Source organism: Pristiophorus japonicus, unplaced genomic scaffold (assembly GCF_044704955.1).
Source record: "Pristiophorus japonicus isolate sPriJap1 unplaced genomic scaffold, sPriJap1.hap1 HAP1_SCAFFOLD_29, whole genome shotgun sequence".
NCBI lineage: Eukaryota > Metazoa > Chordata > Chondrichthyes > Pristiophoridae > Pristiophorus > Pristiophorus japonicus.
Window position 1 is genome coordinate 11,464,152 of NW_027252668.1, and position 144,179 is coordinate 11,608,330.

Sequence of the window (144,179 nt, forward strand, 5' to 3'; positions counted from 1 at the left end):
GATTCATGAAGGGGAAATCATGTTGAACTAATTTACTGGAATTCTTTGAGGATATAACGAGCACGGTGGATAGAGGTGTACCGATGGATGTGGTGTATTTAGATTTCCAAAAGGCATTCGATAAGGTACTACACAAAAGGTTACTTCCGAAGAGTCAGAGGATATGTATTAGCATGGATCGAGAATTGGCTGGCGAACAGAAAGAAGAGAGTCGGGATAAATGGGTGCTTTTCAGGTTGGAAATCGGTTGTTAGTGGTGTGCCACAGGGATCGGTGCTGGGAACACAACTGTTTGCAATATACATAGATGATCTGGAAGAGGGGACAGAGTGTAGTGTAACAAAATTTGCAGATGACACAAAGATTAGTGGGAAAGCGGGTTGTGCAGAGGACACAGAGAGGCTGCAAAGAGATTTGGATAGGTTATTCGAATGGGCTAAGATTTTGCAGCTGGAATACAATGTCGGAAAGTGTGAGGTCATCCACCTTGGGAAAAAATATAGTAAAAGGGAATATTATTTGAATAGGGAGAAATTACAACATGCTGCGGTGCAGAGGGACCTGGGGATCCTTGTGCATGAATCCCAAAAAGTTAGTTTGCAGGTGCAGCAGGTAATCAGGAAGGTGAATGGAATGTTCGCTTTCATTGCGAGAGGGATGGAGTACAAAAGCAGGGAGGTCCTGCTGCAACTGTACAGTGTATTGGTGAGGCAGCACCTGGAGTACAGCGTGCAGTTTTGGTCACCTTACTTAAGGAAGGATATACTGGCTTTGGAGGGGATACGGAGATGATTCACTCGGCTGATTCCGCAGATGAGGGGGTTACCTTAAGATGATAGATTGAGGAGACTGGGTCTTTACTCGGTGGAGTTCAGAAGGATGAGGGGTGATCTCATAGAAACATTTCAAATAATGAAAGGGATAGACAAGATAGAGGCAGAGAGGTTGTCTCCACTGGCATGGGGAGACTAGAACGAGGAGGCACAGCCTCAAATTACGGGGGAGCCAATTTAAAACCGAGTTGAGAAGGAATTTCCTCTCCAAGAGGGTTGTGAATCTGTGGAATTATCTGCCCAAGGAAGCAGTTGAGGCGAGATCATTGAATGCATTCAAGTCACAGATAGATAGATTTTTAACCACTAAGGGAATTAAGAGTTATCGGGAGCGGGCGGGTAAGTGGAGCTGAGTCCACGGCCAGATCAGCCATGATCTTGTTGAATGGCGGAGCAGGCTCGAGGGGCTAGATGGCCTACTTCTGTTCCTAATTCTTATGTTTCTTATGTTTCGTATGGAGTAGGCGTCGACGAAAACCAAAAACATTTTTGAAAGGACCTGCGTAGTCCTCATGGATGCGTGCCCAAGGCTTGGTGGGCCAGGACCAGGGGCTAAGGGGGCCTTCCCTGGGCGCATTACCCAGTTGGGCAAACGTGTTGCACCTGCGAACACAAAGTTCCAGATCTGCGTCTATCCCTGGACACCAAATGTGTGATTGGCAATTGCCTTCCTCATGACAATGCCCGGGTGCTCATTGTGGAGTTCTCTGATCAACACCTCTCTGCCCATGTGGTTTTTACGCGGTTTCCCCACAGTCGGCAATCGGCCTGAATCGAGAGTTCATCCCTGCGCCTGTGGAATAGTTTAACTTCCTCAGGGCATGCCCTGTACGTGGCTGCCCAGTCCCCATTCAGGACACATTTATTGACCAGAGACAATAGCGGGTCTCTATTTGTCCAGAATTTAATTTGACGGGCTGTCACGGGTGAGCCTTCGCTTTCGAAAGCTTCAACAGCCATGACCATCTCAGAACCATGCTCGGTAGCCCCCTTAGTGGTGGCTAGTGGGAGCCTGCTGATTGCATCGGCGCAGTTTTCGGTGCCCGGTCTGTGCCGAATTGTGTAGTCATAGGCGGCTAACGTGAGTGCCCACCTCTGTATGCGGGCCGATGCGTTTGCATTTATGGCCTTGTTGTCGGCCAAAAGGGACGTTAGGGGTTTGTGATCTATCTCCAGCTCAAATTTCCTGCCAAACAGGTACTGGTGCATTTTCTTTACCGCATATACACATGCGAGCGCCTCCTTTTCTACCATCCCATAGCCCCTTTCTGCCTGGGACAGACTTCTGGAGACCTAAGCTACCGGCTGTAACTGACCCTTGGCATTGACATGCTGCAACACACACCCGACACCATAGGATGACGCATCGCACGTTAACACAAGTTTCTTACATGGGTCTTATAGCGTTAACAGAGTGTTGGAACATAACAAATTGCGTGCTCTATTAAAAGCCCTTTCCTGGCTGTCCCCCCAGACACATGCGCGACCTTTGCGTAGGAGCATGTGTAGCGGCTCTCGCAGCGTGCTCAATTTGGAAGAAAGTTAACAAAACAGTTCAGGAGCCCCAGGAACGAACGCAGCTCCGTCGTGTTACGGGATCTGGGTGCTCTCTGGATCGCTTCCGTTTTGGAGGCAGTAGGGCTGATCCCGTCTGCTGCTACCCTCCTCCCAAGGACTTCTACCTCTGGAGCTAGGAAGACGTAATTCGCATTTTCCAGTCGCAGCCCTATCCGGTACAGTCTGCGTAGCACCTCCTACAGATTGTGGAGGTTTTCTTCAGTATCGTAACCCGTGATGAGGATGTCGTCCTGAAAAACCACCATCCCTGGAATCGACTTGAGGAGGCTTTCCATATTTCATTGGAAGATCGTGGCAACCGAGCGAATCCCGAACGGACATCTGTTGTTCTCAAACAACCCCTTGTGTGTCGTGACGGTGGTCAGCTTCTTCGACTCACTCGCCAGCTCCTGGGTCATGTAAGCTGAGGACAGGTCTAATTTTGAAAAAAGTTTGCCACCGGATAGCGTCGCAAAGAGGTCCTCCGCTATCAGTAGCGGGTACTGGTCTTCGAGTGACACCCAATTGATGGTGGCCTTGTAATCACCACATATCCTGACCGACCCATCCGCCTTGAGCACCGGCACAATCGGGCTCGCTCAGTCACTGAATTCGACTGGCGATATGATGCCTTCCCTTAGCAGGCAGTCCAATTCGCCTTCTACCTTTTCCCGCATCACGTACGGCTCCGCCCTGGTCTTGTGGTGTACTTGCCTGGCGTCCGTGTTTATGTGAATCACTACTTTGGCCCCCATGAAAGTGCCAATGCCGGGTTGAAATAATGAGTCAAATTTGTCCAGGATCTGTGAGCATGATACTCGCTCCACAGAGGAAATTGCATTGACATCGTCCCATTTCCAGTTCATGAAAGCAAGCCAACTTTGTGGGTCACGACTACCATGGCGCTGCCTAGCACCGGAATGATGTCCTTTTTGTATGTTCGCAGCTGTGCGTCAATCGGCAATAATTTTGGCCTCCTGTCCTTGGACGCCCACAACCTTTTGAGCTATTTGATACCCATCAGGGACTGGCTGGCCCACGTGTCTAGCGCCACTGATACTGGGATGCCATAGAGGAGCACTTTCATCATTATCGGTGGCGTCCTTGTGTATGAACTGTATACATGCTCCACATGAACTCGCTGAACTTTAGCTTCGAGCGATTACCCCAGTGTCCATTTCTGCAATTTCTGCAGGTATTTTGCTCATCTCTGCAAACTCCGGCTGGCTGTGCATGCACGCCTCCAACATGAGCTGCTGTTGGAAACAAAATGTCTCTTGCCAGTCGATCGTCACTGACTGCCCCGTGAATGTCCTTGAGTGCACCATTAATAGGTGTTGATTGCCCCATTACTGGCCGCATTTTCCCTTGCAATGAAGTGAATCGCCGTTCAGCTTGCCATTGTCTCTGTCGAACTCCCACTCTGGGTTCGGCTACATATTGGGGCATGCCTGACTGCCCTTGGCTGCCTGGAGAAGTGTGTGATGCTTTAACAATGTTGAATCTCTGTCCCAACCATTGCTTAACACAGTACCTCTCGTCAGTTCTGCTAGTGGCCATGCTCGCGTGGTTTAAATCCCAGTTTCTCGTCGCCATTGATACGTCCGTACTATACAGTGTAAATGCAAACGAGGCCCATGCTTCAGAGAAGGTCAGTCTGTGACCTGTCCTTTATTTCTTAGCACTCAAGTGATGGAAGTGGGTGGAGCTTCCACTTTTACACCTGAAGATCCAGGTTAGGATGTCTCCCACAGGTTCACCACCTAGTGGTCAATGTTCTCGCAGTGTACAACTTAGGTCAGATTATACATGGGTTACAATGTTGGTTGAATACATGACAGTACCGGCCTCACTCCCTCTGGAGCTGGGGACGAGCGATTAGTCGATGGGTTGTTTTCGGCTTCAATCTGCTGTTGTCAAGCGAGGCGGAGATGTAGGATCCTTTAATAATCTCTCACAACTCAACTGAAAGCAGCCGGAACGTGCAGCTTTGAGAGGGGCTTTCTGCACCGTCAGGGCTGGAAACGGGAGGCAGTGAGAGACACTGTTTCGAGTTTGAGTGTGTACAGAACTGTACAGAGAAACCAGCCAGTGTAACAGGGCTGTGAGACACTATATTTTTGTTCATAGTATATTATTGGCAGTCGCTCGTATCGAGGATGACTTGTTTCCACACGAAAAAGGGATGAGTTTACAGGTGTTTCGATGAGGGATCTGACAATCTAGGTCCCGAACTACATCCTGAAGGGTGGAAGATGCTTGTGAGTGGATTGTTTTAACGTGCGGTGACCGTTGCACACCAGCCACCACACGGGGGCGAGGTTTTGGTTCATGGGCGAGGTCTTGGTTCAGTGGCAAGGATTAACCAAGACGACCATAGACCAAGCTCTGCTGCATGGACCTAGTGTGTACACATGCGCCGACTATCCATAGATCGCAGTGTGGCCTGGCCCGTGCTGTCCCTGGTCCCTCGCCTCTCCTGAGCACCGATCACGACGCTCCTGGGCCCCGATCTCTCACCGCTCCTCCGCTCCGATCAAAAATGGAGCAGTCAGAAACAGGACATCAATTAGCCTCTCTTATCTTGGAGACATCAAATATCAACACTGTTATTTGAAATATCAAAATATTAAACTCCAGCCTCGTTGAAGGGTTATTAACATCAGCAGAAACAAACACCAACTTTGTTAATTTGAACCATTAATGTCAATTATTCCATTTTTTCTAATATTTAATTGAACAATGTTCAAAATTTTTCCACCCGGTTTCAAGCCAGGGACTTTTCGCGTGTTAGGCGAACGTGATAACCACTACACTGCAGAAACACTGCGATTGACATGGTGCTAGGAACATAACCAGAGCTTTAACCTACACAGCTGGCCGATACTTCAGGAGCTGGTTTTACGAGAATAGAATAATGGTGCTCTATTAGGAAGGCTGTGAGTGTAGCAGGAATTGATCTCGTGTTTCCCAGAATTTACACATAGGAACAGGAGCGAGTGGTTAGGATCTGCGATGCACGGCTTGAAAGGGCGGTGGAGACAGACTGAATCTTATCTCTTAGATGGGAGTTGAATAAGTGTCTGAACGAAAAACAATTGCAGGGCTCCGGGGAAAGGGCGGGGGAGTGGGACTCGCTGAGAGTCGGTACGGTGTCGACGGGCCGAATGGCTTTCCGTGCTGTAACCATACCATGATTCGATAAGTTAGTGGCACATTTCATAGTGTGGGTGGGAGCACAATATTGCAAAGGGACATGGATTGAGTCGGCAAAAGTAGAGTCATCTGATTCAGGAGATTCGCGGGGCACGGAAATTCGGGAGTTTAATGAATTTGAAAGGAACATTTTTGTTTTATGCCGTTTTGGTCAGAGAAATGTTTGGGAAAGGAATTTTTTGCAGAAAGGGATGCAGCATTTAATCTTCTGCCTTAACACTTCTTTCTGGGTGTCAGCTCACATTTCGTTTCAATGTTATTCTTCCAGAATTGCTATAAGAACATAAGAATTAGGAACAGGAGTGGGCCATCTAGCCCTTCGAGCCTGCTCCAACTTCCCCAACATCGGGAACAATCTATCCGCATCTAACCAGTCCTGTGCCATCAGAATCTTGTATGTTTCGATGAGATCCCCTCTCATCCTTCCAAACTCCAATGTATAAAGGCCCAGTTGATCCAGTCTCTCCTCATATGTCAGTCCAGTCATCCCGGGAATCAGTCTGGTGAACCTTCGCAGCACTCCCTCAATAGCAAGGACGTCCTTCCTCAGATTAGGAGACCAAAATTGAAAACAATATTCCAGGTGAGGCCTCACCAATGCCCTGTACAACGCTAGTAAGACCTCCCTGCTCCTATACTCAAATCCCCTAGCTATGAAGGCAAAAATACCATTTACCTTTTTCCTGCCTGCTGTTCCTGTATGCCAACTTTCAGTGACTGATGAACCATGACACCCAGGTCTCGTTGCACCTCCCTTTTCCTAATCTGCCACCATGCATAAAATATTCTGTCTTCACGTTTTTGCCCTCAAAGTGGATAACCTCACATTTATCCACATTATACTGCATCTGCCATGAATTTGCCCACTCACCTATCAAGTCTAAGTGACGCTGCAGTCTCTTAGCGACCCCCTCACAGCTCACACCGTCACCCAGTTTAGTGTCATCTGCAAACATGCAGATATTACACTCAATTCCTTCATCCAAATCATTGATGTAAATTGTAAAGAGCTGGGGTCCCAGCACTGAGCCCTGCGGCACTCCACTAGTCACTGCCTGCCATTTTAAAAAGGACCCTTTATTCCCGACTCTTCCTGTCTGCCAACCACTTCTCGATCCACGTCAGTCTATTACCCCCAATACCATGTGTTTTGATTTTGCACACCAATCTCTTGTGTGGACCCTTGTCAAAAGCCTTTTGAAAGTCCAAATACACCACATCCACTGGTTCTGCCTTGTCCACTCTGCTAGTTACATCCTCAAAAATTCCAGAAGATTTGTCAAGCATAAATCCATCCCTTTCATAAATCCATGCTGACTTGGACCGATCCTGTCACTGCTTTCCAAATGCGCTGCTGTTTCATCCTTAATAATTGATTCCAACATTTCCCCATGACTGATGTCAGGCTAACCGGTCTATAATTACTCGCTTTCTCTCTCCCTCCCTTCTTAAAAAGTGGTTTTACATTAGCTAACCTGCAGTCCATAGGAACTGATCCCGAGTCAATCGACTGTTGGATAATGATCACCAATGCATCCACCATTTCTAGGCCGACTTCCTTAAGTACTCTTGGATGTAGACTATCAGGCCCCAGGGATGTACCATCCTTCAAACCCATCAATGTCCCACCTCATAAGGATATTCTTCAGTTCCTCCTTCTCGCTAGACCCTCGGTTCCCTCGTACTTTTGGAAGGTTATTCGTGTCTTCCTGCGTGAAGACGGAACTGAAGTATTTGTTCAATTGGTCTTCGATTTCTTTGTTCCCCATTATAAATTCACCTGAATCCGACTGCAAGGGACCTACAGTTGTCTTCACTAATCTTTTACTCTTCATATTTACAGAAGTTTTTGCAGTCAGTTTGTATGTTCCAAGCAAGCTTCTTCTCATAATCCATTTCCCCCCTCCTAATGAAACCCTTAGTCCTCCTCCATTGAATTCTAAATTTCTCCCAGTCCTCAGGTTTGTTCCTTTTTCTGGCCAATTTATCTGTCTCTTCCTTGGTTTTAACACTATCCTTAATTTCCCTTGTTAGCCACGGTTGAGCAACGTTCTCCGTTCTATTTTTACTCCAGACAGGGATGTGCTATTGCTGAAGTCACCCGTGTGATCTTTAAATATTTGCCATTGCCTATCCACCGTCAACCCTTTAAGTATCCTTGGCCAGTCTATTCGAGCCAATTCACACCTCATACCGTCAAAATTACCTTTCCTTAAGTTCAGGACCCAGGTTTCCGAATTAACTGTGACACTCTCCATCTTAATGAAGAATTCTACCATATTATGTCACTCTTCCCCAAGGGGTCTCGCATAACAAGATTGCTAATTAGTCCCTTCTGATTGCACATCACCCAATCAAGGATGTCCAGCTCCCTTCTTGGTTGAGAAAACCATCCACAACACACTCCATGAAATCCTCCTCCACCACATTACTGCCATGTGGTTAGCCCAATCACTGTGTAGATTAAAGTCACCCATGATAACTGCTGTCCCACCACTGCACACATCCCTTCTTTCTTGTTTGATGCTGTCACCAACCTTACCACAACTTACCAGTGAGACAGACATTGCAGAAAGTGTCTGGTTATTGTGAAACAGCAATTGCTAAAAGAACAGTGACCCCGACATGATTTGAACACGCAACCCTTTAACCCAAAGTCAGGCACACTACCGTTGCACCACAAGGTCTGCACAGTAGTTAAAGGATGTTCGTCTATATGACGGTTCTGCAATACAAGGGGCTTGAAATCCTCGCCCATTCCCACCAGGTATCACAAGCAGCGCTCACCTGACTGTCACCGGATGGTTTGTTCGAAAACTTTTCTCTTGCTTTCACAGGAAAGCATCATTAATTAACACCTCACCTTCTTTTACACATTCAAACAAATGCTAACTCAGGGACACTCCATACTTCATTCATTTGTGCTGTGCTTTGCATCTTAATTCGAAAACCATATCCCATTTTAGCTTTCTGGTTCAAACTATTCATTGCCGATGACACCACGAATCTGGGGCAACTTTTATCAAATTTAGCAGCACCGGTTATTCCTACCGTGCACATAAAATACAATCAGTAGTGAAGATAAAATCCCACTGTGCGTATTTTCAGATTCAACGCAGTCGGATTTCAAATAAAGTGAAAGAATTTTACACTGAAAAGATTTGGAAGTGTTCCTTGTATTTGTGTCTTTAATTAAACTTTGTGACGTCTGATTCCCGTTCATGCCACTGCTGAATAAGAAACGAGGGTTTGACATTGACCAGACTGCACTGCCCCTGATATTTGTGAGCTCATCCTTTATATTGAGTGGTTTCTCGCCCTTTGATGGGCTGCAGTGTAGCGGATATCACGTTGGCCTCACACGCCAAAGGTTCTCGGTGGATCCGTTTTCTCTCACTCAAAGTTATCTATTTATTGAAGTGAAATAAAAAGCAATGAAGGAATAAGGGAGCCCTTTTGCCAGGAGAATAAATAGCAACTAAAAACAGCAAATGCTGGAAATCTCAGCAGGTCAGGCCGCATTTGCAGGGAGACGAAACTCGCCTCCGATTGTTCATCCACAGCAAGTTTAAACATAATGTTTCCACCCAGGATCGAACCAGGGACCTTTTGCATGTAAAGCAAACGTGATAACCACTACACTACAGAAGCCTCTGGTACAGCCGCTCCAACAGAGGGGAGCTGACCAGTGAGCTCCCTCTGTGCTGGTCGGGAATGTGTTGGCTCACCTTCAACAACTTCTGTCCCACACTGAAAGTTCTCAATCCTTCTCCTCCGCTGCCTTTTGCAGAAATGTCACGGATCACCCAGCCACCGTGTTCACTTCCACAGACTCACAGTGGGGCCGCAGAGGCTCCTACCGTCTCCCCGCGATCAGCTAACTCAACCAGTTTACAAAATTAAACCCCGAACACGTGCCCGGCAAAGGGCAGGTCAAGCCAGATAGTATGTAAGCTCAGTCTATCACAGTAAGTATTGGTATTCTTGGTGATTACAGCAATTATTAATCGTCTCACAGACCTCAATTATTTTTATGCGATGAATTGATCGAGGATGGAAACCAGGTTAGTGCGCGAGGTCTTAACCCCTTGACCACCAGAGAACAGATAAGATACATGTCAATATATTGATATATATTTATATATGAACCTGAATGTCAATGGCTAGCTACTTAGACCTCGTGGTGCCCACGGTAGTGTGTCTGAACTTGAGTGAGAGAAATTGTTCCACAGTGACACCTGTCATGTGTTCTACATGGTTACTGCTTGTACTACTACAAGGTGTGCACCAGAGGGCACTGCAGTGGGAGACTTTTAGCTTACCTGTGCAGCTGTGCCTGGCCTCGTGTAAAAGGCAGGCCACCAGGTGTGATCCTCACTCTGTGGTTATCAATAAAGAACACATTGTCTCGTCGAGTCATCATCAGAGCATCTGAAGGTATAACAATTGGCGACGAGATTCCAGATCTTCTGACGAAAATGGCTAACCTTGGTAAGTTGCAGCATTTTGCTGATGGTGATGATTGGTAAGCCTTTGTGGAGAGGCTTGTCCATTTCTTCACAGCAAACGACCTGGCTGTTGACGACCCGGCCTCACTGGCTGATAAGTACAGAGCTATCCTGCGAACCAGTTGTGGGCCCACGGTCTGTGGCCTCGTCAGGGACTTGCTGGCACCAATGAAGACAACGACCAAGGCGTACGAGGAGCTTGTAATACTGATCCAAGAACAACTCAAGCCCAAAGAGAGCATCCTCACTGCCAGACAGCGGTTTTATACACACCGACGGCCCGAAGGCCAGGAGATCACGAAATATGCTGCAGACCGCAGGAGGCAGTCGGCACCGTGGGATTGTGGTGCCCACCTCGCTGAAGCACTGCGGGATATCTATGTCATCGGAATCGGCAACGAGGGCCTTCTTCATAAGCTACTGTCAGCAGATACCACAGTGACACTGCAGAAGGCCATCTCCATGAGCCAAGTATTCATGTCCTCGACCTGTGGCTCCAGGCAGATGACGCATCCTCAGGACTCATACCCGGGAAGTACTGTGCACAGAGTGGTGCCTTTTAATGGCTGGACTCTAGAACGTGAACCTTCTCAGCGGAGAGAGAACATGCCCCCGAATCCCTGAACTCAATGTCCATGGTCAGATCAGCCATGACCTTATTGAATGGCAGAGCAGGATCGAGGGGCCGAATGGCCGACTCCTGTTCCTATTTCTTATGTTCTTTTGTTAATCATTTAAGAAGCTTGAATCATTGATGAAGTTTTCTCCCCTATCTGACATTACACACTCTGTATTTCGGAGGCTGGTTTAAAATGTTCAGTGCTCATGCGACAAGGAACCTGGGGCGAATTTTGTTCAATTTATTTCACAGCAAAAGTAGTCTCCAAAATAATGTTTCTACACGGGTTCAAACCGGGGACATTTCACGTGTGGTTCTCTAAAGTGGTGGAGGTTGTGTTCGAGTTTAAAATGGTGCATTCGATCCACTTTGAAAATGCATCTACTACTACGAGGAACATTTTGCCCATGAATGGGCCCTCATAATCTATGTGCACCCGCGACCACGGTTTGGTAGGCCAGGGCCAGGGGCTCAGTGGAGCCTCCCTGGGGGCATTGCTGAGCTGGGCACAAATAGTGCACCTTCGGACGCAGAGCTCCAAGTCCGCGTCCATACCACTCCACGAGACATGGGATCTGGCTATGGCCTTCATGAGAACGATCCCCGGGTGCTCGCGGTGGAGCTAAAGGACAAATGCCTCTCTGCCTCGCAGAGGCATGACTACTCGGCTGCCCCACATCAGGCAGTCTGCTTGAAGTGATAGCTCATGCATGCTCCTGTGAAAGGGTTTTAATTGCTCGGGGCAGGCATCACGAGCCTCTACCCAGTCACCGGTTAGGACACATCTTTTTTATAAGGATAACGTGGGGTTGCTGGCCGTCCAGGCTCTGATTTGGTGAGCTGTTATGGGCGAACTTGTGGACTCAAAGGCATTGATTGCCATGACTATCTCACAGTCCTGTTCGTCAGACACTTCTGTGGTCGGCAGGGGTAGCATGCTGAGTTCGTCTGCACAGTTGTCTGTGCCTGGTCTGTGCCTTATGGTATAGTCGTAGGACGCCAGCATGATTGCCCACCGTTGAATTCGCGCCGAGGCGTTGCCGTTTATTGCCTTACAGAAACATCTGGTACAACAGCCCCAACAGAGGGGAGCTGACCAGTGAGCTCCCTCTGTGCTGATCGGGAATGTGTTGGCTCACCTTAAACAACATCTGTCCCACACTGAGGGCCCAAGTTTCGGGTGGAGTTGCTCCTAGCTTTTTGGAGGAACTAGTTTACTTTGGAGAATGTTAGAAATTGCAATTCTCGGATATTAGTTTGCTCCAGTTCAACTGAGTTCGTTGAGGTTGGCTTCAGGTAAGGTATTTTTTTTCTAAAAGGGGCGTGTCCAGCCACTCAGGCCTGTTTTGCAAGTTTCGGCAGTGAAAACTTAATACAAACTAACGTCGGCTGGAGTAAGTGCCCACTTTTGTAAGTTCAGAACAACCTTACCTAGAGGTAAGCTCAGTGCAGGCACAGCCAGATAGGGGGTGGAAATTAAACACAAAAAGGACTGAAGCATTAAACACATCACTTAAAATGTCCAAAAACCTATTTTGATGCTATCTTGCCTTATATCTGCTGAATGAGGATAGTTGCTTCTCTTTTTAAAAATAAACAAGTGTAACCTCACGGCTGAGGAAGGCACATTCCGGCTGCTTTCAGATGAGCTGTGAGGGGTTATTTAAGGGTACGACGGCCCTGTAGCCCCCCACACCAGGATATCCTCTCCACCGGGGTTTTCCTCAGCTTGTGCTCGGTGTACGGGGAGCTTTGGCCCGGGTCCGAGGTAGCTTGCATCCCAGGGATGGACAATAACCCTCTGAGCTCTGGAACTGGGAAGAGCGAATAACTAATGAGTTGTTTGTGGGTTTGAAATGCGGCTTTGATCTGCTGGTATTAACCGAGGCAGGGACTGTGAGTCATTGCATTGTGTTCAGGTTTAATCACAGCAATATCCGCAGTCAGGAGCTGAAACGGACGAAGAGCTGAAAAAACACAAGACAAAAGCTTAAGAAATGTCAGCAATTGGAGTAAATTCTTTAATGTGTTTCCTGCTGGTTCAGTGGTGCGGCGCTCACAGAGGGAGCCCGGATTCAGAAAGTAACTATTTCTTACAAAATCTTTAAAATAATGACATGCAACGAATTAAACTGTGTGTCGGGGGATGGGGATGGGTGAAGATTATTTGTTTTATTCCCCATTCATTAACCGACAGCGTTGTTTTGTAGAATTGTGACTGAGGATCAGTGGAAACTTCAATAACTGAACGTTAATCATTCAAGAATTTTGAATCATTGATGAGGTTTTCTCCCTTATCTGACTTTACACACTCTGCATTTAGGAGACTGGTTTAAAATGTTCAGTGCTCATGCGACAAGGAACCTGGGGCGACTTTTGTTCAATTTATTTCACAGCAAAAATAGTCGCCAAAATAATGTTTCTGCCCGGGCTCGAACCGGGGACCTTTCGCGTGTGAGGCGAACGTGATAACCGCTACACGACAGAAACGCTGCGGTTCATGCAATCTCAGGAATATAACCAGAGCTTTAACCTACACAGCTGGCCGATACTTCAGCAGCTTGTTTTACGAGAATAGAACGACGCTGCTACATTTAGGAAGGCTGTGAGTGTGGCAGGAATTGATCTCGTGTTTCCCAGACTTTACACATAGGAATAGGAGATGGCCATTTAGCAGCGCGTGGTTAGGATCTGGAATGCACGGCTTGAAAGCACGGTGGAGGAAGACTCAACCTTATCTTTCAGACGGTTGTTGTATATGTGTCTGAAGGAAAAACAATTGCAGGGCTGCGGTGGAAGGGCGGGGTAGTGGGACTCTCTGAGAGTCGGCATGGTCTCGATTGGCCGAATGGCCGTGCTGTAACCATTCCATGATTCGATAAGTTAGTGGCACATTTCCTAGTGTGGGTGGGAGCACAACATTGCAAAGGGACATGGATTGAGTCGGCAAAACTAGAGGCATCTGATTCAGGAGATTCGCGGGGTGCGGAAATTCAGGTGTTTATTGACTTTGAAAGGAACATTTTTGCGTTGTGCCGTTTCGGACATTGAAATATTTGTGAAAGGAATTTTTTGCAGAAAGGGATGCAGCATTGAACCTTCTGCCTTAACACTTCTTTAAGGATGTCAGCTCACATTTCGTTTCGATGTTATTCTTCCAGATTGCTATTTTCTTTGGTGTTTCACAATAACCGGACCCTTGCTCTAAAGTCAGTCTCACTGTTTCCCCAGTCTCCTGTTGATGTTATCAGCAATGAACATTTTGACCCAGACCCCGAAAGCACAGTGTGTAAAATGGTTTATGGATTCAGAGTTCACTTATAGAGCACAGAAGAAATGATTCAATTAGGGAGTTCCTTCAGTTAGCATTTTTCAATTGTGCAAAAGAAAATTGTGGGTTAATTAATGATGATTTTCCATGAAAGCAACATAAAATTAAAAGAAATGCAATCGCCCAGCATGGGGCTCAAACCCAGGACCTTGTAATTAAAAGTCTCATGTTCTACTGATTGAGCACGCCGTGCTTCTGGCTAATGCTAGATTTGATCGCTCATTGCAGCCAGGCGCCTGTTGGCCACCCGCAGCCTGGATACAGTAACGTCCCAACAGCTCATTGACTGTCGGAGTGGAACAGTGCGGTGCTGCAGAAGACAGGTCGAAAAAGCAAATTCACTGATTCCGTCCCATGTGCTCCTCCGATCAAGAATAGAAACACACTAAAAATGCTTCACTAATGGTTACACCTGAACTCCACAGTTGTGCAGTAATTGGCTCGTTGGTCTAGGGGTATGATTCTCGCTTTGGGGTTGTTATTGAAATTTGCGAGAGGTTCCGGGGTCAAATCCTGGACGAGCCCTCAATTTACCCACGAATTTTGAACTTGCATCGAATTTTTGCAAAGAAGGACTTGCATTTCGACAGCACCTTTCAGGAACTCATGACGCCCCAAAGGGCTTTTCAGCCGTTGAGTTATGTTTGAAGTGTTGGAGTGTGGGGAAATATGTGCCCGAATCAACCCACACGAACTGCAACTCTTTGCGAAGGAGTTCGGTGCAAAGAATCAGGTATCTCAGCGAATTGGCCTTTCGATGAATGACTTCTGCTTGTACCTGCATTCAAGCTTGAAACAGGAACTGGGCTTCATCTCATGGGAGCAGCGTGTAGCGGATAGTGAGTAGGTGACCAGGTTGATGTGCGCCGCTTTCAATCTTTGAAATTTCACCAAACAAAGATATGGTGAATCCACCTGTCCCTGTCAAGCGACAGATTGAAGGGATCGGTGCTCCAAACAGAGCTGGAACACGCGCAGTGCAGTAATATGGTCCGCCACATTAAATGTCAGAGTTATTAAACAGACAACAATAAAACATACACTTAACAACAGTACTTACACCCAAACCTTGCGAATGTTCGCCGAAGAACTCAAACACGTTACAGTTCCCAGCTCGGTGTAAAAATTGATCAAAAATTAATCGGATTCTAAACGATCTGTTCCAAATGCCACATTTTATATCTTTGCCTTACCCCTGCTACGTGACAATTTAAATTTTTAATAGTATTATCTAACACAAGTGCCCAACTTCTGATGGAAGGTCATTAACCTGAAACGTTAACTCTGTTTCTCTCTCCACAGATGCTGCCTGACCTGCTCAGTGTTGCCAGCATTTACTCTTTTTATTCTCCTAACTTATAATCAGATAATCTCATCCCTTTTCATCTAACTACACTCCTTCCTGATATGTAGCCTTGTCCTACAAACCAGGCTCCTTTCGGATGATTCAGGCATTCATTGGAATTATAACTTCTGAACGATAACAATTATGTGAATTATGTAACTATGTAATACTTGCCACCAAAGGGCGCGACTGTTGGAGTCCTAATGGTCACCTGCCCACACGTGCAGGGCCAGTATAAAAGGTTGGCTGCCATGTTGTTCAGGCACTCTGGAGTTGTAATAAAGAAGACTAAGGTCACACTAAGTTTAGCTCACAGGACTCAGCCTCGGGGAGTTCTTCTCCACATCAACAATTGGCGACGAGTAACAGAATACGAACCTTCACACAAACATGGCTGCCGTTGGAATATTAGAGAGATCCGTAGAGGGTGATGATTGGGAAGCCTTCGTCGAGCAGCTCGACCAGTACTTTGTGGCCAACGAGCTGGAAGGAGACACTAACGTGGCCAAGCAAAGGGTGGTTCTCCTCACCGTCTGTGGGCCTAAAATATACAGCCTCATCAAGATTCTGCTCACACCGACAAAGCAAACGGAGAAGGAATATTCAGAGTTGTGCACACTGGTTTGGGACTACCTCAAGCCGAAGGAGAGTATCCTCATGGCCAGATATCGTTTTTACACGCACCATCGCTCCGGGGACCAGGACCTGGTGGATTATGTCACCGACCTGAGACACCTCGCGGGACCTTGCTGCGTTGGGGCAAATGCTGTGGGACTTTTACGTGCTGGGCATCAGCCACGAGGTCATTCTTTGAAAGCTGTTGGCTGCTGAAAACCGAGACCTGAGCAGGGCCATCGCGATCGCCCAGGCATGCATGGCCACGGATGATAAAACCAAACAGATATCTTCTCAACATCGAAGCTCACCGGCAAGTACTGTGCATAAAATGATGTCGCTAGCAGGCCGAACTGCATATGGCAGGGTCGATACGTCTGTGGGTGCAAGACCTGTGATGACTCAGAGTGCGCCATCTGGGGTAAATGTGAATCTACTGGCACCGTGTTGGTGCTGCGGGGGTAATCCTCGTGCCCATCAATGTCGATTCAAGCACTACGTGTGCAAAGGCTGCACAACGATAGGGTAACTCCAGTGAATGTACAAACGTGCTGTGACATACCACGTGGCTGAGGATGATCGATCCGGCAAGTGAACCCAAGGAACAAGGACTCCCAGGTGCAGGTGGGGTTGTAGCATTTTATCAGGGAGGCTTTGAGGGTGTGCCCGAAACGTTTCCTTTGTCCACCTGTGGCTCGCTTACCGTGTCGGAGTTCTGAGTAGAGCGCTTGCTTAGGGAGTCTCATGTTGGGCATGTGGACAATGTGGCCCGCCCAGCGGAGCTTGTCGAGTGTGGTCAGTGCTTCAATGCTGGTGATGTTGGCCTGAGCAAGAACACTAATCTTGGTGCGTCTGTCCTCCCAGCGGATTTGCAGTATCTTGCGTAGACAGCCCTGGTGGTATTTGTCCAGTGATTTGAGATGTCTGCTGTATATAGTCCATGTCTCGGAGCCATACCGCGGTGCAGGTATCACCACCGCCCTGTAGACCATAAGCCTGATGGCAGATTTGAGGCCCTGGTCTTCAAACACTCTCCTCCTCAGGTGATCGAAGGCTGTGCTGGCATACTGGAGGCGGTGTTGGACCTCGTCATCGATGTCTGCCATTGCTGATAGTAGTTTCCCGAGGCGTGGAAAAGATTCCCGAGGCGTGGAAAAGGCACTTACAGCCTTCCTAAATATAGCACCCTTATTCTATTCTCTTAAAACAAGCTCCTGAATTCTCGGCTAGCTGTGTAGGTTAGAGCTGTGGTTTTATCCTCAGATAGATTCGACCACAGTGTTTCCGTAGTGTAGTAGTTATCACATTCGCCTCACACACGAAAGGTCCCCAGCCGAAACCGGGCGGAAAGATCTTGAAAACTTGAATATGGGCCGAATACCTGACTCCTGTTCCTAACCCTTACGTTCTTCTGATCTCTTGACCTTTCACAGAAGAACAAACTCTCCTCTGAACATGCATGAAAAGCTCCAGAAAATATTTCCCCCCGAGGTGTTTTCGCGTGTCAGGCGAACGTGTTAACCATTATAATTCGGAAACATCTCCACTTTCAGCACCAGAGTACCAAAATTAAACGCAATGAGATCGGGATAAAAGTTCCTCACATGCTCAGAGCAAAATATATGATTGATGGTCGACAAAAGAATGAACAAACTTCAGCACCAGGTAAGACGGAAATGTTCATCGAGCAGGTGGACTGCTGAATCGCACTTTTAAGGAGTTGGTGGTGACAAAACAAATGGGTTTCGCTTAATGATTAAGTGGGACATGAACCCACATCTCCAGAGGAGAACAGTGACGTGAACACAGAAACTTACACCGCTCGGCCATCCTGACTATTCAGTGCTGTGTGTGGCCACCTGCAGGTTGATTTTGTACTTTTGTGTCCTGTCACATGAAATAAACGAGGGCAGCAGGCGTATCTCTGCCTGACACCGCGGAAACAGTGAGACAAACCTTGGAGCAAGGGTTTGGTTATTTCGACGCAGCAAAGGAAATATTAATTCTGGAAGAACAATATCCAAAAGAACAATGACCAGTGAGCTTCCTCTGTGCTGACTGGGAATGTGTTGGCTCACCTTAAACAACTTCTGTCCCACACTGAAAGTTCTCAATCCTTCTCCTCCGCTGCCCTTTACAGAAATGTCACCAATCACCCAGCCACCGTGTTCACTTCCTCACAGTGGGGCCACAGAGGCTCCTACCATCTCCCCGCGATCAGCGAACTCACCCAGTTTACAAAATTATACCTCGAACACGTGCCTGGCAAAGGGCTGGAGAAGCCAGATAGTCTGCAAACCGGTCTATCACAGAAGGTATTGGTATTCATGGTGATTACAGCAATTAGTTATCGACTCACAGAACTCAATTATTTTTATGCGATGAATTGATCGAGGATTGAAACCAGGTTAGTGCGTTGGATCTTATCCCCTTGACCACCAGGGAACAGTTATGATACATGTCGATATATTTATATATATTTATATATGAACCTGAATGTCAATGGCTACCTACCTAGACCTCGTGGTGCCCACGTTAGTGTGTCTAACTTTGAGTGAGAGAAACGGTTCCACAGTGACACCTGTCATGTGTCCTACATGGTTATTCCTTGTACTATTGCAAGTTGTGCACCAGAGGTAACTGCAGTGGGAGGCTTGTAGCTTACCTGTTCAGGTGTGCCTGGCCTGGAATAAAAGGCAAGCCATCAGGTGTGATCCTCACTCTGTGGTTATCAATAAAGGACGAAGGTCACTACAGTTCAAGCACTACCAATTGTCTCGTGGTGTCATTATCAGAGCATCTGAAGGTATAACAATTGGCGACGCGATTACGGACCTTCACACGAAAATGGCTAACCTTGGTACGTTGCAGCAGTTCGCCGATGGTGATGATTGGGAAGCCTTTGTGGAGAGGCTTGTCCATGTATTCACAGCAAACTATCTGGCAGGTGAGAACACGGTCACACTGGCTGATAAGTGCAGAGCTATCCTGCTAACCAGTTGTGGGCCCACCGTCTACGGCCTCGTCAGGGACTTGCTGGCACCAGCGAAGACAATGACCAAGATGTACGAGGAGCTTGTAACACTGATCTAAGAAGAACACAAGCCCGAAGAGAGCATCCTCACAGCCAGACAGCGGTTTTATGCACACCGACGGCCCGAAGGCCAGGAGATCACGAAATATGCTGCAGACCTCAGGAGGCATTCGGCACCGTGGGATTTTGGTGACCACCTCACCGAAGCACTGCGGGATATCTTTGTCATCGGAAGCGGCCACGAGGGCCTTCTTCATAAGCTACTGTCAGGAGATACCACAGTCACACTGCAGAAGGTCATCTCCGTGAGCCAAGCATTCATGACCTCGACCTGTGGCTCTAGGCGGATGACTCATCCTCAGGACTCAAACGCGGCAAGTACTGTGCACAGAGTGGTGCCTTTTAGAGGCTGGACTGTAGAACGTGAACCTTCTCAGGGGAGAGAGAACAGGTCCCCGAGTCCCTTAACTCAATGTCCATGGTCAGATCAGCCATGATCTTATTGAATGGCAGAGCAGGATCGAGGGGCCGAATGTCCGACTCCTGTTCCTATTTATTCTGTTCTTTTGTTAATCATTTAAGGAGCTTGAATTATTGATGAAGTTTTCTACGCTATCTGACATTACACACTCTGTATTTCTGAGACTGGTTTAACATTTTCAGTGCTCATGCGACAAGGAACCTGCGGCGAATTTTGTTCAATTTATTTCACAGCAAATGTAGTCTTAAAATAATGTTTCTACAAGGGTTCAAACCGGGGATCTTTCACGTGTGGTGCTCCAAGTGGTGGAGGTTGTGCTCGAGTTTAAAATGGTGCATTCGATCCACTTTGAAAATGCATCTACAACTACGAGGAACATTTTGCCCATGAATGGGCCCGCATAGTCTACGTGCTCCCGTAACCACGGTTTGGTAGGCCAGGGCCAGGGGCTCAGTGGAGCCTCCCTGTGAGCATTGCTGAGCTGGGCACAAATAGTGCAACTTTGGACGCAGAGCTCCAGGTCCGCGTCAATACCAGGCCATCAGACGTGGGATCTGGCTATGGCCTTCATGAGAACAATCCTCGGGTGCTCGCGGTGGAGCTGCCAGACAAATGCCTCTCTGCCTCGCAGAGGCATGACTACTCGACTGCACCACATCAGGCAGTCTGCTTGAAGTGATAGCTCATGCATGCTCCTGTGAAAGGGTTTAAATTCCTCAGGGCAGGCATCACGAGCCTCTGCCCAGTCACCGGTTAGTCACATCTTTTTACTAAGGATAACGTGGGGTTGCTGGCCGTCCAGGCTCTGATTTGGTGAGCTGTTATGGGCGAAACTGTGGACTCAAAGGCATTGATTGCCATGACTATCTCACAGTCCTGTTCTTCAGACCCTTCCGTGGTGGACAGGGGTAGCATGCTGAGCGCGTCGGAACAGTTGTCTGTGCCTGGTCTGTGCCTTATGGTATAGTCATAGGACGCCAGCATGAGTGCCCACCGTTGAATTCGCGCCGAGGCGTTGCCGTTTATTGCCTTACGGAAACTTCTGGTACAACAGCCCCAACAGAGGGGAGCTGACCAGTGAGCTCCCTCTGTGCTGATCGGGAATGTGTTGGCTCACCTTAAACAACTTCTGTCCCACACTGAGGGCCCAAGTTTCGGGTGGAGTTGCTCCTACTTTTTTGGAGCAACTAGTTTACTTCGGAGAATGTTAGAAATTGCAATTCTCGGTTATTAGTTTGCTCCAGTTCAACTGAGTTCGTTGAGGTTGGCTTCAGGTAAGGTATTCTTTTTCAAAAGGGGGTGTGTCCAGCCACTCAAGCCTGTTTTGCAAGATTCGACAGTGAAAACTTACTACAAACTAACTCCGGCTGGAGTAAGTGCCCACTTTTGTAAGTTCAGAACAACCTTACCTATAGATAAGCTCAGTGCAGGCACAGCCAGAGAGGGGGTGGGAATTAAACACAAAAAGGACTGAAGCATTAAACACATCACTTAAAATGTCCAAAAACCTCTTTTGATGATATCTTGCCTTATATTTGCTGAATGAGGATAGTTGCTTCTCTTTTTATAAATAAACAAGTGTTACCTCACGGCTGAGGCAGGCACATTCCGGCTTCTTTCAGATGAGCTGTGAGAGATTATTTAAGAGTCCGAGGGTCCTGTAGCCCCCCACAATAGGATATCCACTCCCCCGGAGTTTTCCTCAGCGTGTGCTCGGTCTACGGGGAGCATTGGCCTGGGTCTGAGGTAGCTTGAATCACAGTGATGGACAATAACCCTCTGAGCTCTGGAACTGGGAAGAGCGAATAACTAATGAGTTGTTTGTGGGTTTGAAATGCGGCTTAGATCTGCTGGTATTAACCGAGGCAGGGACTGTGAGACATTGCATTGTGTTCAGGTTTAATCACAGCAATATCCGCAGTTAGGAGCTGAAAAGGACGAATAGCTGAAAAAACACAAGAAAAAAGCTTAAGAAATGTCAGCAATTGTAGTCAACTATTTAATGTGTTTCCTGCTCGTTTAGTGGTGCGGCGCTCACAGAGGGATCCCGGAATCAGAAAGTAACTCTTTCATTCAAAATCTTTAAAAGAATGACATGCAACGAATTAAACTCTGTGTCGGGGGATGGGGATGGGTGAAGGTTATTTGTTTTATTCCCCATTCATTAACCGACAGTGTTGTTTTGTAGAGTCGTTACTGAGGGACAGTGGAAACTTCAATAACTGAACTTTAATTATTTAAGGATTTTGAATCATTGATGAAGTTTTCTCCCCTATCTGACCTTACACACTCTGCATTTAGGAGACTGGTTAAAGATGTTCAGTGCTCATGCGACAAGGAACCTGGGGCGATTTTTGTTCAATTGATTTCACAGCAAAAATAGTCTCCAAAATAATTTTTCTGCCCGGGCTCGAACCGGGGACCTTTTGCGTGTGAGGCGAACGTGATAACAACTACACTACAGAAACGCTGTGGTTCAAGTAATCTCAGGAATATAACCAGAGCTTTAACCTACACAGCTGGCCGATATTCAGGAGCTGGTTTTACGAGAATAGAATGACGGTGCTGTATTTAGGAAGGCTGTTAGTGTGGCAGGAATTGATCTCGTGTTTCCAAGACTTTACACATAGGAACAGGAGATGGCCATTTAGCAGCGAGTGGTTAGGATCTGGAATGCACGGCTTGAAAGGGCGGTGGAGGAAGAATCAATCTTATCTTTCAGAAGGGAGTTGGATAAGTGTCTGAAGGAAAAACAATTGCAGGGCTACGGGGGAAGGGCGGGGGAGTAGGACTCTCTGAGAGTCGGCACGGGCTCGATTGGCCGAATGGCCTTCCGTGCTGTAACCATTCCATGATTCGATAAGTTAGTGGCACGTTTCATAGTGTGGGTGGGAGCACAACATTGCAAAGGGACATGGATTCAGTCGGCAAAAGTAGAGGCATCTGATTCAGCAGATTCGCGGGGTGCGGAAATTCAGGTGTTTATTGACTTTGAAAGGAACATTTTTGCTTTGTACCGTTTAGGACATTGAAATATTTGTGAAAGGAATTTTTTGCAGAAAGGGATGCAGCATTTAACCTTCTGCCTTAACACTTCTTTCAGGGTGTCAGCTCACATTTCGTTTCGATGTTATTCTTCCAGAATTGCTATTTTCTTTGGTGTTTCACAATAACCAGACCCTTGCTCTAAAGTCAGTCTCACTGTTTCCCCAGTCTCCTGTTGATGTTATCAGCAATGAACATTTTGACCCAGACCCCGAAAGCACAGTGTGTAAAATGGTTTATGGTTTCAGAGTTCACTTGCAGAGCAGAGAAGAAATGATTCAATTATGGAGTTCCTTCAGTTAGCATTCCTTTAATTGTGCAAAAGAAGATTGTGGGTTAATTAATGATGATTTTCCATGAAAGCAACATTAAATTAAAAGAAATGCAATCGCCCAACATGGGGCTCAAACCCAGGACCTTGTAATTAAGAGTCTCATGTTCTACCGACTGAGCACGCCGGTCTTCTGGCTAATGCTCGATTTTATCGCTCATTGCAGCCAGGCGCCTGTTGGCCTCCCGCAGCCTGGATACAGTAACGTCCCAACAGCTCATTGACTGTCGGAGTGGGACTGTGCGGTGCTTCAGAAGACAGGTCGAAAAAGCAAATTCACTGATTCCGTCCCATGTGCTCCTCCGATCAAGAATAGCAACACAATAAACATGCTTCAATAATGGCTCCACCTGAGCTCCACAGTTGTGCAGTCGTTGGCTCGTTGGTCTAGGGGTAATGGTTTTCGCTTTGGGGTTGTTACTTGAAATTTGCGAGAGATCCCGGCTTCAAATCCCGGACGAGCGCACAATTTACCCACGAATTTTGAACTTTCATCGAATTTTTGCAAAGAAGGACTTGCATTTCGACAGCACCTTTCAGGAACTCATGACGCCCCAAAGCGCTTTACAGCCGTTGAGTTATGTTTGGAGTGTTGGAGTGTGGGGAAAGATGTGCCCGAATCAACCCACACGAACTGCAGCTCTTTGCGAAGGAGTTCGGTGCAAAGAATCAGGTATCTCAGGGACTTGGCCTTTATTTGAATGACTTCTGTGTGTACCTGCATTCAAGCTTCAAACAGCAACTGGGCTTCATCTCACGGGAGCAGCGTGTAGCGGATAGTGAGTAGGTGACCAGGTTGATGTGCGCCGCTTTCAATCTTTGAAATTTCACCAAACAAAGATACGGTGAATCCAACTGTCCCAGTCAAGCGACAGATTGAAGGGATCGGTGCTTCAAACATAGCTGGAACACGCGCAGTGCAGTAATATGGTCCGCAACATTAAATGTCAGAGTTATTAAACAGACAATAATTAAACATACACTTAACAACAGTACTTACATCCAAACCTTGCGAATGTTCGCCGAAGAACTCAAACACGTTACAGTTCCCAGCTCGGTGTACAAATTGATCAAAAATTAATCGGATTCTAAACGATCTGTTCCAAAAGCCACATTTTATATCTTTTCGTTATCCCTGCTACGTGACAATTTAAATTTTTAATAGTATTACCGAATACAAGTGCCCAATTTCTGATGGAAGGTCATTAACCTGAAACGTTAACTTTGTTTCTCTCTCCACAGATGCTGCCTGACCTGCTCAGTGTTACCAGCATTTACTCTTTTTATTCTCCTAACTTATAGTCAGAAATTCACTTCCCTTGTCATCTAACTACACTCCTTCCTGATATGTAGCCTTGTCCTGCAAACCAGGCTCCTTTCGGATGATTCAGGCATTCATTGGAATTATAACTTCTGAACGATAACAATTATGTGAATTATGTAACTATGTAATACTTGCCACCAGAGGGCGCGACTGTTGGAGTCCGAATGGTCACCTGCCCACACGTGCAGGGCCAGTATAAAAGGTCGGCTGCCATGTTGTTCAGGCACTCTGGAGTTGTAATAAAGAAGACTAAGGTCACACTAAATTTAGCTCACAGTAATCAGCCTCGGGGAGTTCTTCTCTACACAACAATTGGCGACGAGTAACAGAATACGAACCTTCAAACAACCATGGCTGCCGTTGGAATATTAGAGAGATCCGTAGAGGGTGATGATTGGGAAGCCTTCGTCGAGCAGCTCGACCAGTACTTTGTGGGCAACGAGCTGGAAGGAGACACTAACGTGGCCAAGCACAGGGTCGTTCTCCTCACCGTCTGTGGGCCTAAAATATACAGCCTCATCAAGAATCTGCTCACACCGACAAAACCAACGGAGAAGGAATATTCAGAGTTGTGCACACTCATTTGGGACTACCTCAAGCCGAAGGAGAGTATCCTCATGGCCAGATATCGTTTTGACACGCACCATCGCTCCGGGGACCAGACCTGGCGGATTATGTCACCGACCTGAGACACCTCGCGGGACCTTGCTGCGTGGGGGCAAATGATGTGGGACTTTTACGTGCTGGGCATCAGCCACGAGATCATTCTTTGAAAGCTGTTGGCTGCTGAAAACCGAGACCTGAGCAGGGCCATCGCGATCGCCAAGGCATGCATGGCCACGGACGATAACACCAAACAGATATCTTCTCAACATCGAAGCTCACCGGCAAGTACTGTGCATAAAATTATGTCGCTAGCAGGCCGAACTGCATATGGCAGGGTCGATACGTCTGTGGCTGCAAGACTTGTGATGACTCAGAATGCGCCATCGTGGGTAAATGTGAATCTATTAGCACCGTGTTGGTGCTGCGGGGGTAATCCTCGGGCCCATCAATGTCGATTCAAGCACTACGTGTGCAAAGGCTGCACAACGATGGGGTACCTCCAGTGAATGTGCAAACGTGCTGTGACATACCACGTGGCTGAGGATGATCGATCCGGCACGGATCACGCAGCAAAGGCAACTCAACCCAAGGAACAAGGGCTCCCAGGTGCAGGTGGGGAGGCAGCATTTTATCAGGGAGGCTTTGAGGGTGTGCCCGAAATGTTTCCTTTGGCAACCTGTGGCTCGCTTACCATGTCGTAGTTCTGCGTAGAGCGCTTGCTTAGGGAGTCTCATGTTGGGCATGTGGACAATGTGGCCCGCCCGGCGGAGCTTGTCGAGTGTGGTCAGTGCTTCAATGCTGGTGATGTTGGCCTGAGCGAGAACACTAATGTTGGTGCGTCTGTCCTCCCAGGGGATTTGCAGGATCTTGCGAGACAGCCCTGGTGGTATTTGTCCAGTGATTTGAGATGTCTGCTGTATATAGTCCATATCTCGGAGCCATATCCCGGTGCAGGTATCACCACCGCCCTGTAGACCATAAGCCTGATGCCAGATTTGAGGTCCTGGTCTTCAAACACTCTCCTCCTCAGGTGATCGAAGGCTGTGCTGGCACACTGGAGGCGGTGTTGGACCTCGTCATCGATGTCTGCCATTGCTGATAGTAGGTTCCCGAGGCGTGGAAAAGGCACTTACAGCCTTCCTAAATATAGCACCCTTATTCTATTCTCTTAAAACAAGCTCCTGAATTCTCGGCTAGCTGTGTTGGTTAGAGCTGTGGTTTTATCCTCAGATAGATTCGACCACAGTGTTTCCGTAGTGTAGTAGTTATCACATTCGCCTCACACACGAAATGTCCCCGTTCCGAAACCGGGCGGAAAGATCTTGAAAACTTGAATATGCGCCGAATATCTGACTCCTGTTCCTAACTCTTACGTTCTTCTGATCTCTTGACCTTTCACAGAAGAACAAACTCTCCTCTGAACATGCATGAGAAAGCTCCAGAAAATATTTCCACCCGAGGTGCTTTCGCGTGTGAGGCGAACGTGTTAACCGTTACACTGCGGAAACATCTCCACTTTCAGCACCAGATTACCAAAATTAAACCCAATGAGATCGGAATAAAATTTGCTCACATGCTCAGAGCAAAATATATGATTGATGGTCGACAGAAGAATGAACAAACTTCAGCACCAGGTCAGACGGAAATGTTAAGCGAGCTGGTGGACTGCTGAATGACACATTTAAGGAGTTGGTGGTGACAAAACAAATGGGTTTCGCATAATGATTAAATGGGACATGAACCCACATCTCCAGAGGAGAACAGTGACGTGAACACAGCACCTTACACCGCTCGGCCACCCTGACTATTCAGTGCTGTGTGTGGCCACCTGCAGGTTGATTTTGAACTACTGTGTCCTTTCACATGAAATAAACGAGGGCAGCAGGCGTATCTCTGCCTGACACCGGGGAAACAGTGAGACTGACCTTGGAGCAAGGGTTTGGTTATTTCGACACAGCAAAGGAAATATTAATTCTGGAAGGACAATATCCAAAAGAACAATGACCAGTGAGCTCCCTCTGTGCTGAGTGGGAATGTGTTGGATCACCTAAAACAACTTCTCTCCCACACTGAAAGTTCTCAATCCTTCGCCTCCGCTGACCTTTACAGAAATATCACCAATCACCCAGCCACCGTGTTCACTTCCTCACAATCGGGCCACAGAGTCTCCTACCATCTCCCCGCAATCAGCGAACTCACACTGTTTACAAAATTATACCTCGAACACGTGCCTGGCAAAGGGCAGGAGAAGCCAGATAGTCTGTAAGCTCGGTCTATCACAGAAAGTATTGGTATTCATGGTGATTACAGCAATTATTAATCGTCTCACAGACCTCAATTATTTTTATGCGATGAATTGATCGAGAATTGAAACCAGGTTAGCGCACTGGATCTTAACCCCTTGACCACCAGGGAACAGTTATGATACATGTCGATACATTTATATATATTTATATATGAACCTGAATGTCAATGGCTACCTACCTAGACCTCGTGGTGCCCACGTTAGTGTGTCTAACTTTGAGTGAGAGAAACGGTTCCACAGTGACACCTGTCATGTGTCCTACATGGTTATTCCTTGTACTATTGCAAGTTGTGCACCGGAGGGCACTACAGTGGGAGGCTTGAAGCTTACCTGTTCAGGTGTGCCTGGCCTCGTATAAAAGGCAAGCCATCAGGTGTGATGCTCACTCTGTGGTTTTCAATAAAGGACGAAGGTCACTACAGTTCAAGCACTACACATTGTCGTGGAGTCATTATCAGAGCATCTGAATGTGTAACAATTGGCGACGCGATTACAGACCTTCACACGAAAATGGCGAAACTTAGTACGTTGCAGCAGTTCGCCGATGGTGATGATTGGGAAGCCTTTGTGGAGTGGCTTGTCCATTTCTTCACAGCAAACTATCTGGCAGGTGACAACCCGGTCACACTGGCTGATAAGTGCAGAGCTATCCTGCTAACCAGTTGTGGGCCCACCTTCTGCGGCCTCGTCAGGGACTTGCTGGCACCAGCGAAGACAATGACCAAGATGTACAAGGAGCTGGTAACACTGATCCAAAAACAACTCAAGCCCAAAGAGAGCATCTTCACAGCCAGATAGCGGTTTTATACACACCGACGGCCCGAAGGCCAGGAGATCGAAATATGCTGCAGACCTCAGGAGGCTGGCGGCACCGTGGGATTTTGGTGACCACCTCACCGAAGCACTGCGGGATATCTTTGTCATCGGAATCGGCCACGAGGGCCTTCTTCATAAGCTACTTTCAGCGGATACCAAAGTCACACTGCAGAAGGCCATCTCCGTGAGCCAAGCATTCATGACCTCGACCTGTGGCTCTAGGCAGATGACTCATCCTCAGGACTCAAACCCGGCAAGTACTGTGCACAGAGTGGTGCCTTTTAGAGGCTGGACTGTCGAAAGTGAACCTTCTCAGGGGAGAGAGAACAGGCCCCCGAGTCCCTTAACTCAGAATCCATGGTCAGATCAGCCATGATCTTATTGAATGGCAGAGCAGGTTCGAGAGGCCGAATGGCCGACTCCTGTTCGTATTTCTTCTGTTCTTATGTTAATCATTTAAAGAGCTTAATCATTGATGAAATTTTCTCCCCTATCTGACTTTATCCACTCTGTGTGTAGGAGACTGGTTTAAAATATTCACTTCTCATGCGACAAGGAACCTTGGGCGACTTTTGTTCAATTTATTTACAACAAAATAGCCTCCAAAATAATGTTACCGCTTGGGCTTGAACCAGGGACTTTTCGCGTGCGAGGCGAGTGTGATAACCACTACACTACAGAAACGGAGTGGTTAAAGTAATTTTAGGAATATAATCAGAGTTTTCACCTACACAGCGGGCCGTTACTTCAGCAGCTGGTTTTCTGAGAATAGAATGACGATGTTGGAGTGGATTTTCAGACAAAGCAAAGCATGATGGGGTAAGCCACCACGAAATGAACTTTGTACCAAGAAGCCTATCTGCTGTCCCTGATATGAACTCTGCAGCAACAAGTGACTCCTGGCCAGGTGCAGGCCACTGTTTCATCGAAAGCTTTGCAACAGAATAACTAACCACAAAAGAAGATAAAGAGGAAGGGCCCGCAAACTCGCACCATCCTATCAGATTTTACTTGGACTAAAAAGTTGAATGTAAATTAATTGCGTTGCCATATGGATCGATTGGTTGTTTGTAAATTAATTTAAATGATTGTATTCCGCCCCCTGTAAACTGCTTAGAACCCTGCGGCACAAGGCACTCGGGGAGATCGCTGGATCTCAACTCTTCTCCCAGAGCTCTGTTAGCAATAAAGTTGTTTCTCTTACCTTGCCAGAGTCTATGTGAATTTATTTTCACCAACAATGGATGCAGAGAGGATGTTTCCACCGATGGGGGAGACTGGAACTAGGGGCATGATCTTAGAATAAGGGGCCGCCCATTTAAAACTGAGATGAGGAGGAATTTCTTCTCTCAGAGGGCTGTCAATCTGTGGAATTCACTCTTCCAGAGAGCTGTGGAAGCTGGGAAATTGAATATATTTAGGACAGAAATAGACTGTTTCTTAAACAATAGGGGGTTAAGGGGTTATGGGCAGCGGGCGGGGAATTGGAGCTGAGTCCATGATCGGATCAGCCATGATCTTATTAAATGGTGGAGCAGGCTCGAGGGGCCGTATGGCCGACTCTTGCTCGTATTTCTTATGTTCCTTTGACTAATACACATCAACATCCTGGGCTTCATCTTTGACGAAGGAGATGTGGGCAAGCCTGGCGAGCTCAGTCTGTAAAGCATGAGATTTTTAATTTTAAGGCCATGTGTTCGAGCCCCACCTTGCGTGAATTATTTTCCTTAAACTTTTATGTTACTTTCACGGGAATTAACCCAAACATTCAAAAAGTAGTTAGATTTGTCCCTTATGTCTAAAAGGATCAAGGGGTATGGAGAGAAAGCAGGAAAGGGGTACTGAGGGAATGATCAGCTGTGATCATAGTGAATGGTGGTGCAGGCTCGAAGGGCCGAATGGCCTTCTACTGCACCTATTTTCTATGTTTCTATGTTTCCCCTTGTGGGGGAATCTAGAACTTGGGGGCACAGTTTCAGAATAAGGGGTCATAAGAACATAAGAAGTCGGAGCAGGAATAGGCCACATGGTCCCTCGATCCTGCTCCACCATTCAGTACGATCATGGCTGATCCCCATAACCCCTTATTCCCTGAAGGTTTAAGGTCGCCCATTTAAAACGGAGATGAGGAGGAATTTCTTCTCTCAGAGGGTCGTGAATCTTTGGAGCTCTCTGCCCCAGAGAGCTGTGGAGACTGGGTCATTGAATATATTTCAGGTGGAGATGGACAGATTTTTGGACGAGGCCATATGGATTGAATTGGAGAACAGAAAAGGGGCAATCACACGACTGGGAATGTACGGGAACCCCCGAACATCCAGAGGGAGATATAGGGTCTGGTTATTGTGATTCAGCAAGGAAACTATCGATCCTGGAGGACAAATACTCTGATCCAAAGGAAACGTTACAGCCTCTCCAATTGATCAGTTAATCAATGATGTTTTCGCGTGAAAGCAACAGAAAAGTTTAACAAAACTTAATCGCCCAACCCTGAACCCACGCCCCTGAGAATAAAATCTCAATCTTTACAGACTGAGCTAGCCTGGCTGGGCAAATGTGGCATCCTTGACATATGTCAAATATTGTTGGTGGATTAATGATGATTAAAATCATGATTGAGTATCTCATAGACTTGAATTATGGAGTTCCTTCAGTTAGCATTTATTTAATTGTGAAAAAGAAGATAGTGGGTTCATTAATGATGTTTTTCCATGAAAGCTGCATTAAATTAAAATAAATGTAATCCCCTGACGTGGGGTTCGGACCCACGACCCTGAGATTAAAAGTCTCATACTCGACCGACTGAGCTAGCCAGGCTTTCGCCCAGCACAGGTTTTTATCGCTCATTGCAGCCAGGCGCCTGTTGGCTCCGCCCCAGATGTTGAAACTTGCTGTTGAAACTTGTGTCGTGTTTATCACGTTTGCTTTACACGCAAAAGGTCCCTGGTTCAATCCCGGGCAGAAACATTATTTTTAAACTTTCTGTGGATGAACAATCAGAGGCGAGTTTAGTCTCCCGGCAAATGCTGCCTGACCTGCTGAGATTTCCAGCATTTGCTGTTTTTATTTGCTATTTATTCTCCTGGCAAAAGGTCTCCCTTATTCATTAATTGCTCTTTATTTCACTTCAATAAATGGATAACATTGACTGAGAGAAAACGGATCCACCGGGGACCTTTTGCGTGTGAGGCCAACGTGATATCCGCTACACTGCAGCCCATCAAAGGGCGAGAACCCACTGAATATAAAGGATGAACTGACAAATATCAGGGGCAGTGCAGTCTCGTCAACGTCACACCCTCCATTCTTATTCAGCAGAGGCATGAACGGGAGTCAGACGCCACAAAGTTTCATTAGATACACAAATACAAGTAACACTTGCAAATCTTTTCAGTGTAAAATTCTTTCACTTTATTTGAAATCCTATTGTTTTGAATCTGCAAATACGCACGGTGGGATATTATCTTCACTACTGATTGTATTTTGTGTGCACGATAGGAATAACCGGTGCTATTAAATTTGATCATAAATTTGCCCCAGATCGCTGAAGACTTTGAACCAGAAAGCTATAATACAGTGAGTAAAATGGGATATGGTTTTCGAGTTAAGATGCAAAGCACAGGACTAATGATTGAAGTATGGACTGTTCCTGCGTTAGCATTTGTTTGATTGTGCAACAGAAGGTGAGGGGTTAATTATTGATGGTTTCCCGTGAAAGCAAGAGAAAAGTTTAAGAAGAAATCATACGGTGCCTGTCAGGTGAGCGCTGCCTGTGATATCTGGTGGGAATGGGAGGGGATTTGAAAGCCCCTTGTATGCAGAACCTTCATATAGTAAAACATCTCCAGCTCACTGTGTAGGTCTCATGTTGCAACGTTAGTGTGTCTGAATCCAGATCCGAAGGTTGCGTGTTCACATCAATTCGGGGTCACTGTTCTCTTGGATATTTTTCTTCCAGAATTATTATTTCCCTGGCTGTTTGGCAATAACCAGACCCTTGCTCCAATGTCTGTCTAACTGTTTCCCCGGTGTAAGGCAGAGATACGATTTCTGCCCTCATTTATTTCATGTGACAGGACACAAAAGTTCAAAATCAACCTGCAGGTGGCCATAAGCAGCACTGAATATTCAGGATGGCCGAGCGGTGCAAGATGCTGTGTTCAGGTCAGTTTCCTCTGGAAAGGTCGGTTTATGTCCCACTTCTGACATTTCTTATATTTAATCATTAAGCGGAATCCATTTGTTTTGTCACCACCAAGTTCTTAAAAGTACGATTCAGCAGTCCACCTGCTCGCTTAACATTTCCGTCTGACCTGGTACTGAAGTTTGTTCATTCTTTTGTAGACCGGCAATCATATATTTTGCCCTGAGCATGTGAGGAACTTTTATCCCGATCTCATTGGGTTTAATTTTGGTAATCTGGTGCTGAAAGTGGAGATGTTTCTGCAGTGTAATGGTTAACACGTTCGCCTCACAAACGAAAGCACCTCGAGGGGAAATATTTTCTGGAGCTTTCTCATGCATGTTCAGAGGAGAGTTTGTTCTCCTGTGAAAGGTCAAGAGATCATACGAACGTAAGCGTTAAGGAACAGGAGTCAGCCAATCGTCTGATTTTCAAGTTTTCAAGATCTTTCCGCCCGGTTTCGGACCGAGGACCTTTCGTGTGTGAGGCGAATGTGATATCTACTTCACTACGGAAACACTGTGATACAATCTATCTGAGGATAAAACCACAGCTCTAACCTACACAGCTAGCCGAAAATTCAGGAACTTGTTTTAAGAGAATAGAATGAGGGTGCTATATTTAGGAAGGCTGTAAGTGTGGCCTTCGACAACGTGGACAATTTTCCACGCCGCGGGAACCTACTATCAGCAAGGGCAGACATCGATGGCGAGGTCCAACACCGCCTCCAGTGTGACAGCACAGCCTTCGATCACCTGAGGAGGAGAGTGTTTGAAGACCAGGGCGTCAAATCTGGCACCAGGCTTATGGTGTGCAGGACGGTGGTGATACCTGCCCCGCAGTATGGCTCCGAGACATGGATTATATACTGCAAACATCTCAAATAACTGGAGAAATACCACCAGGGCTGTCTCCGCAAGATCCTGCAAATCCCCTGGGAGGACAGACGCACCAACATCATTGTTCTCGCTCAGGCCAACATCCCCAGCATTGAAGCACTGACCACACTCGACCAGCTCCGCTGGGCGGGCCACATTGTCCACATGCCCGACACGAGACTCCCTAAGCAAGCGCTCTACTCAGAATTCCGACACGGTAAGCGAGCCCCAGGTGAGCAGTGTAATTTATTTCACACTACTGTATATAACTGTACCTTACCATTCTATACATGACTGTAACTAGATAAGACCTGTAACCACAAGCATACATTACCACCAGGGATGCACTTGCAGGAGACATGCATACCTGTTTCACACAGGTATATAAAGGCAGGTCTCAGGCAAGTGTGGCACTCAAGGGCTGTGAAATAAAGGTGCAGGTCAAGAGTGACCTTGACTTCAGCATGTGCCTCGTGTAAGTCTGTACTGCAGGGTGAGGACTTTACAGTGGCGACGAGTTACGGGATCACAGAATACACAGAATGGCTACCAACGGCTCAGATGAGAAATATAATGCTGGAGACAATTGGGAGGACTTTATAGAAAGGCTCCAGCAAAGCTTTGTAACCAAAGACTGGTTAGGCGACGAAAAGGCAGACAAGAGAAGAGCCCATCTCTTGACCAGCTGTGGCTCGAAAACATACGCCTTAATGAAGGACCTGCTGGCACCCGAGAAACCAGCAAGCAAGTCGTTTGAGGAGTTGAGCACACTGGTGAGAGACCACCTGAAGCAAGCGAGCAGCCTACATATGGCCAGGCACAGGTTCTATAAATACAGACGCTGTGTGGGCCAGAGCACAACCGACTTTGTGGCAGAACTTCGGACGTTGGCTAGTTTATGTGTGTTCTCCAATGAACGAAGGAGAGAAGTACTGAGAGACTTTTTTGTTGAAGGAAAAGGCCACGCAGGCATATTCCGAAAGCTTATAGAGACCAAGAACCTGACCCTAGAGGCAGCAGCACTGATTGCACAGACATTCTTGGCAGGAGAAGAAGAAACAAGGTTGATCTACACTGCGGGTACGACAAATAACGAAACATCGCAACAAGGGTTTCACAGCTTGAAACAAGCCGCTACCCCCACGCACAGATAAAGGCAGGAGAGCAGGGCTTCACAGCAGGCAGTGGCGCCAGAAGCCGATAAAGTGCCAAATGAACGGCCATTCACACCTCATCAATCCACAATGCGAGCAATCAACTTCAGAATGAGAGAAGCTCAAGAGAGATCATCCAGGCGCAGCTCATCCTTCGGAAACAAAGGAAGCGGTCTGTGCTAGAGATGTGGGGGAAGGCACTCAACAAGGGGGTGTCGATTTCAGCATGCTGTTTGCAGAAACTGCAACTTTCCAGGACATCTGGCTCACGTGCAAAAAAACAGCAGCTCGGCTGGTATACGAATCAGAAGGGTCGGAAAACGGACCAGAAGAAGGTGTTGACAGTGCCCGGGACACCGAGGTACAGCGGGTCAACACGATCAATGTCCACTGTTCTTACAACAAGACGCCTCCAATAATGATGAGGGTCCTACTCAACGGGATACCCGTCAACATGGAACTGGACATGGGAGATAGTCAATCTCTCATGAGCGTTCAACAATTTGAACATCTGTGGCCGCACAAAAGCAACAGACCAAAACTCACAAGGATCGACACCAAACTAAGGACCTATACCAACGAAATCATCCCAGTCCTTGGCAGCGCCATGCTCTCTGTCACACACAAAGGGACAGTGAACCGATTTTCATGTGGATTGTCCCCCGAGATCTCCCAACATTGTTGGGAAGAAGCTGTCAGGCAAAACTAAATTGGAAATGGGATGATGTTCACACCGTGTCGTCAGAGGAACGGACCTCCTGCTCAACAGTTCCAAGTCGTTTTGAACATCTCATTCAGCCTTCAAAGGGGCGAAAGTTAAAATCTACGTCATACAGGATGCCAGACCGGTCCATCATAAGGCTAGAGCTGTGCCTTATGTGATGAGAGAAAAGATTGAACACGAACTGGACAGGCTTCTGCGGGAAGGCATTATCTCACCCGTGGAATTAAGCGACTGGGCAAGTCCCATCGTCCCCGTCATGAAGCCTGATGGATCCGTAAAAATCTGTGGGGATTATAAGTCTACCATAAACAGAGTCTCCCTACAGGACCAGTACCCGCTGACCAGAGCGGAGGATCTATTTGCCAAATTGGCTGGAGGAAAACATTTCTCGAAACTAGATCTCACATCTGCGTATATGAAGCAAGAACTTACCAAAGAGACGAAGCTACTCACCACCATCAACACACATCGAGGCCTTTTCATGTACAATCGCTGCCCATTCGGCATCAAGTCGGCAGCTGCTATATTCCAGCAAAAAATGGAGAGTCTGCTCAAGTCCATCCCGGGGACGGTTGTATTTCAAGACAACATAATTATCACGGGCAGGGACACCGACTCCCATCTCTGCAATTTGGATGAAGTACTAAGTCGATGGGATCGGGTAGGCCTAAGAGTTAAGAAATCCAAGTGTCTGTTTCTCGCACCCGAGGTTGAATTTTTGGGCAGAAGGATTGCCGCTGATGGAATCTGCCCAACAGAATCCAAAACAGAAGCAATTCGCCTGGCACCCAGGCCCCGGAATGTCTCAGAACTGCGCGCCTTTCTCGTGCTATTCAATTACTTTGGGAACTTTATGCAGACATTAAGCACGCTGCTGTAGCCTCTCCATGTGCTACTCAGGAAGGGGTGCGATTGGTTTTGGGGGGAGACCCAGGAACGCGCCTTCAATAAGGTATGCAACCTTCTATGTTCGAACAGTGTTTTGGTTTTCTTTGATCCAGGTAAAAAGCTAGTTCTCACATGTGATGCATCAGCGTATGGGGTCGGGTGCATTTTACAACATGTCAATGATGCGGGTAAATTACAACCCACAGCTTCCGCCTCCAGGTCACATTCGCGGGTGGAGCTCGGGTACTGTGTGGTTGAGAAGGTGGCGCTCGTGTGCGTGTACGGTTCAAAAAGATACACCAATACCTTTTCGGGGCCAAGTTCGCGTGAGAAACTGACCACAAACCCCTCACGTCCCTGCTATCCGAGTGCAAGGCAATAAACGCCAACGCCTCGGCGCGCATTCAGCGGTTGGCACTCATGCTAGCGTCTTACGACTGTACAATAAGGCACAGACTTGGCACAGACACCTGTGCCGACGCGCTTAGCAGGCTATCCCTGGCGACCACGGAAGGGTCCGATGAACAGGACTGTGAGATGGTCATGGCAATCAATGCCTTTGAATCCACAGGTTCACCCATGACGGCTCGCCAAATCAGAGCTTGGACGACCAGCGACCCCACGTTATCCTTCGTCAAAAGATCAGTTTTAACTGGTGACTGGGCAGAGACTCGTGATGCCTGCTCCGAGGAGATCAAACCTTTCCATAGTCGCATGCATGAACTATCACTACAGGCAGACTGCCTGAGGTGGGGCAGCCGAGTAGTTATGCCCTTGCGAGGTAGACAGCGTTTGTCCAGGAGCTCCACTGCGAGCAGGCAGGGATCATCCTGATGAAGGCCATAGCCAGATCCCACGTCTGCTGGCCTGGCATTGACCCGGACTTGGAGCTCTGCGTCCGTCGATGCACCATTTTTGACCAACGCAGTAATACCCCCAGTGAGGCCCCCCTAAGCCCTTGGCCCTCGCACACCAAACCGTGGTCGCTGGTGCATGTAGACTATGCGGGCGCATTCATTGGCAAAATGTTCCTCGTAGTCGTCGATGCATTTTCAAAGTGGATCGAATGCACCATTTTAAACTCGAGCACCACCTCCACCATTGTGGAGAGCCTTAGAACCATGTTTGCTACGCCCGGAATCCCTGACATATTGCTCAGTGATAATGGTCCGTGCTTCAACAGCGCAGAATTTCAAGATTTCATAGTTGACCACGGCATAAATCACGTTCAGACGGCACCATTCAAGCCGGCCTCCAATGGCCAGGTGGAGCGAGCAGTGCAAATTGTGAAACAAGAATGCTAAAGACCCAAGGTCCCACGCTGCAGAGCTGCGACTGCTGCTGACATACAGACCTCGTCCGCATTCGTTGACTGGGGTTCCCCCCGCGCAAATATTGATGAAACGAACCTTAAAGACGAGACTCCCTTTAATCTTCCCAGATATGCATGAAATTGTTGAGGCAAAGCGCCGGAAGCTAACTGAGTACGATGACCGAAATTCGAGGGGGAGGTGGAATGTGATAGAGGACAAAGTGTTTGTGCTCAACTATGGCCGGTGTCCCAAATGGTTTGCAGTGACAGTAACAGATAAGGAAGTAAACAGGCTGCTGTGGTACAAATGGACAATGGCCAAACCTGCCGGAGGCATGTAGGCCAAGTAAAAAGTAGATTCACTGATAACACTGCAGAACCAGAGGCAGACTACAAATTGGAACTCAAACCACACCTGGTGGACAGACAGAGGGAACAACCTGAGAAAAGGGCAGTCTCAAAAGACAGCCCAGGCGAGATACCAGCAATCACACCGAAACAATATAGGCACCAAGGCAAACAACTGAACCACAACTAAGACGCTCCACGCGAGAGCGGAGACCACCTGAGAGACTGAACCTATTAAGACAATAATACCTTGGGGGAGGGTTATGTCATGTATCTCACACTACTATATATAACTGTACCTTACCATGCTTTCCATGACTGTAACTAGATATGACCTCGAACCAAAGCATACTTTACCACCAGGGTGCACTTGCAGGAGACACTGCATATCTGTTCCACACAGGTATATAAAGGCAGGTCTCAGGCAAGACTGGCACTTGAGATCTGTGAAATAAAGGTGCAGGTCCAGAGTGACCTTGACTTCAGCATGTGCCTCGTGCATGTCTGTACTCAAGGGTCAGGATTTTACAGGCAGAGGAAACGTTTCGAGCACACACTCAAAGCTTCCCTGATAAAATGCAACATCCCCAGCGGCACCTGGGAGTCCTTGTTCCTCGGGTTCAGTTGCCTGTGCTGCGTGATCCATGCCGTATCGATCATCCTCTGCCACCTGGTTTGTCACCGCACGTTTGCACATTCACTGGAGGTGCCCCATCATTGTGCAGCCTTTGCACAAGTAGTGCTTGAATTGACATTGATGGGCACGATGATTACCCCCGCAGCACCAACACGGTGCTCATAGAATCACATTCACCCCCGATGGCGCACTCTGAGTCATCACAGGTCTTGCAGCCACAGACGTACAGGCCCTGCCATATGCAGTTCGGCCTGCAAGCGACATCATTTTATGCACAGTACTTGCCGGTGAGCTTCGATGTTGAGAAGGTATCTGTTTCGTGTTATCGTCCGTGGCCATGTATGCCTGGGCGATCGCGATGGCCCTGCTCAGGTCTAGGGTTTCAGCAGCCAGCAGCTTTCGAAGAATGACCTCGTGGCTGATGCCCAGCACGGAAAAGTCCCACAGCATTTGCCCCAACGCAGCTGCAAAATCGCAAGTTCCAGTGAGGTGTCTCATGTCGATGACATAATCCGCCAGGTCTTGGTCCCTGGAGCGATGGTGCGTGTAAAAACGATATGACCATGAGGATACTCTCCTTCGGCTTGAGGTAGTCGCAAACCAGTGTGCACAAATTTGAATATTCCTTCTCCGTTGGTTTTGTCGGTGTGAGCAAATTCTTGATGAGGCTGTATATTTTAGGCCCACAGACGGTGAGGAGAACCGACCTGTGCTTCGCCATGTTAGTGTCTCCTTCCAGCTCGTTGACCACAAAGAACTGGTCGAGCTGCTCGACGAAGGCTTCCCAATCATCACCCTCTACGGATCTCTCTAATATTCCAACAACAGCCATGGTTGCGTGAAGATTCGTATTCTTTTACTCGTCGCCAATTGTTTTGCATAGAAGAACTCCCCGAGGCTGAGTACTATGACCTAAACTTAGTGTGACCTTAGTTTTCTTTATTACAACTCCAGAGTGTCTGAACAACATGGCAGCCTACCTTTTATATTGGCCCTGTGTGGGTAGGTGACCATTAGGACTCCAACAGTCGCGCCCTCTGGTGGCAAGTATTACAGAGTTACATACATCACATAATTGTTATCGTTAAGAAGTTATAATTCCAATGAATGCCTATATCGTGCGAAAGGAGCCTGTTTGTAGGACAAGGCTACATATCAGGAAGGAGTGTAGTTAGATGACAAGGGACGTGATACTCTGATTATAAGTTTGATGAATTAAAGAGTAAATGCTGGAATCAATGAGCACGCCAGGTAGCATCTGTGGAGAGAGAAACAGAGTTAACGTTTCAGGTTAATGACCTTCCATCAGACGTTGGGCAGTTGTGTTCGGTAATACTATTAAAAGTTTCAATTGTCACGTAGCAGGGGTAAGGAAAAGATATAAAATGTGGCATTTGGAACAGATAGTTTCGAATCCGATTAATGTTTGATCAATTTCTACACCGACCTGGGAAATGTAACGTGTTTGAGTTCTTCGGGTAACATTCACAAGGTTTGGGTGTAAGTACTGTTGTTAAGTGTATGTTTAATTATTGTCTGCTTAATAACTCTGACATTTAATATTGCGGACCCTATTACTGCACTGCGCGTGTTCCAGCTCTGTTTGGAGCATCGACCACTTCAATCGGTTTTTTACAGTGACAGTTGGATTAACCGTTTCTTTGTTTGGTGAAATTTCAAAGATTGAAAGTGGCGCACCTCAATCTGGTCACCGACTCACTAACCGCTTCACGCTGCTCCCGTGAGATGGAAGCCCAGTTACTGTTTCCAGCTTGAACGCAGGTACCAGCAGAACTCATTCATAGAAAGTCCAAGTCCCTGAGGCACTTGATTATTTGCACCAAACTCCTTCACAAAGAGTTGCAGTTCGTGTGGGGTGATTTGGGCACATCTTTCCCCACACGACAACACTTCAAACATAACTCAACGGCTGTAAAGCGCTTTGGGGCGTCATGAGTTCCTGAAAGGTGTTGTAGAAATGCAAGTCCTTCTTTGCAAAAGTTAGATGCAATTTCATAATTCTTGGCGAAACTGAGGGCTCTTCCAGGATTTGAACCCGGGACCTCTCGCAAAATTTAAGTAACAACCCCAAAGCAAGAAACATATCACTAGACCAAAGAGCCAACTGTTTAACGAATGTGTACATAAGGTGTAACCATTATTGAAGCATTTTTCGTGTGTTGCTGTTCGTGATCGGAGGAGCACATGAGACGGAATCAGTGACTTTGCTTTTTCGACCTGTCTTCTGAAGCACCGCACGGTCCCACACCGACAGTCAATGAGCTGTTGGGACATCAGTGTATCCAGGCTGCAAGTGGTCACCCCGAGCGCAGCAGAGGGGTTTCTGCATTAGTTCTGGGTGGGGTCAGTATATTTCCCCTTCTCTCTTCCTCTTGTCAATATCCCTGTGCTTTGGTTTCTCTATTTATTCCCCTGTCTCAGTTTCTAGTGTTTAAAAGGGAACAAAAGATGAAATGGTTGTCACTGTGGAACAATTTCTCTCACTCAAAGTTAGACACACTACCGTTGCACCATGAGGTCTAGGTTGGTAGCCGTTGATAATCAGGTTCATATATAAATATATATAAATATATCGACATGTATCGTAACTGTTCCCTGGTGGTCGAGGTGTTAAGATCTGGTGCACTAACCTGGTTTCAATCCTCGATCAATTCATCGCAAAAAAATAATTGAGTTCTGTGAGACGATTAATAATTGCTGTAATCACCATGAATACCAGTACTGTCATGTATCTCACACTACTGTACATAACTGTACCTTACCATGCCATACATGACTGTAACCAGAGATGACCTGTAACCACAAGCTTACCGACACTGGATACCGTTCCCAGACAGGTATATAAGGACAGGTCTTAGGCAAGTGTGGCATTCGAGAGCTGTGTAATAAACGTGCAGGTGTTGAGTGACCTTGACTTCAGTATGTGCCTCGTGTGAGTCTGTACTACAGGGTCAGGACTTTACAGTGGCGACTAGTTACGGGATTACAGAATCCACAGAATGGCGACCAACGGCTCAGATGTAAAATACAATGCTGGAGATAATTGGGAGGACTTTATAGAAAGGCTCCAGCAAAGCTTTGTAACCAAAGACTGGTTCGCAACAATAAGGCAGACAAGAGAAGAGCCCATCTCTTGACCAGCTGTGGCTCGAAAACATACGCTTCAATGAAGGATCTGCTGGCACCCGAGAAACCAGCAAGCAAGTCGTTTGAAGAATTGAGCACACTGGTAAGAGATCACCTGATGCCAGCAAGCAGCCTACACATGTAAGCTACCTCGGACCCGTGCCAATAGCCCCAGTACACCGAGCACAGGCTCAGGAAAACCCCGGGGGAGAGGATATCCCGTTCACTGGGCCTGCCAGCAACACTGAACAAGTGCCCGGTCTGAAACTTTCCAGTGTAATAACTTGCAACTGGAACATCCAACAGTCAGGTTGGCCGAGCTGTCGAAGGCGCTGCGTTCAGGTCGCAGTTTGCTCTGGAGGCGTGTGTTAAAATCCCACTCCTGACATTCATGTTTTTAATTACAAACTCATTTGTTTGGACACCACTCTCAAGTGCTTTGGGACATCCATCGAACTTAATAAAATGACCCCACTTCAATTGCAAACAGTGATATCAAAGTTACTTCCCAAACCGGGAATCGATTACGGGTGGCTGTAACGAAAGGAATGGTTTTGTGAAGCATTGAAAGGTGCCCTCGAAATGTCTCGCACTGCTCATTTCAAAACACGGTTATAATTTGTTTCAGTGCAAAAGAAGGCAGGCTCGAAGGGCCAAATGGCCTTGTGTTCTTATACAGAGCACAGAACAAATGATTAAATGATCAACTCTCCCTCAGTCGCATTTCTTTCATTGTGCAAAATAATGTATGGGTTAATTAATGATGTTTTCCTGTGAAAGCAACATAAAAATTTAAGGAAAATAAATCGGCCAACGTGGGGCTTGAACTCACAACCCTGAGATTAAGAGTCTCATACACGACGAACTGAGCTAACCCGGACTGTTTAAGTTGCGTCTTCCTGTCGCTGATGGCTGCCAGGGGACTGTTGGCTCCGCACCATGGGTTTATCTCGAACTTCAAACCTCGAAACTGGTTCTCCTGATTTCCAAGCCACTTGCATTGCGGAACCTTCATTTCGACGAACATCTCCAGCTTAATGTGTAGGCCTCGTGGCGGAACGGTAGTGTGTCTTACTTTAGATCCGAAAGTTGTGTGTTCAAATCAGGTCGGGGTCACTGTTCTGTCAGACATTTTTTTTCCAGATTTAATATTTTTTTTGCTGTTTGGCAATAACCAGACCCTTGCTATAATGTCTCTCTCACTATTTCCCCGGTGTCAGGCAGAGATACGCCTGCTGTTCTCATTTCTTAAATGTGACAGGAGACAAAAGTTCAAAATCAACCTGCAGGTGGCCACACACAGCACTGAATAGTCAAGGTGGCCTGACTATTATCCCTACCACAGTGGATAACCTCATATTTCCCACATTATACTCCATCTGACAAATTACTGGCCAGTCACTGAGCCTATCGATATTGCTTTGCAGATTGTTTGTGTCCTCCTCACAACTTGCTTTCCCACCGATCATTGGATCACCTTGGCTACATTACCAACATGCAGAGCACAGAACCAATTATTGACCGACTGACTTTCCGTCAGTTCGCATTTCTTTCATTGTGCAAAAGCAGATTATCGATTCATTAACGATGTTATCCCATGAAAGCAAAATAAAAGTTAAACGAAAATAATTTGCACACTTGAAAGGAATATTTTTGGTTGGTGCAGTTCCGGTCAGAGAAATGTTGTGAAATGAACTTTTTGTAGAGAGAGGGATTGAGTATTTCAGCTTATTGCTGAACACTTCTCTCTGGGCATAGAACTACACACTAGTTTCTTCTAGTGTAGCAGTTATCACATTCGTCTCACACGCGAAAGTTCCCCGCTTCAAGCCTGGGCGGAAACATTATTTCTGAAACAAAAACTGGTTTTAAATGTACATTGTCCATGTGACAATGGCCTCCTTCCGTGCTGCAAACTTCTCTGATTCCATGATGAGCAAGGAACATTTAAAACCAGTCTCCTAAAATACAGAGTGTATAAAATCGGAAAGGGAATAAAACTTCTCAATGATTCAAGTTTCGCAAATTATTAAAATTAAGTTGTTGAAGTTTCGACTGTCCCTCAGTGTTCATGTTAGCATTTCTTACAATCTGCTAAACAATGCTATCGGTTAATATCAGCAGATACAAGCCGCATTTCAAACCCGGAATCAACTTATTCATTATTCACCCTTCCCAGTTCAACTGCACAGATGGTTATTTATACTCCATACCAGAAACTCAAATCCAATTTCTGACATTCCTTATTTCGAATTACCAACTCATTTGTTTTGACACCACTCTGAAGTGCTTTGGGTCATCTGTGTAATTTAATTAAATTACTTCACTTTAATTAAAAACGGTGGTAGCAAAATTACTTCTCCAACTGTGAATCGAACCCCGGTAGCTGTCGTGATCAGAATGTTTTTGTGAAGCATTTAAATATGCTCTCTAAAAATCTCGCATTCCGAATTTACAAATAGGGTTACCATTTGTTTCAGTGTGAAAGAAGGAGATTGAAAATGACAACAAAAACACCAGGCAGCGACTACATTAAGAAAAATTCAAACTTTTCACAAAGTTGGTTTTACGAAGTAACGGCTGAGCTAAAGTTGGCACTAACTAGTCCCATCAGAATTTTAAATGTTTCTATGAGATCCCCGCTCATCCTTATAAATTCCAATGTATAAAGGCCCAGTTGATCCAGTCTCTCCTCATATGTCAGTCCGGCTTGCCCCTTATCCTTAGACTGTGTCCCCTGGTTCTGGACTTCCCCAACATCGGGAACATTCTTTCTGCATCTAACCTGTCCCGTCCCGTCCAAATTTTAATGTTTCTTTGAGATCCCCTCTCATCCTTCTAAACTCCAGTGAATACAGGCCCAGTTGATCCAGTCTCTCCTCATATGTCAGTCCTGCCATCCCGGGAATCGTCTGATGAACCTTCGTTGCACTCCCTCAATAGCAAGAAGGTCCTTCCTCAGATTAGGAGACCAAAACTGAACACAATATTCCAGGTGGTGCCTCACCAAGGCCCTGTACAACTGCAGTAAAACCTCCCTGCTCCTATACTCAAATCCCCTCGCTATGAAGGCCAACATACCATTTGCCTTCTTCATCGCCTGCTGTACCTACATGCCAACTTTCAATGACTGATGAACCATGACACCCAGGTCTCGTTGCACCGCCCCTTTTCCAAATCTGCCGCCATTCAGATAATATTCTGCCCTAGTGTTTTTGCCCCCAAAGTGGATAACCTCACATTTATCCACATTATACTGCATCTGCCATGCATTTGCCCACTCGCCTAACCTGTCCAAGTCACCCTGAAGCCTCCGAGCGTCCCACTCACAGCTCACACCGCCACACAGTTTAGTGTCATCTGCAAACTTGGAGATATTACACTGTTACATGTTCATTACATGTTACAATGAATATTCTGAATTAGACACCTCAAGTAAAGTGCGTGCAATGGGCAATGATTCAACAATTAACATCAGTACGCAAGTAGCAGGAGTCGGCCATTCGGCCCCTCGAGCCTGCTCCACCATCCAATAATATCGTGGCTGTTCTGATCCTGCAGCCCTGCTCTTTTTATACTCCTCTCGAGTTTCTGCAGTGTCGAGTTCTCGCTATCTGTCCTAAGCTTCCCTTTTTCCTTTATCTTACCCCGTGTGTCCCTTGAGGAATTTTTATCCCCCATCTGACTTTACTCACTCTGTATTTTAAGAGACTGGTTTAAAATGTTAATTGCTCATCATGGAATCAGAGAAATTTACAGCACGGAAGGAGGCCATTCGGCCCATCGTGTCCGTGCCAGCCGACAAACAGCTCCCCAGCCCAGTCCCACTTTCCAGCTCTCGGTCCGTAGCCCTGTAGGGTATGGCACTTCAGGTGCACATCCAAGTACTTTTTAAATGTGCTGAGTGTTTCTGCCTCTATCATCCTTTCAGTCAGTGAGTTCCAGTGATTTCCCCTCGAATCCCCACTAAACCGTCGACCAATTACTTTAAATCTGTGCCCCCTGGTTGTTGACCCCTTTTCTAAGGGAAACAGGTCCTTCCTGTCCACTCTATCCAGGCCCTTCATAATGTTATACATCTCAATCAGGTCTCCCCTCAGCATCCTCTGTTCCAAGGAAAACAAACCCAGCCGATCCAATCTCTGCTCAGAGCTAAAATTCTCCAGTCCGGCAAAATCCTCACAAACTTCCTCTGTATCCTCTCCAGTGCAATCACGTCCGTGCTGTAATGTGGTGACCAGAACTGCATGCAGTACTCTAGCTGTGGCCTAACAGTTCAAGAATTACCTCCCTGCTCTTGTATTCCAAGCCTCTGTATAATCGATCTGGACAGCAGCCTGTACTTTCGAGAGGTGATCATGGGAGGCTGAGCCTTAGTGGAATCGGAGAGGAGGAAGCTCTCTGCTGATCAACATGCAGTCACCCACAATTCCTCATTCTTTCGGCGGGACTGTGTTACGGTAAGTTGGGGTGGATTCGTGAAAGAGTCCATTTCATTACTGGCTTGCAACAAAAGCTATTTACCCAACGTGGGGCTCAAACCCCCAATTCTGAGATTATGAGTTTTATGTTTGACCAATTGAGCTAGCTGGGCTTGGCAAAGCTATGGATCCTTGTTGTATCTCAAATGTTGTGGGTGGATTAATGATTGAAATAACGATTGAGTATCTCACAGATTTGAATTATTTTTGCCAACTTGTCATCGGGAACATTCTTCCTGCATCCTCGTGAACCTTGTCTGAACTGCCTACAATGTAAGTATATCTCTCCTTAAATATGGAGACCAAAACTGTTAGCATTTCTTTCATTGTGCAAAAGAAGATTAATTCTCGTGAAAGCAACATAAACGTTTAAGGAAAATAATTCAACCGACGTGGGTATCGAACCTATGATCCTGTGAGTAAGAACCTCATGTTTTACCGACTGTGCTAGCCGGGCTTCTCAACATCACTTCAGTCAATTACCTTCAGTTAGTGGTCAATGCTGATCCCAGGCTGTTCATGGCGGGGGATTCGGCGATGATAATGCCGTTGATAGCCGGGCCTGCTGAAGTTGCATCTTCCTGTCGCTGATTGCTGCCAGGCGCCTGTTGGCTCCGCCCCGTGGAGTTGTCTCGAATTTCAAACCACGAAACAGTTTCTTCTGAATTCCAAGGTGTGTACGGAGACCAACCATCAAAAGCTCTGTCATTAACCACAGGGGGTCCGCCAATTTTCTGATCGCAATGCGCTTTCCTTCCTTGTCCTTAAAATTGCGGACGTGTAAATTGGGGAGTTTAATGACTTTGAAAGGAACATTGTTGTTTGGTGCAGTTCCGGTCAGAGAAATGTTTGTGAAAGGAACGTTTTGCAGAGAGAGGGATTGAGCGCCTGTTGGCGGAAACATTTTTGAAATGAAAACTTGTGGACGATAAAATGGAACAAGAGCAGTCCGGGGTACATTGTCACATGATGCAAGCTATCTCGGACCCGGACCAAAGCTCCCCGTACACCGAGCACAGGCTCAGGAAAACCCCGGGTAGAGGATATCCCGGTCACTGGGCCTTCCAGCAACATTGAACAAGTGCCCGGTCTGAAACTTTCCAGAGTAATAACTTGTAACTAGAGCATCCAACAGTCTCTTGGGATCCCTTGGAACTTCAGATGATGCGCTTCCTGGTGGTGGAACATGGGAGTGCATGCTTTACAGAGACACAACATCACTTCCCCGCCAAAGTCAAAGTAAAAAGTTTTTACATGTTGAGGCGGTCGGGAGCTTTTCTTTCCGTGGTGGACCACCTCGGTACAAATGTCTGTTCTGGTGTGTTGGCTGTGCCCTCGCTGGGCTGGTGTGTTGTTGGCCCTGCAGGGCTGCTGTGTGTGTCTGGGCTTGCTGGGCTGTTGGGTGTGATGGGTTAGATTTCCTGGTCCGTGGTGGTGTCGTTGATCATTTGGGTGTGTGTTGCGGGTTCGAAAAAGGTGGTGTCTGCTGTGGGTTTTTCAGGGCTGTCTGTGAACCATAGCCTCGTTTGGTCCAGGTGCTTTCTGCAAATTTATCCATTGTCTAGTTTGACGACAAACACCCTACTCCCTTCTTTAGCGATCACCGTGCCCGCGATCCACTTGGGATCATGTCCATAGTTTAGCACATACACAGGGTCATTCAGATCAATTTCCCGTGACACAGTGGCGCGACCATCATTTACATTTTGTTGCTGACGCCTGCACTCCATCTGATCATGCAAGTTGGGGTGGACCAGCGAGAGTCTGCTTTTAAGTGTCCTTTTCATGAGTAGCTCAGCCGGGGGCACCCCTATGAGCGAGTGGGGTCTCGTGCTATAGCTGAGCAGTACTCGGGAAAGGCGGGTTAGGAGTGAGCTTTCTGTGACTCGTTTGAGGCTCTGTTTGATTGTTTGTGCTGCCCGCTCTGCCTGCCCATTGGAGGCTGGTTTAAACGGGGTCGAGGTGATATGTTTGATCCCATTGCGGGTCATGAATTCTTTAAATTTGGCACTGGTGAATCATGGCCCGTTGGCACTGACCAGTATGTCACGCATTGCCGTGGGTGGCAAACATGGCCCTCAGGCTTTCAATGGTGGCGGTGGCGGTGCTTCCCGACATTATTTCACATTCAATCCATTTTGAAAAATCATCCACCAGCACCAGGAACATTTTACCAAGAAATGGGCCTGCATAGTTGACATGGATCCTCGACCCTGGTCTGGAGGCCAGGAGCACAAACTTGGTGGTGCCTCTGTGGACGCGTTGCACAACTGAGCACATACACTGCATTGCCGTACACAGGACTCTAAGTCAGAGTCGATACCGGGCCAGCAAATGTGGTATCTCGCTATCGCTTTCATCATTACTATACCCGGGTGTGTGCTGTGTAGATCCGAGATGAACGTCTCCCTGCCCTTTTTTGGCAGCACTACGCGGTTACCCCACAACACGCAGTCTGCTGACTGGACAGCTCGTCCTTTCGCCGCTGGAACGGCTTGATTGGCTCTTGTATCTCAACGGGGATGCTGGCCCAGCTCCCATGCAATACACAGTTTTTAACTGGAGACAGCAGAGGATCTTGGCTGGTCCAAGTCCCAATCTGGCGGGCCGTAAAAGGTGATTTATCATTTTCAAACGCTTCCATGACCATCAACATGTCAGCGGGCTGCGCCCCCATCAACAAGTTTGCAGGCTGTGCCATGTCTACCCCTGTGGTGGGCAATGGTAGCCGACAGAGCAACCGCACCATTCTCAGTGCCTGGCCTGTGGTGGATTGTCTAGTTATACGCTGAGAACGTGAGTGCCCACATTTGTATGCGGGCTGAGGCATTAGTATTTATTCCCTTGTTTTCAGCGAAAAGGGATGTGAGGGGCATGTGATCGGTTTCCAGCTCAAATTTGAGGCCAAACAAAAACTGATGCATTTTCTTTACCCCGAACACACACGCTAATGCCTCTTTCCCAATCATGCTGTAGGCCCTCTCGGCCTTAGACAAGCTCCTGGAAGCATTGGCGAAAGTTTGCAACTTCCCCGCAATGTTAGCTTGTTGCAATACACACCCGACTCCGTACGACGACACGTCACATGTTAGCACAAGTCTTTTGCACGGGTAATACAATACAAGCAGCTTGATGGAGCATAAAAGGATGCTGGCTTTGTCAAAAGCAAACACTTGTTTTTTTTCCCCATCCTCAGTTCTCACCTTTGTGCAATAACACATGTAGAGGCTCTAAAATGTAGCAAAATAGTTGAGGAGTCCAAGGAACGACCGCAGCTCCGTGACGTTCTGTTGCCTGGGCGCGTTCATGATAGCCTCTTTATTGGCGTCTGTGGGCCGAATGCAGTCCGCCGTGAACTTTCTCCCCAAAATCTCCACTTCTGTTGCCATGAAGACGCATTTCGACCTCTTGAGCCGCAGCCCTACGCGATCCAGTCGCTGGAGGACCTCCTCCAGGTTTTGTATGTGTTCGGCGTTGTCCAGACCCATAACCAATATGTCGTCCTGAAAGACCACCGTGTGTGGTACCGACTTGAGTAGGCTCTCCATGTTTCTCTGGACGATCGCTGCAGACGACCGAATTCCAAACGGGCATCTGTTGTCGCTGAACAGTCCCTTTTGCGTGTTGATGCAGGTGAGGCCCTTCAAAGACTCCTCCAGCTCCTGCGTCATGTAGGCCGAAGTCAGGTCAAGCTTGGTGAACGCCTTGCCTCCTGCCAGCGCGCCAAATAGGTCATCTGTCTTAGGTAGCGTGTATTGGTCCTGTAGCGAGAAACGATTAATAGTTACTTTATAATCGCCGCAAACCCTGACAGTGCCACCACTATTGAGTACTGGAACAACAGGGCTGGCCCACTCGCTGAATTCCACTGGGGAGATGATGCCCTCGTGTTGCAGCCTGTCCAGCTCGATTTCCTCTCTCTCCTCATCATGTGAGGTACCGCTCGCGCGTTGTGGAGAATGGATCGTGCCTCTGGAACCAAGTGGATCCGCAACTTCGCCCTGGAAAAGTTTCCAATGCCTGGCTCAGAAAGGGAAGGAAATTTGTTCAGAAACTGGGTACATAAGGCCTCATCGACATGTGATAGCGTTCGGATGTTATCCCAGTTCCAGCGGATTTTCCCCGCCAGCTCCTTCCAAGCAGTGTGGGGCCAGCACCCGGGACAATCCAGAGTGGCAGTTCGTGCACCGTGCCCTCGTAGGTGTCCTTGACCATGGCGCTGCCCAGGACAGTGATTAGCTCTTTGGTGTACATTCTCAGTTTCATGTGGATGGGGCTTCGGGCTGCTCTGAATGCCTTGTTGCACCACAGTCTCTCAAACATCTTTTTACTCAGGATGGATTGGCGAGCGCCAGATTCCAGTTCCATGGTTAGGGGTAAGCCATTCAATTTTCCATTTAGCATTATAGGTGGACATTTCGTCGAAAATGTGTGCACCCCGTGTACTTCAGCATCTGCCTCCTCTCTCTGAGGCTCGAAATTGCTTGATCCACCATGGACCGATCTTCCTCTGCCACATGGTGGTTAGCAGCTTTTGCAGAGCTTGCAGTTCATTCGCAAGCTCGTTGGAGATGCCCCATTGTTCCACAGCTCTTGCAAACATACCCTTTGAAGCGGCATGAATAGGCTGAATGGAAGCCTGCACAACGCCAACAAGTTGTGAATTGCCTTGCACTCATCCTTTGTTTGGGACACTGAGTCATCTGGGTCACCTGAGGCCTGCTGGCAGATGCAGACTCGTGGGTTCTGCCCTGTATATTTCTGCTCACAAACGCAATTCCAGTTAATTTATGAACATTGCTAGAACTTGTGCGCTGATAGATTTGTTTGGTGTTATCATTGGTGGACATAAATACCTGTGTTATCGCAATCGCCTTCCTGAGGGTCGGTGTCTGTACAGCTAAAGTTTTTCGTAGGATTGTCTCGTGGCCAATGCCCAGTACAAAACAGTCTCTGAGCATTTGCTCCAGGTAGCCATAAAACTCACATTATCCTGCAAGTCGCCTTAGCTCCGCGATGTAACTCGCCATTTCCTGACCTTCAGATCGCTGGCACATGTAGAACCGATACCTCGCCATAGCACGCTCTCCCTCGGGTTAAGATGCTCCAGAACCAGTGTACCCAGCTCCTCATACGATTTGTCTGTGGGTTTCACCGGAGCCAGAAGATTCTTCATGAGACTGTATGTCTGAGCCCCACAGACTGTGAGGAGGACAACTCTCCTTTTTGCAGCACTTCCTTCTCCGTCCAGCTCGTTGACTACAAAGTATTGGTTTAGCCATTCGACATAGGCTTCCCAGTCCTCACCTTCCGAGAACTTCTCCAGGATGCCCACAGTTTGCTGCAAATTTGTGCTGGATTCATATACTCGTCGCCAGTTATTGTGTTCCTAACACAGATGATGCTGCACATGGGAGGTAAAGTAATAGTGACCTCAGTCTTTCATAAGACACTCCAGAGTGAGGAACTGGCCTTAGGGGCCGGCTTATATACAGTGCTCCCAAATGGTGTTGGGATTCCTTGGGACTTCAGGGGATGGGCTCCCTAGTGGCGGAACATGGGAGTCCATGCTTTACAGATTCACAACACAAACGTTGCCTCAACCTTGATTTCTGCCATCATCCCTTGTGTTTAACCTTCGCCGCACCTCCGGCACGATCTCTCACCGTTCCTCCACCACGATCTCTCACCGTTCCTCCACCACGATCTCTCACCGTTCCTCCAGCACGAACTCTCACCGTTCCTAATCCACGATTTCTCACCGTTCCTCCGCCACGATCTCTCACAGTTCCTCCACCACGATCTCTCACAGTTCCTCCATCACGACCTATCACCGCTCCTCCACCACGATCTCTCACCATTCCTCCGCCATGATCTCGCACCGTTCCTCCACCACGACCTCTCACCGTTCCTCCACCACGATCTCTCTTCACTCCTCCACCACGACCTCTCACCGTTCCACCACCACGATCTCTCATCGTTCCACCGTCACGACCTATCACCGCTCCTCGACCAGGACCTCTCACCGTTCCTCCAACACGATCTCTCACCGCTCCTCCACCATGATCTCTCACTGTTCCTCCACACTGACCTTCCCGCTCCTCCGCTGTACCTGGGTCCCGCCGATGTTCCTGCCCACTCACCAAACGGCGACCTGGGTATTGATGACGTGCAGCAGAGCAGGTCTCCAGCCGTCCTGTTTAACCCTTGCCACTGGACCAAGGCCGCGCTCTGTCAATCCCGTGTGGTGGCTGGTGTGCAATGGTCACACCACGTTAAAACAATCCACCCACAGGCATCTTCCACCCTTTGATTGCAGTTCAGGACTGGAAAATCGGGTCCTTCATTGAAACACCTGTGAACCCATGTGTAATTAAGCCTTCCTCGGTCGAGGACCCGCGTATGATGATGATGATGATGATGATGATGTGTCCTTACCAAATGCCTGCTGGAAACCATCAGATTAAATCTATTAAGACCCGTCCCTTAATTCAGTTTTCACTGACCTTGCCTTAGGAAGGCTATATTGGCTTTGGAGGGAGCACTGTGTCGGTTTCCCAGAATGATACCTGGATTCCAAGGTTTAAATTAAGATATGAGATTACACCCACTGGAAATTACAGGGTCGAGCAGTGATTTGATCAAAATTTTCAAGATAATAAGGGAACAGATAGAGTAGATAGAGAGAAATGATTCCCGCTGTTTGGGGAGTCCCAGACTAGTGGCCATAGTTTAAATATTAGAGCCAGATGTTTCAAGAGTGAAATTCGGAAACATTCCAACACACACAGGGTGGGAGAGGTTTGGAACTCCCTTCTGCAAAGGGCAGTTGGTGCTGGGTCAGTTGTTCATTTTACATCGCATTTTGACCAAAGGTATTAAGGAATATGGGACAAAGGCGGGTATATTGAGTTTGCTCACAGACCAGCCATGATCTCATTGAATGGCGGAACCGGCTCAAGGGGCTGAATGGGCCTCCTCCTGTTCCTGTGTAACAGGCTTGAGGGGCTTAATGGCCTCCTCCTGTTCCTGTGCAACAGGCTCGAGGGGCTGAATGGGCCTAATCCTGTTCCTGTGTAACAGGATCAAGGGGTTGAATGGGCCTCCTCCTGTTCTAGTGCAACAGGTTCGAGGGACTGAATGGGCCTACTCCTGTTCCTGTGTAACAGGCTCAAGGGGCTGAATGGGCCTACTCCTGTTCCTGTGTAACAGGCTCAAGGGGCTGAATGGGCCTACTCCTCTTCCTGTGCAACAGGCTCGTGGGGCTGAGTGGGCCTACTCCTGTTCCTGTGTAACAGGCTCGAGAGGCTGAATGGGCCTACTCCTCTTCCTGTGTAACAGGCTCGAGGGGCTGAATGGGCCTCCTCCTGTTCCTGTGTAACAGGCTCAAGGGGCTGAATGGGCCGCATCCTGTACCTGTGTGCAAGGTCTGGTAAACAAAGGGAGGTGATATGAGAAAACATAAACGAAATGGTATTGTGTTAAAAGGGAAGCAGAAGGATTGAGTGATTTACACACAGAAATCTTTGAAGCTGGATAGAAAAGTTGCTAAGTTGTTTAAAAAGAATACAGGGCCCTTGGCTTGAAATGTAGTGAAATCGAGGACACAAGCGAGGAAGTTATAGCATACCTTTACAATCCCGGTTTAGGCCTCAGTTGGAGAACTGTTTACAGTTCTGAGCACCACAATTTAGGAAGGATAGCAAGGCATTGGAGAGAACGTAAGAAATATATAAGAAACATTTTCTATTGGTGTTGAAGACACAAACACAGGCATTCATCGAGAATCAACCTGCAGGTGACCACACACAGATTAACGAGCCAGAGAGACTGACAGAATCGGGAAACAACGGCAAATAGACAAGAGATATTGACAAGGACTGAAAGCACTTTGCGATCAGAAAATTGACGGCCCAGCTGTGGTTAATGACACGGTTTTGATGATTGATCTCCGTACAAGCCTTGAAATTCAGGAGAACCGGTTTCGTAGTTTGAAGCTCGAGATAAACCCACGGGGCGATGCCAACAGGCGCCTGGCAGCAATCAGCGACAGGAAGATGCAATTTATGCAGGCCCGGCTAGCTCAGTATGGAGAGTATAAGACTCTTAATCTCCGGGTCGTGGGTTAGAGCCCCATGTTGGGTGAATTATTTTCCTTAAACTTTTATGGTGCTTTCCCAGGAAAACATCATAAATGAACCCATAATCTTCTTTTGCACAATGAAAGAAATGCGAACTGAGGGAGAGTTGATCATTTAATTATTTATTCTGTGCTCTGTATAAGAACACAAGAACCAGGAGCAGGAGTCGGCCATTTGGCCCTTCGAGCCAGCCTTCTTTTGCACTGAAACAAATTATAACCGTGTTTTTAAATGAGCAGTGCGAGATATTTAGAGGGCACATTTCAATGCTTCACAAAACCATTCCTTTCGCTACAGCCAACCAGGATCGGTTCCCAGTTTGAGAAGTAACTTTGATATCATTGTTTGCAATTGAAGTGGGGTCATTTTATTAAGTTCGCTGGATGTCCCAAAGCACTTCAGAGTGGTGTCAAACAAATGAGTTTGCAATTAAAAACACTGATTGTCAGGAGTGGGATTTGAACCCAAATTTCCAGAGGAGACTGTGAACTGAACATAGCACCTGAGACCGCTTGGCCATCCTGACTGGTGGAAGTTTCAGTTACAAGTTATTGCTCTGGAAAGTTTCAGACCGGGCACTTGTTCAGTGTGACTGGAAGGCCCAGTGACCGGGATATCCTCTCCCCCGGGGTTTTCCTGAGCCTGTGCTCGGTGTGTGGGGAGCTTTGGTCCGGATCCGAGATCGCTTGCATCATGTGACAATGCACCTCGGACTGCTCTTGTTCCATTTTATCGCACATTAGTTTTTGGTTCAAAAATAATATCAGAAGTGTGATATGAACCCACATCTCCAGAGGAGACAATGACCTGAACACAGAACGGCCATCTTGCCTATTCAGTGCTGTGTGTGGCTACCTGCAGGTTGATTTTGAACGTTTTTGTGTCCTGTCACATGAAATAAATGAGGGCAGCAGGCGTATCACTGCCTGACACCGGGGAAACAGTGAGACAGACATTGCATTGTGATCAGGTTTAATCACAGCAATATCTGCTGTCAGGAGCTGAAAAGGAGGAAGAGCTGAAAAAAGCTAAGAAATGTCAGCAATTGTGGTAAACTCTTTAATGTGTTTCCTGCTCGTTTCGTGGTGCGGTGCTCACAGAGGGAGCCCAGATTCAGAAAGTAACTCTTTCATTCAAAATTTTTAAAATAATGACATGCAACTAATTAAACTGTGTGTCGGGGGATGGGGATGGATGAAGATTATTTGTTTTATTCCCCACTCATTAACCGACAGCTTTGTTTTGTAGAATTGCTACTGAGGGACAGTGGAAACTTCAATAACTGAACTTTAATTATTTAAGGATTTTGAATCATTGATGAAGTTTTCTCCCCTATCTTATTTTACTCACTCTGTATGTTGGAGACTGGTGTAAAATGTTCAGTGCTCATGCGACAAGGAACCTGGGGCGACTTTTGTTCAATTTGTTTCACAGCAAAAATAGTCTCCAAAATAATGTTTCCACCCGTGCTCGAACGAGAGACTTTCGCGTGTAAGGCAAACGTGATAACCACTGCACTACAGTTAAAGTAATCTTAGGTATAAAACCAGAGCTTTAACCTGCAGAGCTTGCCGATACTTCAGGAGCTGGTTTTACGAGAATAGAATGATGGTGCTATATTTCGGAAGGCTCTGAGTTTGGCAGGAATTGATCTCGTGTTTCACAGACTTTACACATCGGAAAAGGAGATGGCCATTTAGCAGCGAGTGGTTACGCTCTGGAATGCACGGCTTGAAAGGGCGGTGGAGGCAGACTCAATCTTATCTTTCAGACGGGAGTTGGATAAGGGTCTGAAGGAAAATCAATTGCAGAGCTACAGAGAAAAAGCGGGGGAGTGGGACTCGCTGAGAGTCGGCACGGGCTCGATTGGCCGAATGGCCTTCCGTGCTGTAACCATTCCATGATTCGATAAGTTAGCGGCACATTTCATAGTGTGGGTGGGAGCACAACATTGCAAAGGGACATGGATTGAGTCGGCAAAACTACAGGCATCTGATTCAGGAGATTCGTGGCGCGCTGAAATTTCGAGTTCGATGATTATGAAAGGAACATTCTTGTTTTGTGCCGTTTCGGTCAGAGGTTTTCCATGAAAGCAACATTAAATGAAAAGAAATACAATCGCCCAACGTGGGGCTCGAACCCACGACCCTGAGATTAAGAGTCTCATGCTCTACCGACTGAGCTAGCCAGGCTTCTGTCCAACGCAGGTTTTTATCACTCATTGCAGCCAGGCGCCTGTTGGCTCCGCCCCAGATGTTGAACCTTGCTGTTGAAGAACTGCTAGGGTCTTCTTGAATGGTGGACCAGGCTGGAGGGGACGAATAGCCAACTCCGGCCCCGAATCCTTACGTGTTTATGATTAGCTGCTTCAGGGTAAACGAGCCAAAGGTGTACAGCGGAATCGTTACAAGGACACCCTCAAAGTCTCCCTGGTAAAGTGCGACATCACCACTGACACCTGGGAGACCCTGGCCGCAGACCGCGCGAGGTGGAGAAAGTCCATCCGGTAGGGCGTTGAGCTCTTTGAGTCTCGACGCAAGGAGCATGAAGAGACCAAGCGCAGGCAGCGGAAGGAGCACGCGGCAAACCAGTCCCACCGACCCCTTCCCTCGACGTATGTCTGTCCCACCTGTAACAGGGTCTGTGGCTCTCCTATCGGATTGTTCAGCCATCAAAGGACTCACTTTTGGATGGAAGCAAGTCCTCCTCGATCCCGAGAGACTTCCTCTGATGGTGTCTATGATTTGCGGTACACTGCAGAAATATCTCCACTTTCAGCACCAGATTACCAGAATTAAACCCAATGGCATCTGCACAAAAGCTCCTCATCTGGTCAGAGTAAAATATATCATATGACAATAGAATTTTATGAATTAATTAATGATGTTTAAATCAATGCTTCTTTTTTTTTTGCATAGGAGTTGCATAAAGATGTGTAAAATAGATGAACCATTTTTTTATCAGGTTTTGATTTAAAAGTACAATTTCCCTGACCGCGAATCGAACTGGGTCCGCGGCGGTGAGAGCGCGAAATCCTAACCACTAGACCATCAGGGAACCCAGTTTGGACACAGAAGCAGTGGTTTTGTCGCGGTTCACATCGAGCAGCTCCGTCACACAGGACTCTGTGCTCTACGGGCTGTTACGAGGGACACACACATCACCTGTTGCTGGAGGGCTATCAACTCAATCAAAGTGACCACGACGTGATTTGAACACGTAACCTTCGGATCTGAAGTCAGACACACTACCGTTGCTCCATCAGACCTACACAGTGCACTGGAGATGTTTGTCTATATGAAGGTTCTGTAATACAAGGGGCTTTAAAATCTCCGCCCATTCCCACCAGGTATCACAAGCAGCGCTCACCTGACAGGCAACGTACAGTTTCTTCTTAAACTTTTCTTTTGCTTTCACGGGAAACCATCATAAATTAACCACTCACCTTCTTTTGCACAATCAAACAAATGCTAACTCAGGAACAGTCCAGACTTCAATCATTTGTCTTGTGCTTTGCATCTTACCTCGAAAACCATATCCCATTTTACTCACTGTATTGTGGCTTTCTGGTTCTAAATCTTTATTGCCGATGACACCACGAATCTGGGGCAACTTTTATCAAATTTAACAGCACCGGTTATTCGTACCGTGCACACAAAATATAATCAGTAGTGACGATAAAATCCCACCGTGCGTATTTTCAGATTCAACGCAGCAGCATTTTAAATAAATTTTACACTGAAAAGATTTGCAAGTGTTGCTTGTATTTGTGTCTTTAATTAAACTTTGTGGCGTCTGACTCCCATTGATGCCACTGCTGAATAAGAAAGGAGGGTTTACATTGACCAGGCTTCACTGCCCCTGATATTTGTGAGCTCATCCTTTAAATTCAGTGGTTTCTCGCCCTTTGATGGGCTGCAGTGTCGCGCATATCACGTTGGCCTCACATCGAGTACTGTTGAGGGGGATGACTCATCAGGGGAGGGCAGCAGCAGCCAAGTTCATGGCACCATGGCTGGCTCTGCTGCACAGAAGGGCAGGAAAAAGAGTGGGACAGCGATAGTGATTGGGGATTCGATTGTAAGGGGTATAGATAGGCGTTTCTGCGGCCGCAACCGAGACTCCAGGATGGTATGTTGCCACCCTGGTGCAAGGGTCAAGGATGTCTTGGAACGGGTGCAGGACATTCTGAAAAGGGAGGGTGAACAGCCAGTTGTAGTGGTGCACATTGGTACCAAATATTTAGGTAAAAAAAAAGGGATGAGGTCGTACGAGATGAATTTAAAGAGCTAGAAGCAAAATTAAAAAGTAGGACCTCAAAAGTAGTAATCTCGGGATTGCTACCAATGCCACGTGCTAGTCAGAGGAGAAATAGCAGGATAGCTCAGATGAATACGTGGCTTGAGCAGTGGTGCAGCAGGGAGGGATTCAAATTCCTGGGGCATTGGAACCGGTTCTGGGGGAGGTGGGACCAGTACAAACCAGGCGGTCTGCACCTGGGAAGGTCCGGAACCAAAGTCCTAGGGGGGAGTGTTTGCTAGTGCTGTTGGGGAGGAGTTAAACTAATATGGCAGGGGGATGGGATCCAATGCAGGGAGACAGAGGGAAACAAAATGGTGACAGATACAAAAGACAGAAAGGAGATGAGTAAAAGTGGAGGGCAGAGAAACCCAAGGCAAAAACCAAAAAGGGCCACTGTACATCAAAATTCTAAAGGGTCAAATTGTAATAAAAAGGCAAGCCTGAAAGCTCGGTGCCTCAATGCGAGGAGTATTCGAAACGCAGGAGAGGGCTCTGAGCTGGAGTGGTTGAGAGCGCAGATAAACAGGACCCCAAAAACGAATGCAAAAGGCAGGAGGCAATAGAGCAGAGTAGCACTGGGGTAAGTTTAAACCACAAGGTGATTGGAAGGGACAATATGTATGAATATAAAGGGGCTGCAGGAGGGGTCAAAACTAAAAATCATGGATTAAAAACTAGTATTAAATACTTTACCTAAATGCACGCAGCATTCAAAATAAAGTAAATGCGTTGACGGCACAAATCATGACAAATAAGTATGATTTGGTGGCCATTACAGAAACGTGGTTGCAGGGTGGCGAAGACTGGAAATTAAACATACAGGGGTAGCTGACAATTCGGAAAAATAGACAAGATGGGAAAGGAGGTGGGGTAGCTCTGTTAATAAAGGATGATATCAGGGCAGTTGTGAGAGATTATATTGGCTCTAATGAACAAAATGTTGAATCATTGTGGGTGGAGATTAGAGACAGTAAGGGGAAAAAGTCACTGGTGGGCGTAGTTTATCGGCACCGAAATAATAACTTGACGGTGGGGCGGGCAATAATCAAGGGAATAATGGAGGCATGTGAAAAAGAAACGGCAGTAATCATGGGGGATTTTAACCTACATGTTGATTGGTCAATTCAAATCGCACGGGGTAGCCTGGAGGAGGAATTCATAGAATGCATACAGGATTGTTTCTGAGAACAATATGTTACAGAACCTACAACTGAGCAAGCTATCTTAGATCTGGTCCTGTGCAATGACACAGGAATAATAAATGATCTCCTAGTAAAAGATCCTCTCGGAATGAGTGATCACAGTTTGGTTGAATGTGTAATACATTTTGAGGGTGAGGAAGTAATGTCTCAAACGAGCATACAATGCGAAAACAAAGGGGACTACAGTGGGATGAGGGCAGAGTTGGCTAAAGTCGACTGGGAACACAGACTAAACGGTGGTACAATTGAGGTGCAGCAGAGGACTTTGAAGGAGCTCTTTCATAGTGCAAAACAAAAATATATTCCAGTGAAAAAGAAGGGCAGTAAGAGAAGGGATAACCTGCCGTGGATAACCAAGGAAATAAAGGAGAGTATCAAATTACAAACCAATGCGTATAAGGTGGCCAAGGATAGTGGGAAACTAGAAGATTGGGAACATTTTAAACGACAGCAAACAATGACTAAGAAAGCAATAAAGAAAGGAAAGATAGATTACGAAATTAAACTTGCGCAAAACATAAAAACAGATAGTAAAAGCTTTTACCGATATATAAAATTGCAAAGAGTGACTAAAGTAAATATTGGTCCCTCAGAAGATGAGAAGGGGGATTTAATAATGGGAAATGTGGAAATGGCTGAGTTCTTAAACAATTATTTTGCTTCGGTCTTCACAGTGGAAGACACAAAAACCATGCCAGAAATTGCTGGTCACAGGAATGTGGGAAGGGAGGACCTTGAGACAATCACTATCACTAGGCGGGTAGTGCTGGACAGGCTAATGGGACTCAAGGTAGACAAGTTCCCAGGTCCTGATGAAATGCATCCCAGGGTATTAAAAGAGATGGCGGAAGTTATAGCAGATGCATTCGTTATAATCTTCCAAAATTCTCTGGACTCTGGGGAGGTACCATCGGATTGGAAAGCAGTTAATGTTACGCCTCTGTTTATAAAAGGGGGCAGACAAAAGGCAGGTAACAATAGACCGGGTAGTTTAACATCTGTCGTGGGGAAAATGTTTGAAACTATCATTAAGGATGAAATAGCGGGACATCGAGATAGGCTTAGTGCACTCAAGCAGACACAGCATGGATTCATGAAGGGGAAATAATGTTTAACTAATTTACTGGAATTCTTTGAGGATATAACGAGCATGGTGGATAGAGGTGTGCCGATGGATGTGGTGTATTTATATTTCCAAAAGGCTTTCGATAAGGTACCACACAAAAGGTTACGTCCGAAGATAGAGGTACGCGGAGTCAGAGGATATGTATTAGCATGGATCGAGATTTAGCTGGCGAACAGAAAGCAGAGAGTCGGGATAAATTGGTGCTTTTCAGGTTGGAAATCGGTGGTTAGTGGTGTGCCACAGGGATCGGTGCTAGGACCACAACTGTATGCAATATACATAGATGACCTGGAAGAGGGAACAGAGTGTAGTGTAAAAGAATTTGCAGATGACACAAAGATTAGTGGGAAAGCGGGTTGTGTAGAGGACACAGAGAGCCTTCAAAGAGATTTGGATAGGTTAAGCGAATGGGCTAAGGTTTGGCAGATGGAATACAATGTCGGAAAGTGTGAGGTCATCCGCCTTGGGATAAAAAACAGTAAAAGGGAATATTATTTGAATATGGAGAAATTACAACATGCTGCGGTGCAGAGGGACCTGGGGGTTCTTGAGCATTAATCCCCAAACGTTAGTTTGCAGGTGCAGCAGGTTATCAGGAAGGTGAATGGAATGTTCGCCTTCATTGCGAGAGGGATGGAGTACAAAAGCAGGGAGGTCCTGCTGCAACTGTATAGGGTATTTGTGAGGCCGCACCTGGAGTACTGCGTGCAGTTTTGGTCACCTTACTTAAGGAAGGATATACTGGCTTTGGAGGGGTTACAGAGACGATTCACTCGGCTGATTCCGCAGATGAGGGGGTTTTCTTATGATGATAGATGGAGGAGACTGGGTATTTACTCGGTGGAGTTCAGAAGGGTGAGGGGTGGTCTCATAGAATCATTTAAAATAATGAAAGGGATAGACAAGATAGAGGCAGAGAGGTTGTTTCCACTGGTAGGGGAGACTAGAACTAGGAGGCACAGCCTCAAAATACGGGGGAGCCAATTTAATACCGAGTTGAAAAGGAATTTCTTCTCCCAGAGGTTTGTGAATCTGTGGAATTATCTGCCCAAGGAAGCAGTTGAGGCTAGCTCATTGAATGTATTAAAGTCACAGATAGATAGATGTTTAACCACTAAGGGAATTAAGGGTTACGGGAACGGGCGGGTTAGTGGAGCTGAGTCCACGGCCAGATCAGCCATGATCTTGTTGAATGGCGGAGCATGCTCGAGGGGGAAGATGGCCTACTCCTCTTCCTAATTCTTATGGTTCTTATGTTTCTTATGGAGTAGGCGTCGACTACAACCAAAAACATTTTTGAAAGGACCTGCGTAGTCCTCATGTTTGCGTGCCCAAGACTTAATGGGCCAGGACCAGGGGCTAAGGTCGGCTTCCCTTGGCGCATTAGTCAGCTGGGCAAACGTGTTGCACCTGCGAACACAAAGTTCCAGATCAGCGTCTATCCCTGGACACCAAATGTGTCACTTGGCAATTGCCTTCCTCATGACAATGCCCGGGTGCTCATTGTTGAGTTCTCTAATGAACACCTCTCAGCACATCTGGTTTCTACGCATTTTCCCCACAGTAGGCAATCGGCCTGAATCGAGAGTTCATCCCTGCGCCGGTGAAATAGTTTAACTTCCTCAGGACATGCCCTGTACGTGGCTGCCCAGTCCCCATTCAGGACACATTTCTTGACGAGAGACAATAGCGGGTCTCTATTTGTCCAGACTTTAATCTGACGGGCTGTCACGGGTGAGCCTTCACTTCCGAATGCTTCAACAGCCATGACCATCTCAGCACCATGCTCGGTAGCCCCCTCAGTGGTGGCGAGTGGCAGCCTGCTGAGTGCATCGGTGCAATTTTTGGTGCCCGGTCTGTGCCGAATTGTGTCGTCATAGGCGGGTAACGTCAGTGCCCACCTCTGTATGCGGGCCGATGCGTTTGCATTTATGCCCTTGTTGTCGGCCAAAAGGGACGTTAGGGGTTTGTGATCTGTCTCCAGCTCAAATTTCCTGCCAAACAGGTATTGGTGCATTTTCTTTACTGCATATACACATGCGAGCGCTTCCTTTCCTACCATCCCGTATCCCCTTTCTGCCTGGGACAGACTTCTGGAGGCCTAAACTACCGGCTGTAACTGACCCTTGGCATTGACATGCTGCAACACATCCGACACCATCGGACGACGCATCGTTACACAAGCTTCTTACATGGGTCATATAACGTTAACAGAGTGTTGGAACATAACAAATTGCGTGCTCTAGTAAAAGTCCTTTCCAGGATGTCCCCCCAGACACATTTGCGACCTTTGCGTAGGAGCACGTGTAGCAGCTCTAGCAGTTTGCTCAATTTGGGAAGAAAGTTACCAAAATAGTTCAGGAGCCCCAGGAACGAATGCAGCTCCGTCGTGTTACGGGGTCTGGGTGCTCTCTGGATCGCTTCCGTTTTGGAGGCAGTAGGGCAGATCCCGTCTGCTGCTACCCTCCTCCCCAGGAATTATACCTCTGGAGCTGTGAAGATGGACTTCGCCTTTTTCAGTCGCAGCACTATCCGGTCCAGTATGCGTAGCACTTCCTCCAGGTTGTGGAGGTGTTCTTCAGTATCGTAACCCGTGATGAGGATGTCGTCCTGAAAAACCACCGTCCCTGGAATCGACTTGAGAAGGCTTCCATATTTCATTGTATGATCGCAGCAACCTAGCGAATCCCGAACCGACATCTGTTGTACTCAAACACTCCCGTGTGTGTCGTGATGGTGGTCAGCGTCGTCGGCTCACTCGCCAGCTCCTGGGTCATGTCAGCTGAGGTCAGGTCTAATTTTTGAAAAATGTTTGCCACCGGATAGCGTCGCAAAGAGGTCCTCCGCTTTCAGTAGCGGATACTGGTCTTGGGGTGACACCCGATTGATGGTGGCCTTGTAATCACCACATATCCTGACCGACCCATCCGCCTTGAGCACCGGCACAATCTGGCTCGCCCAGTCACTGAATTCGACTGGGGAGATGATGCCTTCCCTTAGCAGACGGTCCAATTCGCTTTCTGTCGTTTCACGCATCACATTCGGTTCTGCCCTGGCCTTGTGGTGTACTGGGCTGGCGTCCGGGTTGATGTGAATCACTACCTTGGCCCGAATGAAAGTGCCGGGTTGAAATAATGAGTCAAATTTGTCCAGGATCTGTGAGCAGGATACTCGCTCCACAGAGGAAGTTGCATTGACATCGCCAAATTTCCAGTTCATGACAGCAAGCGAACTTTGTGGGTCACGAATACTGTGGCGCTGCCTAGCACCGGAATGATCTCCTTTGTGTATGTTCTTAGCTGTGCGTCAATCGGCGATAATTTTGGCCTCCTGGCCTTGGACGCCCACAACTTTTCGAACTATTTGATACCCATCAGGGACTGGCTGGCCCACGTGTCTAGCTCCACTGATACTGGGACGCCATTGAGGAGCACTTTCATCATTATCGGTGGCGTCCTGGTGTACGAACTGTATCCATGCTCCACATGAACTCGCTGAACTTCAGCTTCCAGCGATTTCCCCCGTGTTCATTTCTGCAATTTCTGCAGGTATTTTGCTCAGCTCTGCAAATTCCGGCTGAGTGCGTGCCTCTACGCCTCCAACATGAGCTGCTGTTGGAAACAAAATGGCTCTTGCCAGTCGATCGTCACTGACGGCCCCGTGATTGTCCTTGAGTGCACCATATACAGGTGTTGATGGCCCCATTACTGGCCGCATTGTCCCTTGCAATGACGTGAATCGCCGTTCAGCTTGCCATTGTCTCCCTCGAACTTCCCCTCTGGGTATGGCTACATATTGGGGCATGCCTGACTGCCCTTGGTTGCCTGGAGAAGTGTGTGATGCTTTAACAATGTTGAAGCTCTGTCCCAACCATTGCTTAATACAGTACCTCTTGTCGGTTCAGCTAGTGGCCATGCTCGTGTGGTTTAAATCCCAGTTTCTCATCGCCATTGATACGTACTTACTATACAGTGTAAATGCACACGAGGCCCATGCTTCAGAGAAGGTCAGTCTGTGACCTGTCCTTTATTTCTTAGCACTCAAGTGATGGAAGTGAGTGGAGCTTCCCCTTTTATACCTGAAGGTCCAGGTTAGGAGTGTCTCCCACAAGTTCACCACATAGTGGTCATTGTTCTCACAGTGTACAACTTAGGTCAGATTATACATGGGTTACAATGCTGATTGAATACATGACAGTCCCGGCCTCACTCACGCTGGAGCTGGGGACGAGCGATCAGTCGATGGGTTGTTTGCGGCTTCGATCTGCTGTTGTGAAGCGAGGCGGAGATGCAGGATCATTTAATAATCTCTCACAACTCAATTGAAAGCAGCCGGAACGTGCAGCTTTGAGAGGGGCTTTCTGCACCGTCAGTGCTGGCAATGGGAGGGAGTGAGAGACACTGTGTAGAGTTTGAGTGTGTACAGAACTGTACAGAGAAACCAGCCAATGTAACAGGGCTGTGAGACACTGCATTTTGTTGATAGTATAGTATTAGGCAGTCCCTCGTATCGAGGATGATTTGTTTCCACTCTAAAAAGGGATGAGTTCCAGGTGTTTCGATGAGGGACCTGACAATCTCGGTCCCGAACTACATCCTGAAGGGCGGAAGATGCCTGTGGGTGGATTTTTTTAACGTGGGGTGACCGTTGCACACCAGCCACCACACGGGCTTGACAGAGCTTGGTCTTGGTCCAGAGGCAAGGATTACCCAAGACGACCATTGACCAAGCTCTGCTGCATGGACCAATTGTGTACACATGCGCCGACTATCCATCGAACGCAGAGTGGGCTGGCCCGTGCTGTCCCTGGGCCCTCGCCTCTGTTGAGCCCCGATCACGACGCTCCTGGGCCTCGATCCCTCACCGTTCCTCCGCCCCGATCAAAAATGTAGCAGTCAGAAACAGGACATCAATTAGTCTCTCTTATCTTGGAGACATCAAATATCAACAATGTTATTTGAAATATCAAAATATTAAACTCCAGCCGAGTTGAAGGGTTATTAACATCAGCAGAACCAAACATCAACTTTGTTAATATTGAACCATTAATGTCAATTATTCATTTTTTTCTAATATTTAATTGAACAATGTTGAAAATGTTTCCACCCGGTTTCGATCCGGGGATTTTTCGCGTGTTCGGCGAACGTGATAACCACTACACTACAGAAACATTGCGATCGACACACTGCTAGGAACATAACCAGAGCTTTAACCTACACAGCTGGCCGCTACTTCAGGAGCTGGTTTTCCGAGAATAGAATGACGGTGCTATATTTAGGAAGGCTGTGAGTGTGGCAGGAATTGATCTCGTGTTTCCCAGACTTTACACATAGGAACAGGAGCGAGTGGTTAGGATCTGGGATGCACGGCTTGAAAGGGCGGTGGAGACAGATGCAATCTTACCTTTCTGATGGGAGTTGGATAAGTGTCTGAAGGAAAAACAATTGCAGGGTTCCGCGGAAAGGGCGGGGGAGTGGTACTCGCTGAGAGTCGGTACGGTCTCGACGGGCCTAATGGCCTTCCGTGCTGTAACCATTCCATGATTCGATAAGTTAGTAGCGCATTTCATAGTGTGGGTGGAAGCAGAACATTGCAAAGGGACAAGGATTGAGTCGGCAAAACTAGAGGCATCTAACTCAGGAGATTCAGGGGGCACGGAAATTCGGGAGTTTAATGACTTTGAAAGGAACATTTTTGTTTTGTGCCGTTTCGGTCACAGAAATGTTTGTGAAAGGAATTTTTTGCAGAAAGGGATGCAGCATTTAACCTTTTGCCTCACCACTTCTTTCTGGGTGTCAGGTCACATTTCGTTTCAATGTTAATCAATTGCTATAAGAACATAAGAATTAGGAACAGGAGTGGGCCATCTAGCCCCTCGAGCCTGCTCCAACTTCCCCAGCATCGGGAACAATCTACCCACATCTAACCAGTTCTGTCCCATCAGAATCTGATATGTTTCGATGCGATCCCCTCTCATCCTTCTAAACTCCAATGTATAAAGGCCCAGTTGATCCAGTCTCTCCTCATATGTCAGTCCAGGCATCCCGGGAATCAGTCTGGTGAACCTTCGCTCCACACCCTCAATAGCAAGAACGTCCTTCCTCAGATTAGGAGACCAAAATTGAAAACAATACTCCAGTTGAGGCCTCACCAAGGCCCTGTACAACTGCAATAAGAAATCCTTGCTCCTATACTCAAATCATCTAGCTATAAAGGCCAACATACGATTTACCTTTTTCCTGCCTGCTGTACCTGTATGCCAACTTTCAGTTACTGATGAACCATGACACCCAGGTCTCATTGCACCTCCCATTTTCCTAATCAACCACCATTCAGATTTTATTCTCTCTTCACGTTTTTGCCCTCAAAGTGGATAAACTCACATTTATCCACATTATACTGCATCTGCCATGAATTTGCCCACTCACCTAACCTGTCTAAGTCACCCTGCAGTCTCTTAGCGTCCCCCTCACAGCTCACACCGCCACCCAGTTTTGTTTCATCTGCAAACCTGGAGATATTACACTCAATTCCTTCATCCAAATCATTGATGTATATTGTAAAGAGCTGGGGTCCCAGCACTGAGCCCTGCGGCACTCCACTAGTCACTGCCTGCCATTCTGAAAAGGATCCTTTTATCCCGACTCTCTGCTTTCTGTCTGCCAACCAGTTCTCTATCCACGTCAGTATTTTAACCACAATACCATGTGCTTTGATTTTGCACAGCATTCTCTTGTGTGGACCCTTGTCAACAACCTTTTGAAAGTCCAAATATACCACATCCACTGTTTCTCCCTTGTCCACTCTACTCGTTACAGCCTCAAAAATTCCAGAAGATTTGTCAAGCATGATTTCCCTTTCATAAATCCATGCTGACTTGGAACCATCCTGTCACTGCTTTCCAAATGCGTTGCTATTTCATCCTTAATAATTGATTGCAACATTTTCCCCACGACTGATTCAGGCTAACCGGTGTATAATTAACCGCTTTCTCTCTCCCTCCCTTCTTAAAAAGTATTTTTACATTAGCTAACCTCCAGTCCATAGGAACTGATCCCGTGTCAATAGACTGTTGGAAAATGATCACCAATGCATCCACTATTTATAGGGCGACTTCCTTAAGTACTCTTGGATGCAGACTATCAGTCCCCGGGGATTTATCATCCTTCAATCCCATCAATTTCCCACCTCATAAGGATATCCTTCAGTTACTCCTTCTCACTCGACCCTCGGTCCCCGAGTACTTTTGGAAGGTTATTCGTGTCTTCCTTCGTGAAGACGGAACTGAAGTATTTGGTCAATTGGTCTGCCATTTATTTGTTCCCCAATATAAATTCACCTGAATCCGACTGCAAGGGACCTACAGTTGTCTTCACTAATCGTTTTCTCTTCACATGTTTACAGAAGCTTTTGCAGTCAGTTGTTATGTTCCAAGCAAGCTTCCTCTCAAAATCCATTTTCCCCCTTCTCATGAAACCCTTAGTCCTCCTCTGTTGAATTCAAAATTTCTCCCAGTTCTCAGGTTTGTTCCTTTTTCTGGCCAATTTATTTTCCTCTTCCTTGGTTTTAGCACTCTCCTTAATTTCCCTTGTTAGCCACGGTTGAGCAACGTTCTCCGTTCTATTTTTACTCCAGACAGGGATGTGCAATTGCTGAAGTCACCCGTGTGATCTTTAAATGTTTGCCATTGCCTATCCACCATCAACCCTTTATGTATCCTTGGCCAGTCTATTCTAGCCAATTCACACCTCATACCATCAAAGTTACCTTTCCTTAAGTTCAGGACCCAAGTTTCTGAAATAACTGTGACACTCTCCATCTTAATGAATTCTACCATATTATGTTTGACATTGACCAGACTGCGCTGTCCCTGATATTTGTCAGTTCATCCTTTATATTCAGTGGTTTCTCGCCATTTGATGGGCTGCAGTGTAGCGGATATCACTTTGGCCTCACACGCAAAATGTCCCCGTGGATCCGTTTTCTCTCACTCAAAGTTATCTATTTATTGGTGAAATAAAGAGCAATTAATGAATAAGGGAGCCCTTTTGCCAGGAGAATAAATAGCAAATAAAAACAGCAAATGCTGGAAATCTCAGCAGGTCAGGCAGCATTTGCAGGGAGACTAAACTCGCCTCCGATTGTTCATCCACAGCAAGTTTAAAAATAATGTTTCTGCCTGGGATTGAACTTGGGACCTTTTGCGTGTAAAGCAAACGTGATAACCACTACACTACAGAAACCTCTGGCACAACAGCCCCCTCAGCGAGGAGCTGACCAGTGAGCTCCCTCTGTGCTGAAACAAATTCTGTCCCACACTGAGAATTCTCAATCCTTCTACTCCGCTGCCCTTTACAGAAATGTCACGGATCACCCTGCCACCGTGTTGATTTCCACATCCTCACAGTGGGGCCACAGAGGCTCCTTCCATCTCCCCGCGATCAGCGAACTCACCCAGTTTACAAAATTATACCCCAAACACGTGCCCAGCAAAGTGCAGGAGAAGCCAGATAGTCTGTAATCTCGGTCTATCACAGAGAGTATTGGTATTCATGGTGATTACAGCAATTATTAAGCGTCTCACAGACCTCAATTATTTTTTCTGCGATGAATTGATCGAGGATTGAAACGAGGTTCGTGTGCCGGGTCTGAACCCCTCGACCACCAGGGAACAGTTACGATACATGTCGAACCAGGTTAGTGCACCGGGTCTTAACCCCTCGACCACCAGGGAACAGTTACGATGCATGTCGATATATTTATATATATTTATATATGAACCTGAATGTCAATGGCTACCTACCTGGACCTCGTGGCGCCCACGGTAGTGCGTCCAACTTTGAGTGAGAGAAACGGTTCCACAGTGACACCTGTCATGTGTTCGACATGGTTACTGCTTGTACTATTACAAGGTGTGCCACCAGAGGGCACTGCAGTGGGAGACTTGTAGCTTACCTGCACAGGTGTGCCTGGCCTAGTATAAAAGTCAGGCCACCAGGTGTGATCCTCACTCTGTGGTTATCAATAAAGGACTCAGGTCACTACAGTTAAAGAACGACACATTGTCTCGTGGAGTCATTATCAGAGCATTTGAAGGTATAACAAGGGAGCCAAAAGCCTCAGAAACTGTAAATTCTACCAAAGCGTCGAAGTCATGCTGTAGGTGCCTGGGACAACACATTGCTCAAAGTTCTCCACACGTGAAGGCAGAGTGTTTCTTCGACAGAAAGACTGGGCATCTTGCGAAGGCATGCCGACTGAAGGGTAAACCTATTTTTAAAGCTATGAGTCCAGTGTTCAAAGCTATGAGTAGAAATCCCAAGAGACTACATAGTATGGAAGACCAACAACAGGACGATGAGATGTTAGAGTTACACATCATCAGGAGCACTAGTTTAACGGACAGTGATTCGGAAAGCATCAAAATCCACATAGATGCGTGATTTCCAACTGGAGAAACCCAAGATAGAGCTGCGACGCTACTCGGGAGAGTAAATTCCTGTGGTTGGTCATATCACTGTACCGATCGGTGAAATATAAAGATTAATTTCAGAACTTGCCTCGAATAGTAGTGAAAAGAGACAAGTCTGCCTTACAAGGAAGAAATTGATTAAGCTCACTGAAGCTGGATTGTAGTCAGATTTTCTGTGTGGAAGCGAGATTTTCATTAACGGATGAAGTTATCAAGAAGTATCCAAAGGTGTTCTGCGAAACGGACAGTCCGATCCAAGGCTTCAAGGCGAGTGTCAGGGTACAGAAGGACGCTAGATTGGTTAACTACAAGCCCCGTTCCGTACCATATGCACTCAAGGAGAAAGTTGAGCATGAACTCAAAAAGCTAGAAGGTGTTAACCGTTACACTGCGGAAACATCTCCACTTTCAGCACAAGATTCACAAAATTAAACCCAATGAGATCGGGAGAAAAGTTCCTCACATGCTCAGGGCAAAATAAATAATTATCGTTCTATAAAAGAATGAACATATTTCAGCACCAGTTCAGAATGAAATGTTCAGCGAGCAGGTGGACTGCTGAATCGCACTTTTAAGGAGTTGGTGGTGACAAAGAAAATGCGTTCTGCCTCATGATTCAATATAAGAAATGTCTGCAATAGGATTCGAACACTATCTATAGTGATCTGAACACATCACCTTAGACCACTCGGCCATCATTACTATTCAGTGTTGTGTGTGGCCACCTGCAGGTTGATTTTGAACTTTTGTGTCCTGTCACATGAAATAAATCAGGGCAGCAGGCAGATCTCTGCCTGACACCGAGGAAAGAGTGAGACAGACCTTGGAGCAAGGGTCTGGTTATTGTCAAACAGCAAATAAAATATTAATTTTGGAAGAATAACATTGAAACGAAATGTGATCCTGACACCCAGAAACAAGTGCTAACGCAAAAGGATAAATGCTGCATCCCTTCCTGCAAAAAATTCCTTTCACAAACATTTCTCTGAACAAAACGTCACAAAACAAAAATGTTCCTTTCAAAGTCATTAAACTCCCGAATTTCCATGCCCCGCGCCTCTCCTGAATCAGATACCTCAAGTTTTGCCGACTCCATCCATATCCCTTTGCTCCAAGGTCTGTCTCCCTGTTTCCCCGGTGTCAGGCAGAGATCCGCCTGCGGCCCTCATTTATTTCACACTCTATGAATCTCTCTAATATTCCAACAGCAGCCATGGTTGTGTGAAGCTTCGTATTCTGTTAATCGTCGCCAATTGTTGTGAAAGGTAGAACACCAGGAGGCTGAGTACTGTGAGCTAAACTTAGTGTGATCTTAGTCTTTTTTATTACAACTCCAGAGTGCCTGAACAACATGGCAGCCAACCTTTTGTACTGGCCCTGCAGGTGTGGGCAGGTGACCATTAGGACTCCAACAGTCACGCCCTCTGGTGGCAAGTATGACATAGTTACATACTTCACATAATTGTTATCGTTAAGAAGTTATAATTCCAATGAATGCCTGAATCATCCGAAAGGAGCCTGGTTTGTAGGACAAGGCTACATATCAGGAAGCAGCGAAGTTAGATGACAAGTGAAGTGATACTCTGATGATAAGTTTGGAGAATAAAAAGAGTAAATACTGGAAACACTGAGCAGGCCAGGCAGCATCTGTGGAGAGAGAAACAGAGTTAACGTTTCAGGTTAATGACCTTCCATCAGAAGTTGGGCAGTTGTGTTAGGTAATACAATTAAAAGTTTCAATTGTCACGAAGCACGGGTAAGGAAAAGATATAAAATGTGGCATTTGGAACAGATAGTTTGAATCCGATTAATGTTTGATCTATTTGTACACCGAGCTGAAAACTGCAACGTGTTTGAGTTCTGCGGCTAACATTCGCAAGGTTTGGGTGTAAGTACTATTAAGTGTATGTTTCATTATTGTCTGCTTAATAACTCTGACATTTAGTGTTGCGGACCCTATTCCTGCACTGCGTGTGTTCCAGCTCTGTTTGGAGCACCGATCCCTTCAATCCGTCGCTTACAGGGACAGTTGGATTCACCGTTTCTTTGTTTGGTGAAATTTAAAAGATTGAATGCGGCGCACATCGACCTGGTCACCTATTCACTAACCGCTACACGCTGCTCCCGTGAGATGGATGCACAGTTACTGTTACAAGCTTGAACGCAGGTACAAGCAGAACTCATTCATAGAAAGTCCAAGTCCCTGAGGCACCTGATTTTTTGCACCAAACTCCTTCGCAACGAGTTGCGGTTCGTGTGGGTGATTTGGGCACATCTTTCCCCACACGACAACACTTCAAACACAACTCAACGGATGCAAAGCGCTTTGGGGCGTCATGAATTCCTGAAAGGTGTTGTAGAAATGCAAGTCCTTCTTTGCAAAAGTTTGATGCAATTTCAAAATTTTTGGGTAAACTGAGGGCTAGTCCCGGAACCTCTCGCTAATTTCAAGCAATAACCCCGAAGCGAGAATCATACCCCTAGACCAACGAGCCAACTGCTTGATAAACGTGGAGATAAGGTGTAACCATTATTGAAACATTTTTAGTGTGTTGCTATTCTTGATCGGAGGAGCACATGAGATGGAATCAGTGACTTTGCTTTTTCGACCTGTCTTCAGAAGCACCGCGCGGTCCAACTCCGACAGTCAATGAGCTGTTGGGACGTTAGTGTATCCAGGCTGTGTGTGGTCACCCCGAGCACAGCAGAGGGGTTTCTGCATTAGTTCTGGGTGGGGACAGTATATTTCCCCTTCTCTCTTCCTCTTGTCGATAACCCTGTGCTTTGGTTTCTCTATTTATTCCGCTGTCTCAGTTTCTGGTGTTTAAAAGGGAACAAAAGATGAAATGGGTCTCACTGTAGAACAATTTCTCTCACTCAAAGTTAGACACACTACCGTGGCAGCACGAGGTCTAGGTAGGTAGCTGTTGATATTCAGGGTCATATATAAATATATATAAATATATCGACATTTATCGTAACAATTCCCTGGTGGTCGAGCGATTGAGACCCGGCGGACTAACCTGGTTTCAATCCTCGATCAATTCATCGCATAAAAATTATTGAGGTATGTGAGACGATTAATATTGCTGTAACCACCATGAATACCAATACTTTTAGTGATCGACCGAATGATTAAAGTATGGAGTGTCCCTGAGTTAGCATTTGTTTGATTGTGTAAAGAAGGTGAGGGGTTAATTAATGATGGTTTCCCGTGAAAGCAAGAGAAAAGTTTTCGAACAAACCATCCGGTGACTGTCAGCTGAGCGCTGCTTTTGATACCTGGTGGGAATGGGCAGGGATTTTAAAGCCCCTTGTATTGCAGAACCTTCATATAGATGAACATCTCCAGCTCACTGTGTAGGCCTCGTGGTGCAACGGTAGTGTGTCTGAATCCAGATCAACAAGTTGTGTGTTGAAATCATGTTGGGGTATTGCTCTTTTGGATATTGTTCTTCCAGAATTAATATTTCCTTTGCTGTTTGGCAATAACCAGACCCTTGCTCCAAGGTCTGTCTCACTGGTTGCCCGGTGTCAGGCAGAGATACGCCTGCAGCCCTCATTTATTTCATGTGACAGGACACTAAAGTTCAAAATCAACCTGCAGGTGGCCACACACAGCGCTGAATAGTCAGGATGGCCGGGCGGTCGAAGGTGCTGTGTTCAGGTCACTGTCTCCTCGACACGTGTGTTCAGCTTGAATTCCAATTCCAACAATAATTATCATTAAACGGAACAGATTTGTTTGACACCACGGCCAACTCCTTCAAAGTGGGATTCAGCAGTTCAGCTGCTCGCTTAACATTTCCGTCTGACCTGGTGCTGGAGTTTGTTAAAGAGAGTCAGTGCAGAAGATTCAACCTTTCACCTTATTCCTGAGCACCACCTTCTTACCTCAGGCCAGAAAGTCTCAAGCCGTACATTCCTGATCCTAACCACTCGCTGCTAAATGGCCAGCTCCTGTTCCGATGTGTAAAGTCTGGGAAACAGGAGATCAATTCCTACCACACTCACAGCCTTCCTAAATAGAGCACCGTCATTCTATTCTAGTAAAACCAGCTCCTGAAGTATCGGCCAGCTGTGTAGGTTAAAGCTCTGGTTATATTCCTCGCATTGTGTCGATTGCAGTGTTTCCGTAGTGTAGTGGTGATCACATTCGCTTAACACGTGAAAATGCCCCGCATCGCAACCGAGCGTGAACATTGATCAATTAAAGATTAGAAAAAATGAAATAATTGACATTAATGGTTCAATATTAACAACGTTGATTTTTGTTTCTGCTTAATGATTAAAAATAATAAACACCAGAAGTGGCATTTGGACCCTTGTCTTCAAGATAGATTTTGAACTGAACATAGCACCTTCGACCGCTCGGCCATCCTGACGACTCACTGCTGTGTGTGGCCACCTGCAGATTGATTTGAAATTTTGTGTCCTGTGACAAGAAATAATTGAGGGCAGCAGGTGTATCTCTGCCTGACACCGGGGAAACAGTGCGACAGACCTTGGAGCAAGGGTCTGGTTATTGGCAAACAGCAAATGAAATATTAATTCTGGAAAAAAAATATCCAAAAAAACACTGACCCTAACGTGATTTGAATACGCAACCTTCTTATCAGGAGTCAGACACACTACCGTTGCACCATGAGCCCTACACAGTGAACTGGAGATTTTTGTCTATATGAAGGTTCTGCAATACAAGCGGCTTTAAAATCCCCGCCCATTCCCACATGGTATCACAAACAGCGCTCACCGGACAGTCACCGTATGGTTTATTCGAAAACTTTTCTCTTGCTTTCACTGGAAACCATCATTAATTAACCCCTCATACACTTTTGCACAATCAAACAAATGCTAACTCAGGGACATTCCATACTTCAATCATTTGGCCTGTGCTTTGCATCTCAACTTGAAAACCATATCCCATTTTACTCACTGTATTTTAGCTTTCTGGTTCAAAGTCTTCAGGGATCTGGGGCAACTTTTATCAAATTTAGCAGCACCGGTTTTTCCTATCGTGCAAACAAAATAAAATCACTCGTGAAGATAAAATCCCACCGTGCGTATTTTCAGATTCAATGCTGTCGGATTTCAAATAAAGTGAAAGAATTTTACAGTGAAAAGATTTGCAAGTGTTACTTGTATTTGTGTCTTTAATTAAACTTTGTCGCGTCTGACTCCCGTTCATGCCACTGCTGAATAAGAATGGAGGGTTTGACGTTGACCAGCTCATCCTTTATATTCAGTGGTTTCTCACCCTTTGAAGGGCTGTAGTGAAGCCGATATCACGTTGGCCTCACACGCAAAAGGTCCCCGGTTGATCCGTTTTCTCTCACTCAAAGTTATCTATTTATTGGTGAAATAAAGAGCAATTAATGAATAAGGGAGTTTTTTTGCCAGGAGAATAAATAGCAAATAAAAACAGCAAATGCTGGAAATCTCAGCAGGCCAGGCAGCATTTGCAGGGAGACCAAACTCGCCTCCGATGTTCATCCACAGCAAGTTTAAACATAATGTTTCTGCCTGGGATTGAACCAGGGACTTTTCACGTGTAAAGTAAACGTGATCACCACTACACTACAGAAACTTCTTATACAACAGCCCCCACAGCGAGGAGCTGACCAGTGAGCTCCCTCTGTGCTGATCGGGAATGTGTTGGCTCACCTGAAACAACTTCTGTCCCACACTGAAAGTTCTCAATCCTTCTCCTCCGCTGCCCTTTACAGAAATGTCACGGATCACCCAGCCACCGTGTTCACTTCCACATCCTCACAGTGGGGCCACAGAGGCTCCTACCATCTCGCCGCGATCAGCGAACTCACCCAGTTTACAAAATTAAACTCCAAACACGTGGCCAGCAAAGTGCAGGAGAAGCCAGATAGTCTGCAAGCTCGGTCTATCACAGAAAGTATTGGTATTCATGATGCTCACAGCAATTATTAATCTTCTCACAGACCTCAATTATTTTTATGCGATGAATTGATCGAGGATTGAAACCAGGTTAGTGCGCCGGGTTTTAACCCCTCGACCACCATGGAACAGCTACGATACATGTCAAACCAGGTTAGTGCACCGGGTCTTAACCCCTCGACCACCAGGGAACAGTTACGATGCATGTCGATATATTTATATATATTTATATATGAACCTGAATGTCAATGGCTACCGACCTAGACCTCGTGGCGCCCACGGTAGTGCGTCTAACTTTGAGTGAGAGAAACGGTTCCACAGTGACACCTGTCATGTTTTCTACATGGTTACTGCTTGTACTATTACAAGGTGTGCCACCAGAGGGCACTGCAGTGGGAGATTTGTAGCTTACCTGCACTGGTGTGCCTGGCCTAGTATAAAAGGCAGGCCACCAATAAAGTTTATCAATAAAGGACTCAGGTCACTGCAGTTAAAGAACGACACATTGTCTCGTGGAGTCATTATCAGAGCATTTGAAGGTATTACAAGGGAGTCAAAAGCCTCAGAAACAGCAAATTCTACCAGAGCGTCGAAGTCATGCTGTCGGTGCCTGCGACAACACATTGCTCAAAGTTCTCCACACGTGAAGGCAGAGTGTTTCTTCGACAGAAAGATTGGGCATCTTTCGAAGGTATGCCGCCTGAAGGGTAAACCTCTTGTTAAAGCTATGAGTCCAGCGTTCAAAGCTCTGAGTCGAAATCCCAAGAGACTTCATAGTATGGAAGACCAACAACAGGACGAGGAGATGTTAGAGTTACACATCATCAGGAGCACGAGTTTAACGGACAGTGATTCGGAAAGCATCAAAATCCACATAGATGTTGCTGGATTCAAGATACCAATGGAAATTGACATGGGTGCATCCGTGAGTGTAATACCGGAGTCACTGTACCGCGACAAATTGCGTGATTTCCAACTGGAGAAACCCAAGATAGAGCTGCGACGCTACTCGGGAGAGTAAATTCCTGTGGTTGGTCATATCACTGTACCGATCGGTGAAATATAAAGATTAATTTCAGAACTTGCCTCGAATAGTAGTGAAAAGAGACAAGTCTGCCTTACAAGGAAGAAATTGATTAAGCTCACTGAAGCTGGATTGTAGTTAGATTTTCTGTGTGGAAGCGAGATTTTCATCAACGGATGAGGTTATCAAGAAGTATCCAAAGGTGTTCTGCGAAACGGACAGTCCGATCCAAGGCTTCAAGGCGAGTGTCAGGGTACAGAAGGACGCTAGATTGGTTTACTACAAGCCCCGTTCCGTACCATATGCACTCAAGGAGAAAGTTGAGCATGAACTCAAAAAACTAGAAGGTGTTAACCGTTACACTGCGGAAACATCTCCACTTTCAGCACCAGATTAACAAAATTAAACCCAATGAGATCGGGACAAAAGTTCCTCACATGCTCAGGGCAAAATAAATAATTGTCGTTCTACAAAAGAATGAACAAATTTCAGCACCAGGTCAGACGGAAATGTTCAGCGAGCAGGTGGACTGCTGAATCGCACTTTTAAGGAGTTGGTGGTGACAAAGCAAATGGGTTCTGCCTCATGATTCAATATAAGAAATGTCTGCAGTAGGATTCGAACACTATCTATAGTGACCTGAACACAACACCTTAGACCACTCGGCCATCATTACTATTCAGTGTTGTGTGTGGCCACCTGCTGGTTGATTTTGAACTTTAGTGTCCTGTCACATGAAATAAATCAGGGCAGCAGGCGGATCTCTGCCTGACATCGGGGAAAGAGTGAGACAGACCTTGGAGCAAGGGTCTGGTTATTGTCAAACAGAAAATGAAATATTAATTCTGGAAGAATAACATTGACACGAAATGTGATCCTGACACCCAGAAACAAGTGCAAAGGTAAAAGGTTAAATGCTGCATCCCTTCCTGCAAAAAAGCTTTTCACAAGCATTTCTCTGAACAAAACGGCACAAAACAAAAATGTTCCTTTCAAAGTCAATAAACTCCCGAATTTCCACGCCCCATGACTCTCCTGAATCAGATGCCTCAAGTTTTGTCGACTCCATCCATATCCCTTTGCTCCAAGGTCTGTCTCCCTGTTTCCCCGGTGTACAGGCAGAGATCCGCCTGCTGCCCTCATTTATTTCACATAACAGGACATATACTTACATACTTCACATATTTGTTATCATTACGAAGTTATAATTCCAATGAATGGCTGAATCATCCGAAAGGAGCCTGGTTTGTAGGACAAGGCTACATATCAGGAAGGAGTGTAGTTAGATGACAAGGGAAGTGATATTCTGATTATAAGTTTGGAGAATAAAAAGAGTAAATGCTGAAACACTGAGCAGGTCAGACAGCATCTGGGGAGAGAGAAACAGAGTTAACGTTTCAGGTTAATGACCTTCCATCAGAAGTTGGGCACTTGTGTTCGGTAATACTATTAAAAGTTTAAATTGTCACGTAGCAGGGCTAAGGAAAAGATATAAAATGTGCCATTTGGAACAGATATTTTAGAATCCGATTAATGTTTGTTCAATTTGTACACCGAGCTGGGAACTGTAACGTGTTTGAGTTCTTCGGCTAACATTCGCATGGTTTGGCTGTAAGTACTGTTAAGTATATGTTTAATTATTGTCTGCTTAATAACTTTGACATTTAATGTTGCGGACCCTATTCCTGCACTGTGCGCGTCCAGCTCTGTTTGGAGCAGCGATCCCTTCAATCCGTCGCTTACAGGGGCAGTTGGATTCACCGTTTCTTTGTTTGGTGAAATTTCAAAGAGTGAAAGCGGCGCACGTCAACCTGGTCACCTACTCACTAACCGCGACACACTGCTCCCGTGAGATGGAAGCCCAGTTACTGTTTCCAGCTTGAACGCAGGCACAAGCAAAACTCATTCACAGAAAATCCAAGTCCCTGAGGCACCTGATTATTTGCACCGAACTCCTTCGCAAAGAGTTGCGGTTCGTGTGGGGTGATTTGGGCACATCTTTCCCCACAATACAACACTTCAACACTTCAAACATCACTCAACGGCTATAAAGCGCTTTGGGGCGTCATGAGTTCCTGAAAAGTGTTGAAGAAATGCAAGACCTTCTTTGCAAAAGTTCGATGCAATTTCAAAATTCTTGGGTAAATTGAGGCCTCGTCCAGGATTTGAACCCGGGACCTCTCGCAAATTTCAAGTATCAACCCCGAAAGAAGAATCATACTCCTAGACCAACGAACCAACTGTTTAACAAATCTGAAGATAAGGTGTAACCATTATTGGAGCATTTTTAGTGTGTTGCTCTTCTTGATTGGAGGAGCACATGAGACGGAATCAGTGACTTTGCTTTTTCGAGCTGTGCTCTGAGGCACCGCACCGTCCCACTCCGAAAGTTAATGAGCTGTTGGGACGTTAGTGTATCCAGGCTGTGGGTGGTCACCCCGAGCGCAGCAGAGGGGTTTCTGCATTCGTTCTGGGTGGGGACAGTATTTTTCCCCTTCTCTCTTCCACTTGTCTATAACCCTGTGCTTTGGTTTCTCTATTTATTCCCCTGGCTCAGTTTCTAGTGTTTAAAAGTGAACAAAAGATGAGATGGGTGTCACTGTGGAACAATTTCTCTCACTTAAAGTTAGACACACTACCGTTGTAACACGAGGTCTAGGTAGGTAGCCGTTGATATTCAGGGTCATATATAAATATATATAAGTATATCGACATGTATCGTAACTGTTCCCTGGTGGTCGAGGGGTTAAGATCTGGCGCACTAACCTGGTTTCAATCCTCGATCAATTCATCGCATAAAAATAATTGAGGACTGTGAGACGATTAATAATTGCTGTAATCACCATAAATACCAATACTGTCATGTATCTCACACTACTGTACTTAACTGTACCTTACCATGCCATACATGACTGTAATCAGAGATGACCTGTAACCACAAACTTCCCTCACCACCAGGGGTGCATTTGCAGGAGACACTGGATACCTTTCCCAGACAGGTATATAACGATATGTCTCAGGCAAGTGTGGCATTCGAGAGCTGTGTAATAAATGTGCAGGTCCAGAGTGAACTTGACTTCAGTATGTGCCTCGTGTGAGTCTGTATTACAGGGTCAGGACTTTTCAGTGGCGACGAGTTACGGGATTACAGATTCCACAGAATGGCGACCAACGGCACAGATGAAAAATACAATGCTGGAGATAATTGGGAGGACTTTATAGAAAGGCTCCAGCAAAGCTTTGTAACCAAAGACTGGTTAGGCGACAATAAGGCAGACAAGAGAAGAGCCCATCTCTTGACCAGCTGCGGCTCGAAAACATACGCTTCAATGAAGGACCTGCTGGCACACGAGAGACCAGCAAGCAAGCCGTTTGAAGAATTGATCACACTGGTAAGAGACCACCTGAAGCCAGCAAGCAGCCTACACATGCAAGCTACCTCGGACCCGTGCCAAAGCTCCCCGTACATCTAGCACAGGCTCAGGGAAACCCCGGGGCAGAGGATATCCCGGTCACTGGGCCTTCCAGCTACACTGAACAAGTGCCCGTTTTGAAACTTTCCAGTGTAATAACTTGCAACTGGAGCATCCAACAGTCAGGATGGCCGAGCGGTCTAAGGCATTGGTTCAGGTCACTGTCTCCTCTGGAGGCGTGGATTCAAATCCCAATCCTGACATTCAGTGTTTTTAATTACAAACTCATTTGTTTGGACACCTCTCTGCAGTGCTTTGGGACATCCATCGAACTTCATAAAATGACGCCATTTCAATTACAAACAGTGATATCAAAGTTGCTTCTCAAACCGGGAATCGATCCTGGGTGGCTGTAGCGAAAGGAATGGTTTTGTGAAGCATTGAAATGTGCCCTCTAAATATCTCGCACTGCTCATTTAAAAACACGGTTAAAATTTGTTTCAGTGCATAAGAAGGCAGGCTCGAAGGGCCAAATGGCCGACTCCTGCTCCTGGTTTTTGTGTTCTTATACAGAGCACAGAATAAATGATTAAATGATCAACTCTCCCTCAGTTCGCATTTCTTTCATTGTGCAAAAGAAGATTATGGGTTCATTGATGATGTTTTCCTGTGAAAGCACCAAAAAAGTGTAATGAAAATAATTCGTCCAACGTGGGGTTTGAACTCACAACCCTGAGATTAACCTTCTCATACTCTACCGACTGAGCTAGTCAGGATTGCTTAAGTTGCATCTTCCTTTCACTGATCGCTGCCAGGGATCTGTTGGCTCTGCACCATCGGTTTATCTCGAAATTCAAACCTCGAAACTGGTTCTCCTGATTTCCTAGCCCCTTGTATTGTGGAACCTTCATTTCGACGAACATCTCCACCGCACTGTGTAGGCCTCGTGGCGCAACGGTAGCGTGTCTGACTGTAGATTCGAAGGTTTTGTGTTCCAATCAGGTCATGGTCACTGTTCTTTCAGACATTTGTTTTCCAGAATTAATATTTCCATTGCTTTTTGGCAATAACCAGACGCTTGCTCCAAGGTCTGTCTCACTATTTTCCCGGTGTCAGGCAGAGATACGCCTGCTGCCCTCATTTATTTCACATAACAGGACACAAAAGTTCAAAATCAACCTGCAGGTGGCCACACACAGCACTGAATAGTCAGGATGGCCTGACTATTATCCCGACCACAGTGGATAACCTCAGTTTTCCCACATTATACTCCATCTGACAAATTACTGCCCAGCCACTGAGCCTATCGATATCGCTTTGCAGATTGTTTGTGTCTTCCTCACAACTTGCTTTCCCACCGATCTTTGGATCATCTTCGCTACATTACCAACATGCAGAGCACAGAACCAATTATTGACCGATTGACTTTCCGTCAGTTAGCATTTCTTTCATTGTGCAAAAGAAGATTATCGATTCCTTAACGATGTTATACCATGAAAGCAAAATAAAAGTTAAACGAAAATAATTTGCACACTTGAAAGGAATATTTTTGTTTGGTGCAGTTTCGGTCAGAGAGATGTTATGAAAGGAACTTTTTGCAGAGAGGGATTGAGTATTTCAGCTTGTTGCTGAACATTTCTCTCTGGGCATAGAGTTAGGCATCAGTTTCTGTAGTGTGGCGGTTATCAAATTCGCCTCACACACGAAAGGTTCCCGGTTCAAGCCCGAGTGGAAACATGATTTCTGAAACAAAAACTGGTTTTAAATGTTCATTGTTCATGTGACAATCGCCTCCTTCCGTGCTGTAAACTTCTCTGATTCCATGATGAGCATTGAACATTTAAAACCAGTCTCCTCAAATACAGAGTGTGTAAAATCAGAAAGGGATTAAAACTTCCTCAATGATTCAACTTTCACAAATTATTAAAATTAACTTGTTGACGTTTCGACTGTCCCTCAGTGATCATGTTAACATTTCTTTCATTCTGCTAAACAATGATATCGGTTAATACCAGCAGATAAAAGCAGGATTTCAAACCCGGAAACAACTCATTCATTATTCACCCTTCCCAGTTCCAGTGCACAGAGGGTTATTCATCCTCCATCCCAGAAACTCAAATCCAACTTCTGACATTCCTTATTTCTAATTACCAACTCATTTGTTTTGACACCACTCTGAAGTGCTTTGAGTCATCTGTGAAATTTAATTAAATTACTTCGCTTTAATAAAAACGGTGGTAGCAAAATTACTTCTCTAACTGGGAATCGAACCCTCTAGCTGTCGTGATCAGAATGTTTTTGTGAAGCATTTAAATATGCTCTCTAAAGATCTCGCATTCCTAATTTACAAATAGGGTTACAATTTCTTTCAGTGTGAAAGAAGGAGATTGAAAATGGCAACAAAAACACCAGGCAGCGACTACATTAAGACAAATTCAAACTTTTCACAAAGTTGGTTTTATGAAGTAACGGCTGAGCTAAAGTTGGCACTAACCAGTCCCATCAGAATTTTAAATGTTTCTATGAGAGCGCCGCTCATCCTTCTAAATTCCAATGTATAAAGGCTCAGTTGATCCAGTCTCTCCTCCTTATGTCAGTCCGGCTTGCCCCTTATCGTTAGACTGTGTCCCCTGGTTCTAGACTTCCCCAACATCGAGAACATTCTTCCTGCATCGAACCTGTCCCGTCCCATCCAAATTTTAAATGTTTCTATGAGATCCCCTTTCATCCTTCTAATCTCCAGTGAATACAGGCCGAGTTGATCCAGTCTCTCCTCATATGTCAGTCCTGCCATCCCGGGAATCAGTCTGGTGAACCTTTGTTGCACTCCTGCAATAGCAAGAACGTCCTTCCTCAGATTAGGAGACCAAAACTGAACACAATATTCCAGGTGGGGCCTCACCAAGGCCCTGCACAACTGCAGTAAAACCTCCCTGCTCCGATACTCAAATCCCCTCGCTATGAATGCCAACATACCACTTGCCTTCTTCATCGCCTGCTGTAACTGCATGCCAACTTTCAATGACTGATGAACCATGACAACCAGGTCTCGTTGCACTGCCACTTTTCCTAATCTGCCGCCATTCAGATAATATTCTGCCCTCGTGTTTTTGCCCCCAAACTGGATAACCTCACATTTATCCACATTATACTGCCTCTGCCATGCATTTGCCCACTCGCCTAACCTGTCCAAGTCCCCCTGCAGCCTCTTAGCGTCCCCCTCACAGCTCACACACCACCCAGTTTAGTGACATCTGCCAACTTGGAGATATTACACTGTTACATGTTCATTACATGTTACAATGAACATTCTGAATCAGACACCTCAAGTAAAGTGCGTGCAATGGGCAATGATTCAACAATTAACTTAAGTACGTAAGGAGCAAGAGTCGGCCATTCGGCCCCTCGAGCCTGCTCCACCATCCAATAATTTCGTGGCTCTTCTGATCCTGCACCCCTGCTCTTTTTGTACTCCTCTCGAGTTTCTGCAGTGTCGAGTTCTCGCTATCTGTCCTCAGCTTCCCTTTTTCCTTTATCTTACCCTGTGTGTCCCTTGAGTGATTTTTATCCCCTATCTGACTTTACTCACTCTGTGTTTTAGGAGACTGGTTTAAAATGTTAATTGCTCGTCATGGAATCAGAGAAATTTACAGCACGGAATGAGGCCATTCGGCCCATCGTGTCCGTGCCAGCCGACAAACAGCTCCCCAGCCCAGTCCCACTTTCCAGCTCTCGGTCCGTAGCCCTCTAGGTTACGGCACTTCAGATGCACATCCAAGTACTTTGTAAATGTGCTGAGTGTTTCTGCCTCGATCACCCTTTCAGGCAGTGAGTTCCAGTGATTTCCCCTCAAATTCCCTCTAAACCTTCGACCAATTACTTGAAATCTGTGCCCCCTGGTTGTTGATCCCTCTTCTAAAGGAAACAGGTCGTTCCTGTCAACTCTATCCAGGCCCTTCATAATTTTATACACCTCAATCCTCTCCCCTCAGCATCTCCTGTTCCAAGGAAAACAAACCCAGCCTATCCAATCTCTGCTCAGAGCTAAAATTCTCCAGTCCCGGCAACATCCGCATAAACCTACTCTGGACCCTCTCCAGTGCAATCACGTCCTTGTTGTAATGTGGTGACCAGAACTGCATGCAGTATTCTAGCTGTGGCCTAACAGTTCAAGAATAACCTCCCTGCTCTTGTATTCCAAGCCTCTGTATAATCGATCTGGACAGCAGCCTGTCCTGTCGAGAGGTGATCGTGGGAGGCTGAGCCTTAGTGGAATCGGAGAGGAGGAAGTTCTCTGCTGATCAACATGCAGTCACCCACAATTCCTCATTCTTTAGACGGGACTGTGTTACTGTAAGTTGGGGTGGATTCGTGAAAGAGTCCATGTCATTACTGGCTTGCAACAAAAGCTATTTACACAACGTGGGGCTCAAACCCCCAACCCTGAGATTAAGAGTTTTATGTTTGACCAAGTGAGCTGGCTGGTCTTGGCAAAGCTATGGATCCTTGTTGTATCTCAAATCTTGTGGGTGGATTAATTATTGAAATAATGGTTGAGTATCTCACAGACTTTAATTATTTTTGCCAACTTGTCTTCGGGAACATTCTTCCTGCATCCTCGTGAACCTTGTCTGAACTGCCTACAATGTAAGTATATCGCTCCTTAAATAAGGAGACCAAAACAGTTAGCATTTCTTTCATTGTGCAAAAGAAGATTGATTCCCGTGAAAGCAACATAAAAGTTTAAGGAAAATAATTCACCCGATGTGGGGCTCGAACCCAGGACCCTGAGATTCAGAGCCTCATGTCCTACGGACTGAGCTAGCCGGGCTTCTCAACATTACACCTGTCAATCCCCTTCAGTTACTGGTCAATGGTGATCCCAGGCTGTTGATGGCGGGGGTTCGGCGATGATAATGCCGTTGACAGCCGGGCCTGCTTCAGTTGCATCTTCCTGTCGCTGATTGCTTCCAGGCGCCTGATGGTTCCGCCCCGTGGGTTTATCTCGAACTTCAAACCACGAAACAGGTTCTCCTGAATTCCAAGGTGTGTACGGAGATCAACCATCAAAAGCTCTGCATTAACCACAGGAGGTCCGGCAATTTTCTGATCGCAATGCGCTTTCAGTCCTTGTCCTTAAAATTGCGGACGTGTAAATTGGGGAGTTTAATGACTTTGAAAGGAACATTGTTGTTTGGTGCAGTTCCAGTCAGAGAAATGTTTGTGAAAGGAACGTTTTGCAGAGAAGGGATTGAGCGCCTGTTGGCGGAAACATTTTTGAAATTAAAACTTGTGGACGATAAAATGGAACAAGAGCAGTCCGGGTTACATTGTCACAAAATGCAAGCTATCTCGGACCCGGACCAAAGCTCCCCGTACACTGAGAACAGGCTCAGGAAAACCCCGGGTAGAGGATATCCCAGTAACTGGGCCTTCCAGCAACACTGAAGAAGTGCCCGGTCTGAAACTTTCCAGAGTAATAACTTGTAACGAGAGCATCCAACAGTCTCTTGGGATCGCTTAGAACGTCAGGGGATGCGCTCCCTGGTGGTGAAACATGGGAGTGCATGCTTTACAGAGAAACAACATCACTCCCCCGCCAAAGTCAAAGTGAAAACTATTTACAAGGTGAGGCGGTCGGGAGCTTTTCTTTCCCTGCTGGACCGCCTCGGTACAAATGTCTGTTCTGGTGTGTTGGCTGTGCCCTCGCTGAGCTGGCGTGTTGTTGGCCCTACAGGGCTGCTGGGTAAGTCTGGCCTTGCTGGTCTGTTGGGTGTGATGGGTTCGATTTCCGATCCGTGGGGGTGTCGTTGATCCTTTGGGTGTGTGTTGCGGGTTCGAAAAAGGTGGTGTCTGCTGTGGGTTGTTCAGGGCAGTCTGTGAACCGCAGCCTTGTTTGGTCCAGGTGCTTTCTGCAAATTTGTCCATTGTCTAGTTTGACGACAAACACCCGACTCCCTTCTTTAGCTATCACCGTGCCCGCGATCCACTTGGGACCATTTCCATAGTTTAGCACATACACAGGGTTATTCAGATCAATTTCCCGTGACACAGTGGCGCGACCATCATTTACATTTTGTTGCTGACGCCTGCTCTCTACCTGATCATGCAGGTTGGGGTGGACCAGCGAGAGTCTGCTTTTAAGTGTCCTTTTCATGAGTAGCTCAGCCGGGGGCACCCCTGTGAGCGAGTGGGGTCTCGTGCTATAGCTGAGCAGTACTCGGGACAGGCGGGTTAGGAGTGAGCCTTCTGTGACTCGTTTGAGGCTCTGTTTGATTGTTTTTACTGCCCGCTCTGCCTGCCCATTGGAGGCTGGTTTAAACGAGGTCGAGATGATATGTTTGGTCCCATTGCGGGTCATGAATTCTTTAAATTTTGCACTGGTGAAACAAGGCCCGTTGTCACTGACCAGTATGTCAGGCAGGCCGTGGGTGGCAAACATGGCCCTCAGGCTTTCAATGGTGGCTGTGGCGGTGCTTCCCGACATTATTTCTCATTCAATCAATTTTGAAAAAGCATCCAGCACCACCAGGAACATTTTACCAAGAAATGGGCCTGCATAGTTGACATGGATCCTCGACCCTGGTCTGGAGGGCCAGGACCACAAACTTAGTGGTGCCTCCCTGGACGCGTTGCTCAACTGAGCACATACACTGCATTGCCGTAGACAGGACTCTAAGTCAGAGTCGATACAGGGTCAGCACATGTGATATCTCGCTAACGCTTTCATCATTACTGTACCCGGGTGTGTGCTGTGGAGATCCGAGATGAACGTCTCCCTGCCCTTTTTTCGTAGCACTACGCGGTTACCCCACAACAGGCAGTCTGCTTGACTGGACAGCTCGTCCTTTCGCCGCTGGAACAGCTTGATTGGCTCTTGTATTTCAACGGGGATGCTGGCCCAGCTTCCATGCAATACACAGTTTGTTATTAGGGACAGCAGAGGATCTTGGCTGGTCCATGTCCTAATCTGGCGGGCCGTGACAAGTGATTTATCATTTTCAAATGCTTCCATGACCATTAACAAGTCAGAGGGCTGCGCCACCATCAACAAGTTTTCAGTTTGCGCCATTTCCACCCCCGTGGTGGGCAATGGTAGCCGACAGAGCATCCGCACAGTTCTCAGTGCCTGGCCTGTGGCGTATGGTCTAGTTATACGCTGAGAACGTGAGTGCCCACCTTTGTATGCCGACTGAGGCATTAGTATTTATCCCCTTGTTTTCAGCGAACAGGCTTGTGAGGGGCATGTGATCGGTTTCCAGCTCAAATTTGATGCCAAACAGGACCTAATGCATTTTCTTTACCCCGAACACACACGCTAATGCCTCTTTCCCAATCATGCTGTAGGCGCTCTTGGCCTTAGACAAGCTCCTGGAAGCATAGGCTACAGGTTGCAACTTGCCTACAATGTTAGCTTGTTGTAATACACACCCGACTCCGTACGACGACGCGTCACATGCTAGCACAAGTCTTTTACACGGGTTATACAATACAAGCAGCTTGTTGGAGCATAAAAGGTTGCTGGCTTTGTCAAAAGAAATTACTTGTTTTTTTTCCCCATACCCAGTTCTCACCTTTGTGCAATAACACATGTAGGGGCTCTAAAAGGTGCTTAACTCCTGTAGGAAGTTACGAAAATAGTTGGGGAGTCCCAGGAATGACCGCAGCTCCGTGACGTTCTATGGCCTGGGCGCGTTCATGATAGCCTCTGTCTTGGCGTCTGTGTGCCGAATGCCGTCCGCCGTGATCTTTCTCCCGAAAATCTCCACTTCTGTTGCCATGAAGACGCTTTTCGACCTCTTCAGCCGCAGCCCTACGCGAGCTAGTCGCTGGAGGATCTCCTCCAGGTTTTGTATGCGTTCGACGGTGTCCAGACCCATAACCAATATGTCCTCCTGAAAGACCACCATGTGTGGTACCGACTAGAGTAGGTTCTCCATGTTTCTCTGGAAGATCGCTGCAGACGACCGAATTCCAAACGGGCATCTGTTGTCGCTGAACAGTCCCTTTTGCATGTTGATGCAGGTGAAGCCCTTCAAAGACTCCTCCAGCTCCTGCGTCATGTAGGCCGAAGTCAGCTCAAGCTTGGTGAACGCCTTGCCTCCTGCCAGCGCGCCAAATAGGTCGTCTGTCTTAGGTAGCGTGTATTGGTCCTGTAGCGAGAAATGATTAATAGTTACTTTATAATCGCCGCAAACCCTGACCGTGCCATCACTTTTGAGTACTGGAACAATCGGGCTGGCCCACTCGCTGAATTCCACTGGGGAGATGATGTCCTCGCGTTTCAGCCTGTCCAGCTCGATTTCCACTCTCTCCTCATCATATGAGGTACCGCTCGCGCCTTGTGGTGAATGGGTCGTGCCTATGGGACCAAGTGGGTCCGCACCTTCGCACCGGAAAGGTTTCCAATGCCTGGCTCAGAAAGGGAAGAAAATTTGTTCAGAACCTGGGTCCATAATGCCTCATCGACATGTGATAGCGTTCGGATGGTATCCCAGTTCCAGCGGATTTTTCCCAGCCAGCTCCTTCCAAGCAGTGTTGGGCCATCGCCCGGGACTATCCAGAGTGGCAGTTCGTACACCGTGCCCTCGTAGGTGACCTTGACCATGGCGCTGCCCAGGACAGTGATAAGCTCTTTGGTGTACACTCTCAGTTTCGTGTGGATGGGGCTTCGGTCTGGTCTGAATGCGTTGTTGCACCACAGTCTCTCAAACATCTTTTTACTCACGATGGACTGGCTAGCGCCAGTGTCCAGTTCCATGGTTAGGGGTAAGCCATTCAATTTTACATTTAGCGTTATAGGTGGACATTTCGTCGAAAATGTGTGCACACCGTGTTCTTCAGCATCTGCCTCCTCTCTCTGAGGCTCGAAATTGCTTTGATCCACCATGGACCGATCTTCCTCTGCCACATGGTGGTTAGCAGGTTTTGCAGAGCTTTCAGCTCATTCGCAAGCTCGTTGGAGATGCCCCATTGTTCCACAGCTCTTGCAAACATACCCTTTGAAGCGGTATGAATAGGCTGAATGGAAGCCTGCACAACATCAACAAGGTGTGAATTGCCTTGCACTCATCCTTTGTTGGGGACTCTGAGTCATCTGGGCCACCTGAGGCCTGCTGGCAGTTGCAGATTCGTGGGTTCTGCCCTGTACATTTCTGCTCAAAAACACAGTTCCAGTTCATTTATGAACATTGCTAGCACTTGTGTGCTGAGAGATTGGTTTGGTGTTTTCACTAGTGGACATAAATACCTCTGTTATCGCAATGGCCTTACTGACGATCGGTGTCTCTACAGCTAAAGGTTTTCGTAGGATGGTCTCGTGGCCAATGCCCAGTACAAAAAAGTCTCAGAGCATTTGCTCCAGGTAGCCATCAAACTCACATTATCCTGCAAGTCGCCTTAGCTCGGCGAGGTAGCTCGCCACTTCCTGATCTTCAGTTCGCTGGAACGTATAGAACCGATACCTCGCCATAACATGCTCTCTCTCGGGTAAAGATGGTCCCGAACCAGTGTACTCACCTCCTCATACGACGTAACTGTGGGTTTCACCAGAGCCAGAACATTCTTCATGAGGCTGTAGGTCTGAGCCCCACAGACTGTGAGGAGGACCACTCTCCTTTTTTGCAGCACTTCCTTCTCCGTCCAGCTCGTTGGCTACAATGTACTGGTCTAGCCGTTCGACATAGACTTCCCAGTCCTCACCGTCCGAGAACTTCTCCAGGATGCCCACAGTTTGCTGCATCTTTGTGTTGGATTCGTATTCTCGACGCCAGTTATTGTGTTCCTAACACAGATGAGGCTGCACACAGGGACGTTAAAGTAACAGTGACCTCAGTCTTTAATAAGACAATCTAGAGTGAGCAACTGGCCTTAGGGGCCGGCTTAAATACAGTGCTCCCAAGGGGTGTTGGAATCCCTTGGGACTTCAGGGGATGAGCTCCCTGATGGTGGAACATGGGAGTGCATGCTTTACAGATACACAACACATTCGTTGCCTCAGCTTTGATTTCTGCCAACATCCCTTGTATTTAACCTTCGCCGCACCTCCGCCACAATCTCTCACCGCTCCTCCACCACGATCTCTCACAGTTCGTCCACCACGATCTCTCGTCACTCCTCCGCCACGATCTCACACCGTTCCTCCACCACGATCTCTCGCCGTTCCTCCACCACGACCTCTCACCGTTCCTCCACCACGATCTCTCACCGCTCCTCCACCACGACCTCTCACCGTATCTCCACACTGACCTTCCCGTTCCTCCGCTGTACCTGGGTCCCGCAGATGTTCCAGCCTGCCCACGCACAAAACAGCGACCTGTGTTTTGATAACGTGCAGCCGAGCAGGACTCCAGCTGTCCTGGTTAACCCTTGCCACTGGACCAAGACCTCGCTCTGTCAAGCCCGTGTGGGGCTGGTGTCCAAAGGTCACACCACGTTAAAACAATCCACCCACAGGCATCTTCCACCCTTTGATTGGAGTTCAGAACTGGTACATCGGGTCCTTCATTGAAACACCTGTGAACCCATGTTGAAGTAAGCCTTCCTCGTTCGAGGACCCGCGTATGATGATGATGATGATGATGATGTTTGGGACCTTACCAAATGCCTGCTGGAAACCATCAGTTTAAAACTAGTAAGACCCATCCCTTGATTCAGTTTTCACTGGCCTTGCCTTAGGAAGGCTATATTGGCGTTGGAGGGAGCACTGTGTCGGTTTCCCAGAATGATACCTGGATTCCAAGGTTTAAATTAAGATATGAGATTACACCCACTGGAAATTAGAGGGTCGAGCATTGATTTGATCAAAATTTTCAAAGATAATAAGGGAAGAGATATATTAGATAGAGAGAAATGATTCCCGCTGGTTGGGGAGCCCCAGAATAGGGGCTGTAATCTAAATATTAGAGACAGACGTTTCAGGAGTGAAATTCGGAAACATTCCAACACACACGTGGTGGGAGAGGTTTGGAACACCCTTCTGCAAAGGGCAGTTCGTGCTAGGTCAGTTGTTCATTTTACATCGCATTTTGATCAAAGGTATTAAGGAAGATTGAACAAAGGCGGGTATATGGAGTTTGCTCACAGATCAGCTATGATCTCATTGAATGGCGGAACCGGTTCGAGGGGCTGAATGGTCTCCTCCTGTTCCTGCGTAACAGGCTTGAGCGGCTGAATGGCCTCCTCCTGTTCCTGTGTAACAGGCTCGAGAGGCTGTATGGTCCTCCTCCTGTTCCTGTGTAACAGGCACGAGCGGCTGAATAGCCTCCTCCTGTTCCTGTGTTACAGGCTCGAGGGGCTAAATGGGCCTCCTCCTGTTCCTGTGTATCAGGCTCGAGGGGCTGAATGGGCCTCCTCCTGTTCCTGTGCAACAGGCTCGATGGGCTGTATGGGCCTCCTCCTGTACCTGTGTGTAAGGTCTGGGAAACAAAGGGAGGTGCTTTGAGAAAACATAAACTAAATGGTATTGTGTTAAAAGAGAAGCAGAAGGATTGAGTGATTTACACACAGACATCTTTGAAGCTGGGTAGATAAGTTACTAAGTTGTTTAAAAAGAATACAGGGCCCTTGGCTTTATATGAAGTGAAATAGAGGACACCAGCGAAGAAGTTGTACCAAAACTTTTCAATCCCGGTTTAGGCCTCAGTTGGAGAACTGTTTACAGTTCTGAGCACCACAATCTCGGAAGGATATCAAGGCATTGGAGAGAACGTAAGAAATATATAAGAAACATTTTCTATTGTTGTAGAAGACACAAATACAGGCATTCATCGAGAATCAACATGCAGGTGACTACACATAGATTAAAGAGCCAGAGAGACCGACAGAATCGGGTAACACCGGCAAATAGACAAGAGATATTGACAAGGACTGAAAGCACTTTGCGATCAGAAAATTGACGGCCCAGCTGTGGTTAATGACACGGCTTTTGATGATTGATCTCCGTACAAGCCTTGAAATTCAGGAGAACCGCTATCGTGGTTTGAAGCTCGAGATAAAGCTCGAGATAAGGCCACGGGGCGATACCAACAGGCGCCTGGCAGCAATCAGCGACAGGAAGATGCACCTTAAGCAGGCCCGGCTAGTTCAGTCGGTAGAGTATTAGTCTTTTAATCTCCGGGTAGTGGGTTTGAGCCCCATGTTGGGTGAATTATTGTCCTTAAACTTTTATGGTGCTTTCACAGGAAAACATCATTAATGAACCCATAATCTTCTTTTGCACAATGAACAAAATGCGAACTGAGGGAGAGTTGATCATTTGATCATATGTTCTGTGCTCTGTATGAGACCACAAGAACCAGGAGCAGGAGTCGGCCATTTGGCCCTTCGAGCCTGCCGACTGTTGCAATGAAACAAATTATAACCGTGTTTTTAAATGAGCAGTGCGAGATATTTATATGGCACATTTCAATGCTTCACAAAACCATTCCTTTCGTTACAGCCACCCAGGATCGATTCCCGATTTGAGAAGTAACTTTGATATCATTGTTTGCAATTAAAGTGGGGTCATTTTATGAAGTTCGATGGATGTCCCAAAGCACTTGAGTGTGGTGTCCAAACAAATGAGATTGTAATTAAAAACACTGAATGTCAGGAGTGGGATTTGGCCCCACACCTCCAGAGGAGACTGTGACCTGAACACAGCACCTTAGACCGCTTGGCCATCCGGACTGTTAGCAGCTCCAGTTACAAGTTATTACTCTGGAAAGTTTCAGACCGGGCACTTGTTCAGTGTTATTGGAAGGCCCAGTGGCCGGGATATCCTCTCCCCCGTTGTTTTCCTGAGCTTGTGCACGGTGTCCGGGGAGCTTTGATCCGGATCCGAGGTAGCTTACATCATGTGACAATGCACCCCGGACTGCTCTTGTTCCATTTTATCGCACATTAGTTTTTGGTACAAAAATAATATCTCCAGAGGAGACAGTGATCTAAACAGAGCACCGCATACTGCTCGGCCATCCTGACTATTCAGTGCTGTGTGTGGCCACCTGCAGGTTGATTTTGAACTTTTATGTCCTGTCACATGCAATAAATGAGGGCAGCAGGCGTATCTCTGCCTGACACTGGGGAAACAGTGAGACAGACATTGCATTGTGTTGAGGTTTAATCACAGCAATATCCGCAGTCAGGAGCTGAAAAGGACGAAGAGCTGAAAAAACACAAGAAAAAAGCAAAGAAATGTCAGCAATTGTGGTAAACTCTTTAATGTGTTTCCTGCTCGTTTCGTGATGCGGCGCTCACAGAGGGAGTACGAATTCAGAAAATAATTCTTCCATTCAAAATCTTTAAAATAATGACATGCAACTAATTTAACTGTGTGCCGGGGGATTGGGATGGGTGAAGATTATTTGTTTTATGCCCCATTCATTAACCGACAGCCTTGTTTTGTAGAATTGTTACTGAGGGACAGTGGAAACTTCAATAACTGAACTTTAATTATTTAAGGATTTTGAATCATTGATGAAGTTTTCTCCCCTATCTGACTTTACTCACTCTGTATGTTGGAGACTGGTTTAAAATGTTCAGTGCTCATGCGACAAGGAACCTGGGGCGACTTTTGTTCAATTTATTTCACAGCAAAAGTATTCTCCACAATACAATTTCCACCCGAGCTCGAACCGGGCACCTTTCACGTGTGAGGTGAATTTGATAACCACTACACTACAGAAACAGTGCGTCTAAAGCAACCTTAGGAATATAACCAGAGCTTTAACCTACACAGCTGGCCGATTCTTCAGGAGCTGGTTTTACGAGAAGAGAATGACGGTGCTATATTTCGGAAGGCTGTGAGCGTGGCAGGAATTGATCTCGTGTTTCCCAGACTTCATACATAGGAACAGGAGATGGCCATTTAGCAGCGAGTGGTTAGGATCTGGAATGCACGGCTTGAAGGGGCGGTGGAGGCAGACTCAATCTTATCTTTCAGACGGGAGTTGGAAAAGTGTCTGAAGGAAAAACAATTGCAGGACTACGGGGAAAGGGCGGGGAGTGGGACTCGCTGAGGGTCGGCACGGGCTCGATGGGCCGAATGGTCTTCCGTGCTGCAACCATTCCATGATTCCATCAGTTAGTGGCACATTTCATAGTGTGGCTGGGAGCACAACATTGCAAAGGGACATGGATTGAGTCACCAAAACTAGAGGGATCTGATTTTGGAGATTCGCGGGGCATGGAAATTTCGGAGTTTAATGACTTGGAAAGCAACATTTTTGTTTTGTGCCGTTTCGGTCAGAGGTTTTCCATTAAAGCAACATTAAATGAAAAGAAATAGCCCAACGTTGGTCTCGAACCCACGACCTTGAGATTAAAAGTCTCATGCTCTACCGACTGAGCTAGCCAGGCTTCCATTCAAAGTAGGTTTTTATCACTCATTGCAGCCAGGCGCCTGTTGGCTCCGCCCCAGATGTTTAAACTTGCTGTTGAAGAACTGCCAGGATCTTCTTGAATGGTGGACCAGGTTGGAGGGGCCGAATGGCCAACTCCGGCCCCTCATCCTTACGTGTTTATGTTTACGTCTTTATGCGGAGCTCATTTCAGGGTAAACGAGCCAAATGAGGACAGGGGAAACGTTATAAGGACACCCTCAAAGCCTCCCTGGGAAGTGCGACATCACCACTGATACCTGGGAGGCCCTGGCCGCAGAGCGCCCGATGTGGAGAAAGTCCTTCTGGGAGGGCGTTGAGCTCTTTGACTCTAGACGCAAGGAGCATGAAGAGACCAACCGCAGGCAGCGGAAGGAGCACACGGCAAACCAGTCCCACCGACCCCTTCCCTCGACGTGTGTCTGTCCCACCTGTAACAGGGTCTGTGGCTCTCGTATCGGAATGTTCAGCCATCAACGGACTCACTTTGGGATGGAAGGAAGTCCTCCTCGATCCCGAGAGACTGCCTCTGATGGTGTCTATGATTTGCGGTACACTGCGGTAACATCTCCACTTTCAGCACCAGATTACCAGAATTAAACCCAATGGGATCGGGAGAAAAGTTCCTCATATGCTCAGAGCAAAATATATCATATGACAATAGAATTTTATGTATTAATTAATGATGTTTAAATCAATGCTTCATTTTTTTTTACACAGGAGATGCATAAAGATGTGTAAAATAGATGAACTATTTTTTTATAAGGTTTTAATTAAAAGTACAATTTCCCTGACCGGGAATCGAACCCGTGCCGTGGCGTTGAAAGCACTAAATCCTAACCACTAGACCATCAGGGAACCTGGCTTGGATAAAGTATCTTTTTAAATAAAAAAAATTCTCTGCCTGACACCTTGGAAACAATGAGACAGCCCTTGGAGCAAGGGTCTGGTTATTGCCAAACAGCAAAGGAAATATTAATTCTGAAAGAACAATATCCGAAAGAAGAGTGACCACGACGTGATTTGAACATGCAACTTTCGGATTTGGAGTCAGACACACTACCATTGCACCATGAGACCTACACAGTGAGCTGGAGATGTTCGTCTCTATGAAGGTTCTGTAATACAATGGGCTTTAAAATCTCCGCCCATTCCCACCAGGTATCACAAGCAGCGCTCACCTGACAGGCACCGTATGGTTTCTTCTTAAACTTTTCTCTTGCTTTCACAGGAAACCATCATTAATTAACCCCTCACCTTCATTTTCACAATCAAACAAATGCTAACTCAGGGACACTCCATACTTCAATCATTTGGCCTCTGCTTTACATCTTAACTCGAAAGCCATATCCCATTTTACTCATTGTCTTTTAGCTTTCTGGTTCAAAGACTTCAGGGATCTGGGGCAACTTTTATCAAATTTAGCAGCACCGGTTTTTCCTATATTGCACACAAAATAAAATCACTCGTGAAGATAAAATCCCAACATGCGTATTTTCAGATTCAACGCTGCACCATTTCAAATAAAGTGAAAGAATTTTACACTGAAAAGATTTGCAAGTGTTGCTTGTATTTGTGTCTTTAATCAAATGTTGTGGCGTCTGACTCCCATTCATGCCAATGCTGAATAAGAAAGGAGGGTTTGACATTGACCAGTCTGCACTGCCGCTGATATTTGTGAGCTCATCCTTTATATTCAGTGGTTTCTCGCCCTTTGATGGGCTGCAGTGTAGCGGATATCACGGTGGCCTCACATTGAGTACTTTTGACGGCGATGACTCATCAGGGGAGTGCAGCAGCAGCCAGGTTCATGGCACCGTGGCTGGCTCTGCTGCACAGAAGGGCAGGAAAAAGAGTGGGACAGCGATAGAGATAGGGGATTCGATTTAAAGGGGAATAGATAGGCGTTTCATCGGCCGCAACCGAGACTCCAGGTTGGTATGTTGCCTCCGTGGTGCAAGGGTCAAGGATGTCTCGGAGCGGGTGCAGGACATTGTGAAAAGGGAGGGAGATCAGCCAGTTCTCGTGGTGCACATTGGTACCAAAGATTTAGGTAAAAAATGGATGAGGTCCTACGAGATGAATTTAAGGAGCTAGAAGCTGAATTAAAAAGTAGGACCTCAAAAGTAGTAATCTCGGGATTGCTACCAATGCCACGTGCTATTCAGAGTCGGAATCGCAGGATAGCTCAGATGAATCCGTGGCTTGCGCAGTGGTGCAGCAGGGAGGGATTCAAATTCCTGTGGCATTGGAACCGGTTCTGGGGGAGGTCGGACCAGTACAAACCAGACGGTCTGTACCAAGGCAGGTCCTGAACCAAAGTCCTTAGGGGGGAGTGTTTGCTAGTGCTGTTGGGGAGGAGTTAAACTAATATGGCAGGGGGATGGGAACCAATGCAGGGAGACAGAGGGAAACAAAATGGAGACAGATACAAAAGACAGAAAGGAGATGAGTAAAAGTGGAGGGCAGAGAAACCCAAGGCAAAAACCAAAAATGGCCACTGTACATCAATATTCTAAAGGGTCAAAGTGGAATAAAAAGGCAAGCCTGAAAGCTCGGTGCCTCAATGCGAGGAATATTCAGAACGCTGGAGAGGGCTCTGAGCAAGTTCGAGTGGGTGAGAGGGCAGGTAAAAAGGACCCCAAGAAAGAATGCAAAAGGCAGGAGGCAACAGAGCAGAGTAGCACTGGGGTAAGTGTAAACCACAAGGTAATAGGAAGGGACAATATGTATGAATATAAAGGGGCTGCAGGAGGGGGTCAAAACTAAAAATCATAGATTAAAAACTAGTATTAAATACTTTACCTAAACGCACGCAGCATTCAAAATAAAGTAAATGAGTTGACGGCACAAATCATGACAAATGGGTATGATTTGGTGGCCATTACAGAAACGTGGTTGCAGGGTGGCGAATACTGGGAATTAAACATACAGGGGTAGCTGACAATTCGGAAAGATAGACAAGAAGGGAAAGGAGGTGGCGTAGCTCTTTTATTAAAGGATGACACAGGGCAGTTGTGAGAGATGATATTGGCTCTAATGAACAAAATGTTGAATCATTGTGGGTGGAGATTAGAGATAGTAAGGGGAAAAAGTCACTGGTGGGCGTAGTTTATAGGCGCCCAAATAAAAACGTGACGGTGGGGTGGGCAATAATCAAGGGAATAATGGAGGCATGTGAAAAAGGAACGGCAGTAATCATGGTGGATTTTAATCTACATATTGATTGGTCAAATCAAATCGCACGGGGTAGCCTGGAAAAGGAATTCGTAGAATGCATACAGGATTGTTTCTGAGAACAATATGTTACAGAACCTACAAGGGAGCAAGCTGTCTTAGATCTGGTCCTGTGCAATGAGGCAGGAATAATGAACGATCTCCTGGTAAAAGATCCTCTCAGAAGGAGTGATCTCAGTATGGTTGAATTTGTAATATAGATTGAGAGTGAGGAAGTAGTGTCTCAAACGAGCATACAATGCTTAAACAAAGGGGACTACAGTGGGATGAGGGCAGAGTTGGTTAAAGTAGACTGGGAACACAGAATAAACGGTGGCACAATTGAGGTACAGCAGAGGACATTTAAGGAGCTCTTTCATAGTGCACAACAAAAATATATTCCAGTGAAAAAGAAGGGCAGTAAGAGAAGGGATAACTTGCTGTGGATAACCAAGGAAATAAAGGAGAGTATCAAATTAAAAACCAATGCGTATAAGGTGGCCAAAGTTAGTGGGAAACTAGAAGATTGGGAAAATTTTAAACGACAGCAAACAATGACTAAGAAAGCAATAAAGAAAGGAAAGATAGATTACGAAATTAAAATTGCGCAAAACATAAAAACAGATAGTAAAAGCTTTTACCGATATATAAAACGGAAAAGAGTGACTAAAGTAAATGTTGGTCGCTCAGAAGATGAGAAGGGGGATTTAATAATGGGAAATGTGGAAATGGCTGAGATCTTAAACAATTATTTTGCTTCGGTCTTCACAGTGGAAGACACAAAAACTGTGCCAGAAATTGCTGGTCACAGGAATGTGGGAAGGGAGGACCTTGAGACAATCACTATCACTAGGCGGGTAGTGCTGGACAGGCTAATGGGACTCAAGGTAGACAAGTTCCCTGGTCCTGAGGAAATGCATCCCAGGATATTAAAAGAGGTGGCAGAAGTTATAGCAGATGCATTCGTTATAATCTTCCAAAGTTCTCTGGACTCTGGGGAGGTACCAGCGGATTGGAAGCAGCTAATGTAACGCCTATGTTTACAAAAGAGGGCAGACAAAATGCAGGTAACAATAGGCCGGTTAGTTTAACATCTGTAGGTGGGAAAATGTTTGAAACTATCATTAAGGAAGAAATAGCGGGACATCTAGATAGGCCTAGTGCAATCAAGCAGACACAGCATGGATTCATGCAGGGGAAATCATGTTTAACTAATATACTGGAATTCTTTGAGGATATAACGAGCATGGTGGATAGAGGTGTACCGATGGATGTGGTGTATTTAGATTTCCAAAAGGCATTCGATAAGGTATCACACAAAAGGTTACTTCCGAAGATAGAGGTACGCGGTGTTAGCGGATATGTATTAGCATGGATCGAGATTTGGCTGGCGAACAGAAAGCAGAGAGTCGGGATAAATGGGTGCTTTTCAGTTTGGAAATCCGTGGTTAGTGGTGTGCCACAGGGATCGGTGCTGGGACCACAACTGTTTGCAATATACAGAGATGACCTGGAAGAGGGGACAGAGTGTAGTGTAAAAGAATTTGCAGATGACACAAAGATTAGTGGGAAAGCGGGTTGTGTAGAGGACACAGAGAGGCTGCAAAGAGATTTATATAGGTTAAGCGAATGGGCTAAGGTTTGGCAGATGAAATCCATGTCGGAAAGTGTGAGGTCATCCACCTAGGGAAAAGAAACAGTAAAAGGGAATATTATTTGAATGGAGAGAAATTACAACATGCTGCGGTACAGAGGGACCTGGGGGTCCTTGTGAATGAATCCCCAAAAGTTAGTTTGCAGGTGCAGCAGGTAATCAGGAAGGTGAATGGAATGTTCGCCTTCATTGCGAGAGGGATGGAGTGCAAAAGCAGGGAGGTCCTGCTGCAACTGTATAGGGTATTGGTGAGGTCGCACCTGGAGTACTGCGTGCAGTTTTGGTCACCTTTCTTAAGGAAGGATATACTGGCTTTGGAGGGGATACAGAGATGATTCACTCGGCTGATTCCGCATATGAGGGGGTTACCTTATGATGATAGATTGAGGAGACTGGGATCTACTCGGTGGAGTTCAGAAGGATGAGGAGTGATCTCATAGAAACATTTAAAATAATGAAAGGGATAGACAAGATAGAGGCAGGGATTTTGTTTCCACTGGTAGGGGAGACTAGAACTATGGGACACAGCCTCAAAATACGGGGGAGCCAATTTAAAACCGAGTTGAGAAGCAATTTCTTCTCCCAGAGGTTTGTGAATCTGTGGGATTATCTGCCCAAGGAAGCAGTTGAGGCGAGATCATTGAATGTATTCAAGTCACAGATAGATAGATGTTAAACCACTAAGGGAAATAAGGGTTACGGGGTGCGAGTGTGTAAGTGGAGCTGAGTCCACGGCCAGATCAGCCATGATCTTGTTGAATGGCGGAGCAGGCTCGAGCGGGTAGATGGTTTACTCCTGTTCCTAATTCTTTTGTTTCTTATGTTTCTTATGGAGCAGGCGTCTACTACAACCAAAAAAACCTTTTTTAAAGGACCTGCGTAGTCCTCATGGATGCGTGCCCAAGGCTTGGTGGGCCAGGACCATGGGCTAGTGGGGGCTTCCCTGGGCGCATTACCCAGCTGGGCAAACGTGTTGCACCTGCGAACGCAAAGTTCCAGATCTGCGTCTTTCGCTGTGCACCAAATGTGTGACTTGTCAATTGCCTTCCTCATGACAATGCCCGGGTGCTCATTGTGGAGTTCTCTGATGAACACCTCTCTGCCCATCTAGTTTCTACGCGGTTTCCCCACAGTAGGCAATCGGCCTGAATCGAGAGTTCATCCCTGCGCCTGTGAAATAGTTTAACTTCCTCACGACATGCCCTGTACGTGGCTGCCCAGTCCCCATTCAGGACACATTTCTTGACTGGAGACAATAGCGGGTCTCTATTTGTCCAGACTTTAATCTGACGGGCTGTCACGGGTGAGCCTTCACTTCCGAAAGCTTCAACAGCCAAGACCATCTCAGCAGCATGCTCGGTAGCCCCCTCAGTGGTGGCGAGTGGGAGCCTGCTGAGTGCATCGGCGCAGTTTTCGGTGCCCGGTCTGTGCCGAATTGTGTAGTCATAGGCGCCTAAAGTGAGTGCCCACCTCTGTATGCGGGCCGATGCTTTTGCATGTATGGCCTTATTGTCTGCCAAAAGGGACGTAAGGGGTTTGTGATCTGTCTCCAGCTCAAATTTCCTGCCAAACAGGTATTGGTGCATTTTCTTTACTGCATATACACATGCGAGCGCCTCCATTTCTACCATCCCGTCGCCCCTTTCTGCCTGGCACAGACTTCTGGAGGCCGAAGCTACCGGCTGTAACTGACACTTGGCATTGACATGCTGCAACACACACCCGACACAATCGGACGACGCATCGCACGTTAACACAAGTTTCTTACATGGGTCATATAGCGTTAACAGAGTGTTGGAACATTACAAATTGCGAGCTCTATTAAAAGTCCTTTCCTGGATGTCCCCCCAGACACATTCGTGACCTTTGCGTAGGAGCACGTGTAGCGGCTCTAGCAGCTTGCTCAATTTGGGAAGAAAGTTACCAAAATAGTTCAGGAGCCCCAGGAACGAATGCAGCTCCGTCGTGTTACGGGGTCTGGGTGCTCTCTGGATCGCTTCTGTTTTGGAGGCAGTAGAGCTGATCCCGTCTGCTGCTACCCTTCTCCCCAGGAATTCTACCTCTGGAGCTATGAAGACGCACTTCGCTTTTCAGTCGCAGCCCTATCCGGTCCAGTCTGCGTAGCACCTCCTCCAGGTTGTGGAGGTGTTCTTCAGTATCGTAACCCGTGATGAGGATGTCGTCTTGAAAAATCACCGTCCCTCGAATCGACTTGAGGAAGCTTTCCATATTTCATTGTAAGATCGCGGCAACCGACGAATCCCGAAAGGACATCTGTTGTACTCAAACAAGCCCTTGTGTGTCGTGATGGTGGTCAGCTTCTTCGACTCACTCGCCAGCTCCTGGGTCATGTAAGCTGAGTTCAGGTCTAATTTTGAAAAAAGTTTGCCACCGGATAGCATCCCAAAGAGGTCCCCCGCTCTCAGTAGCGGGTACTGGTCTTGGAATGACACCCGATTGATGGTGGCCTTGTAATCACCACATATCCTGACCGACCTATCCGCCTTGAGCACCGGCACAATCGGGCTCGCCCAGTCACTGAATTCGTCTGGCGAGATGATGCCTTCCCTTAGCAGGCGGTCCAATTCGCCTTCTATCGTTTCCCGCATCACGCACGGCTCTGCCCTGACCTTGTGGTGTACTGGAATGGCGTCCGGGTTCATGTGAATCACTACCTTGGCCCCCATGAAATTGCCAATGACGGGTTGAAATAATGAGTCAAATTTGTTCAGGATCTGTGAGCATGATACTCGCTCCACAGAGGAAATTGCATTGACATCGCCCCATTTCCAGTTCATGACAGCAAGCGACCTTGTGGGTCACGACTACTGTGGGGCTGCCTCGTACCAGAATGATCTCCTTTGTGTACGTTCGTAGCTGTGTGTCAATCGGCAATAATTTTGGCCTCCTGGCCTTGGACGCCCACAACTTTTCGAACTATTTGATACCCATCAGGAACTGGCTGGCCCACGTGTCTAGCTCCACTGATACTGGGATGCCATTGAGGAGCACTTTCATCATTATCGGTGGCGTCCTGGTGTATGAACTTTATACGTGCTCCACATGAACTCGCTGAACTTCAGCTTCCAGCGATTTCCCCCATTATTCATTTCTGCAATTTCTGCCTGTATTTTGCTCATATCTGGAAACTCTGACTGAGTGTGTGCCTCCATGCCTCCAACATGAGCTGCTGTTGGAAACATAAGGTCTCTTGCCAGTCGATCGTCACTGACTGCTCCGTGATTGTCCTTGAGTGCACCATGAACAGGTGTTGATGGCCCCATTACTGGCCGCATTGTCCCTTGCAATGACATGAATCGCTATTCAGCTTGCCATTGTCTCTGTCGAACTCCCCCTCTAGGTTTGTCTACATATTGGGGCATGCCTGACTGCCCTTGGCTGCCTGGAGAACTGTGTGTTGCTTTAACAATGTTGAATCTCTGTCCCAACGATTGCTTAACACAGAACCTCTTGTCGGTTCTGCTCGTGGCCATGCTCGTGTGGTTTAAATCCCAGTTTCTCGTCACCATTGATACGTCCTTACTATACAATGTAAATGCACACGAGGCCCATGCTTCAGAGAAGGTCAGTCTGTGACCTGTCTTTTATTTCTTAGCACTCAAGTGATGGAAGTGGGTGGAGCATCCCCTTTTATACCTGAAGGTCCAGGTCAGGAATGTCTCGAACAAGTTCACCACCAAGTGGTCATTGTTCTCACAGTGTACAAATTAGGTCAGATTATACATGGGTTACAATGCTGGTTGCATACATGACAATCCCGGCCTCACTCACTGTGGAGCTGTGGACGAGCGATTAGTCGATGGGTTGTTTGCGGCTTCGATCTGCTGTTGTGAAGCGCGGTGGAGATGCATGATCCTTTAATAATCTCTCACAACTCAACTGAAAGCAGCCGGAACGTGCAGCTTTGAGAGTGTCTTTCTGCACCGTCAGGGCTGGACACGGGACGGAGTGAGAGACACTGTGTGGAGTTTGAGTGTGTACAGAACTGTACAGAGAAACCAGCCAATGTAACAGGGCTGTGAGACACTGCATTTTGTTCATAGTATAGTATTAGGCAGTCCCTCGGATCGAGGATGATTTGTTTCCACACTAAAAAGGGATGAGTTAACAGGTGTTTCGATGAGGGACCTGACAATCTAGGTCCCGAATTACATCCGGAAAGGTGGAAGATGCCTGTGGGTGGATTGTTTTAACGTGGGGTGACCGTTGCACACCTGCCACCACACGGGCTTGACAGAGCTAGGTCTTGGTCCAGAGGCAAGGATTACCCAAGGCGACCACAGACCAAGCTCTGCTGCATGGACCGAGTGTGGACACATGTGCCGACTATCCATAGATCGCAGTGTGGGCTGGCCCGTGCTGTCCCTGGGCCATCGCCTCTCCTGAGCCCCAATATCACACTGCTCCTCCGCCCCGATCAAATATGCAGCAGTCAGAAACAGGACATCAATTAGTCCCTGTAATCTTGGAGACATCAAATATCAACACTGTTATTTGAAATATCAAAATATTAAACTCCAGCCTAGTTGAAGGGTTATTAACATCAGCAGAAACAAACACCAACTTTGTTAATATTGAACCATTAATGTCAATTATTCAATTTTTTCTAATATTTAATTGAACAAAATCGAAAATGTTTCCACCCGGTTTCGAAACGGGGACCTTTCGCGTGTTAGGCGAACGTGATAACCACTACACTACAGAAACACTGCGAGTGACATGTTGCTCTGAACATAACCAGAGCCTTAACCTACATAGCTGGCCGATACTTCAGGAGCTGGTTTTATGAGAATATAATGAATGTGCGATCTTTAGGAAGGCTGTGAGTGTGGCAGGAATTGATCTCGTGTTTCCCAGACTTTACACACAGGAACAGGAGCGAGTGGTTAGGATCTGGGATGCACGGCTTGAAACGGCGGTGGAGACAGACTCAATCTTATCTTTCAGATGGGAGTTGGAAAAGTGTCTGATGGAAAAACAATTGCAGTGCGATGGGGGAAGGGCGGGGGAGTGGGACTCGCTGAGAGTCGGCACGGGCTCGATGGGCCGAATGGCCTTCCATGCTGTAACCGTTCCATGATTCGATAAGTTAGTGGCACATTTCATAGTGTGGGTGGAAGCAGAACATTGCAATGGGACATGGATTGAGTCGGCAAAACTAGAGGCATCTGATTCAGGAGATTCGCGGGGCACGGAAATTCGGGAGTTTAATGACTTTGAAAGGAACATTTTTGCTTTGTGCCGTTTCGGTCAGAGAAATGTTTGTGAAAGGAATTTTTTGCAGAAAGTCATGCAACATTTAAGCTTCTACCTTAACACTTCTTTCTGGGTGTCAGGTCACATTTCGTTTCAATGTTATTCTTCCAGAATTGCTATAAGAACTTAAGAACATAAGAATTAGGAACAGTAGTGGGCCATCTAGACCTTCGAGCCTGCTCCTACATCCCCAACATCGGGAACAATCTCCCCGCATCTAACCTGACCTGTCCCATCAGAATATTGTATGTTTCGATGAGATCCCCTCTCATCCTTCGAAACTCCAACGTATAAAGGACCAGTTGATCCAGTCTCTCCTCATATGTCAGTCCAGCCATCCCGGGAATCAGTCTGGTGAACCTTTGCTGCACTCCCTCAATAGCAAGAAAGTCCTTCCTCAGATTAGGAGACCAAAATTGAAAACAATATTCCAGTTGAGGCCTCACCAAGGCCCTGTACAACTGCAATAAGAACTCCCTGCTCCTATACTCAAATCACCAAGCTATGAAGGCCAACATACGATTTACCTTTTTCCTGCCTACTGTAACTGTATGCCAACTTTCAGTGACTGATGAACCATGACACCCAGGTCTCATTTCACCTCCCCTTTTCCTAATCTGCCACCATTCAGATAATATTCTGTCTTCACGTTTTTGCCCTCAAAGTGGATAACCTCACATTTATCCACATATTACTGCATCTGCCATGAATTTGTCCACTCACCTAACCTGTCCATGTCACCCTGCAGTCCCTTAGCGTCCCCCTCACAGCTCACACAGCCACCCAGTTTAGTGTCATCTGCAAACATGGAGATATTACACTCAATTCCTTCATCCAAATCATTGATGTATATTGTAAAGTTCTGGGGTCCCAGCACTGAGCCCTGAGGCACTCCACTAGTCACTGCCTGCCATTCTGATAAGGACCCTTTTATCCCAACTCTCTGCTTCCTGTCTGCCAACCAGTTCTCTATCCACGTCAGTATATTACCCCCAATACCATCTGCTTTGATTTTGCACAGCAATCTCTTGTGTGGACCCTTGTCAACAACCTTTTGAAAGTCCAAATATACCACAACCACTGGTTCTCCCTTGTCCACTCTACTAGTTACATCCTCAAAATTTCCAGAAGATTTGTCAAGCATGATTTACCTTTCATAAATCCATGCTGACTTGGACCGGTCCTGTCAATGCTTTCCAAATGCGCTGCTATTTCATCCTTAATAATTGATTCCAACATTTTCCCCACTACTGATTCAGGCTAACCAGTGTATAATTACCCGCATTCTCTCTCCCTCCCTTCTTAAAAAGTGGTTTTACATTAACTACCCCATAGTCGATAGGAACTGATCCCGAGTCAATAGCCTGTTGGAAAATGATCACCAATGCATCCACTATTTCTAGGGCTACTTCCTTAAGTACTGTTGGATGCAGACTATCAGGCCCCGGGGATTTATCATCCTTCAATCCCATCAATTTCCCACCTCATAAGGATATCCTTCAGTTCCTCCTTCTCACTCGACCCTCGGTCCCCTAGTACTTTTGGAAGGTTATTCGTGCCTTCCTTCGTGAAGACGGAACTGAAGTATTTGTTCAATTGGTCTGCGATTACTTTGTTCCCCATTATAAATTCACCTCAATCCGACTGCAAGGGACCTACAGTTGTCTTCACTAATCTTTTTCTCTTCACATATTTAAAGAAGCTTTTGCAGTCAGTTTTTATGTTCCAAGCAAGCTTCCTCTCATAATCCATTTTCCCCCTCCTAATGAAACCCTTAGTCCTCCTCTGTTGAATTCTAAATTTCTCCCAGTCCTCATGTTTGTTCCTTTTTCAGGCCAATTTAGCTGCCTCTTCCTTGGTTTTAGCACTATCTTTAATTTCCCTTGTTAGCCACGGTTGAGCAACGTTCTCCGTTCTATTTTTACTCCAGACAGGGATGTGCAATTGCTGAAGTCACCCATGTGATCTTTAAATGTTTGCCATTGCCTATCCACCGTCAACCCTTTAAGTATCCTTGGCCAGTCTATTCTAGCCAATTCACACCTCATACCGTCAAAGTTACCTTTCCTTAAGTTCAGGACCCAAGTTTCTGAATTAACTGTGACACTCTCCATCTTAATGAAGAATTCTACCATATTATGTTACTCGTCCCCAAGGGGCCTCGCACAATAAGATTGCTAATTAGTCCCTTCTCATTACACATCACCCAGTCAAGGATGGCCAGCTCTCTTCTAGGTTGAGAAAACCATCCATAATACACTCCATTAAATCCTCCTCCACCACATTACTACCATGTGGTTAGCCCAATCACGATGTAGATTAAAGTCACCCATGATAACTGCTGTCCCACCACTGCACACATCGCTTCTTTCTTGTTTGATGCTGTCCCCAACCTTACCAAAGAAAGTTGTTGAGGCCAATTCACTAAATATATTCAAAAAGGAGTTAGATGAAGTCCTTACTACTATGGGAATCAAGGGGTATGGTATGAAAGGAGGAATGGGGTTCTGAAGTTGCGTGTTCAGCCATGAACTCATTGAATGGCGGTGCAGGCTGGAAGGGCCGAATGGCCTACTCCTGCACCTATTTTCTCTGTTTCGATGCTTCCACCACGACCAACCAGTGAGACAGACATTGCAGCAAGGCTCTGTTATTGTGAAACAGCAATTGCTCAAAGAAAAGTGACCCCGACATGATTTAAATACGCAACCCTTTGATCTAGAGTCAGACGCACTACCGTTGCACCACAAGGTCTGCACAGTAGTTAAGGGATGTTCGTCTATATGAAGGTTCTGCAATACAAGGCGCTTTAAAATACCCGCCCATTCCCACTAGTTTTCGCAAGCAGCGGTCACCTGACAGTCATCGGATGGTTTGTTCGAAAAAGTTTCTCTAGCTTTCACAGGAAAGCATCACTAATTAACCCCTCACCTTCTTTTGCACAATCAAACAAATGCTAACTCAGGGACACTCCATACTTCAATCACTTGGCCTGTGCTTTGGGGAGCGGTCAGGGAAGTGGACCTGAGTCCATGATCAGATCAGCAATGATCGTATTAAATGGAGGTGCAGGATCGAGAGGCCGTATGGCCCATTCCTGCTCCTATTTCTTATGTTCTGATGTTCGTATGCATGTTAACCCATTTTACTCACTGTATTTTAGCTTTCTGATTCAAAGTGTTCATTGCCGATGAAACCAGAAATCTGGGGCAACTTTTATCAAATTTATCAGCACCGATTATTCATACCGTGCACACAAAATACAATCAGTAGTGAGGATAAAATCCCACAATATGTATTTTCAGATTCAACGCAGTAGAATTTCAAATAAAGTGAAATAATTTTACACTGAAAAGATTTGCAAGTGTTACTTGTATTTGTGTCTTCAATTAAACCTTGTGGCGTCTGACTCCCGTTCATGCCACTGCTGAATAAGAAGGGAGGGTTTGACATTGACCACACTGCACTGCACCTGATATTTCTGAGCTCACCCTTTATATTCAGTGGTTTCTCGCCCTCTGATGGGCTGCAGTGTAGCGGATATCACGTTGGCCTCATACGCAAAAGGTCCCCGGTGGATCCGTTTTCTCTCACTCAAAGTTATCTATTTATTGATGAAATAAAGAGCAATTAATGAATAAGGGAGCCCTTTTGCCAGGAAAATAAATAGCAAATAAAAACAGCAAATGCTGGAAATCTCAGCAGGTCAGGCAGCATTTGCAGGAAGACTGATCTCGCCTCCGATTGTTCATCCACAGCAATTTTAAACATAATGTTTCTGTCTGGGATTGAACCAGGGACCTTTCACGTGTAAAGCAAACGTGATAACCACTACACTACAGAAACCTCTTGTACAACAGTCCCCACAGCGAGGAGCTGACCAGTGAGCTCCCTCTGTGCTAATCGGGAATGTGTTGGCTCACCTTGAACAGCTTCTGTCCAACACAGAAAGTTCTCAATCCTTCTCCTCCGCTGCCCTTTACAGAAATGTCACGGACCACCCAGCCACCGTGTTCACTTCCACATCCTCACAGTGGGGACACAGAGGCTCCTACCGTCTCCCCGCGATCAGCGAACTCACCCAGTTTACAAAATTAAACCCCAAACACGTGCCCGGCAAAGTGCAGGAGAAGCCAGATAGTCTGTAAGTTCGGTCTATCACAGAAGGTATTGGCATTCATGATGATTACAGCAATTATTAATCGTCTCACAGACCTCAATTAGTTTTATGCGATGAATTGATCGAGGATTGAAAGCAGGTTAGTGCGCCGGGGCTTCACCGCTCGACCACCAGGGAACAGTTACGATACATGTCGAACCAGATTAGTGCACCGGGACTTAACCCCTCGAACACCAGGGAACAGTTACGATATATGTCGATATAGTTATATATATTTATATATGAACCTGAATGTCAATGGCTACCTACCGAGACCTCGTGGCGCCCAAGGTCGTGCGTCTAACTTTGAGTGAGGGAAACGGTTCCACAGTGACACCTGTCATGTGTTCTGCATGGTGACTGCTTGTACTATTACAAGGTGTGCCACCAGAGGGCACTTCGGTGGATTGAGACTTGTAGCTTACCTGCACAGGTGTGCCTGGCCTAGTATAAAAGTCAGGCCACCAATAAAGGTTATCAACAAAAGGACTCAAGGCACTACAGTTAAAGAACGACACATTGTCTCGTGAAGTCATTATCAGAGCATTTAAAGGTTTAATAAGGGAGCCCAAAGCCTCAGAATCTGGAAATTCTACCAGAGCGTCGAAGTCATGATGTTGGTGCCTGGGACAACACATTGCTCAAAGTTGTCCACACGTGAAGGCAGAGTGTTTCTTCGACAGAAAGACTGGGCATCTTGCGAAGGTTTGCCGACTGAAGGGAAAAACCTGTTGTTAAAGCTATGAGTCCAGCGTTCAAAGCTATGAGTAGAAATCCCAAGAGACTACATAGTATGGAAGACCAACAACTGGAGGATGAGATGTTAGAGTTACACATCATCAGGAGCACGATTTTAACGGACAGTGATTCGGAAAGAAACAAAATCCACATCGATGTTGCTGGATTCAATATACCAATGGAAATTGACACGAGTGCATCCGTGAGTGTAATATCGGAGTCACTGTACCGCGACAAATTGCGTGATTTCTAACTGGAGAAACCCAAGATAGAGCTGCGAGGCTACTCGGGAGAGTAAATTCCTGTGATTGGTCATATCACTGTACCGATCAGTGAAATATAAAGGTCAATTTCAGAACTTGCCTCTAATCGTAGTGAAAAGAGACAAGTCTGCCTTACAAGGAAGAAATTGATTAGGCTCACTGAAGCTGGATTGTACTCAGATTTTCTGTGTGGAAGCGAGATTTTCATCAACGGATGAGGTTATCAAGAAGTATCCAAAGGTGTTCTGCGAAACGGACAGTCCGATCCAAGGCTTCAAGGCGAGTGTCAGGGTACAGAAGGACGCTAGATTGGTTAACTACACGCCCCGTTTCGTACCATATGCACTGAAGGAGAAAGTTGAGCATGAACTCAAAAAACTAGAAGGTGTTAACCGTTACACTGCGGAAACATCTCCACTTTCAGCACCAGATTAACAAAATTCAACCCAATGAGATCGGGAGAAAAGTTCCTCACATGCTCAGGGCAAAATAAATAATTGTCGTTCTACAAAAAAATGAACAAATTTCAGCACCTGGTCAGACGGAAATGTTAAGCGAGCAGGTAGACTGCTGAATCGCACTTTTAAGGTGTTGGTGGTGACAAAGCAAATGGGTTCTGCCAAATGATTCAATATAAAAAATGGCTGACATTGGATTCGAATACTATCTATAGTGACCAGCGCACCTCATCTTAGACCACGTGGCCATCATTACTATTCAGTGTTGTGTGTGGCCACCTGCAGGTTGATTTTGAACTTTTGTGTCCTGTCACATGAAATAAATCAGGGCAGCAGGCAGATCTCTGCCTGATACTGGGGAAAGAGTGAGACAGACCTTGGAGCAAGGGTCTGGTTATTGTCAAACAGCAAATGAAATATTAATTCTGGAAGAATAATATTGAAACGAAATGTAATCCTGACACCCAGAAACAAGTGTTAAGGCAGAAGGTTAAATGCTGCATCCCTTTCTGCATAAAATTCCTTTCACAAACATTTCTCTGAACAAAAAGTCACAAAACAAAAATGTTCCTTTCAAAGTCATTAAACTCCTGAATTTCCACGCCCGGCGACTCTCCTGAATCAGATACCTCTAGTTTTGCCGACTCCATCCATATCCCTTTGCTCCAACGTCTGTCTCCCTGTTTCCCCGGTGTCAGACAGAGATCCGCCTGCTGCCCTCATTTATTTCACTCTCTGTGAATCTCTCTAATATTGCAACAGCAGCCATGGTTGTGTGAAGGTTTGTATTCGGTTAATCGTCGCCAATTGTTGTGAAAAGTAGAACACCAGGAAGCTGAGTCCTGTGATCTAAACTTAGTGTGATCTTAGTCTTCTTTATTCCAACTCCAGAGTGCCTGAACAACATGGCAGCCAACCTTTTATACTGGCCCTACACGTGTGGGCAGGTGACCATTGGGAATTCAACAGTCACGCCCTCTGATGGCAAGTATTACGTAGTTACATACTTCACATAATTGTTATCGTTAAGAAGTTATAATTCCAATGAATGCCTGAATCATCCGAAACGAGCCTGGTTTGTCGGACAAGGATACATATCAGAAAGGAGCGTAGTTAGATGACAAGGGAAGTGATACTCTGATTATAAGTTTGGAGAATAAAAAGAGTAAATGCTGGAAATACTGAGCAGGCCAGGCAGTATCTGTGGAGAGAGAAACACAGTTAACGTTTCAGGTTAATGACCTTCCATCAGAAGTTGGGAAGTTGTGTTAGGTAATACGATTAAAAGTTTCAATTGTCACGAAGCAGTGGTAAGGAAAAGATATAACATGTGGCATTTGGCACAGATAGTTTAGAATCCAATTCATATTTGATCAATTTGTACACCGAGCTGGGAACTGTAACGTGTTTGAGTTCTTCGGCTAATATTCGCAAGGTTTGGGTGTAAGTACTATTAAGTGTATGTTTCATTATTTTCTGCTTAATAACTCTGACATTTAATGTTGCGGAATCTATTACTGCACTGCGCGTGTTCCAGCTCTGTTTGGAGCACCAATCCCTTCAATACGTCGCTTAAAGTGACAGTTGGATTCACCAGATCTTTGTATGGTGAAATTTCAAAGATTGAAAGCGGCGCACATCAACCTGGTCACCGACTCATTAACCGCTACACGCTGCTCCCGTGAGATGGAAGCCCAGTTAGTGTTACAAGCTTGAACGCAGGTACAAGCAGAACTCATTCATAGAAAGTCCAAGTCCCTGAGGCACCTGATTTTTTGCACCAAACTCCTTCGCAAATAGTTGCGGTTCGTGTGGGGTGATTTGGGCACTACTTCCCCACACTACAACACTTCAATCATAACTCAACGGCTGTAAAGCGCTTTAGCGCGTCATGAGTTCCTGAAAGGTTTTGCAGAAATACAAGTCATTCTTTGCAAAAGTATGATGCAATTTCAAAATTCTTGAGTAAACTGAGGGCTCGTCCAGAATTTGAACCCGGGATCTCTCGCAAATTTCAAGCAACAACCCCCCAACAAGAATCATACCCCTAGACCAACGAGCCAACTGCTTGGTAAATGTGGAGATAAGGTGTAACCATTATTGAAACATTTTTAGTGTGTTGCTATTCTTGATCGGAGAAGCACATGAGATGTAATCAATGACTTTGCTTTTTCGACCTGTCTTCTGAAGCACCGTACGGTCCCATTCCGACAGTCAATGAGCTGTGGGACGTTAGTGTATGCAGGCTGTGGGTGGTCACCCCGAGCACAGCAGAGGGGTTTCTGCATTAGTTCAGGGAAGGGACAGTATCTTTCCCCTTCTCTCTTCTTCTTGTCTATAACCCTGTGCTATGATTTCTCTATTTATTCCCCTGAATCAGTTTCTCCTGTTTAAAAGGGAACAAAAGATGAAATGGGTGTCACTGTGGAACAATTTCTCTCACTCAAAGTTAAACGCACTACCGTGGGCAGCACGGCGTCTAGGTTGGTAGCCGTTGATATTCAGGTTCATATATAAATATATATAAATATATCGACATGTATCGTAACTGTTCCCTGGTGGTCGAGGGGTTAAGATCTGGCGCAATAATCTGGTTTCAATCCACGATCAATTCATCGCATAAAAATAATTGAGGTCTGTGAGACGATTAATAATTGCTGTAATCACCATGAATACCAATATTGTCATGTATCTCACACTACTGTACATAACTGTACCTTACCATGCAATACATGACTGCAACCAGAGAAGATTTGCAACCACAAACTTAACTTACCACCAGGGGCGCATTTGCAGGAGACACTGGATACCATTCCCAGACAGGTATATAATGACTGGTCTCAGGCAAGTGTGGCATTCGAGAGCTGTGTAATAAAGGAGCAGCTCCAGAGTGACCTTGACTTCAGTATGTGCCTCGTGTGAATCTGTACTACAGGGTCAGGACTTTACATTGGCGACGAGTTACGGGATTACAGAATCCAAAGAATGGTGACCAACGGCTCAGACGAAAAACACAATGCTGAAGATAATTGGGAGGAATTTATAGAAAGGCTCCAGCAAAGCTTTGTAACCAAAGACTGGTTAGGCGACAATAATGCAGACAAGAGAAGAGCCCATCTCTTGACCAGCTGTGGCTCGAAAACATACGCTTTAATGAAAGACCTGCTGGCACTCGAGAAACCAGCAAGCAAGTCGTTTGAAGAATTGATCACACTGGTAAGAGACCTTCTGAAGCCAGCAAGCAGCCTACACATGTAAGCTACTTCGGACCCGTGTCAAAGCTCGTCGTACACCGAGCACAGGCTCAGGAAAACCCCGGGGGAGAGGATATCCCGGTGACTGGGCCTTCCAGCAACACTGAACAAGTGCCCGTTCTGAAACTTTCCAGTGTAATAACTTGCAACTGGAATATCCAACAGTCAGAATGGACGAGCGGTCGAAGGCGCTGTGTTTAGGTCACTGTCCCCTCTGGAGGCGTGGGTTCAAATCTCAATCCTGACATTCAGTGTTTTTAATTACAAAGTAATTTGTTTGGACAACACTCTGAAGTGCTTTGGGACATCCATCGAACTGAATAAAATGACCCCAATTCAATTACAAGCAATGATATCAAAGTAACTTCTCAAACCGGGAATCGATCCTGGGTGGCTGTCGCGAATGTAATGGTTTTGTGAAGCATTGAAATATGCCCTCTGAATAACTTGCACTGCTCATTTAAAAACACGGTTATAATTTGTTTCAGTGCAAAAGAAGGCAGGCTCGAAGGGACAAATGGCCGACTCCTGCTCCAGGTTCTTGTGTTCTTATGCAGAGCACAGAATACATGATTAAATGATCAACTCTCCCTCAGTTCGCATTTCTTTCATTGTGCAAAAGAAGATTATGGGTTCATTTATGATGTTTTCCTGTGAAAGCTCCATAAAAGTTTAAGGAAAATAATTCATCCAACATGGTTGTTGAACCCACGACCCGAAGATTAAGAGTCTTATACTCTACCGACTGAGCTAGCCAGGCACTCTGGAGTTGTAATAAAAAAGACTAAGGTCACACTAAGTTTAACTCACAGTACTCAGCCTAAGGGAGTTCTTCTTTGCAGAACAATTGGCGACGAGTAACAGAATACGAACCTTCACACAACCATGGCTGCTGTTCGAATATTAGAGAGATCCGTAGAGGGTAATGATTGGGAAGCCTGAGTCGAGCAGCTCGATCAGTACTTTGTGGCCAACGAGCTGGAAGGAGACACTAACGTGGCCAAGCACAGGGCGGTTCTCATCACCATCTGTGGGCCTAAAATATACAGCCTCATCAAGTATGTGCTCACACCGACAAAACCCAGCGAGAGGGAATATTTTGAGTTGTGCACACTGGTTTGAGACTACCTCAAGCCGAAGGAGAGTATCCTCATGGCCAGATATCGTTTTTACACGCACCATCGCTCCGGGGACCAGGACCTGGCGGATTATGTCACCGACCTGAGACACCTCGCGGGACCTTGCGATTTTGGAGCTGCGTTGGGGCAAATGCTGTGGGACATTTACGTGCTGGTCATCAGCCACGAGGTCATTCTTCGAAAGCTGCTGGCTGCTGAAACCGTACACCTGAGCAGAGCCATCGCGATCGCCCAGGCATGCATGGCCACGGATGAGAACACCAAACAGATACCTTCTCAACATCGAAGCTCACCGGCAAGTACTGTGCATAAAATGATGTCGCTAGCAGGCCGAACTGCTTATGGCAGGGCCTGTACGTCTGTGGCTGCAATACCTGTGATGACTCAGAGTGCGCCATCGGGGATGAATGTGAATCTATCAGCACCGTGTTAGTGCTGCGGGGGTGATCATCGTGCCCATCAATGTCGATTCAAGCACTACGTGTGCAAAGGCTGCACAACGATGAGGTACCTCCAGTGAATGTGCAAACGTGCTGTGACATACAACGTGGCAGAGGATGATCGATCCGGCATGGATCATGCAGCACAGGCAACTCAACCCGAGGAACAAGGACTCCCAGGTGCCGGTGGGAATGTTGCATTTTATCAGGGAGGCTTTGAGGGTGTGCCCGAAACGTTTCCTCTGCCAGTAAAATACTGACCCTTGCAGTACAGACTTACACGAGGCACATGCTGAAATCAAGGTCACTCTGGACCTGCACCTTTATTTCACAGCTCTCAAGTGCCACACTTGCCTGAGACCTGCCTTTATATACCTGTGTGGAACAGATATGAAGTGTCTCCTGCAAGTGCACCCCTGGTGGTAAAGTACGCTTGTGGTTACAGGTCATATCTAGTTACAGTCATGTATAGCATGGTAAGGTACACTTATATACAGTAGTGTGAGATACATGACATAGCCCTCCCCCAAGGTCTTATTTTCTTTATAGGTTCAGTCTCACATGCTTCTGGCAGGCTTGGCCATTGTCTATTTGTACCAGAGTGGCCTGTTCCTTCCTTATCTATTACTGTCCCTGCAAACCATTTGGGAACCCTGCCATTGTTTAGCACTAACGCTTTGTCCACTATCTCATTCCACCTCCCCCTCGAATTTCGGTCATGGTACTCAGTTAGCTTCCGGCGCTTTGTCTCAACAATTTCATGCATGTCTGGGAGGATTAAAGGGAGTCTCGTCTTTAAGGTTCGTTTCATCAATAGTTGCGCGGGGGAACCCCAGTCAACGAATGCGGACGAGGTCTGTATGTCAGCAGCAGTCGCGACAGGCGGCTCTGCTGCATGGGACCTTGGATTTTTAGCATCCCTTGTTTCACGATTTGCACTGCTCGCTCCGCCTGTCTATTGGAGGCCGGCTTGAACGGTGCCGGACAAACGCCTCTCTACCTTGCAAGGGCAGAAATACTCGGCTGCCCCACATCAGGCAGTCTGCCTGTAGTGATAGTTCATGCATCCGCCTATGGAAAGGTTTGATCTCCTCGGAGCAGGCATCACGAGCCTCTGCCCAGTCACCAGTTAAAACACATCTTTTGACTAAGGATAACGTGGGGTCGCTGCTCGTCCAAGCTCTGATTTGGTGAGCCGTCATAGGTGAACCTGTGGATTCAAAGGCATTGATTTCCATCACCATCTCACAGTCCTTTTCGTCGGATCCTTCCGTGGTCGCCAGAGATAGCCTGCTAAGTGTGTTGGCGCAGTTGTCTGTGCCTGGTCTGTGACTTATTGTATAGTCGTAAGACGCTAGCATGAGTGCCCACCGCTGAATGCGCGCCGAGGCATTGGCGTTTATTGCCTTGCACTCGGATAGCAGGGGTATGAGGGGTTTGTGGTCAGTTTCTCACGCGAAACTGGCCCTGAAAATGTATTGGTGCATCTTTTTGACACCGTACACGCACACCAGCGCCTCCTTCTCAACCATACAGTACCCGCGCTCTGCCCGCGAAAGTGAACTGGAGGCATAAACTATGGGTTGTAATTTACGCGCATCATTGACATGTTATCAAACGCACCCGACCCCATACACTGACGCATCACATGTGAGAACTAGCTTTTTACCTGGATCAAAGAAAACCAAAATACTGTTGGAAAATAGAAGGTTGCATGCCTTTTTGAAGGTGCATTCCTGGGTGTGCCCCCAAAACTAATCGCACCCCTTCCTGAGTAGCACATGGAGAGGCTCCAGCAGCGTGGTTAAGTTCTGCATAAATTTCCCAAAGTAATTGAGTAGCCCGAGAATGGCGCACAGTTCTGAGAATTCCGGGGCCTGGGTGCCAGGCGAATTGCTTCTGTTTTGGATTCTGTTGGGCGGATTCCATCAGCGGCAATCCTTCTGCCCAAAAATTCAACCTCGGGCGCGAGAAACAGACACTTGGATTTCTTAACTCTTAGGACTATCCGAAACAATCGACTTAGTACTTCCTCCAAATTGCAGAGAAGAGAGTCGGTGTCCCTGCCCGTGATAAATATGTCGTCTTGAAATAGAACCTTCCCCGGGATGGACATGAGCAGACTCTCCATGTTGCGCTGGAATATAGCAGCTGCCGACCTGATGCCGAATGGGCATCGATTGTAGGTGAAAAGGCTTCGATGTGTGTTGATGCTGGTGAGCAGCTTAGTCTCTTTGGTCAGTTCTTGCGTCATATACGCAGAAGTGAGATCTAGTTTCAAGAAAAGTTTTCCTCCAGCCAATGTGGCAAATAGATCCTCCACTCTGGGCAGCGGTTTCTGGTCCTGTCGGGAGACTCTGTTTATGGTAGACTTATAATCCCCACAGATTCGTACGGATCCATCAGGCTTCATGACGGGGACGATGGGACTTGCCCAGTCGCTAAATTCCACGGGTGAGATAATGCCTTCCCGAAGAAGCCGATCCAGTTCGTGTTCAATCTTTTCCCTCATCACATAAGTCACAGCTCTAGCCTTGTGATGGACCGGTCTGGCATCCTGTGTGTCGCAGATTTTAACATTCGCCCCTTTGAAGGCTGAAAGAGATGTTCAAAACGATTTGGAACTGTTGAGCAGGAGGTCTGTTCCTCTGACGGAATGCTGTGCACATCATCCCATTTCCATTTTAGATTTGCCAGACAGCTTCTTCCCAACAATGCTGGGAGATCTCCAGGGACATTCCACACGGAAATCGGTTAACTGTCCCTTTGTGTGTGATAGAGAGCATGGCGCTGCCAAGGACTGGGACGATTTCTTTGGTATAGGTCCTTAGTTTGGTGTCGACACTTGTGAGTTTTGGTCTGTCGCTTTTGTGCGGCCACAGCTGTTCAAATTGTTGGATGCTCATGAGGGATTGACTTGCTCCCGTGTCCAGTTCCATGTTGACGGGTTTCCCGTTGACTAGGACCCTCATCATTATTGGAGGCGTCTTGTTGTAAGAACAGTGGACATTGATCGTGTTGACCCGCTGTACCTCGGTGTCCCGGGCACTGTCCCCACCTTCTTCTGGTCCGCTTTCCGACCCTTCTGATTCGTATACCAGCCGAGCTGCTGTTTTTTTGCACGTGAGCCAGATGTCCTGTATAGTTGCAGTTTCTGCAAACAGCATGCTGAAATCGACACCCCCTTGTTGAGAGCCTTCCCCCACATCTCTAACTCAGACCGTTTCCATTGTTTCCGATGGATGAGCTGCGTCTGGCTGATCTCTCTTGAGCTTCTCTCAGTCTGTAGTTGATTGCTCGCATTGTGGGTTGAAGAGGTGTGAAAGGACGTCCATGTGGCCCTTGATGGCTTCTGGCGCCACTGCCTGCTGTTGAAGGTCTGCTCTCCTGCCTTTGCTGTGTGTGGGGTCAGCGGCTTGTTTCACGCTGTGAACCCCTTGTTCCTATGTTTCGTTAATTGTCGTACCCGCAGTGTAGATCAACCTTATTTCTTCTTCTCCTTCCAAGAATGTCTGTGCGATCAGTGCTGCTGCCTTTAGGGTCAAGTTCTTGGTCTCTATAAGCTTTCGGAATATGCCTGCGTGGCCTATTCCTTCAATAAAAAAGTCTCGCAGTACTTCTCTCCTTAGTTCATTGGAGAACTCACATAAACTCGCCAACGTCCGAAGTTCCGCCACGAAGTCTGGTGTGCTCTGGCCCACACAGCGTCTGTAGTTGTAGAACCTGTGTCTGGCCATGTGTCGGCTGCTCGCTGGCTTCAGGTGGTCTCTCACCAGTGTGCTCCACTCCTCAAACGACTTGCTTGCTGGTTTCTCGGGTGCCAGCAGGTCCTTCGTAAGGCGTATGTTTTCGAGACACAGCTGGTCAAGAGATGGGCTCTTCTCTTGTCTGCCTTATTGTCGCCCAACCAGTCTTTGTTTACAAAGCTTTGCTGGAGCCTTTCTATAAAGTCCTCTAAATTGTTTCCGCCATTATATTTCTCATCTGAGCCGTTGGTAGCTATTCTATGGATTCCGTGATCCCATAACTCGTCGCCACTGTAAAGTCCTCACCCTGCAGTACAGACTTACACGAGGCACATGCTGAAGTCAAGGTCACTCTGGACCTGCACCTTTATTTCACAGCTCTTGAGTGCCACACTTGCCTGAGACATGCCTTTATATGCCTGTGTGGAACAGGTATGCAGTGTCTCCTGCAAGTGCACCCCTGGTGGTAAAGTATGCTTGTGGTTACAGCACATATCTATTTACAGTCATGTATAGCATGGTAAGATACAGTTATATACAGTAGTGTGAAATAAATGACACTGCTCACCTGGGGCTCGCTTACCGTGTCGGAGTTCTGTGTAGAGCGCTTGCTTAGTGAGTCTCGTGTCGGGCATGTGGACAACGTGGCCCGCCCAGCGGAGCTGGTCGAGTGTGGTCAGTGCTTCAATGCTGGGGATGCTGGCCTGAGCGAGAACACTGCTGTTGGCGCGTCTGTCCACCCAGGGGATTTGCAGGATCTTGCGGAGACAGCCCTGGTGGTATTTCTCCAGTGATTTGAGATGTCTGCTGTGTATAGTCCATGTCTCGGAGCCATACCGCGGAGCAGGTTTCACCACCGCCCTGCAGACCATAAGCCTGGTGCCAGATTTGAGGTCCTGGTCTTCAAACACTCTCTTCCTCAGGTGATCGAATGATGTGCTGGCACACTGGAGGCGGTGTTGGACCTCGTCATCGATGTCTGCCCTTGCTGATAGTAGGTTCCTGAGATGTGGAAAATGATCCACGCTGTCGAAGGCCACACTTACAGCCTTCTTAAATATAGCACCCTCATTCTATTATCTGAAAGCAAGTTCCTGAAATCTCGGCTATCTGTGTAGGTTTAGAGCTGTTGTTTTATCCTAAGATAGATTCTATCACAGTGTTTCCGTAGTGTAGTCGTTATCACATTCGCCTCACACACGAAAGGTCCCCGGTCTGAAACCGGGCGGAAAGATCTTGAAAACTTGAAAATGGCACGAATGACTGACTCCTGTTCCGAAGTCTCACGTTCTTCTGATCTCGTGACCTTTCACAGGAGAACAATCTCTCCTCTGAACATGCATGAGAAAGCTCCAGAAAATGTTTCCCCCCGAGGTGCTTTCGCAGTGTGAGGCGAACGTGTTAACCGTTACACTGCGGAAACATCTCCACTTTCAGCACCAGATTACCAAAATTAAACCCAATGAGATCGGGATAAAAGTTCCTCACATGCTCAGGGCAAAATATATGATTGCCACTCTACAAAAGAATGAACAAACTTCAGCAACAGGTCAGACGGAAATGTTAAGCGAGCAGGTGGACTGCTGAATCGTACTTTTAAGGAGTTGGGGTGACAAAACAATTGGGTTCCGCTTAATGATTAAATACAAGAAATGGGACATAAAGCCACATCTCCAGAGGAAATAGTGACCTGAACACAGCATCTTGGACCGCTCGGCCAGTCTGAGTATTCAGTGTTGCATGTGGCCACCTGCAGGTTGATTTTGAACTTTTGTGTCCTGTCACATGAAATAAATGAGGGCAGCAGGCGTACCTCTGCCTGACACCGGGGAAACAGTGGGACAGACCTTGGAGCAAGTGTCTGGTTTTTGCAAAACAGCAAAGGAAATAATAATTCTGGAAGAAAAATATCCAACAGAACAGTAACCCCGAAGTGATTTGAACATACAACCCTCTGATCGGGAGTCAGACACACTACCGTTGTACCATGAAACCTACACAGTGAGTTGGAGATGTTAGTCTATATGAAGGTTCTGCAATAGATGGGGCTTTAAAATCCCCGCCCATTCCCACCAGGTATCACAAGCAGCGCTCACCTGACAGGCACCACATGATTTCTTCTTAAACGTTTCTCTTGCTTTCACGGGAAACCATCACTAATTAACCCCTCACCTTCTGTTGCACAATCAAACAAATGCTAACTCAGGGACAGTCCATACTTCAATAATTTGTCCTGTGCTTTGCATCTTAACTCGAAAACCATATCCCATTTTACTAACTGTATTTTAGCTGCCTGGTTCAAAGTCTTCAGGGATCTGGGGCAACTTTTATCAAATGTAACAGCACCGGTTATTCCTATCGTGCACACACAATACAATCAGTAGTGAAGATAATATCCCACCGTGCGGATTTGCAGATTCAACGCAATAGGATTTCAAATAAAGTGAAAGAATTTTGCAAGTGTTACTTGTATTTGTCACTTTAATTAAACCTTGTGACGTCTGACTCCCGTTCATGCCACTGCTGAATAAGAAAGGAGGGTTTGACATTGACCAGACTGCACTGCCCCTGATATTTGTCAGCTCATCCTTTATATTCAGCTGTTCTCGCTCTTTGATGGGCTGCAGTGTAGCGGATATCACGTTGGCGTCACACGCAAAAGGTCCCCGGTGGATCCGTTTTCTCTGAGTCAAAGTTATCCATTTATTGAAGTGAAATAAAGAGCAATTAAGGAATAAGGGAAACCTTTTGCCAGGAGAATAAATAGCAAATAAAAACAGCAAATGCTGGAAATCTCAGCAGGTCAGGCAGCATTTGCGGGGAGACTAAACTCGCCTCCGATTGTTCATCCACAGAAAGTTTAAACATAATGTTTTTGTTCGGGATTGAACCAGGGACCTTTTGCGTGTAAAGCAAACGTGATAACCACTGCACAAGTATTAACAGCAAGTTTCAACATCCGGCGTCCGGCGTTGCACCATTTGTGCCCAAAGCAGTAATACCCCCAGGGAGGGCCCCCTAAGCCCCTGGCCCTGGCACACCAAACCGTGGTCGCGGGTGCATGTAGACTATGCGGGCGCATTCATGGGCAAAATCTTCCTCGTAGTCGGCGATACATTTTTAAAGTGGATCGAGTGCACCATTTTAAACTCGAGCACCACCTCCACCACTGTGGAGAGCCTTAGAACCAATTTTGCAACGCACGGAATCCCTGACATATTGCTCATGATAATTGTCCGTGCTTCACCAGCGCAGAATTTCAAGATTTCATAGTTGACCACGGCATAAATCACGTTAAGACGGCACCATTCAAAGCGGCCTCCAATGGCCAGGTGGAGCGAGCAGTGCAAATCGTGATACAAGGTATGCTAAAAAGCCAAGGTCCCACGCTGCAGAGCCGCCTGTCGCGACTACTGCTGACATACAGACCTTGTCCGCATTCGTTGACTGGGGTTCCCCCGCGCAACAATTGATGAAACGAACCTGATAGACGAGACTCCCTTTAATCCTCCCAGACATGCATGAAATTGTTGAGGCAAAGCGCCGGAAGCTAACTTAGTACCATGACAAAAATTCGAGGGAGAGGTGGAATGAAATAGAGGACAAAGTGTTTGTGCTAAACTATGGCCGGGGTCCCAAATGTTTGCAGGGACAGTAACAGATAAGAAGGAAACAGGCTACTGTGGTACAAATGGACAATGGCCAAACCTGCCGGATGCATGTAGACCAAGTAAAAAGTAGATTCACTGATAACACTGCAGAACCAGCGGCAGACTACAATGTAGAACTCACACCACACCTGGTGGACAGACAGAGGAAACAACCTGAGAAAAGGACAGTCTCAACAGACATCCCAGGCGAGATAGCAGCAATCACACCGAACGAAAAACAGGCACCAAGGCAAACAACTGAACCACAACTAAGACGCTCCACGTGAGAGCATCGACCAACTGAGAGACTGAACCTTTGAAGACAATAAGACCTTGTTGGAGGTTTATGTCATGTATCTCACACAACTGTATATAACTGTACCTTGCCATGCTATACATGAATGTAACTAGATATGACCTGTAACCACAAGCGTACTTTACCACTAGGGGTGCACTTGCAGGAGACACTGCATATCTGTTCCACACAGGTATATAAAGGCAGATCTCAGGCAAGTGTGGCACTTGAGAGCTGTGAAATAAAGGTGCAGGTCCAGAATGACCTTGACTTCAGCATGTGCCTCGTGTAAGTCTGTACTGCAAGGTTCAGGATTTTACAGGCAGAGGAAAAGTTTCGGGCACACACTGAAAGCCTCCCTGATAAAATGCAACATCCCCACCGGCACCTGGGAGTCCTTGTTCCTCGGGTTGAGTTGCCTGTGCTGCGTGATCCATGGCGGATCGATCATCCTCTGCCATGTGGTATGTCACAGCACCTTTGCACAGGCATTGGAGGTACCCCATCGTTGTGCAGCCTTTGCACACGTAGTGCTTGAATCGACATGGATGGGCCCGAGGATTACCCCCGCAGCACCAACACGTTGCTAATAGATTCACATTCATCCCCGATGGCGCACTCTGAGTCATCACAGGTCTTGCAGACACAGACGAATAGCCCCTGCCATATGCAGTTCGGCTTGCTAGCGACGTCACTTTATGCTCAGTACTTGTCGGTGAGCTTCGATGTTGAGAAGACATCTTTTTGGTATTTTCGTCCGTGGCCTTGCATGCCTGGGCGATCGCGATGTCGCTGCTCAGGTCTCGGGTTTCAGCAGCCAGCAGCTTTCGAAGAATGACCTCGTGGCTGATGCCCAGCACGTCAAGGTCCCACAGCATTTGCCCAACGCAGCTCCAAAATCGCAAGGTCCCGCGAGGTGTCTCAGGAGGGTGACATAATCCGCCTGGTCCTGGTCCCCGGAGAGATGGTGTGTGTAAAAACGATATCTGGCCATGAGGATACTCTCCTTCGGCTTGGGGTAGTCCCAAACCAGTGTGCACAACTCTGAATATTCCTTCTCCGTTGGTTTTGTCGGTGTGAGCAGATTCTGGATGAGGCTGTATATTTTAGGCCCACAGACGGTGAGGAGAACCGCCCTGTTCCTGGCCACATTAGTGTCTCCTTCCAGCTCTTTGCCCACAAAGTACTGGGCGAGCTGCTCGACGAAGGCTTCCCAATCATCACCCTCTACAGATCTCTCTAATATTCCAACGGCAGCCATGGTTGTGTGAAAGTTCGTATTCTGTTACTCGTCGCCAATTGTGTATAGAAGAACTCCCCGAGGCTGAGTACAGTGAGCTAAACTTAGTGTTACCTTAGTCTTCTTTATTACAACTCCAGATTGCCTGAAAAACATGACAGCCTACCTTTAATACTGGCCCTGTGTGGGCAGGTGACCATTAGGAATCCAACAGTCGCGCCCTCTGGCGGCAAGTATTACAGAGTTACATACATCACATAATTGTTATCGTTAAGAAGTTATAATTCCAATGAATGCCTGAATCGTGCGAAAGGAGCCTGTTTGAAGGACAACCTACATATCAGGAAGGAGTCTAGTTAGATGACAAGGGAAGTGATACTCTGATTATAAGTTTGGTGAATAAAAAGAGTAAATGCTGGAATCACTGAGCAGGTCATGCAGCATCTGTGGAGAGAGAAATAGAATTAACATTTCAGGTTAATGACCTTCCATCAGAAGTTCGTCAGTTGTCTGAGGTAATACCATTAAAATTTTCAATTGTCACGTAGCAGAGGAAAGGAAAAGATATAAAATGTGGCATTTGGAACAGATAGTTTAGAATCCGATTAATGTTTGATCAATTTGTACACCGAGCTGGGAACTGTAACGTGTTTGAGTTCTTCGGCTAACATTTGCAAGGTATGGGTGTAAGTACTGTTGTTAAGTGTATGTTTAATTATTGTCTGCTTAATAACTCTGACATTTAATGTTGCGGACCCTATTACTGCACTGCGCGTGTTCAAGCTCTGTTTGGAGCACCAATCCCTTCAATCTGTCGCTTACAGGGACAGTTGGATTCACCGTTTCTTTGTTTGATGAAATTTCAAAGATTGAAAGCGGCGCACATCAACCTGGTCACCTACTCACTAACCGCTAGACACTCTCCCGTGAGATGGAAGCCCACTTGCTGCTTCAAGCTTGAATGCAGGTACAAGCATTCATAGAAAGTCCAAATCCCTGAGATACCTGATTCTTTGCACCGAACTCCTTCCCAAAGAGTTGCGGATCGTGTGGGGTGATTTGGGCACATCTTTCCCCACACTACAACACTCCAAACAGAACTCAACGGCTGCAAAGCGCTTAGGGGCGTCATGAGTTCCTGAAAGGTGTTGCAGAAATGCAAGTCCTTCTTTGCAAAAGTTCGATGCAATTTCAAAATTCGTGGGTAAACTGAGGGCTCGTCCGGTGTCTCTCGCAAATTTCAAGTAACAACCCCAAAGTGAGAATCATACTCCAAGACCAACGAGCCAACTGCTTGACAAATGTGGAGCTCAGGTGTAACCATTATTGAAGCATTTTTAGTGTGTTGCTATTCTTGATCGGTGGAGCACATGGGACGGAATCAGTGACTTTGCTTTTTCGACGTGTCTTCTGAAGCACAGCACGGTCCCACTCCGACATTCAATGAGCTGTTAGGACGTTAGTGTATCCAGGCTGCGGGTGGCCAACAGGCGCCTGAATGCAATGAGCGATAAAATCCAGCGTTAGCCAGAATCCCGGCGTGCTCAGTCGTTAGAACATGAAAATCTTAATTACAGGGTCGTGGGTTTGAGCCCCATGTTGAGCGATTGCATTTCTTTTAATTTAATGTTGCTTTCATGGAAAATCATCATTAATTAATCCACAATTTTCTTTTGCACAATTAAAGAAATGCTAACTGAAGGAACTCCATAATTGAATCATTTCTTCTGTGCTCTGCAAGTGAACTCTGAAACCATAAACCATTTTACACACTGTGCTTTCGGTGTCTGGGTCAACATGTTCATTGCTGGTAACATCAATAGGAGACTGGGGAAACAGTGAGACTGACTTTAGAGCAAGGGTCTGGTTATTGATAAACGCCAAAGAAAATAGCAATTCTGGAAGAATAACATCAAAACAAAATGTGAGCTGACACCCAGAAAGAAGTGTTAAGGCAGAAGGTTAAATGCTGCATCCCTTTGTGGAAAAAATACCTTTCACAAACATTTCAATGAACGAAAAGGCACAAAACAAAAATGTTCCTTTCAAAGTCATTAAACTCCAGAATTTCCGCGCCCCGCGTATCTCCTGAATCAGATGCCTCTAGTTTTGCCGACTCAATCCATGTCCCTTTGCAATAGTGTGCTCCCACCCAAACTATGAAATGTGCCACTAACTTATCGAATCATGGAATGTTTACAGCACGGAAGGTCATTCGGCCCATCGAGCTCGTGCCGACTCTCAGCGAGTCCTCCTCCCCCGCCCTTCCCCCGTAGCCCTGCAATTGTATTTCCTTCAGACACTTATCAAACTCCCGTCTGAAAGAAACGATTGAGTCTGCCTCCACCGCCCTTTCAAGCCGTGCATTCCAGATCCTAACCACTCGCTGCTAAATGGCCACCTCCTGTTCCTGTGTGTAAAGTCTGGGAAACACTAGATCAATTCCTGCCACACTCACAGCCTTCCGAAATAGAGCACCGTCATTCTGTTCTCGGAAAACCAGCTCCTGATGAACCGACCAGCTGTGTAGGTTAAAGCTCTGGTTATATTCCTGAGATTATTTTAGCCACAACATTTCTGTAGTGTAGCGGTTATCATGGTCGCCTCACACGCGAAAGGTCCCGGTTCGATCCCGGGTAGAAACATTATTTTGAAGACTTTTTTTGCTGTGAAATAAATTAAACAAAAGTCGCCCCAGGTTCCTTGTCGCATGAGCACTGAACATTTTAAACCAGTCTCCTCAATGCAGAGTGTGTAAAGTCAGATATGGGAGAAAACTTCATCAATGATTCAAAATCCTTGAATGATTAAAGTTCAGTTATTGAAGTTTCCACTGACCCTCAGTAACAATTCTACAAAACAACGCTGTCGGTTAATTAACGGGAAAAAAAAACAAATAAACTTCACCCACCACCATCCCCCGACACACAATTCAATTCGTTGCATGTCATTATATTAAAGATTTTGAATGAAAGAGTTACTTTCTGAACCGGGCTCCCTCTGTGGGCGCCGCACCACTAAACGAGCAGGAAACACATTGAAGAGTTTACCAGAATTGCTGACACTTCTTAGCTTTTTCCTTGTGTTTTTTCAGCTCTTCGTCCTTTTCAGCTCCTGACTGCGGATATTGCTGTGATTAAACCTGAACACAATGCAATGTCTCAAAGCCCCTGCCTCGGTTAATACCAGCAGATCTAAGCCGCATTTGAAACCCACAAAAAACTCATTAGTTATTCGCTCTTCCCAGTTCCAGAGCTCAGAGGGTTATTGTCAATCTCTGGGATGCAAGCTACCTCGGACCCGGGCCAAAGCACCCCGGACACCGAGCACAGGCTGAGGAAAACCCCAGGGGAGAGGATATCCTGGTGTGGGGGGCTACAGGACCCTCGGTCCCTTTAATAATCTCTCACAGCTCATCTGAAAGCAGCCGGAAAGTGCCTGCCTCAGCCGGGAGGCTACACTTGTTCATTTATCAAAAGAGAAGCAACTATCCTCATTCAGCAGATATAAGGCAAGATATCATCAAAAGAGGTTTTTGGACATTTTAAGTGATGTGTTTAATGCTTCAGTCCTTTTTGTGTTTAATCCCACCCCCTCTCTGGCTGTGCCTGCACTGAGCTTACCTCTAGGTAAGGTTGTTCTGAACTTACAAAAGTGGGCACTTACTCCAGCCTAAGTTAGCTTGTCGTAAGTTTTCACTGCCGAAACTTGCAAAACAGGCCTGAGTGGCTGGACACACCCCCTTTTGAAAAAAAAATACCATACCGGAAGCCAACCTCAACTAACTCAGTAGAACTGGAGCAAACTAATATCCGAGAATTGCAATTTCTAACATTCTCCAAATTAAACTAGTTGCTCAAAAAAACTTGGAGCAACTCCACCCGAAGCTTGGGCCCTCAGTATGGGACAGAATTTGTTTAAGGTGAGCCAACACATTCCCGATCAGCACAGAGGGAGCTCACTGGTCAGCTCTCCTCTGTTGGGGCTGTTGTACCAGAAGTTTCTGTAAGGCAAGAAACGGCAACGCCTCGGCGCGAATTCAACGGTGGTCACTCATGTTGGCGTCCTACGACTATACCATAAGGCACAGACCCGCTACAGAAAAATGTACCGAAGCGCTCAGCAGGCTAGCCCTGGCGACCACGGAAGGGTCTGACGAACAGGACTGTGAGATAGTCATGGCAATCAATGCCTTTGAGTCACAGGTTCGCCCATAACAGCTCACCAAATCAGAGCCTGGACGGCCAGCGACCCGACGTTATCCTTAGGAAAAAGATGTGTCCTAACCGGTGACTGGGCAGAGCCTCGTGATGCCTGCCCCGAGGATTTAAAACCCTTTCACAGGAGCATGCATGAGCTATCACTACAAGCAGACGGCCTGATGTGGGGCAGCCGAGTCGTCATGCCTCTGCGAGGCAGAGAGGCATTTGTCCGGGAGCTCCACTGCGAGCACCCGGGGATCATTCTCATGAGGGCCATAGCCAGATCCCACGTCTGGTGGCCTGGTATTGACGCGGACTTGGAGGTCTGTGTTCGAAGGTGCACTATTTGTGCCCAACTCAGCAATGCCCCTAGGGACGCTCCACTGAGCCCCTGGCCTACCAAACCTTGGTCGCGGGTGCACGTAGACTATGCGGGCCCATTCATGGGCCAAATGTTCCTTGTAGTTGTAGATGCATTTTCATCGTGGATCGAATGCACCATTTTAAACTCAAGCACAACCTCCACCACTGTGGAGAACCGCACGTGAAAGGTCCCCGGTTTGAACACTTGTAGAAACATTATTTTGGAGAATACTTTGGCTGTGAAATAAATTGAACACAATTCCCCCCAGGTTCCTTGTCGCATGAGCAGTGAACATTTTAAACCAGTTTCCGAAATACAGAGTGTGTAAAGTCAGATAATGGTGAAAGCTTCATCAATGATTCAAGCTCCTTAAATGATTAATATAAGAACATATGAAATAGGAACAGGAGTCATCCATTCGGCCCATCGATCCTGCTCTGCCATTCAATAAGATCATGGCTGATAAGACCATGGACTTTGAGTTAAGGGACTCGGGGGCCTGTTCTCTCTCACCTGAGAAGATTCACGTTCTGCAGTCCAGCCTCTAAAAGGCACCACTCTGTGCACAGTACTTGCCGGGTTTGAGTCCTGAGGATGAGTCATCCACCTAGAGCCACAGGTCGAGGTCATGAATGCTTGGCTCATGGAGATGGCCTTCTGCAGTGTGACTGTGGTATCCGCTGACAGTAGCCTATGAAGAAAGCCCCCGTTGCCGATTCCGATGACAAAGATATCCTGCAGTGCTTCGGTGAGGTGGTCACCAAAATCCCACGGTGCCGCCAGCCTCCTGAGGTCTGCAACATATTTCGTGATATCCTGGCCTTCGGGCCGGCGGTGGTTATAAAACCGCTGTCTGGCTGCGAGGATGCTCTCTTTGGGCTTGAGTTGTTCTTGGATCAGTGTTACAAGCTCCTCGTATGCCTTGGTCGTTGTCTTCGCTGGTGCCAGCAAGTCCCTGACGAGGCTATAGACGGCGGGCCCACAACTGGTTAGCAGGATAGCTCTGCACTTATCAGCCAGTGTGGCCGGGTTGTCACTTGCCAGGTCGGTTGCTGTGAAGAAATGGTCGAGCCCCTCAAACAAAGACTTCCCAATCACCATCATCAGCGAACTGCTGCAACGTACCAAGGTTAGCCATTTTCTTGTGAAGTTCCGTAATCTCGTCGCCAATTGTTATACCTTCAGATGCTCTGATGATGACTCCACGAGACAATGTGTCGTGCTTGAACTGTAGTGATCTTAGTCCTTTATTGATAACCACAGAATGAGGATTACACCTGGTGGCCTGCCTTTGACACTAGGCCAGGCACACCTGTAAAGGGAAGCTACAAGTCTCCCACTGCAATGCCCTCTGGTGCACACCTTGTAATAGGACAAGCAGTAACCATGTAGAACACATGACAGGTGTCACTGTGGAACAATTTCTCTCACTCAAAGTTAGACACATTACTGTGGGCACCACGAGGTCTAGGTAGCTAGCCACTGACATTCAGGTTCATATATAAATAAATATAAATATAGCGACATGTGTCGTAACTGTTCCCTGGTGGTCAAGAGATTAAGACCCGACGCACGAAACTGGTTTCAATCCTCGATCAATTCATCGCATAAAAATAATTGAGGTTTGTGAGACGATTAATAATTGCTTTAATCACCATGAATACAAATACTTTCTGTGATAGACCCAGCTTACAGACTATCTGGCTTCTCCTGACCTTTGCCGGGCACGTGTTCGGGGTTTAATTTTGTAAACTGGATGAGTTCGGTGATCGCGGGGAGATGGTAGGAGACTCTGCGGCCCACTGTGAGGATGTGGAAGTGAACACGGTGGCTGGGTGATTGGTAACATTTCTGTAAATGGCAGCGGAGGAGAAGGATTGAGAACGTTCAGTGTGGGACAGAAGTTGTTTAAGGTGAGCCAACACATTCCCGATCAGCACAGAGGGAGCTCACTGGTCAGCTACCATCTGTTGGGGCGGTTGTGCCAGAGGTTTCTGTAGTGTAGTGGTTGTCACGTTTGCTTTACACGCAAAAGGTCCCTTGTTCGATCTTGGGTAGAAACATTATGTTTAAACTTGCTGTGGATGAACAATCGGAGGCGAGTTCAGTCTCCCTGCAAATGCTGCCTGAACTGCTGAGATTTCCAGCATTTGCTGTTGTTATTTTCTATTTATTCTCCTGGAAAAAGTGCTTCCTTCTTCCATAATTGCTTTTTATTTCACTTCAAGGACCTTTCGCGTGTGAGACCAACGTGATATCCGCTACACTGCAGCCCATCAAAGGGCGAGAAATCAATGAATATAAAGGATGAGCTCACACATATCAGGGGCAGTGCAGTCTGGTCAACGTCAAACCCTCCTTTCTTATTCAGCAGTGGCATGAACGGGAGTCAGACGTCACAAAGTTTACTTAAAGACACAAATGCAAGTAATACATCCAAATCTTTTCAGTGTAAAATTCTTTCACTTTATTTGAAATCCTACTGCGTTGAATATGAAAATACGCAAGGTGGGATTTTATCTTCACCACTGATTGTATTTTGTGTGCAAGGTAGGGATAACCGGTGCTGTTAAATTTGTTAAAAAGTTGCCCCAGATTCGTGGTGTCATCGGCAATGAAGACTTTGGACCAGAAACCTAAATTACAGTGAGTAAAATGGGATATGGTTTAACAGTTGAGATGCAAAGCACAGGACAAATGATTGAAGTATGGAGTGTCCCTGAGTTAGCATTTGTTTGATTGTGCAAAAAAGGTGAGGGGTTAATTAATGATGCTTTCCTGTGAAAGCAAGAGAAACGTTTTCGAACAAACCATCCGGTGACTGTCAGGTGAGCGCTGCTTGTGATACCTGGTGGCAATGGGCGGGGATTTTAAAGCCCCTTGTATTGCAGAACCTTCATATAGACGAATATCCCATATCTACTGTGTAGACCATGTGGTGCAACGGTAGTGCGTCTGACTGTAGATCAAAGGGTTGTGTGTTAAATTGATGTCGGGGTCACTGTTCTTTTAGCAATTGCTGTTTCACAATAACCGGACCCTTGCTGCAATGTCTGTCTCACTGGTTAGTCGTGGTAAGGTTGGGGACAGCATCAAACAAGAAAGAAGGGATGTGTGCAGTGGTGGTACAGCAGTCATCATGGGTGACTTTAATCTACCCACTGATTGGGCTAAACACATGGTAGTAATGTGGTGGAGGAGTATTTCATGGAGTGTATTATGGATGGTTTTCTCAACAAAGAAGAGAGCTGGCCATCCTTGACTGGGTGATGTGTCATGAGAAGGGTCTAATTAACAATCTTGTTGTGCGAGGCCCCTTGCAGAAGAGTAACATAATATGGTAGAATTCTTCATTAAGTTGGAGAGTTACACAGTTAAATCAGAAATTTGGGTCCTGAACTTAAGGAAAGTTAACTTTCACGGTATGAGGTGTGAATTGGCTAGAATAGACTGGCGACGGATACTTAAAGGGTTGACGGTGGATAGGCAATGGCAAACATTTAAAGATCACACGGGTGACTTCAGCAATTGCACATCCCTGTCTGGAGTAAAAATAGAACGGAGAACGTTGCTCAACCGTGGCTAACAGGGGCAATTAAGGATAGTGTTAAAACCAAGGAATAGGCAGATAAATTGGCCAGAAAAAGGAAAAAATCTGAGGACTTGGAGAAATTTAGAATTCAACAGAGGAGGACTAAGGGTTTCATTAGGAGGGGGAAATGGATTATGAGAGGAAGCTTGCTTGGAACATAAAAACTGACTGCAAAAGCTTCTGTAAATATGTGACGAGAGAAAGATTAGCGAAGAGAACTGTAGGTCCCTTGCAGTCGGATTCAGGTGAATTTATAATGGGAAACAAAGAAATGGCAGAAAATTGAACAAATACTTCAGTTCCGTCTTCACGAAGGAAGACACGAATAACCTTCCAAAAGTACTAGGGGACTGTGGGTCTAGTGAGAAGGAGGAACTGAAGGATATCTTTATGAGGTGTGAAATTGATGGGATTGAAGGATGATAAATCCCTGGGGCCTGATAGACTATATCCAAGAGTACTTAAGGAATCACCCGAGAAATGGTGGATGCATTGGTGATCATTTTCCAACAGTCTATTGACTCGGGATTAGTTCCAATGGACTGGAGGTTAGCTGATGTAAAACCACTTTTTAAGGAGGGAGGGAGAGAGAAAGCGAGTAATTTTCGAACGATTAGCCTGACATCAGTCATGGGGAAAATTTGGAATCAATTATTAAGGATGAAACAGCAGCGCATTTGGAATGCAGTGAAAGGATCGGTCCAAGGCAGCATGGATTTATGAAAAGGATGGATTTATGCTTGACAAATATTCTGGTATTTTTGAGGATGTAACTAGTAGAGTGGACAAGGGAGAACCAGTGGATGTGTTGTATTTAGATTTTCAAAAGGCTTTTGACAAGGGTCCACACAAGAAATTGGTGTGCAAAATCAAAGCACATGGTATTGGGGGTAATATACTGACGTGGATAGAGAACTGGTTGGCAGACAGGAAGCAGAGACTCGGGATAAAAGGGTCCTTTTCAAAATGACAGGCAGTGGCGAGTGGAGTGCCGCAGGGATCAGTGCTGGGACCCCAGCTCTTTACAATGTACATCAATGATTTGGACGAAGGAATTGAGTGTAATATCTCCATGTTTGCAGATGACACTTAACTGGCTGGCGATGTGAGCTGTGAGGGGGACGCTAAGAGACTGCAGGGTGACATAGACAGGTTTGATGTGTGGGCAAATTCATGGCAGATGCAGTATAATGTGGATAAATGTGAGGTTATCCACTTTGAGGGCAAAAACGTGAAGACAGAATATTATCTGAATGGTGGCAGATTAGGAAAAGGGGAGGAGCAACGAGACCTGGGTGTCATGGTTCATCAGTCACTGAAAGTTGACATACAGGTACAGCAGGCAGGAAAAATGTAAATGGTATGTTGGCCTTCATAGCTAGGGGATTTGAGTATAGGAGCAGGGAGGTCTTACTGCAGTTGTACAGGGCCTTGGTGAGGCCTCACCTGGAATATTGGTTTCAATTTTCGTCTCCGAATCTGAGTAAGGACGTTCTTGCTATTGAGGTAGTGCTGCGAAGGTTCACCAGATTGATTCCCGGGATGGCTGGACTGACATTTGAGGAGAGACTAGATCAACTCGACATTTATACATTGGAATTTAGAAGGATGAGACGGTATCTCATCGAAACATACAAGATTCTGATGGGACAGGACTGGTTAAATGCGGGTAGATTGTTCCCGATGTTGGGTAAGTTGGAGCAGGCTCGAGGAGCTAGATGGCTCACTCCTGTTCCTAATTCTTATGTTCTTATGTTCTTATAGCAATTCTGGAAGAATAACATTGAAACGAAATGTGACCTGACACCCAGAAAGAAGTGTTAAGGCAGAAGGTTAAATGCTGCATCCCTTTCTGCAAAATAATCCTTTCACAACCATTTCTCTGAGCGAAACAGCACAAAACAAAAATGTTCCTTTCAAAGTCATTAATCTCCCGAATTTCCGTGCCCCGCGAATCTCCTGAATCAGATGCCTCTCGTTTTGCCGTCTAAATCCATGTCCCTTTGCAATGTTGTGCTCCCACCCACACTATAAAATGTGCCACTAACTTATCGAATCATGGAATGGTTACAGCACGGAAAGCCATTCGGCCAATCGAGCCCGTGCCGACTCTCAGCAAGTCCCACTCCCCCGCCCTTTCCCCATAGCCCTGCAATTGTTTTTCCTTCAGACACCTATCCAACTCCCATCTGAAATATAAGATTGAGTCTGTCTCCACCGCCCTTTCAAGCCGTGCATCCCAGATCCTAACCACTCGCTCCTGTTCCTTTGTGTAAAGTCTGGGAAACACGAGATCAATTCCTGCCACACTCACAGCCTTCCGAAATATAGCACCGTCGTTCTATTCTCGTAAAGCCAGCTCCTGAAGTATCGGCCAGCTGTGTAGGTTAAAGCTCTGGTTATGTTCCTAGCACTGGGTCAATCGCAGTGTTCCTGTAGTGTAGTGGTTATCACGTTCGCATAACATTGTTCAAATAAATATTAGAAAAAATTGAAAAATTGACATTAATGCTTCAATATTAACAAATTTGGTGTTTCTTTCTGCTGATGTTAATAACCCTTCAACTAGGCTGGAGTTTAACATTTTGATATTTCAAATAACAGTGTTCATATTTGATGTCTCCAAGATAAGAGAGACTAATTGATGTTCTGTTTCTGACTGCTCCATTTTTGATCGGGGCAGAGGAGCGGTGAGAGATCGGGGCCCAGGAGCGTCGTGATCGGAGATCAGGAGAGCCGAGGTCCCAGGGACAGCACGGACCAGCCCACACTGCTATCTGTGGATAGTCGGCGTATGTGTACACACTAGGTCCATGCAGCAGAGCTTGGTCTATGGTCGTTTTGGGTAATCCTTGCAACTGCACCAACACCTAGCTCTGTGAAGCCCGTGTGGTGGCGGGTGCGCAACGGTCACCACACGGTAAAACAATCCACCCATAGGCATCTTCCACCCTTCAGGATGTAGTTCGGGACCTAGATTGTCAGATCCCTCATCGAAACACCTGTAAACCCATCCCTTTTTAGTGTGGAAACAAGTCATCCTCGATACGAGCGACTGCCTAATACTATATTATTAACAAAATGCAGTGTATCACAGCCCTGTTACATGGGCTAGTTTCTATGTACAGTTCTCTACACACTCAAACTCTACACAATGTCTCTGACTCCCTCCCGTTTCCAGCCCTGACGGTGCAGAAAGCCCCTTTCAAAGCTGCACGTTCCGGCTGCTTTCAGTTGAGTTGTGAGAGATTATTAAAGGATACTGAATCTCTGCCTCGCTTCACAACAGCAGATCGAAGCCACAAACAACCCATCGACTAATCGCTCGTCTCCAGCTCCAGAGTGAGTGAGGCCGGGACTGTCATGTATTCAACCAGCATTGTAACCCATGTATAATCTGACCTAAGTTGTACACTGTGAGAACAATGACCACTAGGTGGTGGACTTGTGGGAGACACTCCTAATCTGGATCTTCAGGTATAAAAGGGGAAGCTCCACCCTCTTCCATCACTTGAGTGCTAAGGATTAAAAGGAAAGGTCACAGACTGACCTTCTCTGAAGCATGGGCCTCGTGTGCATTTACACTGTATAGTAAGGACGTATCAATGGCGATGAGAAACAGGGATTTAAACCACGCGAGCATGGCCACTAGCAGAACAGACGAGAGGTACTATGTTAAGCAATGGTTGGGACAGAGATTCAACATTGTTAAAGCATCACACAGTTCTCCAGGCAGCCAAGGGCAGTCAGGCATGCCCCAATATGTAGCCGAACCCAGAGGGGGAGTTCGACAGAGACAATGGCAAGCTGAACGGCGATTCACGTCATTTCAAGGGACAATGCGGCCAGTAATGGGGCCATCAACACCAGTTAATGGGTCACTCAAGGAAAATCACGGGGCAGTCAGTGACGATCGACTTGCAAGAGACCTTTTGTTTCCAACAGCAGCTCATGTTGGAGGCGTTGTGGCACACACTCAGCCGGAGTTTGCAGAGATGAGCAAAATAACTGCAGAAATTGCAGAAATGGACACTGGAGGAATTCGCTGGAAGCTGAAGTTCAGCCAGTTCATGTGGAGCACGTATAGAGTTCATACACAAGGACGCCACCGATAATTATGTAATTGCTCCTCAATGGCATCCCAGTATCAGTGGCGCTAGACACGTGGGCCAGCCAGTCCCTGATGGGTATCAAATAGCTCAAAAAGTTGTGGGCATCCAAGGACAGGAGGCCAAAATGATTGCCGATTGATGCACAGCGACGAACTTACACAAAGGAGATCATTCCGGTGCTCGGCATCGCCATGGTAGTCGTGACCCACAAATTTGGCTTGCTCTCATGAACTGGAAATGCGGCGATGTCAATGCAATTTCCTCTGTGAAGCGAGTATCATGCTCACAGATCCTGGACAAATTTGACTCATTATTTCAACCCGGCATTGGCACATTCATGGGGGCCAAGGTAATGATTCACATCAACCCGGATGCCAGGCCAGTACACCACAAGGCCAGGGCGGAGCCGTTCGTGATGCGGGAAAAGATAGAAGGCGAATTGGACTGCCTGCTGTGGGAAGACTTCATCTCGCCAGTCAAATTCTGTGACTGAGCGAGCCCGCTAATGCCGATGCACAAGGCGGATGGGTCGGTCAGGATATGTGGTGATTACAAGGCCACCATCAATTGGGTGTCACTCCAAGACCAGTACCCGCTACTGAGAGCGGAGGACCTCTTTGCGACGCTATCCGGTGGCAAACTTTTTTCAAAATTAGACCTGACCTCAGCTTACATGACCCAGGAGCTGGCGAGTGAGTCGAAGAAGCTGACCACCATCACGACACACAAGGGATTGTTTGAGTACAACAGATGTCCGTTCGGGATTCGCTCGGTTGCCGCGATCTTCCAATGAAATATGGAAAGCATCCTCAAGTCGATTCCAGGGACGGTGGTTTTTCTGGACGACATCCTCATCACGGGTTATGATACTGAAGAACACCTCCACATCCTGGAGTAGGTGCTACTCAGACTGGACCGGATAGGGCTGCGACTGAAAAAGACGAAGTGCGTCTTCTTAGCTCCAGAGGTAGAATTCCTGGGGAGGAGGGTTGCAGCAGACGGGATCAGGCCTACTGCCTCCAAAATAGAAGCGATCCAGAGAGCACCCAGACCCCGTAACACGACGGAGCTGCATTCGTTCCTGGTGCTCCTGAACTATTTTGGTAACTTTTTTCCCAAATTGAGCACGCTGCTAGAGACGCTACACGTGCTCCTACGCAAAGGTCGCAAATGTGTCTGGGGGGACAGCCAGGAAAGGGCTTTTAATAGAGCACGCAATTTGTGATGTTCCAACACTCTGTTAACGCTACATGACCCATGTAATAAACTTGTGTTAACGTGCGATGCGTCGTCCTATGGTGTCGGGTGTGTGTTGCAGCATGTCGATGCCAAGAATCAGTTACAGCCGGTAGCTTAGGCCTCCAGAATTCTGTCCCAGGCAGAAAGGGACTACGGGATGGTAGAAAAGGAGATGCTCGCATGTGGATATGCGGTAAAGAAAATGCACCAGTAGCTGTTTGGCAGGAAATTTGAGCTGGAGACAGATCATAAACCCCTAATGTCCCTTTTGGCCGACAACAAGGCCATAAATGCAAACACATCGGCCCGCATACAGAGGTGGACACTCACGTTAGCCGCCTATGACTACACAATTCGGCACAGACCGGGCAACGGAAACGGCGCCGATGCACTCAGCAGGCTCCCACTAGGCACCACTGAGGGGGCTACCGAGCGTGGTGCTGAGATGGTCATGGCTGTTGAAGTTTTCAGAAGCGAAGGCTCACCCGTGACAGCCCGTCAGATAAAAGTCTGTACAAATAGAAATCCGCTATTGTCTCTCGTCAAGAAATGTGTCCTGAATGGGGACTGGGCAGCCACGTACAGGGCATGCCCTGAGGAAGTTGAACTATTTCACAGGCGCAGGGATGAACTCTCGATTCAGACCGATTGCCTACTGTGGGGAAACCGCCGAGAAACCAAATGGCAGAGAGGTGTTCATCAGAGAACTCCACAATGAGCACCCGGGCATTGTCATGAGGAAGGCAATTGCCAAGTCACACATTTGGTGGCCAGGGATAGACGCAGATCTGGAACTTTGTGTTCGCAGGAGCAACACGTTTGCCAAGCTGGGTAATGCGCCCAGGGAAGCCCCCCTTAGCCCCAGGTCCTAGCTCACCAAGCCTTGGTCACGCATCGATGAGAACTACGCTGGTCCTTTCAAAAATGTTTTTGGTTGTAGTAGCCGCCGACTCCATAAGAAACATAAGAAACATAAGAATTAGGAACAGGAGTAGGCCATCTATCCCCTCGAGCCTGCTCCGCAATTCAGCAAGATCATGGCTGATCTGGCCGTGGACTCAGCTCCACTTACCCGCCCGCTCTCCGCAACCCTTAATTCCCTTAGTGGTTAAAAATCTATCTATCTGTGACTTGAATACATTCAATGAGCTCGCCTCAACTGCTTCCTTGGGCAGATAATTCCATAGATTCACAACCGTCTGGGAGAAGACATTCCTTCTCAAATCGGTTTCAAATTGGCTCCCCCGTATTTTGAGGCTGTGCCTCCTAGTTCTAGTCTCCCCGACCAGTGGAAACAACCTGCTGCCTCTATCTTGTCTATCCCTTTCATTATTTTAATTGTTTCAATGAGATCACCCCTCATCCTTCTGAACTCCAACGAGTAAAGACCCAGTCTACACAATCTATCATCATAAGGTAACCCCCTCATCTGCGGAATCAGCCGAGTGAATCGTCTCTGTATCCCCTCCAAAGCCAGCATATCCTTCCTTAAGTAAGGTGACCAAAACTGCACGCAGTACTCCAGGTGCGGCCTCACCAATACCCTATACAGTTGCAGCAGGACCTCCCTGCTTTTGTAATCCATCCCTCTCGCAATGAAGGCGAACATTCCATTCACCTTCCTGATTATCTGCTGCACCTGCAAACTAACTTTTTGGGATTCATGCACAAGGACCTCTCGGTCCCTCTGCACCGCAGCATGTTGTAATTTCTCCCTATTCAAATAATATTCCATTTTACTGTTATTTTTTTCCCAAGGTGGATGAACTCACACTTTCCGACATTGTATTCCATCTGCCAAAACTTAGCCCATTCGCTTAACCTATCCAAATCTCTTTCCAGCCTCTCTGTGTCGTCGAAACAACCCGCGTTCCCACTAATCTTTGTGTCATCTGCAAATGTTGTTGCACTACACTGTGTCCACTCTTCCAGGTCATCTAAGTATATTGCAAACAGTTGTGGTCCCAGCACCGATCCCTGTGGCACACCACTAACCACCGATTTCCAACCTGAAAAGCACCCATTTATCCTGACTCTCTGCTTTCTGTTCGCCAACCAATTTTCGATCCATGCTAATACATATCCTCTGACTACGCGTACCTCTATCATCTGAAGTAAGCTTTTGTGTGGTACCTTATCGAATGCCTTTTGGAAATCTAAATACACCACATACATCGGTACACCTCTATCCACCATGCTTGTTATATCCTCAAAGAATTCCAGTAAATTAGTTAAACATGATTTCCCCTTCATGAATCCATGCTGTGTCTGCTTGATTGCACTAAGACTATCTAGATGTCCCGCTATTTCTTCCTTAATGATAGTTTCAAGCATTTTCCCCACTACAGATGTTAAACTAACCGGCCTATAGTTACCTGGCTTTTGTCTGCCCCCTTTTTTAAAGAGAGCCGTTACATTAACTGCTTTCCAATCCGCTGGTACCTCCCCAGAGTCCAGAGCATTTTGGAAGATTATAACGAATGCATCTGCTTTAACTTCCGCCATCTCTTTTAATACCCTGGGATACATTTCCTCAGGACCAGGGAACTTGTCTACCTTGAGTCCCATTAGCCTGTCCAGCACTACCCGCCTTGTTATAGTGATTGCCTCAAGGTCCTCCCTTCCCACATTCCTGTGACCAGCAATTTCTGGCATGGTTTTTGTGTCTTCCACTGTGAAGACCGAAGCAAAATAATTGTTTAAGATCTCGGCCGTTTCCACATTTCCCATTATTAAATCCCCCTTCTCATCTTCAGAGGGACCAACATTTACTTTAGTCACTCTTTGCCGTTTTATATATCGGTAAAAGCTTTTACTATCTGTTTTTATGTTTTGCGCAAGTTTAATTTCGTAATCTATCTTTCCTTTCTTTATTGCTTTCTTAGTCATTGTTTGCTGTCGTTTAACATTTTCCCAATCTTCTAGTTTCCCACTAACCTTGGCCACCTTATACTCATTGGTTTTTAATTTGATACTCTCCTTTATTTCCCTGTTTATCCACGGCAGGTTATCCCTTCTCTTACTGCCCTTCTTTTTCAATGGAATATATTTTTGTTGTGAACTATGAAAGAGCTCCTTAAAAGTCCTCTGCTGTTCATCAATTGTGCCACCGTTTAGTCTGTGTTCCCAGTCTACTTTAGCAAACTCTGCCCTCATCCCACTGTAGTCCCCTTTGTTTAAGCATAGTACGCTCGTTTGAGGCACCACTTCCTCACCCTCAATCTGCAATACAAATTCAACCATACTGACATCACTCATTCCAAGAGGATCTTTTACTAGGAGATCGTTTATTATTCCCTTGTCATTGCACAGGACCAGATCTAAGATATCTTGCTCCCTTGTAGGTTCTGCAACATATTGTTCTCAGAAACAATCCCGGATGCATTCTATGAATTAATCCTCCAGGCTACCCCGTGCGATTTGATTTGATCAATCGATATGTCGGTTAAAATCCCCCATGATTACTGCCGTTCCTTTTTCACATGCCTCCATTATTCCCTTGATTATTGCCTAACCCACCGTCAAGTTATTATTTGGGGGCCTATAAACTACGCCCACCAGTGACTTTTTCCCCTTACTATCTCTAATTTCCACCCACAATTATTCAACATTTTGTTCATTAGAGCCAATATCATCTCTCACAACTGCCCTGATATCATCCTTTATTTACATAGCTACCCCCCCTCCTTTCCCATCTTGTCTATCTTTCCGAATTGTCAGCGACCCCTGTATGTTTAATTCCCAGTCTTCGCCACCCTGCAACCACGTTTATGTAATGGCCACCAAATCATACCCATTTGTCATAATTTGTGCCGTCAACTCATTTACTTTATTTTGAATGCTTCCTGCGTTTAGGTAGAGTGTTTAATACTAGTTTTTAAACCATGATTTTTAGTTTTGACCCCTCCTGCAGCCCCTTTATATTCATACACATTGTCCCTTCCTATTACCTTGTGGTTTACACTTACCCCAGTGCTACTCTGCTCTGTTGCCTGCTGCCTTTTGCATTCTTTCTTGGGGTCCTGTTTATCTGCGCTCTCACCCACTCTAACTAGCTCGGAGCCCTCTCCTGCGTTCTGAATACTCCTCGCATTGAGGCATCGTGCTTTATGGCTTGCCTCTATATTACACTTTGACCCTTTAGAATTTTGCTGTACAGTGGCCCTTTTTGGTTTTTGCCTTGGGTTTCTCTGCCCTCCACTTTTACACATCTCCTTTCTGTCTTTTGTTTCTGTCTCCATTTTGTTTCCCTCTGTCTCCCTGCATTGGTTCCCATCCCCCTGCCATATTAGTTTAACTCCTCCCCAAAAGCACTAGCAAACACTCCCCCTAGGACATTGGTTTCGGACCTGCCAAGGTGCAGACTGGGTGGTTTGTACTTGTCCCACCTCCCCCAGAACCGGTTCCAATGCCCCAGGAATTTGAATCCCTCCCTGCTGCACCACTGCTCAAGCCACGTAATCATCTGAGCTATCCTGCGAATCTTACTCTGACTAGCACGTGGCATTGGTAGCAATCCCGAGATTACCACTTTTGAGCTCCTACTTTTTAATTCAGCTCCTAGCTCATTACATTCATCTCGTAGGACCTCATCCCTTTTTCTACCTAAATCTTTGGTACCAATGTGCACCACTACAGCTGGCTGTTCACCCTCCATTTTCAGAATGTCCTGCACCCGCTCCGAGACATCCTTGACCCTTGCACCAGGGAGTGAACATACCATCCTGGAGTCTCGGTTGCGGCCGCAGAAACGCCTATCTATTCCCCTTACAATCGAATCCCCTATCTCTATCGCTGTCCCACTCTTTTTCCTGCCCTCCTGTGCTGCAGAGCTAGCCACGTGCCATGAACTGGGCTGCTGCTCCCCTCCCCTGATGAGTCACCCCCCTCAACAGTACTCAATGTGAGGCCAACGTGATATCCGCTACACTGCAGCCCATCAAAGGGCGAGAAAACACTGAATATAAAGGATGAGCTGACAAATATCTGGGGCAGTGCAGTCTGGTCAATGTCAAACCCTCCTTTCTTATTCAGCAGTGGCATGAACGGGAGTCAGACGCCACAAAGTTTGATTAAAGACACAAATACAAGCAACAGTTGCAAATCTTTTCAGTGTAAAATTCTTTCACTTTATTTGAAATGCTACTGCGTTGAATCTGAAAATACGCATGTTGGGATTTTATCTTCACTACTGATTGTATGTTTTGTGCACGGTAGGAATAACCGGTGCTGTTAAATTTGCTAAAAGTTGCCCCAGATTCGTGGTGTCATCGGCAATGAAGATTTTGAACCAGAGTAAAATGGGATATGGTTTTCGAGTTAAGATGCAAAGCACAGGAAAAATGATTGAAGTATGGACTGTCCCTGAGTTAGCATTCGTTTGATTGTGCAAAAGAAGGTGACGGGTTAATTAATGTTGGTTTCGCGTGAAAGCAAGAGAAAAGTTTAAGAAGAAACCATCCGGTGACTGTCAGGTGAGCGCTGCTTGTGATACCTGGTGGGAATGGGCGGGGATTTTAAAGCCCCTTGTATTACAGAACCTTCACGTAGACGAACATCTCCAGCTCACTGTGTAGGTCTCAACGATAGTGTGTCTGATTATCGATCAGAAGGTTGCGTGTTCAAATCACGTCGGGGTTGTTGTTTTTCCACAATTAATTTTTCCTTTGCTGTTTGGCAATAACCAGACGCTTGCTCCAAGGTCTGTCTTACTGTTTCCCCGATGTGAGGCAGAGATTTTTTCTTTATTTAAAAAAATACTTTATTCATATAAAAATTTGTACAGTACATTTAAAAGCAGTTCAATACATTTAGCTGCGGTCAGTAATCCCATGCACTACATTTGGGTGCTGACGGCAGTTCCGGTCGATATATTCCCTTGCTTTTCACTTCCAGTACAATTCGGTACAATACGGGTTACCTTGCAGTACATTCAACAAAATATATCACACGTGTCACTATACAGTACATGGAATATGTGACGGTACATTTACACTTTTTTTCAACAGTCCTTACATTGTACATGGCACTACATAGGTGTTTACAGATCATGGTGCTCCATGTACACAATAAAGAAGTTACAAGTACGGCTGGAGGGGAGTTTTATACTGATTCCTGCCCCGGGGTTTACCGTGTCAGAAGTGCTTTAAACTGTGGCCCTTCCCCACCCTGCCTTTGCGGCAAATACACCAATTTTAAGTGCGTCCCTCAGCACGTAATCCTGCATCTTGGATTGCGCCAGTCTGCAACACGCAGACGTGGACATCTCCTTGCTCTGGAGATGGGCCTACTCTCAGCAAGGAGCAGGCCCATTCAGCCCCTCGAGCCTGTTACACAGGAACAGGAGGAGGCAATTCAGTGCTTCGAGCCTATTACACAGGAACAGGAGGAGGCCCATTCAGCCCCTCGAGCCTGTTACACAGGAACAGGAGGAGGCAATTCAGCGCCTCGAGCCGATTACATAGGAACAGGAG

General features: G+C 46.6%; 12 non-coding genes across 12 annotated transcripts; 1 reads left to right on the forward strand and 11 right to left on the reverse strand.

Moving 5' to 3' along the window:
• Positions 1-9,184: 9,184 nt before the first annotated feature.
• Positions 9,185-9,257, reverse strand: trnav-uac (transfer RNA valine (anticodon UAC)). The gene has a single exon. It is a non-coding gene; the product is annotated as a tRNA-Val (tRNA).
• Positions 9,258-13,150: 3,893 nt separating this feature from the next.
• On the reverse strand, positions 13,151-13,223 carry trnav-cac (transfer RNA valine (anticodon CAC)). The gene has a single exon. It is a non-coding gene; the product is annotated as a tRNA-Val (tRNA).
• An 8,711-nt stretch (positions 13,224-21,934) lies between these two features.
• Positions 21,935-22,007, reverse strand: trnav-cac (transfer RNA valine (anticodon CAC)). The gene has a single exon. It is a non-coding gene; the product is annotated as a tRNA-Val (tRNA).
• Positions 22,008-30,710: 8,703 nt separating this feature from the next.
• On the reverse strand, positions 30,711-30,783 carry trnak-uuu (transfer RNA lysine (anticodon UUU)). Its single transcript has one exon. It is a non-coding gene; the product is annotated as a tRNA-Lys (tRNA).
• Positions 30,784-55,978: 25,195 nt separating this feature from the next.
• Positions 55,979-56,051, reverse strand: trnak-cuu (transfer RNA lysine (anticodon CUU)). Its single transcript has one exon. It is a non-coding gene; the product is annotated as a tRNA-Lys (tRNA).
• A 12,608-nt stretch (positions 56,052-68,659) lies between these two features.
• trnav-uac (transfer RNA valine (anticodon UAC)) lies at positions 68,660-68,732 on the reverse strand. Its single transcript has one exon. It is a non-coding gene; the product is annotated as a tRNA-Val (tRNA).
• Positions 68,733-75,475: 6,743 nt separating this feature from the next.
• trnav-uac (transfer RNA valine (anticodon UAC)) lies at positions 75,476-75,548 on the reverse strand. The gene has a single exon. It is a non-coding gene; the product is annotated as a tRNA-Val (tRNA).
• Positions 75,549-94,575: 19,027 nt separating this feature from the next.
• Positions 94,576-94,648, reverse strand: trnak-uuu (transfer RNA lysine (anticodon UUU)). Its single transcript has one exon. It is a non-coding gene; the product is annotated as a tRNA-Lys (tRNA).
• Positions 94,649-95,454: 806 nt separating this feature from the next.
• trnae-uuc (transfer RNA glutamic acid (anticodon UUC)) lies at positions 95,455-95,526 on the reverse strand. Its single transcript has one exon. It is a non-coding gene; the product is annotated as a tRNA-Glu (tRNA).
• An 8,667-nt stretch (positions 95,527-104,193) lies between these two features.
• Positions 104,194-104,266, reverse strand: trnav-aac (transfer RNA valine (anticodon AAC)). The gene has a single exon. It is a non-coding gene; the product is annotated as a tRNA-Val (tRNA).
• Positions 104,267-108,588: 4,322 nt separating this feature from the next.
• On the reverse strand, positions 108,589-108,661 carry trnav-uac (transfer RNA valine (anticodon UAC)). Its single transcript has one exon. It is a non-coding gene; the product is annotated as a tRNA-Val (tRNA).
• Positions 108,662-126,770: 18,109 nt separating this feature from the next.
• On the forward strand, positions 126,771-126,842 carry trnav-cac (transfer RNA valine (anticodon CAC)). The gene has a single exon. It is a non-coding gene; the product is annotated as a tRNA-Val (tRNA).
• The last annotated feature ends 17,337 nt before the right edge of the window (positions 126,843-144,179 follow it).